This window comes from Salvelinus namaycush, chromosome 2, assembly GCF_016432855.1.
Source record: "Salvelinus namaycush isolate Seneca chromosome 2, SaNama_1.0, whole genome shotgun sequence".
Lineage (NCBI taxonomy): Eukaryota > Metazoa > Chordata > Actinopteri > Salmoniformes > Salmonidae > Salvelinus > Salvelinus namaycush.
This window is the reverse complement of record NC_052308.1, coordinates 17,348,149-17,482,144: the sequence shown is the minus strand read 5'-3', so window position 1 is coordinate 17,482,144 and position 133,996 is coordinate 17,348,149. Positions and strand designations below refer to the sequence as shown.

Genomic DNA, 133,996 nt, shown 5'->3' with positions numbered 1-133,996 from the left:
CGGAGACTCATTGTCTACGCCTCCCTCTACGCCTCCCTCCCTCCTGCCCTTCACAGAAAAATAATGACAAAACTCGCAATCGAACTGACTGGCAGTGAAAGCAAAGAAACGGACATCGAAAGCAAAGATACGAGTAGCGTAACCAAAAGGTAGTACATGTAGGCAAGAGCGTAGGGAAAATGTATTCAAAAGGATTGGTTGCTGGGAAAGTGTAACCAAGTTACACATGGAATAAACAAACATACAGTCCATAATACAAAAAGTCTATATACAGTGTGTGCAAATGAGGTAGGATAAGGGAGGTAAGGCAATAAATAGGCCATAGTGGCGAAATAATTACGATATAGCAATTAAACACTGTAGTGATAGATGTGCAGAAGATGAGTGTGCAAGTAGAGATACTGGGGTGCAAAGGAGCAAAATTAATAACAGTATGGGGATGAGGTAGTTGGATGGATTATTTACAGATGGGCTATGTACAGGTGCAGTGATCTGTGAGCTGCTCTGACAGCTGGTGCTTAAAGCTAGTGAGGGAGATATGAGTCTCCAGTTTCAGTGATTTTTGCAGTTCGTTCCAGTCATTGGCAGCAGAGAACTGGAAGGAAAGGTGGCCGAAGGACTTTATAGATATAGGTCGGTAGCAGTTTGGGTCTAGAGTGTCTCCCCCTTTGAAGAGGGGGATGACCGCGGCAGCTTTCTAATCTTTGGGGATCTCAGACGATACAAAAGAGAGGTTGAACAGGCTAGTAATAGGGGTTGCAACAATTTCGGAGGATAATTTTAGAAAGAGAGGGTCCAGATTGTCTAGCCCGGCTGATTTGTAGGCGTCCAGATTTTGCAGCTCTTTCAGAACATCAGCTATCTGGATTTGGGTAAAGGAGAAATGGGGGAAGCTTGGGCAAGTTGCCGTGGGGGGTGCAGGGCTGTTGACCGGGGTAGGGGCAGCCAGGTGGAAAGCATGGCCAGCCGTAGAAAAATGTTCATTGAAATTCTCAATTATCGCGGATTTATCAGTGGTGACAGTGTTTCCTAGCCTCAGTGCAGTGGGCAGCTGGGAGGAGGTGCTCTTATTCTCCATGGACTTTACAGTGTCCCAGAACTTTTTGGAGCAAATTTCTGTTTGAAAAAGCTACCATTTGCTTTCCTAACTGCCTGTGTATATTGGTTCCTAAATTCCCTAAAAAGTTGCATATCACGGGGGCTATTTGATGCTAATGCAGTACGCAACAGGATGCTTTTGTGCTGGTCAAGGGCAGTCAGGTCTGGAGTGAACCAAGGGCTATATCTGTTCCAGGTTCTACATTTTTTTAATGGAGCATGTGTAACAGTATAACTTTAGTACGTCCCTTCGCCCCGACCCGGGCGCGAACCAGGGACCCTCTGCACACATCAACAACTGACACCCACGAAGCGTCGTTACCCATCGCTCCACAAAAGCCGCGGCCCTTGCAGAGCAAGGTGCAACCCTACTTCAGGTCTCAGAGCAAGTGACGTAACTGATTGAAACGCTAGTAGCGCGTACCCGCTAACTAGCTAGCCATTTCACATCCGTTACACATGCTTATTTAAGATGGTGAGGAAAGCACTTTTAAAGAATAACCAGACATCCTCTACAGACGGAATGAGGTCAATATCCTTCCAGGATACCCGGGCCAGGTCAATTAGAAAGGCCTGCTCGCTGAAGTGTTTTAGCGAGCGTTTGACAGAGATGAGGGGTGGTCGTTTGACCGCAGACCCATTACGGACGAAGGCAATGAGGCAGTGACCGCTGACATCCTGGTTGAAGACAGCAGAGGTGTATTTGGAGGGCAGGTTGATATCTATGAGGGTCCCCGTGTTTACAGATTTGGGGTTGTGCCTGGTAAATTCATTGATAATTTGTGTGAGATTGAGTGCATCAAGCTTAGATTGTAGGATGGCTGGGGTGTTAAGCATGTCCCAGTTTAGGTCACCTAACAGCAGGAGCTCTGAAGATAGATGGGGGGCAATCAATTCACATATGGTGCCCAGGGCACAGCTGGGGGCAGAAGGTGGTCTGTAGCAAGCGGCAATGGTGAGACTTGTTTCTCGAAAGGTGGATTTTTAAAAGTAGAATCTCAAATAGTTTGGGCACAAATCTGGATAGTAAGACAGAGCTTGGCAGGCTATCTCTGCAGTAGATTACAACTCTGCCCCCTTTGGCAGTTCTATCTTGTCGGAAAATGTTATAGTTAGGGATGGAAATTTCAGGGTTTTTGGTGGTCCTAAACCAGGATTCAGACACGGCTAGGACATCCAGGTTGGCAGTGTGTTAAAGCAGTGAATAAAACAAACTGAGGGAGGAGGCTTCTAATGTTAACATGCATGAAACCTAGGCTTTTACGGTTACAGAAGTCAACAAATGAGAGCGCCTGGGGAATGGGAGTGGAGCTTGGCACTGCAGGTCCTGGATTGACCTCTACATCACCAGAGGAACAGAGGAAGAGTAGGATAAGGGTACGGCTAAAGGCTATAAGAACTGGTCATCTAGTACGTTTGGAACAGAGAGTATAAGGAGAATGTTTCTGGGCACGGTAGAATAGATTCAAGGCATAATGTACAGACAAAGGTATGGTAGGATGTGAATACAGTGGAGGTAAACCTGTGCATTGAGTGACGATGAACGAGATATTGTCTCTAGAAACATCATTTAAACCAGGTGAGGTCACCGCATGTGTGGGAGGTGGAACTAAAGGGTTAACTATTAACATATTGAGCAGGGCTAGAGGCTCTACAGTGAAATAAGGCAATAATTACTAACCAAAACAGCAATGGACAAGGCATATTGACATTAGGGAGAGGCATGCGTAGCCGAGTGATTATAGGGGTCCAGTGAGTAGCTTGGCGGGCCAGAGACACAGCGATTCAGACAGCTAGCGGGCCAGGGCTAGCAAGCTAGCAGAAGGGCCTTAGAGGTAGTTGCGACGGAAGAAGTCTGTTGTAGCCCCCTCGTGCTGTTACGTCGGCAGACCAGTCATCATGGATCAGCAGGGCTCCGTGTGGTAAAAGGGTCCAGGCCAATTGGCAAAATAGGTATAGTGACCAAAGAATTTGTCCGATGCGCCTCTTCAGCTAACAGTCCGATATGCTCTAGACAGCTAGTGGGCCGCGACTAGCAGGCTAGCAGATGGGCATTCAGGGGACGTCGCGACGAAGGAGCCAGGTGAAAAACCCCCTCGGGCGAATTACGTCGGTAGTCCAGTCGTGATGGTTCAGAGGGGCTCCATGTCGGCAGTAAAAGGGGTCCAGGCCAATTGGTAAAATAGGTATTATAGCCCAAGGAGTGGCTGATGGGAGTCATTTGTCAGAGTTTTGCTCTCGCTTTAAAATTATTTGCTTGCAAGTTTTGGGGTTTGATGTCTTATTTTTGTTTACAATTATATACATTTTGCTTCCAATTGTTTGGTTTTTGATTTCAACATGCATTATTTCACCGTCCTTGAAAATATAATGATTACATTCTCAACTTTATTTTTCATGTTCAGGATTTATTTTATTTTGAATTCAATACATATGGTGTGAATTTGACTCCATAGGACTCTGGCTGGAATGAAGACTCTGAAAAGTTTTAACATTTTCAAAATATGTGGATTCCGTCTCGCAATGGAAGCTTCAATTGCAAAGGGTGTTGCGTTTCCACTCCTTTCTGGACATCCCTATTGAAATGCATGACATCCGGCGCAACATAACGGAATGCTTATTGGTAATGTGAATGAGGGGATGGTTTGGGATTCACCGTACGTGTTGCACCGAAAACCGTTTAAGAATCAAACGGAAGCAAACACCAAATGGAGCGAAACGGGGATGGAACTACCTGAATTTGACCAATAGAAACTCTTGTTTTCGATGCAAAACATTTTACGTTTGGAATAAACGGTTTCTGTTGTGAAAGATTTTGCAACAGAATCTACGTAATGAATACACTTCTGGTTCAGCAAGGCTTTCCCTCCATCCACATGTCCAACTTTCCAGAAAGTTCCTGTGCGAATGCAAACTGGAACACCATAGATCAGGGTTGGGCAACTTTGATGGTGGTGGGGGCCACAAAAAAATCTGAACTCATCATGAGGGGCTGCAGTGACATGCTGAAATTATACACATTTTGCCATAGGGCTGAGGGAAGAGTTTGCAATTTCACAACAAATTTCATGTAATTCTACTCATTTTGCCATTGGGCAGAGGAAAATTAGCAGTTTTACAGCTAATTTCCTGCAATTCTACACATTTTTGTCATTGGGTGGAGATAAATGTTTAAAATGTTTAGCTGACATGGGCTTATAGAGTGACAATCAGTGAATGACATGAGAGAAAAACTGCTGATGCACAACCAAGTTTTGAAATTGCACCTTGTGTATTATACCATTCTAACTAGCAACAGTAAATTGAGACCCTGCCTGGGGGAGGGGGAATTGATCCGAGGGCCTTCAAAAAAGGGGTGCATGCCTGTCATAGATGGTTTGCTTTCATGTTTCAAATACACAATAAACTTTCTCCCTCCCCTTGTATAAACCTGTGGTCAAAACCTGATAAACAGCTTAAAGGGATCCTTTGGGATATTGGCATGGAAGCCCTTTATCTTCTTCCATTTTTAAGTTAAAGTCAATGCTAATGACTGGAAGTCTATGGTAACAGCTAACTCACCTGAAAACCACTCACCTGCATCGACATGTCCTTCATTATGCCTCATAATGTGCAACATGAAAAAAAAGAATGTGAGCTGGTCAAGGACAACTCTTAAATGTGTGGGTGAATCCAAGGGTGTTTTTCATCTTCTGTTCAGATGATATTCCCCCGACATTGTAACCGATTTCAAATGGTGCTAGAAATAGAGGAGACTCTAAACACCAAAAGAAAATGGTCAACCTTGGCAAGAGGGGTCATGAAGGGGGGCGGCAAGGTGTGATCGTGAGATTGCTGACGCTCGCGCAGGGGGGCTATGGTGGCGCTACAATTCCCAGAACATATTTTAGTGATACATATGACATTTACATCATTGGAAACGGAATGCAATGTTTTTATTGTCATGTGTTCCAGTCAACAAATTACGTTAACAATACCCGCCATGCCAAATGTGTGAGAAATTATGAGACGGATTTTGGCCTACTGTATGCCTTCATCCATCCTGCTTTAAATTGTGTCCTTCTTACACCAAGAACACTGATTTCAAATGGTGCTAGATATGTTATTGATACTCTAAAACACTGTCTGAAACCAGTTTCCAGGGGAAGTTATGAACAGGGCTGTGTATGAGTCTGCATTGGCCTCCCAAGTCATCCAGCCCTTTAGAAGTTTCAGAATAAAAATGGTTACTATCAAGTGTTGAATAAACAGTGGGTGCTGTCTGTGCATTGCTTTCAGTCCTTATTGAACAGTATCAGCCACATTTGCATGAAAATAGGTTTAAAAGGCAAGTGCAATTTATCATAGCATGATGTCAATCATAAGGGCTAAAAAGTGCATAGACAAACGTTCCAGTTACTCAACCATCATCATGTCATCAATGTATCACCTTTGGCATCATGCAGAAAAACTAATTACAGATTTTTGCATTTCTCATCTCTTCTCTTGAATTTGTCAAAATTATTACTAGTACTATCATGTAAAGTGCATTCGGAAAGTATTCAGACACATTGACTTTTTCCACATTTTGTTACGTTACAGCCTTATTCTAAAATGGATTAAATTATTATTTTTCCATGATCAATCTACACACAATACCCCATAATGACAAAGCAAAAACAGGTTTTTAGAAATGTTTTCAAATGTATTATAGATAAAAAAACAGAAATATCACACATTTACACCCTTTACTCAGTAATTTGTTGAAGCACCTTTGACAGCGATTACAGCCTCTCTTATTTGGGGAGTTTCTCCCATTCTTCTCTGCAGATCCGCTCAAGCTCTGTCAGGTTGGATGGGGAGCGTCGCTGCACAGCTATTTTCAGGTCTCTCCAGAGATGTTAGATCGGGTTCAAGTACGGATTCTGGTTGAGCCACTCAAGGAAATTCAGAGACTCGCCCCGAGGCCACTCCTGCATTGTCTTGGCTGTGTGCTCAGGGTCGTTGTCCTGTTGGAAGGTGAACCTTCACCCCAGTCTGAGGTCCTGAGTGCTCTGGAGCAGGTTTTTATGAAGGATCTCTCTGTACTTTGCTCCGTTCATCTTTCTGTCGATCCTGATTAGTTTCCCAGTCCCTGCCACTGAAAAACATCCCCACAGCATGATGCTGCCACCACCACCATGCTTCACCGTAGGGATGGTGCCAGTTTTTCTCCAGACATGATGCTTGGCATTCAGGCCAAAGAGTTCAATCTTGGTTTCATCAGACCAGAGAACATTATTTCTCATGGTCTGAGAGTCTTTAAAAGGCACATGACAGCCCACAAACTCCAAGTGGGCTGTCATGTGCCTTTTACTGAGGAGTGGCTTCCATCTGGCTACTCTACCATAAAGGCCTGATTGGTAGAGGCTGCAGAGTTGTAGATAAAGTTGTAGAAACATCTCAAGGGTGATCAATAGAAAACAGGATGCACCTGAGCTCAATTTCGAGTGTAATAGCAAAGGGTCTGAATACTTACGTAAATATCTGCTTTTTATTTTAAATAAATGTGCAAACATTTCTAAGTCATTGCTTAGTCATTATTGGGTATTGTGTGTAGATTGATGAGGTAATTGTTTTATTTAATCAATTTTAAAATAAGGCTGTAATGTAACAAAGCGTGGAAAAAGACAAGGAGTCTGAATACTTTCCGAATGCACTGTATCAACAGGTTTTGATTTAAGACATCTTTGCAGGATGGGTACCAAAGCCAGGGTGCACATGTACCATCATCATGGATACCTTACAAGGAGGAAGATGCCCAGTGTCACCAATTGAGCAGTTGTCCATCATCCCGCCTCCACAGTTGGTTAGGTACAACACCGCCACCCCATTAAAACCTCTTAAGGATCTACGGGATCAGTGCCCCTATACTGGGAGGGTTGTTGCTAACGTGCCCTAATGTGACTAGAATGACATAAGTAACAGCAAACTTTCCAGGACATAGACATGTCTTATATGGACATAATATAGCTATTACAGTGAAAAAATACCATGCTATTGTTTGAGGAGTGCACAACAACAAAAAACTTTTATCACGGCAACTAGATTGATACATTCACCTCTGAAGGTAAATAATGTACTTACATTCAGTAATCGTGCTCTGATTTGTCATCCTGAGGGTCCCAGAGATAAAATGTAGCATAGTTTTGTTTGATAAAATACATTTTATATTCAAATGTAGGAACTGGGTTCTACAGTTTGAACCCCTGCTATCTCTGTATTCTCCTACATTAATTTCCACATACTTCAAAGTGTTTCCTTTCAAATGGTATGAAGAATATGCATTTCCTTGCTTCAGGTCCTGAGCTACAGGCAGTTAGATTTGGGTATGTCATTTTAGGTGGAAATTTAAAAAAGGGTATGATCCTTAAGAGGTTTTAACAATATCTTATATGTTCAGTACTTTCCCCTTGCAATTATTATAGCATGGTCAATTTAAGATCACGATTGATCTGTAAATATATAATTTCCTTTATCTTATCTTTTTCTGTGAACCATACATGATACAGACACCGCCAGCAGCATACCACCCTGCATCCCACTGCTGGCTTGCTTCTGAAGCTAAGCAGCATTGGTCCTGGATGGGAGACCAGATGCTGCTGGAAGTGGTGTTGGAGGGCCAGTAGGAGGCACCCTTTCCTCTGGTAATTTTGTTTATATATCCCAATGCCCCAGGGCAGTGATTGGGGATATTGCCCTGTGTAGGGAGCCGTCTTTCAGATGGGACGTTAAACAGGTGTCCTGACTCTCTGTGGTCACTAAAGATCCCATGGCACTTATTGTAGGGGTGTTACGATAAATTAACCCTCATAATCTGACCCTCATACCATCACGGTCACCTAATCATCCCCAGTTTACAATGGGTTCATTCCTCTCCCCTGTAACTATTCTCCAGGTTGTTGCTGTAAATGAGAATGTGTTCTCAGTCAACTTACCTGGTAAAAAAATTTTTTTATTGGTGTCATTATACTCCTTATAGTGTTCTCTCAAATATTGAGTATGTCTAGATTCTGAAATAAACATTTTCAAGTTAATTTATTCAAAATTAAACATATTAATATCTCAAAATGACCCTTTTTGAATTAGCTTCTTTCAGGACACATTGTTTGTAACAATACAATACGTCAAATTCTTAACAACACGTACAATTTCAACAGTGGGCTCTCTGTTACTTTTAATGATGAAATTGACATATATTATATATATATATATATATATATATATATATATATATATCTCACTGGTCACTGGTCACCCCCAAAGCCAATTCCTCCTTTGGTCGTCTTTCCTTCCAGTTCTCTGCTGCCAATGACTGGAACGAACTGCAAAAATCTCTGAAGCTGGAAACACTTATCTCCCTCACTAGCTTTAAGCACCAGCTATCAGAGCAGCTCACAGATTACTGTACCTGTACATAGCCCATCTATAATTAGCCCAAACAACTACCTCTTCCCCTACTGTATTTATTTTGCTCCTTTGCACCCCATTATTTCTATTTCTACTTTGCACATTCTTCCACTGCAAATCTACCATTCCAGTGTTTTTGTCACGTTCCTGACCTGTTTTCCTTTTTCTTGTATTTATTTAGTTGGTCAGGGCGTGAGTTGGGTGGGTTTGTCTATGTTTGATTTTCTATGTTGGGATGTTTGTGTTCGGCCGGGTATGATTCTCAATCAGAGACAGCTGTCAATCGTTGTCCCTGATTGAGAATCATACTTAGGCAGCCTGGGTTTCACGTGTGTTTTGTGGGTGTTTGTCTTCCATGTAGTCGTTGTGCCACACGGGACTGTTTGTCGGTTTGATTTTCATTTTGTTATCTTGCTTCATATAGTGTTCAGTTCAATGCTAATAAATTATGGACACTAACCACTCCGCGTATTGGTCCGATCCTTCTCGCCTCTCCTCGTCCGAGGAGGAGGAATATGAAAGCCGTAACAGTTTTACTTGCTATATTGTATTTACCTCGCCACCATGGCCTTTTTTTGCCTTTACCTCCCTTATCTCACCTCATTTGCTCACATTGTATATAGACTTTATATTTTTCTACTGTATTATTGACTGTATGTTTTGTTTATTCCATGTGTAACTCTGTTGTTGTATGTGTCGAATTGCTATGCTTTATCTTGGCCAGGTCGCAGTTGCAAATGAGAACTTGTTCTCAACTAGCCTACCTGGTTAAATAAAGGTGAAATATATATATATATTTTTAAACATGATTGGTTAATGACCAATAACAGCCTTCCTTTAGAATTGCACATTCAGCAAATCACCAGCAGAGGGAGTTCCCTTTGAATCCATTTTCCCATTCACTGTGTTGGTGGTACACATAAAATTGATCATACCTTCAGAATTTGCAGAGAGCCCACTCTGAAATTTGTATGTACTTGTTCCAAACAATATGTCTTAAAATAAACACAATCAAAAAGGGTACTTTTGAGATAGTAATATATATATTTTTTTATAAATTAGATTATTTTTCTGTATCATGTACGATCCACAGATCATAGTCTCTTACAGGAGGCATGTATAGGTCTAAAAATTGCCTAAAATGGCCCCTTTCATCATGATTTTTTTTTTGTGTGTGATACAAATGTAAAAAGCATGTCAAACATCCTTCCTCCCAATTAAGTTTCTATGTTAAAATTGCCAGAACAATTTGTGATACCAAAAATAATTTACGGCTACGCTGGCATAGAATCTCCCAGATATGACGACGAGAAACTCAAGAGACTATTTAGCCAATCAAACTGTAAGGCCTTATGGAGTTAACTAAATCACAGAGGTTCATGGCTTGGAATCATGTGTAGAGTTTCACTAAGTCTGTTGGTAAGGTTGAATTTGATTTCAGCTCCAAGTTGTATGAGAGAACATTTGATTACCTTGTACAGATGCATGTTGTCAAGTAGAGAACTGCAGGCCCATCTCTCTGCTTAATAGCATTCTGGGATACATCCCATCTTTCTGGCCACCACGGGATCTCAGCACTGCCAGAGACAACATAAGAGAGATGAGTGTCATCTTCACTGTTTAAGTGAGTGTGTGTTTCAAGGAATGAGTTACTGTGTTGGTTATGCAGAATTGGAGAGAGAAAGAGGATAAAAGTATCTAACTGTACGCAGAACTAGGAACACAATATCTGGGTTAAAATATTAACTGTCTTTCTCAATCAGGCTACATTTTAAAAGATCTCTCCCATAAAACAAAAAAAAACAATGCCTCTAAAGCCAATTAGTGGCCATCTTCCACTTCCTTGTTGTCATCCAATAAGAGGACACAGGGTCCTCCTCATAGACTAATAGGGGGAAAATGCATCCACTTAGCCTGTGGTCCAGTTGCTGCATGAGAAAGTATCCCATCCGATTACGACTGCTGCTTATGTTGAGTCACCAAGCGAGCAAGTTTAACGACTCCTCTCATATGGAACCATGATATACAGGACTCTGTTGTGCCGCTTTAAGAGAGAAGCTCTTCCAGGAAGCACAACTCGGATCCCCCCCTGACTGACTGAAATGGGATTGGAGAGAGCAAGAGAAGCCGGGAGAAAGTGAGAGAGACGAGGGAAGAACAAGGCACAGATCCAGCTTGTCCCTCTGCTGGCACACTGAGGAGGAGAGAAGTAGAGATCACTGCATCAAGGCATGGGCCTTCAAGAGCCACAGCAACTAATTTCCTGGCAGGAGAAGTACGCCACTCACCCCAGAGCTCACTGCAGGAAAAGCGGTGGGCGGGTGCAACTGGATGGCACCATGGACGAACCCAAGCCAGTGTAAAAAAAAATCCTCTACCCATCTCTTCATGGTCTCCTGCGGATTTCCTGAAAATCAACACGTGCCTTGTACATGTATCCTCCCCTGAGCCTCCCTCTGTCCACTCGACATGCGTGCACTTTTTTGACCCATCGAGGTTTTCACTACAGGTGTGAGAGTCGTTCAGAGGAGAAATTATCTGGAATGAGAAGAAAACATATCTCTCACTGCAAGGATATTCATTCCAAATAAGTATATCTAAAAATCTGGCTGCAACCCGGGTAATGTGCACCACACAATCAGCATCCTGCAGCTTATCCACACTCTTCCTTGGAAGAATACAGAAACGCAAATGACAATGTAGTAGAGCACAGTTAATAAATACAAACATAACCAAATGCACAGCAAGGTAAACCCTCAAGGTAAACCCAGGCTTTAAAGTTCTGCCTGATCAAAAATAAAATGACCCTGGTCTCAACATGCTGTTGCCCTGCGGATGTGGAAAAACTGACGTAGCAACTAATTCCAAAATCTCCTCCTCTGTCTCCCTGTCACAATTTCCTGTCTCTCACCCATCTGGCCATATTCTCACTACACTGACTGCTACGGTTGTTTTATTTTCTCACGTCAACAATACAAGTTTAGTCTGACAGTTAGCCTCACTCACAAACAGAAGCACAGTCTCTCCAATGGGGTGATGCAGTTGTTCTTTCTCCAAGCATTCCCACTGTATACCTAAAAACAAATGCAGCTATTTGAACTACTCAGGCTGGCAGACTCACCACTACGTCGTCATCTAGTTTAAGAGCCACCTCGAGCTCGTCCTCTTTCTTCCCTCTCCCTGTTTTTGCTCTTCTCTTTCCTCACAGCTTTAACATTGTCATCGTGAACTGGGTCTCTCGCGCTCCCTCTCTCTACTGTTCGCAGTTGCTCTGTTTTCTGCTTCAGAGCTGAGTTTGCTTCTGCTTACCAAGTCACCTGACTGTCTACTGCTTTTAAAGGCGCATCGTACCCTTTTAAACCAAAACAAAGGCCTGTTTTGGTTTTGTGAGGCCATTTTGTGGCCCTTTTTAGGCGGTCAACAGGGTGCCAGTTGTTATTGCAAAACCTATAGTTTTAACTATTGCACTGTTGGAGCTAGAAACATAAGCATTTCACTGCACCTGCAATTGTATCTGAAAATGTGTTCACGACCAATACAATTCGATGTAATTTGATATAGGGTACGTACATTATTAGTAGAGCCATTTATACTTTAAGGCATACTTTACTCATTTTAGGACATCCCATTGTCTATGATGAGGCAGGAGTGGCTGTTGTTGAGAAGGGGAAAGGCACTGGTACAGGTCATTCAAGGCTAGAGCATTTGCATGGGCTCCAGATGTAACATGGAGGGCTGGGTGGAGGGGGGCAGGTGACAAAAAAGCATAGACAGATTATCCTTTTATAGATTAGAGGTCCTAATTTATCTGCCATGCAATGAGATGACAGAGACTATAATAACATTCAAACATGTACATTCAAAAGTTAATCCTATGAAAAAATATGATTAATATATTCCCATGTTTTATATGTTGTATAATGTAAGAGGGAGGGGGCACATTGATTTATATGGTAAATTACAGAAATAGCTACCCTCTCTAGACATCAGCCACTCTGCAATGAAGGAGAGAAGGTGTAGCAAAGCTTTGTTGTCTACGTTGCTGAGGTTCAGTGATACCCCAGGGACTCTGAAAGGAAAAGCAACGAATTGAGATATTCTGTGAGAGATGAGATAGTGGGCAACCTGCTCAGGCTCCTGATAAGCGTGACATTGTGTTTTGCTGGCAGGAGGGTGGGGTTAGCAGCGAGGCTATTGACGGAAGAGTTGGCTAACACTCTGTACACTCTGTTCCACCTCTTGCTCTGTCTGTAGTGAAATGTAAGCTGCACATCACATGATCAAAGCAGTGGTTTGTGTGCATCACAGAGTGGAAGACAAATTGTCTGCAGTTTTTTGCCCATGAGGTCTATCTGTTTCGTACAAATACTTTGTAGTCTATAAACTCACTAGGCTTAACATGAAAGAACTTACTGCTGTATATGCAGGGAATTACTGGAATGGAGTTGTGCATCTTACTGACGTATTGGAAAGAATGGTATTTTTAACAGGGAAAATAACAAAGCGATGCACATTTAATAATATGGGCACAATAGGTTTTCCCCTCAGCAGCACTTTAAGTGCATAGCTGATAATGATGCCTGTGAACGAACACCGCTTCTTCCCACTTGTCTATTTATACATCATCATCCAGCAGGCAGTGGGGTTTCATTTTAACACTTTCATCTCTCAGCAGTATTCCACCTCCCAAACTCTCATCTCCATGTAGAAGGGATAAGGCTCCGTTGTAAAGACACGTGCCAGGGTCGCTGTTTTCTCTAAACTGAATTTACAGGTGATTCAGTTCCTGCAGTAAACAACAACATTTAGTTTGGATGTTTTCTTGCCATTGCTACAGATTAAGAGATACTGAGTATTGGCAGACAAAAATAGCATTTACTATTTCTAAACTCAATTTAGTTGCACATGTCTTTCTTTCATAGTCCTCAACAAAAGCATTGATGTTCGATGTCAAAATCAAGCTTTATTTATACAGCACATTTCAGACATGGAATGCAACGCAACGTGCTTTACAGGGAAAAAAAACAAATAAAAAACAATGAAAATAAAAGCTGAAATACTTACTAAATAACAAACATAAGATAAAAGATATGCATGTGTGTCTGCTTTTTTGTTTGGCAGGAACAGCAGCCTCCCAGAATAATAGAAAAACTGCTACTGTGGTCAAGTATTGTCTCTGAAAGTGGGTCAGTTCATAAACTGGTCAGTAGAGGGAGGATATGATAAATATTTGCATCATTTGTTATGAAACAACTATTTTGTGTTGGTTTTTATATCAAAATCTGAAGAAACATTGAGTCCAGAGTCTACGACATCTTGCAAGCTTTCAATGCACAGATGCTGAATGCATATTTCTATTCAGAATATAACAGGGGAAGTTCTTTTAACACACCATTATTTTTCACATACAAGATTTCTAGCCTGAGGTGGCATAACGCATACGGACTGCCTCTTATTGTTGACTGGGAAGATCTACTTGGCAGGTGTAGTCAGTGATGGTCCTGTACTGTGACTGTGAGACATTTTCACCTGTGTAGTTTCATGACCTTCCCCCCAGGGGGAAGCAGTGGGATGGTGCTAGACATCGACCGTTTGGGTCATTAGCCAGGACTGGGAAGCTTGTGGCTTGACTGTCAACAATAGTGGCATCACAACAGGTGTGTCAAGTTCCTATTGTGATATGGGCTTTTTCTGGCATGTGTAAGTTTTATTCTGCTCCCAATAGAAATGAGCCAAGCCTGCTAAAGGACTTAACCTGTCTGGATACCCTGTCATGCCTCCAATACAGAAGGGGAGAAATCTAGGGGTTTAGCTTCTATTATTTTTCACATTTATAAAACTGAGCTTATTTAGGCCCCCTCAGTTGTTTATTATGTCTGTAAATGATTGTAATATGGTGCTAAAATCTCTTTAATATGAAAATATGAAAAGTAACTACCTAGAGATGATAATATGATGCCATGAATGGAGAAAAGGCAACACCGTCATGGGAATATTGCTGAACAGCGCCCCATCCTTATAGGAACAAGGTGTTTTGGTTTCTTTACATCTATATTTGCATTTAACATTTTGGTCATTTAGCAGATGCTGATCAAGTGCGCACTGTCATGCAATCCCAACAAAATAAGTGTCATTATGGCCTTTATTCACATACAGCTATAATATTAATATTTAACAACGCTAGTAGCACCGATAGTCCTTTACAAACACGAATTTACTGATTATAAAAATAGGTACCATCTTAATTGATCAACAGATTATTTGTTATAACAATATTATAACATGTTCTTTTTCTATATCTCTTATTTTTATTATTGAGATGTGTTGTGTTTGATAATAATGTTTATGGCCACGAGGACATCATTGACCTGCCATTATGAAGTGCGTAACATCCTCCTCGCTCCTACAACACGATTATTTACACACATTCATCTCTTGCGCAGCATCCTATTCCCAATCCCGGCTTCACACGCCATCTCGTCGCCTACATTTTAGCCTACCTGACATTCCTTTATTCAAAACAAATATCCTATATTCAGTAAAGGTTTAATCGCCCCAAAGTATGTTTCTAAGCGGTTTCCAGGACCTGTGGTTTGACTTCAATTCCCACCGGATTCCATTGCGTTTGTCGCAATAGCACTTGCTCTTCTGACGCAGTCAAATGTACCTAGTTACCTATCGATCATAACCAATTGAGAATAGTACTTTTATTTGATTAATGTCTACCTCCACTATGTATCGTTTATTAAATTGCCATTTTCAGATTGGAAGATGAAGAACATTTTGAGAGGACCATCATATTCATAATGCCTTTATTATATGCTATACCCTATACACTTTGTTAAGAAATGGTTTGAGATAACATTTACATTTTAGTAATTTAACAGTCGTTACTAGGCTACGTAGTTTGAATTAGGCTACTGAAATAGGTTATACATTTCTGTATTTCCTAGAATAAAAACATGGCTTTGCCTACTTGGACAGCCTGAAATAGCTTACCTCAAAGTATGTTTTCTCTCCTCCCTTGGGGACCCATTCAGCTAGATTATGTTTTCAATAACTGGGTTGTCACCTGTTTTCAATAACTGGGTTGTCACCTGTTTCTATGAACGTGTTGTCATTATTTTCTATCTTGAAGCACTGCTCACATTGATACAGTATCCCCATCGACTTTCCCAAAGCGAACCCCGCCCATGACACGCCTCCGTTCGCTCGTTGGCCAGATTCTGGTATTATTTTGCCTACGTTGGAATCACATGTGGTTGACGCATGTTTACAAACATTGGAAGACATCACATGGCGATGGGACCCAGTTTACCGCAAACCACTCGACGTTAACGCATCGATTGGAACCAATGCAAGTAGGCCTGCAGGGGGTTTATATAATCCCTTCAGGCTTCAAAATAAACATCTTCACATGGATATACCATCCTCCATAATGTGTGATAGTAAAATAGGCCTATAGGATTTTAGAAGCTTATAGTAAGTAGGAGGCTATAGGTTATAGTGTCTTACATAATTACTTTTTTATGTGGGGGGATATTACACAATGTCTAATTGTGTTAGTATACAAATAATCTGTATGGGACAATTGCTTATTGGAGAAAGTTTTACTTTGGTATGCAGGCAGCCGGAAGGAAAGTTCATGTGCCAGTGAGGGAGTTCGATTTACCTCGCCGCTTCACCCAGTGAGAGGAGTTTGCGACGTTTTAAAACTGATTGCATTAGTTTTGAAACTGGCCTGCCCCCTGGGGGTGAGCCAAGTACCATATTGAAAGCCAACAGCGATGTCGGCTGAAAACAAGTGCACGTGGAGTAATGAGTTTGGATTCAGTTTTCCCAAGGAAAATGACTTTGAAAATGTTAACATACATTTGATGGAAAATACATGTTCTATGTTTCTCAATGATTCATGATGTAGTTTTGTTGACATGGCCTGGTGATTCTCGATTTGAGCAGGGCGATCCTCCCTCACTGCTCATAATAAAAACGCATTACCTGACTTCCCAAGGAAAACTAATTTGAAAATATTTTACGGAAAATACATGTTTCATGTTTCTCAACAATTCATCATGCAGTTCTTTTTAAATTATGGCCTGGTGATTCTCGATTTGAGGAGGGCAATCCCCCCTCGCCGCTTTTGCCCGCTGACGGGCCATAGTTCGGTTCACCCCAGTTCAGTCTAATCGAAGTCCCTCAGTGTACCTAAACTGTTATTGTAATGCCTTCTTCAATACAGCAGAGGGCAATATGATACAGCGAAAACACAGGCCTATACCAGTTGTCATTACTTTGCTGCGTAGTTTGATTTGAACAATAAGACCTTATACGCTCCTTATCAATTATAATGTTCCTGATAGAAGTGTTTTGTATGTGCATTTTTACTACACATCTAAACTAATTTATGCATTCATATTTACAGCACTGAAAACATTTGCTGAATATTGTTGGGTATGAGTACTGACATGTCATGGCCTTCAGTTTACTGTTTTCCAAATTGCAAATTTGTGGAATGAGAAGGTTTGGACAGTACAATACATTACAGTACAGCACAGTAGAGAACAGCACAGTACAGAACAGTAAAGAAAAGGGGAGTACAGTACAGTAGAGCACAATAGAGTAGAGTACAGTATAATGTATTGTACTAAACTGTACTGTACTGAACATATATACTTTACCGTACTGAACTGTGCTGTACTGTAACTGTACTCTACTGTGCTCTGCTGTGCTGTACTGTGATGTCCAAACTTGTAAAACATATAGTGCATTCGGAAAGTATTCAGACCCCTTGACTTTTCCACAAATTCAGTTACTTCACAGCCTTATTCTAAAATGTATTAAATCGTTTTTTCCCCTCATCATTCTACACACAATACCCCATAATGACAAAGAAAAAACAGTTTATTATTTTTTTTGTGAAGAAATTAAAATTAAAATATCACATTTACATAATTATTCAGACCCTTTACTCAGTACTTTTTTGAAGCAACTTTGGCAGCAATTACAACCTCAAGTCTTCTTGGGTATGACACTATAAGCTTGGCACACCAATATTTGGGGATTGTCTCCCATTCTTCTCTGCAGATCCTCTCAAGCTCTGTCAGGTTGGATAGGGAGCATTGCCGACAGGAATAAACATCTCTCCGGTAAGAAGAAGGGCGGGGTATATGTTTCATGATTAATGACTCATGATGTAATTGTAACAACATACAGGAACTCAAGTCCTTTTGTTCACGTGACCAAGAATTCCTCACAATCAAATGCCGACGGTATTATCTCCCAAGCAAGCTTCCAGAAAATGGCGCCACACCAAGCTTCCAGAAATGGCGCCACACCAAACTGGAAGTCTTCCGAATAGCTTGGAAAGACAGTACCGTGCAGTATCGAAGAGCCCTCACTGCTGCTCGATTATCCTATTTTTCCAACTTAATTGAGGAAAATAAGAACAATCCTACATTTATTTTTGATACTGTCGCAAAGCTAACTAAAAAGCAGCATTCCCCAAGTGAGGATGGCTTTCACTTCAGCAGTAATAAATTCATGAACTTCTTTGAGGAAAAGATCATGATCATTAGAAAGCAAATTACGGACTCCTCTTTAAATCTGCGTATTCCTCCAAAGCTCAGCTGTCCTGAGTCTGTACAACTCTGCCAGGACCTAGGATCAAGAGAGACACTCAAGTGTTTTAGTACTATATCTCTTGACACAATGATGAAAATAATCATGGCTCTAAACCTTCAAGCTGCATACTGGACCCTATTCCAACTAAACTACTGAAAGAGCTGCTTCCTGTGCTTGGCCCTCCTATGTTGAACATAATAAACGGCTCTCTATCCACCGCATGTGTACCAAACTCACTAAAAGTGGCAGTAATAAAGCCTCTCTTGAAAAAGCCAAACCTTGACCCAGAAAATATAAAAAACTATCGGCCTATATCGAATCTTCCATTCCTCTCAAAAATGTTAGAAAAAGCTGTTGCGCATTAACTCACTGCCTTCCTGAAGACAAACAATGTATACGAAATGCTTCAGTCTAGTTTTAGACCCCATCATAGCACTGAGACTGCACTTGTGAAGGTGGTAAATGACCTTTTAATGGCGTCAGACCGAGGCTCTGCATCTGTCCTCGTGGTCCTAGACCTTAGTGCTGCCTTTGATACCATCGATCACCACATTCTTTTGGAGAGATTGGAAACCCAAATTGGTCTACACGGACAAGTTCTGGCCTGGTTTAGATCTTATCTGTTGGAAAGATATCAGTTTGTCTCTGTGAATGGTTTGTCCTCTGACAAATCAACTGTAAATTTCGGTGTTCCTCAAGGTTCCGTTTTAGGACCACTATTGTTTTCACTATATATTTTACCTCTTGGGGATGTCATTCGAAAACATAATGTTAACTTTCACTGCTATGCGGATGACACACAGCTGTACATTTCAATTAAACATGGTGAAGCCCCAAAATTGCCCTCGCTAGAAGCCTGTGTTTCAGACATAAGGAAGTGGATGGCTGCAAACTTTCTACTTTTAAACTCGGACAAAACAGAGATGCTTGTTCTAGGTCCCAAGAAACAAAGAGATCTTCTGTTGAATCTGACAATTAATCTTGATGGTTGTACAGTCATCTCAAATAAAACTGTGAAGAACCTCGGCGTTACTCTGGATCCTGATCCTTTTTTCCATCCACGTAACATTGCAAAAATCAGAAAATTTCTGTCCAAAAATGATGCAGAAAAATGTATCCATGCTTTTGTCACTTCTAGGTTAGACTACTGCAATGCTCTACTTTCCGGCTACCCGGATAAAGCACTAAATAAACTTCAGTTAGTGCTAAATACGGCTGCTAGAATCCTGACTAGAACCCCAAAATTTGATCATATTACTCCAGTGCTAGCCTCCCTACACTGGCTTCCTGTTAAGGCAAGGGATGATTTCAAGGTTTTACTGCTAACCTACAAAGCATTACACTGGCTTGCTCCTACCTATCTTTCCGATTTGGTCCTGCCGTACATACCTACACGTACGCTACGGTCACAAGACGCAGGCCTCCTAATTGTCCCTAGAATTTCTAAGCAAACAGCTGGAGGCAGGGCTTTCACCTATAGAGATCCATTTTTATGGAATGGTCTGCCTACCCATGTGAGAGACGCAGACTCGGTCTCAACCTTTAAGTCTTTACTGAAGACCCATCTCTTCAGTAGGTCATGTGATTGAGTGTAGTCTGGCCCAGGAGTGTGAAGGTGAACGGAAAGGCTCTGGAGCAACGAACCACCCTTGTTGTCTCTCCCTGGCCGGTTCCCCTCTCTCCACTGGGATTCTCTGCCTCTAACCCTATTACAGGGGCTGGCTTACTGGTGCTCTTCCATGCCGTCCCTAGGAGGGGTGCGTCACTTGAGTGGGTTGAGTCACTGACGTGATCTTCCTGTCTGGGTTGGCACCCCCCCTTGGGTTGTGCTGTGGCGAAGATCTTTGTGGGCTATACTCAGCCTTGTCTCAGGATGGTAAGTTGGTGGTCGAAGATTTCCCTCTAGTGGTGTGGGGGCTGTGCTTTGGCAAAGTGGGTGGGGCTATATCCTGCCTGTTTGGCCCTGTCCGGGGGTATCATCGGATGGGGCCACAGTGTCTCCTGACCACTCCTGTCTCAGCCTCCAGTATTTATGCTGCAGTAGTTTATGTGTCGGGGGGCTAGGGTCAGTCTGTTATATCTGGAGTACTTCTCCTGTCTTATCCGGTGTCCTGTGTGAATTTAAGTATGCTCTCTCTAATTCTCTCTTTCTCTCTTTCTTTCTCTCTCTCGGAGGACCTGAGCCCTAGGACCATGCCTCAGCACTACCTGGCCTGATGACTCCTTGCTGTTCCCAGTCCACCTGGCCGTGCTGCTGCTCCAGTTTCAACTGTTCTGCCTGCGGCAATGGAACCCTGACCTGTTCACCGGACGTGCTACCTGTCCCAGACCTGCTGTTTTCAACTCTCTAGAGGCAGCAGGAGTGGTAGAGATACTCTGAATGATCGGCTATGAAAAGCCAACTGACATTTACTCCTGAGGTGCTGACTTGCTGCACCCTCGACAACTACTGTGATTATTATTATTTGACCATGCTGGTCATTAATGAACATTTGAACATCTTGGCCATGTTCTGTTATAATCTCCACCCGGCACAGCCAGAATAGGACTGGCCACCCCTCATAGCCTGGTCCCTCTAGGTTTCTTCCTAGATTTTGGCCTTTCTAGGGAGTTTTTCCTAGCCACCGTGCTTCTACACCTGCATTGCTTGCTGTTTGGGGTTTTAGGCTGGGTTTCTGTACAGCACTTTGAGATATCAGCTATGTACGAAGGGCTATATAAATACATTTGATTTGATTTGATTTGAAGATAACTCTCCTTGGTTTTTGTCACAGCCGTGAAATATCCCCCCGCAAGCAGATACCAGAACGGCCATCAAGGAACTTCACTGGACTTTATGCAAACTGGAAACCATATATCCTGAGGCTGTATTTATTGAGCTGGGCATTTAAAAAAAGCTAATTTGAGAACAAGGCTACCTAAATTCTATCAGCATATTGATTGCAGTACACGAGCGAGCAACACGCTCGACCATTGCTCTCACTTTCACGATGCATACAAGGCCCTCCCCCGCCCTCCTTTTGGCAAATCTGACCATGACTCCATCTTGTTGCACCCCTCCTATAGGCAGAAATTAAAACAAGAAACGCCCGTGCTTAGGTCTATCCAACGCTATTCTGACCAATCGGATTCCACGCGTCAAGATTGCTTCAATCACGTGGACTGGGATATGGCCAGGTATTCTCAGAGAACAACATTGACGTATACGCTGACTCGGTGACCGAGTTTATAAGGAAGTGTATAGGAGATGTTGTACCCACTGTGACTATTAAAACCTTCCCTAACCAGAAACCGTGGATTGATGGCAGCATCCGCCAAAACTGAAAGCACGTACCACCCCATTTAATCATGGCAAGACAACTGGAAATATGACCGAATACAAACAGTGTAGTTATTCCCTCTGTAAGGCAATCAAACAGGCAAAGTGTCAGTATAGAGACAAAGTGGAGTCGTAATTCAACAGCTCAAAACACGAGACGTATGTGGCAGGGTCTACAAACAATCACGGATTACAAAAAGAAACCCAGCCCCGTCGTGGACAATGACGTCTTGCTTCCAGACAAATTAAACTACTTTTTTGCGCACTTTGAGGACAGTACAGTGTCACCGACGCGGCCCGCTACCAAAGACTATGGGCTCTCCTTCTCCGGGGCCGACGTGAGTAAAACATTTAAACTTGTTAACCCTCGCAAGGCTGCCGGCCCAGACGGCATCCCTAGCCGCGTACTCAGAGCATGTGCAGACCAGCTGGCTGGTGTGTTTACAGACACATTCAACCAATCCCTATCCCAGTCTGCTGTCCCCACATGATTCAAGATGGCCACCATTGTTCCTGTTCCCAAGAAAGCCAAGGTAACTGAACTAAATGACTGTCGCCCGTAGCACTCACTTCTGTCATCATGAAGTGCTTTGAGAGACTAGTCAAGGATCATATCACTTTCTCCCTACCTGTCACCCTAGACCCACTTCAATTTGCTTACCACCCCTAGGTCCACAGACGATGCAATCGCCATCACACTGCCGTATCCCATCTGGACAAGAGGAATATCTATGTAAGAATTCTGTTCATTGACTACAGCTCAGCATTCAACACCATAGTACCCTCCAAACTCATCATTAAGCTTGAGTCCCTGGGTCTTGACCCCGCCCTGTGCAACTGGGTCCTGGACTTCCTGACGGGCCTAACCCAGGTGGTACAGGTAGGAAACAACATCTCCACTCCGCTGATCCCCACAAGGGTGCGTTCTCAGCCCCCTCCTGTACTCTCTGTTCACCCACGACTGCGTGGCCATGCATGCCTCCAACTCAATCAAGTTTTCAGACGACACAACAGTGGTAGGCTTGATTACCAACAACGATGAGACAGCCTACAGGGAGGAGGTGAGGGCCCTCGGAGTGTGGTGTCAGGAAAATAACCTCTCACTCAATGTCAGCAAAACAAAAGACATGATCGTGGACTTCAGGAAACAGCAAAGGGAGCACCCCTCTATCCACATCGAAGGGACAGCAGTGGAGAAGGTGGAAAGTTTTAAGTTCCTCGGTGTACATATCACCGAAAAACTGAAATGGTCCATGCACACAGACAGTGTGGTGAAGAAGACGCAAAAGCACCTCTTCAACCGCAGGAGGCTGAAAAAATGGGGCTTGTCACCGAAAAGATTCACTAACTTTTACAGGTGCACAATCGAAAGCATCCTGTCTGGCTGTATCACCGCCTGGTACGGCAACTGCTCTCGAGAGGGTGGTGCGGTCTGCACAACGCATCACCGGGGGCAAACTACCTGCCCTCCAGGACACCTACAACACTCGATGTCACAGGAAGGCAAAAAAGATCATCAAGGACAATAACTACCCGAGCCACTACCTGTTCACCCCGCTTCCATCCAGAAGGCGAGATCAGTACAGATGCATCAAAGCTGGGACAGAGAGATTGAAAAACATCTTCTATCTCAAGGCCATCAGATTGTTAATCCATCACTAGCACAGAGAAGTGACTTCCTACCTACAGACTTGATATTATTGTCCACTTTAATAAATGGAACACTAGTCACTTTATGCCACTTTAAGAATGTTTACATATCTTGCATTACTTATCTCATATGTATATTCTGTATACTGTATCCTACACTATCTATTCTATACTATCTATTGCATCTTAGCCGCTCTGTCACCGCTCATCCATATATTTTACATTTATATATTCTTATCCCATTCCTTTACTAGATTGTGTGTATTAGGTTTTGTTGTGGGATTTGTTAGATATTAGGTTTGTTGTGGAATTGTTAGATATTACCTGTTAGATACTGCTGCACTGTTGGATCTAGAAGCATAAGCATTTTGCTACACTCACAATGACATCAGTTAACCATGTGTATGTGACCAATAACATTTTATTGGATTTGATTTGATTTTCAGATCTCTGCAGAGATGTTCGATCGGGTTTAAGTCCGGGCTCTGGCTGGGCCACTTAAGGACATTCAGAGACTTGTCCCGAAGCCACTTCTGCATTGTTTTGGCTATGTGCTTAGGGTCGTTGTCCTGTTGGAAGGTGAACCTTCACCCTATTCTGTGGCCCAGAGCGCTCTGGAGCAGGTTTTCATCAAGGATCTTACTGTACTTTGCTCCGTTCATCTTTCCCTCGATCCTGACTAGTCTCTCAGTCTCTGCCGCTGAAAAACATCCCCATAGCATGATCAGCTCCTTTGTCTTGTTGACGTTGACGTTGAGGGAGAGGTTGTTGTCCTAGCACCACACTGCCAGGTCTCTGACCTCCTTCATGTAGGCTGTCTCATCGTCGTCGGTAATCAGGCCTACCATCATCGTGTTGTCGGCAAACCTAATGATGGTGTTGGCATCGTGCACAGCCACACAGTCGTGGGTGAATAGGGAGTACAGGAGGGGACTAAGCACGCACCCTTGAGGGGCTCCTGTGTTGAGTGTCAGCGTGGTGGATGTGTTGTTGCCTACCCTCACCACCCGGGGGTTTGGCCCGTCAGGAAGTCCAGGATTCGTTGCAGGGGGAGGTGTTTAATCCCAGGATCCTTAGCTTAGTGATGAGTTTGGAGGGCACAACGGTGTTAAATGCTGAGCTGTAGTCAATGAACAGAATTCTCACGAAGGTGTTCCTTTTGTCCAGGTGGGAAAGGGTAGTGTGGAGTGCAATAGAGATTGTGTCATATGTGGATCTGTTCGGACGGTATGCAAATTGGAGTCGGTCCATGGTGTCTAGGATAATGGTGTTGATGTGAGCCATGACCAGCCTTTCAAAGCATTTCATGAGTGCTGCGGGGCGATAGGTCTGCTTGAAACATATAGGTATTACAGACTGGGTCACTGCATGCTCTGAGTACGCATCCTGTTAACCTGTTTAAATGTCTTACTCACATTGGCTACGGAGAGCGTGAACACACAGTCGTCCGGAACAGCTGGTGCTCTCATGAATGGTTCAAATCAAATCAAATTGTATTTGTCACATGCGCCGAATACAACAGAACTTACCGTGAAATGGGTACTTACAAGCTCTTAACCAACAATGTAGTTCAAGAAATATAGGTAAGAAATTATTTACTAAATAAAATAAAGTATAAAATAAAAAGCAACACAATAAAATAACAATAACGAGGCTTTATACACGGGGTACCGGTACAGAGTCAATGTGCGAGGGTACAGGTTAGTCGAGGTAATTTGTACATGTAGGTCGGGGTAAAGTGATTATGCATAGAAAATAAACAGCGAGTAGCAGCAGTCTCAGCAGTCTTGGCTTGGTGGTAGAAGCTGTTGAATGAGCCTTTTGGTTCTAGACTTATCACTACGGTACCGCTTGCTGTGGGGTAGCAGAGAGAACAGTCTATGACTTGGGTGACTGGAGTCTTTGACAATGTTTTGGGCCTTCCTCTGACACCGCCTAGTATATAGGTCCTGGATGGCAGGTGTTGTGTTCCTCGAAGTGAGCTTAGAAGGTATTTAGCTTGTCTGGTAGGCTCGCGTCACTGGACAGCTCGCGGCTGGGTTTGCCTTTGGAATCCGTAATAGTTTGCAAGCCCTGCCACATCAGAGCTGGTGTAATATGATTCGATCCTGGTCCTGTATTGATGCTTTGCCTGTTTGATGGTTCATCGGAGGGCGTAGCGAGATTTCTTATAAGCGTCCGGATTAGTGTGCCGCTCCTTGAAAGCCGCAGCTCTAACCTTTAGCTCAGTGCGAATGTTGCCTGTAATCCATGGTTTCTGTTCGGGATATGTACGTACGGTCACTGTGAGGATAACATCGTCAATGCACTTATTAATGAAGCTGGTAACTGATGTGGTAAATTCCTCAATGCCATGATATGAATCACAGAAGATATTCCAGTCTGTGCTAGTGAAACAGTCCTGTAGCTTAGCATCCGCTTCATTGGACCACTTCCGTATTAAGCAGGAATCAGAAGGATAGAGTTATAGTCAGGTTTGCCAAATGGAGGGCGAGGGAGAGCTTTGCATGCTCTCTGTTTGTGGAGTAACGGTGATCTAAAGTTTTTTCACCTCTAGTTGCACAGGTGACATGCTGATAGAAATTAGGTAAAACAGATTTCAGTTTTCCTGCAATAAATTCTTTCTGACGTAGTCTCGCCAGGTATCCTGCAGGCCGACCTCTTTAGCGCCGCCTCCTCCTTCTGCGAGTGTCTGATCCAGGATAATCAGTGTCTTTCGCCTCGGACTCATTGAAGTAGAAGTCCTCATTCAAATCGAAGTTAGTGATAGCTGTTCTGATGTCCAGAAACTATTTTCAGTTAGAGGAAACGATGGTGGAACCATTATATACAAAAGAAGTTACGATCAGTGCAAAGAAAATACATAAAATAGCACAATTAAAAGGCTGCTATTCCCTCCAGCGCCGTTCTTCATTCTGCAGACATCTTTGAATGTTAAACGCCAACACCAGTAGAAATCCACTTTTTCAAGTTGAAAAAGAATGGCCAGATCTTACCCATAATGTTTCACAACAATTTAAGTCAATAAGTCGTTGTTTTTGTCAAAGTATGATATATTTGAGTTTGAAGTGACAAATCTGAACTGCCCACTTCGTGCAAATCCGTGTAAAGGCAGTGTCTTTTCCTATGATATGACATGCAAATTATTTTCAGCCTACGTTTTGTTACCACCCACCAGCGTTGTTTATTAATCAGAAATAGCTGATTAATTACAACATTCCCATTTCTGACTGAGATGAGCTAAACAGCCTTGTGTCCACTTGGCCACCTGAACCATGGAGCAAATTAAAATTGTGGGTGCAAACTCCTGCTATGGCAGGTACACCTTTGTTACCAGAAATGTATCATAATCCATTGGATAAATTGTACATTTTCACTTATTTTTTAGCTTATCTGTATATATACAGTACCAGTCAAAAGTTTGGACACACCTACACATTCAAGGGTTTTTCTTTATTTGTACTATTTTTCAACATTTTTTCAACAAGTAACCAAAAAAGTGTTAAACAAATGAAAATATATTTTAGAATTTAGATTATTCAAATAGCCACTCTTTGCATTCTCTCAACCAGCTTCACCTGGAATGCTTTTCCAACAGTCTTGAAGGAGTTCCCACATATGCTGAGCACTTGTTGGCTGCTTTTCCTTCACTCTGCGGTCAAACTCATCCCAAACCATCTCAATTGAGTTGAGGTTGGGTGATTGTGGAGGCCAGGTCATCTGATGCAGCACTCCATCACTCTCCTTCTTTGTCAAATAGTCCTTACACAGCCTGAAGGTGTGTTGGGTCATTGACATATTGAACAACAAATGATAGTCCCACTAAGTGCAAATCAGATGGGATGGCGTATCGCTGCAGAATGCTGTGGTAGGCATGCTGGTTATGTGTGCCTTGAATTCTAAATAAATCACTGACAGTGTCACCAGCAAAGCACCATCACACCACATGCTTCACAGTGGGAACCACACATGTGGAGATCATCCATTCATCTATTCTGCGTCTCACAAAGACACGGTGGTTGGAACCAAATATCTAAAATTTGGACTCATCAGACCAAAGGACAGATTTCCACCGGTCTAATGCCCGTTGCTCGTGTTTCTTGGCCCAAGCAAGTCTTTTCTTCTTGTTGGTGTTCTTTAGTAGTGGTTTCTTTGCAGCAATTTGACCATGAAGGTCTAATTCATGCAGTCTCCTCTGAACAGCGATGTTGAGATGTGTCTGTTACTTGAACTCTGTGAAGCATTTATTTGGGCTGCAATCTGAGGTGCAGTTAACTCTAATGAACTTATTCTCTGCAGCAGAGGTAACTCTGGGTCTTCCTTTAATGAGAGCCAGTTTCATCATATGGCTTGATGGTTTTTGAGACTGCACTTGAAGAAACTTTCAAAGTTCTTGAAATTTTCCGCATTGACTGACCTTCATGTCTTAAAGTAATGATGGACTGTCGTTTCTCTTTGCTTTTTTGAGCTGTTCTTGCCATAATATGGACTTGGTATTTTACCAAATAGGGCTATTTTCTGTATACCACCCCTACCTTGTCACAACACAACTGATTGGCTCAAATGCATTAAGAAGGAAAGAAATTCCACAAATGAACTTTTAACAAGAAACACCTGTTAATTGAAATGCATTCCAGGTGACTACCTCATGAAGCTTGTTGAGAGAATGCCAAGAGTGTGAAAAGTTGTCATCAAGGCAAAGGGTGGCTACTTTGAAGAATCTCAAATATAAAACATATTTTCATTTGTTTAACACTTTTTTTTCTTACTACATGATACCAAATGTGTTATTTGGTATATACATTTCTGGACAACCCCTTTCTGATGATTGCATAAGGGTATTGTCTAAAGGACTGTCCTTTGCCCCCACATATTCAACTAATGAATTTAATACAAAGATTGACCTATTTCGTTTCTACAGGAATCTACATCTGAAGGCCTGGTACAAGCAAAACATCTCTCCAACTACAGACGCCAGTGTCTCAGGTCAGGCAGTTTCTGTTCCCTCAAAAACACCTTTTAAGCCCAAGTCCACTTTTTGTCCCATCGTCCAGAATGCCACACTAAATACATTTGCCAAGAAAGTGAATTTTGATGTGGAGAATCTGTTTAAGGGTAAAATTAACTCCAACCAAACACGACGTAATCTTTCTAAGACAGAGCGGGATGCAGTTGAATCATTGTCCAAAAATGAACAGATTGTGGTTAAAAAAGCAGACAAAGGTGGAGCTACAGTAGTGTGGAGTAAAGACAAATATGTGACAGACGCCTACCGTCAATTAGACAATGATGAATTCTACCAATCGCTTACCTTCAACCCTACAGAGGACCTAAAAACTGAATTGAAAGGGATCCTCACAGAAGCTAAGGAGAATGGCTACATTTCAGACAATGAGTTCAAATTTCTTTTCAATGGCAGTCCGCGTATGGCTTCTTTTTACCTTCTTCCAAAAGTCCACAAAAATCTTGAAAATCCACCAGGCAGACCAGTCATTAGTGGTAATGAAAGTCTGACAGAACCCATCTCTAAGTACATTGATTACTTTATTAAGCCTTTTCTGACGTCACTCCCAGCCTATCTTCAAGATACCACAGATGTGTTGAACAAAATTAAGCAATTGAACAATATAGGTACAGCTTCCTTTTTAGTCACCATGGATGTGGAGTCTCTATACACCACCATTGAGCATGAACAAGGTTTGGCAGCTATGCACCATTTCTTGAGTACCCGACCTGAAACTGAGATGCCTCCTACAGAATTCATTGTCTCACTGACTGAATGGACTCTTAAATCATAACATCTTTATCTTTCAGGACCGTATTTTTAAACAGGTCAAAGGATGTGCCATGGGAGCTTGCTACAGCCCTTCCTATGCTGGTTTGTACTTGGGTAAATGGGAAAATGACTTCATTTTGGATCCTTCTAATAACCATTTCTTTGACCGGATTATATGGTGGTGACGCTATATTGATGATGTTTGCCTGTTCTGGTCCGGCTCAGAAGATGAACTTATTTCCTTCCACCAATACCTTAACAGCATTAACCCTAACATCAAACTAACTATGGAGTACAGCAAGGATAACATTCATTTTTTGGACCTCGACATTAGTAAAAATGACAAAGGTTGTTTGCACACATCAATCTTTAGGAAGCCTACAGATGGGAATACCATTCTGAGGGCAGACAGCTTTCACCCCAGAAGGCTAAAAGAGAATATTCCATATGGCCAATTCCAAAGAGTCCGCAGAATTTGCGATCAGGAAACAGACTACAGTGTCAAATCTGCTGAATTGGTGAATCGCTTCTTGAATCGGGGCTACAGCGCTCAGGTCCTGAAAGATGCAGGTATTAAGGGCTGGATTACTTGACAGAGAGAACTTGTTGCGAAGGGGAGTGCCTCGTGATACATCAGAGAGAGTGTATTTTGTTACAAAATACAGCACTGAAGCAGAGAACATTAAAAGAATCATTAAAAATAATTGGGGAATCATCCAAAGTGATACGCTACTATGCCAAGTCTTTCCTGAGCCACCAGTCATAAGTTTTAAGAGATGTCCTACCCTAAATGACAAATTAGTCCACAGTTATCTTCCGGGTGACTCTCGAAAAACTTGGCTTGACCACAAACCCAAGGGCTCTTTTAAATGTAACAATCGTAACCATTGCAGTAATATTGCACAGAATAAGTATTTTGTTGACACAGCTTCCAAAATGGAGTATGACGTCAAGCATTTCATTAACTGTAAAACCACTCATGTCATCTATAGATTGGAATGTCCACAGTGCAAGGTGTTCTACATTGGACGGACAAAGAGACGTCTTCAAGACCGCTTGGCGGAACACAAGTACGCCATACGGGTAGGCAATGAAGACTACCCCATGGCCAGGCACTACAAGACCTTACACCATGGCAACCCTGCCTCCCTACAAGCTATGGGTATTGATCATATTCCGGCCTCTATTAGAAAAGGGGACCGTCTTAAACAGTTAAACCAAAGGGAAAGTTTTTGGATTTACAAACTACAAGCCACTAAATACCCTGGTTTAAATGAAGATATGGATTTCTCACGTTTCCTGTAGGGTCGTGATGGGTCCATTTGCTGTCATCTAGTGGACATTTTGCTCAATTACCCTCAGCTATGTATAGACTGTTGCTGTTCATGTTTTGCTGTGTTCTAGTGTACTATGGAATATATTGCTTTCTTATTCTTGACACTTCTCCCAGTCATATTTAAGGTTAGAACTACCTTTTAGTGTTCTGATACTTCTAGCTTGGAGTTGTATTTTTATGATAATATAGCTACAGTATTTCACCTTTTAATGTGTGCAGTATTGCTTACTAGATGTGTCCAATCAATTTTGTAACCACTCCCTCTTCCAATTAGGGCTAATTGGAAAAGCTGTTTAAAAGAGGACATTGCATTCCTTTTTTTTTTTTTTTGTACTCCCTGACGAAGACCATGCAGCCGAAACGCGTTGGTTTTTAAAACTTTGTTTCTATTGAACATGCCATACTAATAAAGGCATTTAAATTAATTATATGAAGAGTGCCTTGGTCCTCCTTTCTTTTTGATGTGTTATTTCATAGTTTTGATGTCTTCACTATTATTCTACAATGTAGAAAATAGTAAAACTAAAGAAAAACCCTGGAATGAGTAGGTGTGTCCAAACGTTTGACTGGTACTGTATATAAAAAATAAATATATATGACCATTTTACAAATGGTATGATTGCTTAATATGATAGCATTTTGCAAACCCACTCCCTGTCATCCTCAGATGAACGGCTTTGACACCTAAACATTTGCTTCACTACACGCTCCACTGCTTTGAATGGAGGAACGTTAGCTATAAACCTCAAGTGTCTATCCAGATAATTAAAATGCACCCGCAAAATAAAATTTAAGGAACTTATAGTTCACGTGTCATTTGTGGCGTGCATGATCATGAGCGAAGTCATTGTAGCCTATCATGTGCATCGGCTGACTTGACTTTGCTCTACTGCAGCCGAAGACTCCCAGCAGCCTACCTACCAAAGTTTTTACCGTGTCCATTACAATGTAGAAATACGCAAATCAGCTATCTTTCAATAGTTATCCATGTTACCGAAGCGTCATCTTATTCTTACTATCTACTTTTAAAGCTGATTCGCAGACGCAATTAATGGAAGATGCCAAAACTGGAGATAACAATAGGCAAAGTCAAAGATAGTCCAGTAGTTTCCATCTGTGGCAAAGTTTTCCCTAAATCAATGCTGTACTTCAGATGCTGGTCAGTTCCCCAAAGAATATGTTTGTTCTATTTCTGCATGGACTCTGTAGTAGCAACAGTTTATATTTTGCACTTTCTAATACTCTACTGATGTTGTTTCATTGAAAATGTCTCTACGACCATAAGCGAACATTTGTGACTGTTATATGATCATGGTATTGCTAGAAATATGCTTTACATGAATAGAATACACTGTCAGAGTCCAATTGCGTTACATATGTGGGTCAGTTCATCAGGCAATGCTTGTTAATACAATAAACTATATGCAGTTTGAAACTTTTTCGATGACATATTAATAATTTGGTTTATTTAAGCCAAGATCAGATGTTAGATTTGATGAAAGGCCCAAAACAGCTGTAGGAATCATAATAAACTAAACTTTTCCTTGTGTGGGGTCTATAAAGAGATGCAAGTTTGTATGTGTGCCATGCTATGTGACATGATCAGGCTAGTGTTACCTGTTCAGGTAGACAAAGAAACAGTAGCAACATTGACACAATCAAAATGTATAGGGCACACAGATATTTCTAACAGAGAAAGTAGGCATATTTACACATGCAGTATTGTATGAAAACAATCAGTCATTCAAAAAACAATAGCTAAAATACATCTTCACTTTCATCCATGTAACTGATGTTTCATGATGAACTGATTTGTTAAGGACAAAAAAGGGCCTTGGGAATGTTGAACATGTTACTAGGGGTTTTGTAGATATTTAACGGCAGTGCTTCGCCACACAAAACCGACCGTTTATGTGTGTTTTCCAGAATTGATAAGATTAGTCTACCTGGTTCAACATTCTCAAAGACACAGTGGTGAGTCAGAACAGAAAAAAACATTTAAACAACTACAATATAATGTTTGTCATGATGGAAATTGTGACACACTACACTCTTAGAAAAAAAGGGTTACAAAATGGTTCTTTGGCTGTCCCATAGGAGAACCCTTTTAGGTTCCAGGTAGAACCCTTTTGAGTGCCATGTAGAACTCTCTGTGGAAAGGGTTCTACATGGAACCCAAAAGGGTTCTCTACCTTCAAAGGGTTTTCCTATGGGGACAGCTGAAGAACCCTTTTAGGTTCTAGATAGCACATTTTTCTTCTAAGAGTGTAGGCCTACAGAATTATGAAACAAACATATGGCAGCCGATCTCACACAACTATTATGATAGGCCTTGATAAAAGGCAACAGGATTCAACTTTGATCTCTGCACTAGCCAATCATATTGATACCCATTTTAAAGCTGCCTATTCAAATCTCTTCAATGGTTGAAATAATCTCCATGTATCACTCTTTCTCCGCTTCTGTTACCCAAATGTAATTTTTTACCTCAAACAGGAGGTTCAAGCAAACGATCACACCAGATCATACAAACAAATTAACCAAGCGATACCTTAAACTAAGATGACCCTTTTGGTTCAAATGAGTCCATTTGAGATCTGAAAGACTAAGAACTCGAATATACTGTGCTTCATACTTGAATTTGGAAACAGCAACACAAACTGTCAATTTTGGTGATTTCTTGTTCATTTCTTGCAGCAATTATTGTTTTTGGAATGCAGTCTCTGAACCTGCTGTCCAGTCCCCCAAACTCAGTGTTTAGGCTCCTTCTCTACCACCACTGAAACCTGATAGAGGCCAGTGATCACAATCTCTTCTCTTCACATTACAGGCATCGTCATCATCGTCATAGTCATCATCTTCATCATTGTCATCATTGTCATCATCCTGGGAGTCAAGGGTTGCATGGGGTAGGGTGAGGTGGGCTTGGATATTGAATGGGTGTTTAGTGTTAGAGTCTTGTATCCCCAGGTACACTATGAGGGGAGAGGGATTGGGAATGTGGTGATGACGGGGAGCAGGAGGAATGAGAATGGGGCGTTGGGGATGTAATTCAGAGCTCGTTCACATCTCAGTGTCAGCAACCGAGGTCTGGGTGGCAGGTTGGCCGTTGTTGGGTGGTGGCTGGCTCTCAGGAAACTCCCCATTGCTGGTGGGCTTCACCAGGGGCTCCTGTGACTGCAGAGGGGCCACAGACACCAGGGTGTTGGCCTGGTTCTCCTCATACACCTGGAAACCCTCTTCAGCCTATGGGCAGAACCATAGAGATTTGATTAGAGGAACCTTGATGGTAGGTTGGGCTGAGTAATACGTGTTATTGTGATACAGTACAGATTTAACTGAAGGAATAATATGTTTTGTATGTTGTTCAGAAAAGCAAACGTGTATATGTGTACTGAAGGGAAGGTAAAGTTGAAGGTGAAGCCTGATGACGAGAGGATTCAAAAGCAATCACTTTCTCCCTATGATGGAATTCAAACACGAAAGGTGGAGACAGGGAGTCGTATCACTTTTGTCTGAGGAGGTCTTAACTATCTTGGCTGAGGTTAGGAATATTTGTGTCAATCAGATGAGGACATTGAGGTTAGTTTATACGATGCCTATGATAAATTATTGTGAAAACAAGACCCACCCAATCTTCCCAGTAAACTGGGTCCTGTACACAGTATTAGTTTGCTATGGGTCTCTCTCACGTCATGGCCACTCTGACTCACCAGTCTCGCTCCCTTGGGTGGTGGGCGGTGGGTTTTCAGGTAGTAACCTGCGATGAGAAGAATAGCCAGGAGCAGTCCAGTGAGCAGCAGGGAGACCAGTACCAGCTTGGATTTCTTCCCCCAGCGAGGAACAGCCTCCTCAAAATCAATCTAAAGAGACAAGGAGAGTTATACACATAATAATATAAGGAATTCAGGCTGTACTTTGAAGTTATACCCTATGTGAATTATAGTAGTATGTAATCTGCATTGTCTTGTTTTAGATGGTTTACTGACACTAGGAATAGCAGTGCCCCTGATGCCTCCTTGGATCAGGCTATTTTACCCCCAGACTGTAGAGGATGGATGAATAGCAGTGCCCCTAATGCCTCCTTGGATCAGGCTATTTTACCCCAGACTGTAGAGGATGGATGAATAGCAGTGCCCCTAATGCCTCTTTGGATCAGGCTATTTTACCCCCAGACTGTAGAGGATGGATGAATAGCAGTGCCCCTAATGCCTCCTTGGATCAGGCTATTTTACCCCAGACTGTAGAGGATGGATGAATAGCAGTGCCCCTAATGCCTCCTTGGATCAGGCTATTTTACCCCAGACTGTAGAGGATGGATTTCAGGCTTTATGTGGCCTGGGCTAGCATAAAGTTCAAGAGATTCAACTGAGTGGAAAAAGGCCAGCATCTCCCTACACCAGTGTTCCCCAACTGGCAGCCCACAATTTTTTGAATTTGAATTATTGGACATAAAAGACTGTAAAAACACCAGCAAATCAGCTCGAACACATAATAGAGATATATCCCTTTTGGCTGAGGAGGTCTTAAGTATCTTGGCTGAGGTTAGGAATGTTTGTGTCAATCAGATAGGAGATTGAGGTTAGCTTAGACGAATGATAGTGAAAACAAGACACCAAAGGAAGGCAGTTCCACATGCTTCTCTCTAAACCAACATTTGGGTGTGGCCCATGTAAAGCTATTTCAGATTGTCATTTTAATTTTAATTGTTGGACATAAAACACTTTAAAAACACCAGCAAATCCAAGTGATTTTCATTTGGGAAATCTGTTCCAAAGTATTCCCATGCATAATTGAGAGATATACAGTATGTGATCGTATACAAATGCAAGCAAGGTTTGAAATGATTATGTTTTAGTCAAATACTATATCTGTTTGGGCTTCTTGCAGTCAATTTGCAGTCTACAAATTATTTGTAATTATGTTCCGGCCCCCTGACCATCCGCTCAAGAAAAGAAATCAGCCCACGGCTGAATCTAGTTAATGATCCCTGCCCTACACCCTTCAGACCAGGGCAGTATCTAAACACAAAGTTGCCATTGAACTAACTGACCAACATAATGAGAAGATTGTGGACGGGTGCAGCTCACTTAACTGTTTAATGCGGCAGGGCAGAGTTAGGGGGGTTGTAAGGATGGGTGTAGGGATGGAGCACAGAGTATGTCTAATGTCAAAGGGACAACCAGGTTGAATCATGAGAAGGAAACACCCATTCCTCATTCCCGCTGGTAACACTCAACCCCATCTCCACCGGGAACATAAATTAATTCCAGCTGACAGGAAAGTGGGGATTGTTTTCTGTTTGTCATACAGCATCTTCCCAGCAGCTTGGAGCCATGAGTGAGGATTCCTGTCTGGTGGAGGAGTGTCTCACAGTGGTGTTTATCTCACAGTGGTGTTTATCTCACAGTGGTGTTTATCTCACAGTGGTGTTTATCTCACAGTGGTGTTTATCTCACAGTGGTGTTTATCTCACAGTGGTGTTTATCTCACAGTGGTTAGCTAAGGAGCCGAATCAGCAATTGTGGTTTTGCCTCACCTACCACGGTGCACAAATTAAAGCATTTTATTGTGGGTGTGACAGCAATGGACACTGATCATAATGCCTTTCTCATGAAGTGTATGTGGTGTGAATTATGTGAACGTCATATGTGTATGGGGAATTGGAATACTCTAATGAATGGAGAAAAGTGATACTCTACCTTGTCTTTTATGTTGTCATTGTTGAACTTCTCAGCCATTCCTTTTGCATCAGCTGTAAGTAGAGATAAGATGATTTGGTTAATGTTTTTTCAACACCAGACACTCAACAGAATAATCCCACATCATTAAAAAGGAGAAGAGGGAAGCAACCTTCTATGCATTGGCCAGAGATCAGGATTTCATTGGAGTTGTCCTCCTGGTAGACCTCCAGTTTACAGTCGTCTCCACACAGGTGCTCCAACACACTCTCAATTTTAGACCTGGTCTCCTCCTGTGGAATTATCAGTTGGATTAATAACACAGCATGTGAATTTGGGGCTGAACCTGGTCATCCTAGTTAACAGAAATGTGTTCTAACAGAAATGTGTTCATACAGAAATGTGGTAATATACATTCTCATGAATACACAGTTATAACTATGGGTCTTTGGAAATGTACACCACGAAAGGGCCACACCCCCTCCCATATCTCTCTCCCTTAACCCAATAAATGATATCACAACCTTGCAATACTCCAACCTATTTAACATGGTCCAAAAACAGCCACTAGCACTCACAGACAGCTCTGCTCAAACCTTTGAGCCCAGCCCCAGATAGGACAGCTGGCTTCGTTACAAAGATAAGGAAACAGGACCGCTCTCAAGGCCTCATCTGCTACGGCACTCAGAGCATGTTCAATACAGTGCATGTAAAGCACATGAATTCTCATCTTTAAGTTGAAAACAGTTTTATTCACGTCTTTCTCAGCTGTTTCTTGATCCATGATGCAGTCTCTTGGGTCCTGCCCCTGATGCTTTAATGTCTAGTGTAGTCAGTGCATAGCATGGCGGGTCTTCTAACATTTTCAAGATGTTTCCATTATATAATTTTTTCAGTATTTCTTCCTTAGTCATTTGTTCATAATTGAAAAACATATTTTTAAAAACCCATCTACATTATATATGATCCTCATATAATTGTAAACATACATGGATCTTCACAAATGGGATGTGGTGTCTAACCCAGATGAAGCCAATCAAGTCATAAAGCATAGCCTGGTGTAGGAGTGAGTGTGTCACTGATTACATGCCATGCTGCAGGGGGCTTTCCCATGCCGGCCTAGATGGAGAGGGGGGAGCTAAGTCCCATTCAAGACTCTTACACATGCCTCTTGATGTGTGATATCACCAAGGACTCCTTTATTTCAGGGCACCATTTAATACAATTTTATCTCAACTGAGATCAGAGGAGCTGGAGCTCCAGACGGCAGGCAGCCTGGCAGACAGACACAGTTGAGGAACGCGAGACGCCCCTTCACTTCCCTGGCCGGCACAGAGCGGAATTCCTGTTAGCCCAGCAGCCATTGCCCCAAGACGCTGAGGAATCCCTTTGATACACACGCTATAGCAGCATCCCCACCACCGCCTTCCCACCTTTCACACCAAAACTTTGAACAAGTTCTTCCCTCTCCTTCTCTCCTGTAGGCATGTCTTGGGTTGTAACAAACTCCTTTTGCTCCCCCTCCTCATCTGGCAGGGATAACTAGGGAGGAGAAGGGCTGGTGTGTCACTAGCCTTCTTGTTCACTGCCCGCTGGAGATGTTTTAATCACTGCAGCTTAATGAATAGGAATTTCCTGCTTAGCTAATTGGCACTGGTCTGATAAGGGGCAAATTGCTATGATTTTGCCTCAGGAGTCGGTCATCTATAACATCTTACTCTGACTCCCAGCTTCCGCAAACATTTTTAACACTGAAACTACCCACTGGATACAGTTTGAACTGAAGTGAGCACTGCTGTGAGGGTTTCCTGAATGTCACATCAGGAATGCGTTGGCCTTTCCTTTAGTGAGGTGTGTGTGTGTGTGTGTGTGTGTGTGTGTGTGTGTGTGTGTGTGTGTGTGTGTGTGTGTGTGTGTGTGTGTGTGTGTGTGTGTGTGTGTGTGTGTGTGTGTGTGTGTGTGTGTGTGTGTGTGTGTGTGTGTGTGTGTGTGTGTGTGTGTGTGCACATGTACACGTGGTGTGCTCATTACTTACACAGCTGGATGAGGCCTTGAGTTTCAGATTCACTGCATCTCTGTCCTGGACAGCTTCTTTATCAACACACATCACATCAGCCTGTAGAGAGAGACCAGACCACTTCAGTTAGACTAGAGTGTGTATCGTTCATTCTGAACTTGGATTGGCGATTTGGATGGCATTGTCACTGAACTCGAGGCTCACCTCTGGGATGAGCACAGTGTCACTGGATTGGGAGGTCTGAAACTGCTGGGGAGCCTGGGTCTCCTGGTCGTCACCTGGGTCTGTGATTCCTGCTTCACCAGCCTCCACTGTTGCCTCCCCCATGTCTGTGGTCTCCACTACCCCCTTGGTGACTGGAGTCGCTGTGGTGTCATGTAAGAAGCCTGACAGATCCAGGCCAGGAATACTGGGGAATACAATGATCTGAACTTGGGGTTTATCTGCTTCTGAAAAGAAGAAAAAATAAAAGTCTCTTTCTTAGTGTTTTATGTCCAGTCAGAGGCATCATGACCATAGGGCACGTGCCCCCTCAGATTTTTTTTTTTGTTTGTTTGTTTTTGTTTCTCTGTAATACTACTAGCCACCTAGCAATTTTATGAAGTTGTCTTTAGCTAGGCCAGAGAGGTTCCCAATTTCCCAACCTCATAACTAGCTACCAAGAAGCCATTTCAGGCTATCAAGCAAATAATAACCACCAGCCAGGAGGATACAGACAGCTCAAGATGTACAGTTGAAGTCGGAAGTTTACATACACCTTAGCCAAATACATTTAAACTCAGTTTGTCACAATTCCTGACATTTAATCCTTGTAAAAATTCCCGGTCTTATGTCAGTTAGGATCACCACTTTATTTTAAGAATGTGAAATGTCAGAATAATAGTGGAGAGAATTATTTATTTCAGCTTTTATTACTTTCATCACATTCCCAGTGGGTCAGAAGTTTACATACACTAAATTAGTATTTTCTTGGTCTTGGCTGATTTCTTTAGATTTCCCCATGATGTCAAGCAAAGAGGCACTGAGTTTGAAGGTAGGCCTTGAAATACATCCACAGGCACACCTCCAATTGACTCAAATGATGTCAATTAGCCTATCAGAAGCTTCTAAAGCCTATGACATCCTTTTCTGGAATTTTCCAAGCTTTTTAAAGGCACAGTCAACTTAGTGTATGTAAACTGACCCACTGGAGTTGTGATACAGTGAATTATAAGTGAAATAATCTGTCTGTAAACAATTGTTGGAAAAATGACTTGTGTCATGCACAAAGTAGATGTCCTAACCGACTTGCCAAAACTATAGTTTGTTCACAAGAAATTTGTGGAGTGGTTGAAAAACGAGTTTTAATGACTCCAACCTAAGTGTATGTAAACTTCTGACTTCAACTGTATGCTTAGATATGCAGAAAAATATACATATTTTTAAATAGAATTAAGCATAATGATTATGGCTCTAGATTGCAGGTGTTTGAAAAATGCAAAAATCTCCAACTTCCGGAGGGGGGGCAAGGACCACCCCCCAGACATCCTCATGTTGTAACGATTCTCGTTGGTGGAAGAAGAGGAGGACCAAGGTGCAGCGTGGTACGTGTTCATTTTAATAAACAAAATAAACTCAACACTGAATTTACAAAAAAATAATAAAGAGCGAGAACGAAAACGAAACAGTTCTGCAAGCAATACACACAAACAGAAAACAATCACCCACAACACACAACACACAATGGAAAACAGGCTACCTAAGTATAGCTCCCAATCAGAGACAACGATAGACAGCTGCCTCTGATTGGGAACCACACCGGGCCAAACACAGAAATAGACAACCTAGACATACAACATAGAATGCCCACCCACATCACACCCATACCAAACAAAACATAGAAACATACAAAGCAATCTATGGTCAGGGCGTGACACATGTACTGTGTCCCCACAGATGTTTGAGGTGCATTGCGCCCCTGTGTCCACTAGATTTAAAACATTTATGACAAAAAGCTGATAGGATGAGCCTAGGACGGTATATTAATACAGCAACACCAGATCTCTGTGTAGATCATCTTCTAATGGATCCATTTCTTACCTTCATCTGCCAGTTGTGTGGTGTCAATGTCGTCTCCACGAAATAATTCAGCAACATCTGCTGGCTGTGTGGGCCCAGTGACAACATCTGATTCACTCTCGTCTTGTGCAACTACACCACCTGGAAGAGAACAACAAAGGGCTAACTTGCACTATAACACTTGCATGCCAATACGTACTGTAGAATACGTACCGACCTCCCGGGTGGCGCAGTGGTCTAGGGCACTGCATCGCAGTGCTAGCTGCGCCACCAGAGTCTCTGGGTTCGCGCCCAGGCTCTGTCGCAGCCGGCCGCAACCGGGAGGTCTGTGGGGCGACGCACAATTGGCATAGCGTCGTCTGGGTTAGGGAGGGTTTGGCCGGTAGGGATATCCTTGTCTCAGTATGTAAAAATGTAATAAAATGTATGCACTCTACTGTAAGTCGCTCTGGATAAGAGCGTCTGCTAAATGACTAAAATGTAAATGTAGAAACCATGACAACTTTGTCACAGCAGTGATGTCCCTTTCTGAAAGAGTCTTCTACCTCACTAAGCTTTATAGCTGCTTTTCTCATTTACACCAAGCTACATGGTCATTTGTCTGGACCTTTATATGACATTGTCTTTCCGAGCTATGTTCAACTGATCCCACACCTGTGTCCAGGTCTATCGCACCACATTAATAGACAGTATGTGTGCAAACTGACTTTACTTAGCACTTAGACTCACAGGACTGATAGCAATCCCACCACACCCATATAGTCTGGTATTACTAGTGATCCCAGGGGGGAGATCTCATTGGCTGTGAATGTAATCTTGACTGAGGTGTTTGTGTTGGAGCTATGCAGTGCGTCTCTAATAGGTTCCAGGGTCTGACCTGAAATCAATTAGGCCCCATGCAGCACTAAGGAAGGGACTGTAATTAATAGCCCAACTGTGGGGTAACTCCTCAGCTCAGCCTGTGCAAATAAATGTTCTTGTCCCCGCCTGCAAGGGGGCCTGACCCCTGACACATTCCCGCTGGGATGGTGGGTACAAGCCCCCCAGGGGAAATCTCTCTCTGGTCTAATGACAGACATTATGGGAGCTATGCAGCAAGCACACTGGCTTTAATACATGGGCCTCTGGGTCATTTACTCTTTAAAGTCTTAGTATGTGCATCCATTTCCTCATACCTAGTTAGCTATGCAGCTGGACCGAGGAATGTGATTATTTCTTCCTCCTTCATAGCTAATTATGAAGATAAATATAATAACTGCACAGACTTTCACACTCTCAAAAACAATCTTGTAATTTCTAAAACCTTTAAGAATTTGATATTTCAATGCTTAACTATCAGAAGACTGTAAAGTCTTTCATTGCCAGGTGTCATGCAATAAGAGAGATGCCTCTCAATGCTAAGAGGGTAAGGATATCTCCCCAGTGTGTGATTATAACACCCATTTATCCTCCAACAGGGTGAAGTCATACTGTGTATGTAGGTCTCTTGTGCCCGTATGTGCCTGTAAGTGGGTGCTTTGACTGGGCTTCTTGATAGACCACTGATACCCTTACTTGGGGATGGCCATGTCTTTTAGACTGATGGGCTTTGGTACTGACACCATCTCAGTCCCAGCTCTCACATGCAAAGAAGTAATGGGAGAGCTGTGCCTCCCAACAACAGTTCAGACTCATTAGTCAGTGGGATACACAACATCAAGTCATCTACGTGAATGACGTTTCCATCTAGCTAGCCTGTTAAACAGCTGAACGCCCTGCTGAAATATACTGCTGCTTTACTAAAACTGTTGGTGCACAGTGATGTCGAAACCATAATTATATTTTTTTTAAATAGCCATAGTTCTACCTATCAGGCCCTCTGAGGTAAAAGCTTGTTTTACACAACGTGATGAGTCATTTTATATTTTCAAGTAAGTTACTGTGGTGGTGGGTTGAATCAAGTATAAAACTTATAATGTAGTTTGTCATATTGTTTTCTAGTCTTGTCAGCAACTATATTTCATGTGGGTAGTGCTAATGCAGTGCATACCATACAGGGCAGTGGATGTTTAATAAACTAAACTGGGCAAAGATCTTGCTGCTATGAAATATCTTAATAAGCTGTGCGCCTGACTCCCTTTTTCCTGAGATTGAACATGTTTACTGAGATAGTTATGGCAACGAAGAAAGCTCTGCAATCGTTTGCCCCCTGTAGCCTTCTCCTCTAAATCAATGGCATTACCTCATCCACGAGGCTTTGCCAAAATTCTGTACATCTCATTAAGATTCTCTCCTCCCTCCCTGCCTTTTCCCCATGCAGTTAAACAATGTTGTTTTCTGGTTAAACCCACAGAAGCCTTGTCCAAGACAGAACGGAATGTTGCATAATTGGGCTGGGTTTGGATAAGCTACTATATCACCAGGTTGGACATTTCCGACTGTCTTTCCACCCTGTTTGCTTGTGGAATTGAACTTTTATAGTCAGTTGTTGCAGTATGCTAAATGCAGTGTGTTTACTGAAGAAGGTCTCACACTGGTATACTTAGACTAGCAACTGTTGGTTATAGCTGTCACATGTGTTTTGTGACAATTTAATTGTGTTTACGAGCTCTGTCATTGTAAATAATTTATGTGCATATTGCTACCAGCTCTGTTTTAGGTATATAACAGCCCACAGAGCCAGCCAACCAGTCTATTTACCAAGAGGGTTTTCATCTGTATTTTTTGTAGCTGTCTATATACCACCACAAACTGATGCTGGCACTAAAACCGCACTCAATGAGCTGTATACGGCCATAAGCAAACAGGAAAATGCTCAGCTCCTAGTGGCCGAGGACTTTAATGCATCAATAAGAAAGTGGTCAGATGAAGCAGATGTTAAGCTAAAGGATTGTTTTGCTAGCACAGACTGGAATATTTTCCGGGATTACTCCGATGGCATTGTGGACTACACCACATCAGTCACTGGCTTCATCAATAAGTAACGTCATCCACACAGTGAATGTCATCCACACAGTGACGTACATAGATACCCCAACCAGAAGCCATGGATTACAGGCAACATCCACACGGAGCTAAAGGGTAGAGCTTCTGCTTTCAAGGAGTGGGACTCTTACCCGGAAGCTTTTAAGAAATTCCACTATGCCCTCCAACAAACCATCAAACAAGAAAAAGCGTCTATACAGGACTAAGATCGAATCGTACCACACCGCCTCCGACTCTCGTCGGATGCAAACTATTACAAACTACAAAGGGAAGCACAGCCCCGAGCTGCTCAGTGACACAAGCTTACCACACGAGATAAATAACTTATATGCAAGTAACACTGAAGCATGCATGAGAGCATCAGCTGTTCCGGACGACTGTGTGATCACGCTCTCCGTAGCCTATGTGAGTAAGACCTTTAAACAGGTCAACATTCACAAGGACGCAGGGCCAGACGGATTACCAGGACGTGTACTCCGAGCATGCGCTGACCAACTGGCAAGTGTCTTCACTGACATTTTCAGCCTGTCCCTGACTGAGTCTGTAATAACAACATATTTTAAGCAGACCACCATAGTCCCTGTGCCCAACAACACCAAGGTAACCTGCCTAAATGACTACCGACCCGTAGCACTCACGTCTGTAGCCATGAAGTGCTTTGAAAGGCTGGTCATGGCTCACATCAACACCATTATCTCAGAAACCCTAGACCCACTCCAATTTGCATACTGCCCCAACAGATCCACAGATGATGCAATCTCTATTGCACTCAACACTGCCCTTTCCCACCTGGACAAAAGGAACACCTATGTGAGAAAGCTATTCATTGACTACAGCTCAGTGTTCAACACCATAGTGCCCACAAAGCTCATCACTAAGCTAAGGACCCTGGGACTAAACACCTCCCTCTGCAACTGGACCCTGGACTTTCTGACAGGCCGCCCCCAGGTAGTAAGGGTAGGTAATAACACATCCGCCACGCTGACCCTCAACACGGGGGACCCTCAGGGGTGCATGCTCAGTTCCCTCCTGTACTCCCTGTTCACTCCCAATTACCTCGACTAACCGGTGCCCCCGCACATTGACTCTGTACCGGTACCCCCTGTATATAGCCTCGCTATTGTTATTTTATTGCTGCTGTTTAATTATTTGTTACTTATCTATTTTTTTACTTAACACTTTTTTTCTTAACTTCTTAAAGCATTGTTGTTTAAGGGCTTTTAAGTAAGCATTTCACTGTAAGGTTGTTGTATTCAGCGCATGTGACAAATACAATTTGATTTGATTTGATAACACCTGGTTGCTTAGTTTAAAACAGAGCCATACAGAGCATGTTGTTTAGCAACCCTGCCAGCATGGCCAGTAAAGCCTGAGCGGCCTTAATCACTGTCTGACCAGCCATCAGTCATCAGCTACGTGTTCTACACACAAACCCACTTAACCAGAATCTAACCTCAACATGGCAGCACTGGTGTAGCGCAGTTTCTCTGAACCCCCCACGCAAAGTCAGAGTTTGGGCGCTCTGATAGCTGTCCATGGTTCTGAAATTGAGATGTAGTCTATGTATCTGCCTGTCGATAGGCTGTCAGATTATTTGGTGCTAGTGCTTGTAGTAGCCTATAGCTTTGCTTTAATGGATACATGCTTATTTATATTTGGTTGTCAGGCCTACCGCTTATGTTAAGCCTAATGCTTATGTTTCACGAAGCTATAGAATGCTAGCTGGCGGCAAGAATGTACACTACCGTTGAAAAGTTTGGGGTCACTTAGAAATGTCCTTGTTTTCCATGAGAACATACATGAAATTAGTTACAAAATGAATAGGAAATATAGTCAAGATGTTGACAAGGTTATAAATAATGATTTTTAATTGAAATAATAATTGTGTCCTTCAAACTTTGCTTTCGTCAAAGAATCCTCCATTTGCAGCAATTACAGCCTTGCAGACCTTTGGCATTCTAGTTGTCAATTTGTTGAAGTAATCTGAAGAGATTTCACCCCATGCTTCCTGAAGCACCTCCCACAAATTGGATTGGCTTGATGGGCACTTCTTACGTACCATGTGGTCAAGCTGCTCCCACAACAGCACAATAGGGTTGAGATCCGGTGACTGTGCTGGTCACTCCATTATAGACAGAATACCAGCTGACTGCTTCTTCCCTAAATAGTTCTTGCATAGTTTGGAGCTGCGCTTTGTGTCATTGTCCTGTTGGAGGAAATTGGCTCAAATTAAGCGCCTTCCACAGGGTCTGGCATGGCTTTGCAAAATGGAGTGATAGCCTTCCTTCTTCAAGATCCCTTTTATCCTGTACAAATCTTCCACTTTACCACCACCAGGCCATCACATTGCCTCCACCATGCTTGACAGATGGCGTCAAGCACACCTCCAGCATCTTTTCATTTTTTCTGCGCCTCACGAATGTTCTTCTTTGTGATCCGAACACCTCAAACTTAGATTCATCTGTCCATTACACTTTTTTCCAATCTTCCTCTATCCAGTGTCTATGTTCTTTTGCACATTTTAATATTTTCTTTTTATTGGTCAGTCTGAGATATGGCTTTTTCTTTGCAACTCTGCCTAGAAGGCCAGCATCCCAGAGTCGCCTCTTCACTGTTGACGTTGAGACTGCTGTTTTGCGGGTACTATTTAATGAAGCTGCCAGTTGAGGACTTGTGAGGCGTCTGTTTTTCAAACCAGACACTCTAATGTACTTGCTCAGTTGTTGACTGGGGCCTCCCACTCCTCTTTCTATTCTGGTTAGAGCCAGTTCGCTCTGTTCTGTGAAGGGAGTAGTACACAGCGTTGTACGAGATCTTCAGTTTTTTGGCAATTTCTCGCATGGAATAGCCTGCATTTCTCAGAACAAGAATAGACTGATGAGTTTTAGAAGAAAGTTCTTCGTTTCTGGCCAATTTGAGCCTGTAATCAAACCCAGAAATGCTGATGCTCCAGATACTCAACTAGTATAAAGAAGGCCAGTGTTATTGCTTCTTTAATCAGAACAACAGTTTTCAGCTGTGCTAACATAATTGCAAAAGGGTTTTCAATTGATCAATTCACCTTTTAAAATGATAAACTTGGATTAGCTAACACAACGTGCCATTGGAACACAGGAGTGATGGTTGCTGATAATGGGCCTCTGTACGCCTATGTAGATATTCCATTAAAAAAATCTGCTGTTTCCAGCTACAATAGTCATTTACAACATTAACAATGTCTACACTGTATTTCTGATCAATTTTATGTTATTTTAATGTACAAAAAAATTGCTTCTCTTTCAAAAACAAGGACATTTCTAAGTGACCCCAAACGTTTGAACTGTAGTGTATTTACTTGTTGAGTAATTAAAGTGGGAAACTCAAACATTGCAGATTGTAAAATGAATTTTCAATGCAACAGCATACTAATCAGTAACCAATAGATTTTTACATACAACTGTCCTGTAGGCCTATAGCCTACCTTAGCCGTCCTCGCGCTCTCTCACCTCATATTCATCATCGCCAGCACCACCCAAATATCAACATATGTGAAAATGGTACGTTTATGTTTTGCAGTAAAAACGAGAGGAAGATGTGTTTCCAATGACATCAACCAATTAGTAGGCAATGCCTACTCATAATTGATTTAAATCACACAACGCACACCAGGGTAGCCTAGTGGTATGAGTATTGGGCCAGTAACTGAAAGGTTGCAAGATCAAATCCCTGAGCAGACAAGGTAAAAATCTGTTGTTCTTCCCCTGAACAAGGCAGTTAATCCACTATTCCTAGGCCGTCATTGTAAATAGGAATTTGTTCTTAACTGACTTGCCTAGTTAAATAAAGGTAAAAAATAATAATACACACAAAAAAAATGTTATTGCAAACACTTATCTTCAACAACAAAAAAAATGTCACGGTTGTGTGGAGACACGGACCAAGACACAGCGTGATTAAAGTTCCACATATTTATTTACGCGAAACTTCCAAACAAAAAAAGAAACAACAAACCGTGACATCAGAGGTGCCACATGCACTAACTCAAAACAAGATCCCACAAAACACAGTGGGGAAAATGGCTGCCTAAATATGATCCCCAATCAGAGACAACGATAAACAGCTGCCTCTGATTGAGAACCATACCAGGCCAACATAGAAATAAAACAACCTAGATTACTCACCCTAGTCACACCCCGACCTAACCAAAATAGAGAATAAAAAGGTCCTCTATGGTCAGGGCGTGACATTTTTACTACAAACCTAATTTTCTCATATGTTGATGATGGGGTGGTGCTGGAGATGATGAATATGAAGTCAAATGTTTTTTAAATGTCCCTTTAATTCCAAATAATACAATCAGTCCACTGTCAAAACAATAGCTTACTATGGATTGTTTCATTATGCAGACAATGCAGTCTAGCCTACTAGCCTATCTATAGCTATACACAGTATTTAGCTGGTAGAGTGTAAATGGAAATGGAAACATGGTCCAGGTGAAACCTATGATCCTTTATAGATGTATCTTGTTAAAACCACTTCAATCAGTGTAGATGAAGCGAAGGAGACAGGTTAAATACATATTTTTAAGCCTTGAGACAATTGAGACGGATTGTGTATGTGTGCCATTCAAAGGGTGAATGGGCAAGACAAAATACTTAAGTGCCTTTGAACGGGGTATGGTAGTAGGTGCCAGGTGCACCGGTTTGAGTGTGTCTGCAACACTGCTGGGTTTTTCATGGTCAACAGTCTCCCATGTGTATCAAGAATGGTCCACCACCCAAAGGACGTCCATCCAGCCAACTTGACACAACTGTGGGAAGCATTGGAGTCAACATGGGCCAACATCCCTGTGGAATGCTTCGACACCTTGTAGAGTCCATGCTCTGACAAATTGAGGCTCTTCTTGGGGCAAAAGGGGTGTAACTCAATATTAGTGTATATTACACATTGGAACTCGGACTCCACGCTGATGAGGCTATCCGTCTCTTCACTCATAGGTTTACCAGTGTTCATAGAAGGGGTGTTGCTCTCATGATCGCAGGTGTGTCTCTGGCAGTCATCAGCTTGATTTTCAGAGGAGGAGGAGAAGAAGTGAGTTCCTCTCACTTGAGGAACTGAGGGGAGGAAGAAGAGGAGGAGCAATGCCACTGTTATTGGCGTGCCTGGGCATTGAGGTCTCTGTCAGGACTGTTAGGCTGCTAGTACCAGCTGCTGCATAAGTAGGCCTACTAGCTTCCACCTGCCATGGTGTTTCGTCAGTCAAGGATGAGGTGGTGGTAGCTTTACTGATGTGGTTATCTTCAGTAAGTTGGCACGAGCTTGATCAGATAAAGCTTTTTTGCTGTTTTGTTGTGCACCACTTTGTTCTTGCCTTTTATTTATCCATCTTGAAAAACAAACTCACTCTCCATCATCCGAGTCTGACCTGATTCACGTAACTGTTTTTTTTACTTGATAGCCAATTAGATGAGGGGGCCGAGGCGGGCTGCTGCTGGCGCCGCTGAGAAATAGGCTAATTAGATCCATGAAAACTAGTCTGACTAACTCATCTTCTACCCATGTAGATGTAGACAACACAAACACTTTGCTTGCTACATGTGGAAACTAAAAAGCAGGGTAACTGTCAAAAGTATTTATAAAAAATAGACATAGGTGTGAGATGACGGACACATGAGGCCCCAGAGCTCAAGGAACCTTTGAACACCATTTTGCTTCATTTTGATTCGCTTTTTAAGGGCTCCATGTTTCATGACATTATATGGCTGTTAATGTTAATTTCAGGCAACTGGTGGTGCAGTATGAACGATTTGATATAGTTGTTAGTCATCACCGATGATCCTCACTATATGGGAATGGGGAAGTGTAAATAACCTTTAGCATAGCTGTGGAGCACACAGTAGGGCCAGTATGTAGTCATCCCCTTTGGTTTGTGTTGTAATGAATACAGTGGGGTCTTGTGGGCTGAGCTGCCATGCCGCTAAGAGCAGGAGGTTAGCAATCAGACAGAACACTTCCTCTGATTCTCACAGGATGACCTCTCCTTTGCCCTCTACCCAGGAACCACAGCTATAGCTAACCTGTCTATGATTTACTGCATCCATTCCTTATATTGAGGCCCCCTTTGTCTCTCTACCCTTCTCTTTATTCTTCTAACCTATTCTTTATGTGTTGCATTGAGCACTAATGTGAAGCCCTGAACCATGTCACTTACAGCAGATGGTCAGATTGACAGGTCTGGATATCCTCCGGCTTTCACTCGTCTCAAGGGAGTTCTGGATGGGGGAATGCCGGCAGCAGCAGCAGCAGCCTTGGAGGAGAACAAGCCAGCTAAATGTATAGGCAACCCCCCATCTGTTCCACCCACCCTCCTCCAGTTGTGGACTTCTTATCCCCAGGATCTACAGAGGTGAGAAGTATATGCTTTCACCAGGCACATCCCTCCCACGCAACGCAACACGTCATGCCCACAGTCAGAGCTGGGTAGTGGCCCTGTCTTCCCATGGCCAGCAACAGACAACCAGACTGGCCCATACAGTAAGCTACTCCTCTCTGCTGCTGGAGGGGCAGGGGCAGAGTAGGCTTTGGACTGTGACACAGGGCTTAGTGAGGTGATAATGGTCTGCAGGCACGAGTGGACCACCATTCTCACATAGTGTGCAATGGTAACCACATGAGATAGTGTTTGCACAAGGAGAGCCAAACACGCAAACTCGAAAACAAACTGTCTCATTAATCTTCAAATTCCACAAATAAAATGCTGCTTTAGCCAAAACCTTTTTTCCACTGTCTATAAAGCTAAATTCACGTCTTTAAAATAAGGGATTCTCCTCTATACAAGACAGGTTCTATAAACTGGACTGACATAGTATCTATTTTTTGTTGCATCAGCGATATATGTTTGGAATGTTCCTCACACATCCTCCAACAGGATATGTGTGAAGGGTGGCTCAGTGAGGAATGAGAGGGGTGTGTGGGAGAAGGGGCACCGGGTGATCCTGCGTGTCAGACCCTCATTATAACCCACCCATGTCTGTCATAACACCCCTCTGACACCCTCCATGTATAGTTGTCTGTACACAGTGCCACCAAAGCACAAGGCCAGGGTAACATTCTCTAGAAACAATTTATTTTCTTCCCCGGTGATTATAAGGTTAGGCTCTCCCTCCCTTTTGTGTTCAGTTGTGAAGTCCTGTTCTCACTAATAGTTACAATGCTGAATGAAACCTCACTCTACTGGCAATTCTAGCCACTCTTTAGATTTCTCTTGTGTATGATTCTATAGTACAACTGAGGAATTTGCGTCTGAAAGTGCCGCTTTTAGTGGCTGAGGAATGGGACATTGGACCTCAGTCCCTCGGGAGGTGAACACAGTATTGCAACTCTAGACTCCTGACCTGCTATCTTAAACTCTGTCTCTGTCACAGAACCAGCCCAGCCCTCTTTTCCCTGGCATTAAACCCAGAAAGAGGATGGAGGATCTCATGTTTTTAATCAAGCTCCAGTGCTGCACCCATGGCTGCCCAGAAGCTCTCATCCCACCCTGGGGCTACGACAGCCAAGTTCTGGGGACTTCAGTCAGAAGCTCTCATCCCACCCTGGGGCTATTGCAGCCAAGTGGTAGGGACTTCAATCAGGACTCATCTGTTTCTACTTGTGTATGTATTTCACTTTACAGATTGTCTGTTACAGTTTCACTGCTGTATACATTACCTTAACTGTTCCTGTCTGGGAGGAGTAAATCAGTAAAAGTTTGGACATTGATTCAGTTCAGAGAGAATCACAAGGAGATTTCAGTTCTACTGCAGACAAATTACTACCATGCCTCTGGAGGTGGTATTGAATAACAGCCATGTCCAGACTAAACTAGACAATATCAAGACACTAAACTGGAAACGTAGACTGGCCCTCAAAAGAAAACAGAATGGTTTTCTATTTAGAATGATACATTTATTATCTAATGTTAAGTATCCATGTTTATTCTGCTTATCACCACAGATAGTAAAGGAAAGACATGGACATGTTCACTCTCCCACACAAAGATTGTTTCACAGCAAGTTAGAAACAATTATAAAACAGACTACAAAAACATAACGATCAACTTGAAACAGTGTGATTTAGCAATCTTACAGAAACTAATATTAATTTATCCTTTATTTAACTAGGCAAGTCAGTTAAGAAAAAAAATATTATTTACAATGACGGCCTACCCCAGCCAAACCCAGACAACGCTGGGCCAATTGTGCACCTCCCTATGGGACTCCCAATCACAGCCAGATGTGATGCAGCCTGGATTCCAACCAGGTACTGTAGTGATGCATCTTGCACTGAGATGTAGTGCCTTAGACCGCTGTGCCACTCAGGAGCCAAAAGAGGATGACCTGTCCTTCTTCAGGCCTTATAAGATACAAAATAAATGTTCCTGTTCCACAGGTGCTGGACTTGGACTGGGTTTTCAGCCATGCCCTGGACGTAATGGTATTTACTTTATGAGAGGAGTGGCTTCTTTGTTGGACATGTTCCTGTGTGAGTGTTCAGTAGATGTTGCTAAAATAATATCTATGATTCACATAATTACAGGTCCTGAGGTCAGGTTGAGTTCCCTCTGAAACTAGTAAGCCTCCTAAAACCAGGGAAAAGCATATGGCTTAAATCCTTTGTAGTCTGTTTATAAACACAACCTCTCGAAATTTTTGAAACTTCACTTGAGAACACTAGGTGGTTCTACTCCAATTGTGATTCATGCATGCGGCAGGTAGACTAGTGGTTGGGCTAGTAACTGAAAGGTTGCTGGTTTGAATCCCTGAGCTGACGAGGTGAAAAATCTGTCAATGTGCCATTGAGCAAGGCACTTAACCCTAGTTTCTCTGGATAAGAGTGTCAGCTAAATTACTCAAATGTAAACATGTAAATTTACTCTCATCATGTGATGCTGAAATGAGATCCATTTATACTCTGTTTTGTTAAGTTTAACTTTCAGAGGTGACTTTAAAAAGTTACAATTGCATTAACTTTTGAGTGCCACTCAAAAGTGGCACTCATTCTGCTGTTTGGCTATAGCTCTTGAATCCATTCTCCAAACCCATCTCTGACAAGCCCCACCACATTAACTACTGTACTGCAGCTATGCCAACATCTGTCTTTTAGCTCTGACTTAATCCACAGTACTACAGTAATTCTGCACAGTGATTACATAATACAGCCCTCTCCCAGATTTCTAAAGTTGACCGGAGCATCCGGCGATAAAACAAATGGTATACAGTAAGTTGGACTTTGTTTGAAAGAAGTACTTGTCTCTTCTCAGGAAATAGACTTTAAGCAAACTATAGACTGTTTTGTTGTTTTCCCTCCTTTTCTCCCTCTTGCTTCTCCTGTTGCTTTACCACTTCTTGCGCCCATGCATTCTCCCTCCTACTGTTTAGGATAACTGTGAGGCATTCTGCTACCATTCATTTTTTGTCAGCTAGCTTGGCATGGCGTTGTGATGTCCAGCTTTTCATTGAATGGTAAATTATATTAAACATGTGTCCACACAATCTTCAGATTCAAGATTCTCTTAAGATATGAGGAAACATAACATTTTTACTCTTTAACATTAATCTACATACATGTGTTCCACAGATCATAGCAGAACCAACTGCCTTCTACTTATAGGAATAGATTTGTGCTTCCAATACCAATTACATCATTTGTAATAAATCTAATAAACATTGCATTACTTTCAGATTAAGCAATTTACTATGTCAATATTTCTTCCCACACCACAGCAAAAAACTAATGCAATTAGGGAGAACATAAATAACTGCTTTTGTTGTAATGTTAATTGATGTGCAGTTTGGTGTTGCTGGCAGAACAAATACAAATGTTTTGGGTTAACTTTTTGGGCTCCCAAGTGGCGCAGTGGTGTAAGACACTGCATCTCAGTGCTAAGAAGTGTCACTACAGACAACCTGGTTTGAATCCACACTGTAGTCTCTTCTGGAAATGTGTTAGATCAGATGGAGATGGCAGGAAAAACCTCCCAATCTTGTACTTAACCCTTTCATCAGGCATGTGGCCAGTGTTTATGGTCCAGATAATAGCTGCTATTCTGCCAAGACTAGTCGATACTCTAGGTGAACACAAAGAGAGTCTCTAATTGACATAATTCTACCCCTGGGTGCCTTGGTATGGCCCCTGCTGTATCAACACAAGCATAACTCCCACCCACATTTTATACCCAACAGTTCCTCACTCAACTTTCACCCTCCCCTCCCCACCCACCCCATACATCCACACACAACCATCTGCTAATTATAAACACACACAGCTCTCTCCCAGCTATCGTAGAACATTGGCATATAGTCAATGAAATAGCAGATATTGCAATACAACAAGTCAGCCCTGGGGCCTTGAAAGGATCACATTGTTGAGAAGTAGTATAATTTGGAGAGAGAGTTCCCATAGGCAATAAATAGGTGCAGGTTATGCATGCATGATTCAGCTGCACAATGACTGTAGGTTTCATATTCAAATTGGCCCCTTTGATTGCTACGTTATGCTCCAAAGTAACTTTTCCCTTTCAGAATCATGGGGGGGGGGGGAATTCCATGAAGTTATCCTGCATTTATAAATTATTACACACTGCTAAACCATGGGTTTATTTTCATGAAAGTGAAAATCATGTTGACACCATTGTATAAAGTTGATAACATGAAAATCTCTGTGTTCAGCCTGAGACAACCCCTGAACCCCACCCCTGTCCCCTCACATGCTTTCTTTCAAGTTCAGCTTGAGGAGTCTGGATGTATGAGTTTTTACTTACCGTGAAAGAGGGTGGTGATGAGAAGAAAAGTGAATGCCAGCATTTTGTGGGTCTCATTCATTCTCTGTGTGGATGCTGCTACTGCCATTCTCCTCCTGTTTGTGTGAGCGTCCAAGGTGTGTGAGCGTCCAGGGTGTGTGAGCGAGAGAGAAGGGGAGCACCAGTGGACCAGACCAGTTTAGGATTTCCTCTTACCGTGAGTGGGACGGGCCGGATAAAGTGCCACTTGTGCTCTGGCACTTTTATATGGCTGCCCTCCCTCGCTGAGGCCCAACCCCACACCCCTTCTCTCACTGGTTACTTTAATCCTTCCTCTGTGGCCCCACCCTACTGGGTGGGTGGGGGGAGAGATGGAGCATGGCAGAAGGAGGGAAAAAGAGAAAGAAGAAAATAATGGACTTGTGTTGGGATTCTAAACTTGTGTTTGATGTATAGTTGAATGGAGTTTGAAAATAGTTCTGCAGAAATCTTCCAATATTTCTGAGTAGTTTTATTTTGTTGACCTGTATTATATAGATTATGTTGATTAATTAATAACTTCAAAGTTACAATGCCTGTCATAAAATGAAACATCTAGCATCATCAGTGGCTATAACGTAACATCTATTGTTCATAGTGGAGATGTTCACAGTTAGAGACTAATTCTGTTGTGGACTCCTGAAAGGCTTTGGAGGGAAGCAGTCATTCTGCACACAATGGAAGGTATTAGAGGACAATAGACTGTGGGCCATTTGTCTATAATGGGCTTATGCAGATGCCATAAGGTAAGGTAAGCTTTACGGTGCTAGCTGAAACAGTGGTGTGATCCTCTTCTTATGCTAAAGCACTTAAATCCATCCCAGCAAGTTTTAGCTGCCGATGTCCCCATCCAGGCCATCAATCAACACCAACCAATCCAATACTGTCAGCAGCACAACAGGGCATAGCACTGCTGGAGATGCCTCAAGCTTTCACACCCATACAGGGTACACAACACTCCTCTCCCTCCCCTTGTGGATCTTTGGTTTACTGTTAGTTCTTCTCCTCTGTTCTTATATACAATGCACATCCAACATCTGGAACCACTGGTAGAGGTATGCTAAATGACTTGTAAAAAGCTCCAATCCCCCCACCCCACCCCCCCCCCAAAGGCAGTCAAAGCCAACTGGAGTTTTTAAGACCTTCCTATACATTTTTCTTTTTGTTTTTGAAAAAACAGGCCTGTAACATGATACCGAAGGTCCCCTGTCCCTGCTTTGACCTCCATCCCCCTCTCTACCATCACCCCATTTCCTCCCTCTCAGCCATCCCCCCTACCCAAACCCACATTAGTAACATTCAATGAAAAACAATGGGGCACTGAGGTGGGTAGTTGGCCTCTCGCTGATTCTCAGCCTGAGCTTTGCCCTCGTCGGCTGCATTTGATAGGGCAGCATGGGTAACTGGGTATATTGGGACACAGCTGGGGGACAGTGTCCATGTCACAGAAGTAAAACATTCACTACTGTTAGATAGACTGCATACCAGTCTCATGACTTCCTCTCAGATGACTGTAAATGCACAGAATACCCTTTTTCCTCTGTGAAAGGGCAATGGGAAGTGCCAGGGCAAATTCCTCTATCTGTTTCTGTTTCTCTCTCTCTCTCTCTCTCTCTCTCTCTCTTTCTCTCTCTCTCTCTCTCTCGCTCTCGCTTGCGCTCTCTCTCTAGCTGTCTCTCGCTCTTGCTGTCTCTCTCTCTCTCGCTGTCTCTCGCTCTCTCTGTTCTCTATCCCTCCCCCTCAATTCAATTCAAAGGGCTTTATTGGCATGGGAAACGTATGTTTACATTGCCAAAGAAAATGGAATAGACAATAAGCAAAAGGGAAATAAACAAGGGAAATAAACAATAAACAAACATTACACTAACAAAAGTTTTAAAAGAATATAAACAATTCAAATGTTATAATGACCTGCCACTGGCATTAAACAAAGCATGTGTGTCCATGTATGCTGATGATTCAACCATACGCATCACCAACCACAGCTAATGAAGTCACTGAAACCCTTAACAAAGAGTTGCAGTCTGTTTTGGAATGGGTGGCCAGTAATAAACTGGTCCTGAACATCTCTAAAACGTAGTGCATTGTATTTGGTACAGATCATTTCCTAAGTTCTAGCTGAATCTGGTAATGCATAGTGTGGCTGTTGAACAAGTTGAGCAGACTAAATTACTTGGCGTTACCTTGGATTGTAAACTGTCATTGTCAAAACATATAGATTCAATGGTTGTAAAGATGGAGAGAGGTTTGTCCGTAATAAAGAGATGCTCTGCTTTTTTGTCACCACATTCCAAAAAGCAAGTTCTGCAGGCTCTAGTTTTATCTAATCTTGATTATTGTCCAGTCGTGTGGTCCAGTGCTGCAAGGAAAGACCTAGTTAAGCTGCAGCTGGCCCAGAACAGAGTGGCACGTCTTGCTCTTCATTGTAATCAGAGGGCTGATATAAATACTATGCATACCAGTCTCTCTTGCCTACGAGTTGAGGAGAGACTGACTGCGTCACTTCTTCTTTTTATAAGAAACAATGTTTTGAAAATCCCAAATTGTTTGCATAGTCAACTTACACACAGCTCTCACATAAACACTTACCCCACCAGACATGCCACCAGGGGTCTTTTCACAGTCCCCAAATCCAGTACAAATTCAAGAAAGCGTACAGTATTATATAGAGCCATTATTGCATGGAACTCCGTTCCTTCTCATTTTGCTCAAATAAACAGCAAACCTGTTTTCAAAAAACAGATAAAGAAACGCCTCTCCGCTATTTGACCTAGATAGTTTGTGTGTATGTATTGATATGTAGGCTACGTGTGCCTTTACATTTTTTTTTTAATGCATTTCTGTCCTTGAGCTGTTCTTGTCTATTAATGTTCTCTATTATGTCATGTTTCATGTTTTGTGTGGACCCCAGAAAGAGTAGCTGCTGCTTTTGCAACAGCTAATGGGGATCCTAATAAAATGCCAAATACCAAATATTATTGGTTATGTACAGTGTTGTAACAATGTGCAAATAGTTGAAGCATGAAAAGGAAAATAAATAAACACCTCTCCCTCTCTCTCTCTCTCTCTCTCTCTCTCAGACTTAGATGATGTGCTGCAGCCCAGTCTGTTATTGTCTCAGCCCAGGTAACCAACATAGACAGTGTGCATTTCTCTCCAGATTGTGAGAAGCCAATCTGGAAGGCATTTCTCCTCCTTACATTTACACTATGATTGAGGCATTGCATAGACATTGCTTCATACAGCTTTCATTTGTTTACAGTATGTTGACTGTTGACTACATCTGTTTTAGCTTAGAGAGTTTGAAAACTCAGCCTCTGTTCCTCTAGCCGTGTCAATATTTCTTCAGTAACGGTACATTGACTAGACTATACAGTGCATTCGGAAAGTATTCAGACCCCTTGACTTTTTCCACATTTTGTTACATTACAGCCTTTTTTAAAATGGATTAAATGCATTTTTTCCCTCATCAATCTACACACAATAACCCATAACGGCAAAGTGAAAACAGGTTTTTAGAAATGTTTGCAAATCTATAAAACCTAAAAAAAACTGAAATAGTTTATTTAAATAAGTATTCAGACCCTTTGCTGTGAGACGCAAAATTGAACTCAAGTGCATCCTGTTTCCATTGATCCATCTTTGAGATGGTTCTACAACTTGATTGGAGTCCACCTGTGATAAATTCAATTGATTGGACATGATTTGGAAAGGCACACACCTGTGCTCCCACAGTTGACAGTGCACGTCAGAGGAAAACCCAAGCCATGAGGTTGAAGGAATTGTCCGTAGAGCTCCAAGACAGGATTATGTCGAGGCACAGATCTGGGGAAGAGTACCAAAAAATGTCTGCAGCATTGAAGGTCCCCAAGAACACAATGGCCTCCATCATCCTTAAATGAAAGAAGTTTGGAACCACCAAGACTCTTCCTAGAGCTGGCCGCCCGGCCAAACTGAGCAATCAGGGGAGAAGGGCATTGGTCAGCAAGGTGACCAAGAACCCGATGGTCACTCTGACAGAGCTCCAGAGTTCCTCTGTGGAAATGGGAGAATCTTCCAGAAGGACAACAGTCTCTGCAGCACTCCAGCAATCAGGCCTTTATGGTAAAGTGGACAGACAGAAGCCACTCCTCAGTAAAAGGCACATGACAGTCCGCTTGGAGTTTGCCAAAAGGCACCTAAAGGACTGAGACCATGATAAACAAGATTCTCTGTTCTGATGAAACCAAGATTGAACTCTTTGGCCTGAATGCCAAGCGTCCCGTCTGGAGAAAACCTTGCACCATCCCGACAGTGCAGCATGGTGGTGGCAGCATCATGCTGTGGACATGAGGAGAAAAAATTATTTAAACTATTTTAAATAGGGCTGTAACGTAACAGAATGTGGAAAAAGTCAAGGGTTCTGAATATACTTTCCGAATGCACTGTACAAGGCAAAGCTTCAATTAAATCATTCAAATGTTGACAATGCAAAATAGATGAAGACCCCCATCTCTTTCCCTGTCCCTCCCTCTGACTCACACACACACACACACACACACACACACACACACACACACACACACACACACACACACACACACACACACACACACACACACACACACACACACACACACACACACACACACACACACACACTCTCTCTCTCTCTCTCTCTCTCTCTCTCTCTCTCTCTCTCTCTCTCTCTCTCTCTCTCTCTCATTGAGGAATGAATTGAGGAAGTCCCAGAGAGGACTGTGTTTTGTCAGACTGGCTGACTGGGGTCTGTGCTACCATGGGCTTAAGACCTTTAACCTTATAGCGATGTGACCATGTGCAGCTCAGCAGCTGTATTCTACCATCAGGCAACCCTCAGTGATGAGACAGACACTTTTTTGTCACACAGACACTGGCATATGCATTTACACACACACACACTCAAGCATATACAGACATGTATCCAGTGCAACTCATGTCAACTACCAGTACGATGTTGCATTCTTCCTTTTGCTTTATTGCTAGTGTGAAGAGAACCTTCTGTTCAAAATGTTACAATAAAGGTTAGGTGAGCATACCACAGTGTGGGGGTATTTCTATACACCTCAAATTCAACTCTGGACCTCAAAGCCAGGTCATTATTTAGACCTGGGACACCAGGTGGTTATCAGGTAGAACATGAAACCAGCAGGCTCCAGACATCTTAGGGTAAGAGGCAATTTATGCTTGATCCGAAAATGTGGTCAGAGGGACCGTATGGATGGTGTGACGCAACTGCGGAGCTTCCGAAGGCATGCAGAGGCCAAATTGAGCTCCTTACCGCATCGCCGTGCGTCACCCAAATTTTGTAACAAAGCGGAGGGCTCCATATAGCTCCACATTGACATGATTGGTTGACGGTAGGTGAGGGCGAGAGGTCCTGTATAAACACAAACTCACTTCCTTGACAACTTCCTGAAGTGCAAGAAGTATGAATGTCCTGACTTACGGCAGAGGCCGTATCACCGTAAATGCTGCACGGCCAATGCAGATGTCGGATTGACCATGCAGAGCCTTTAAGGTTTGAATACCCCTGTTATATACCTTTCTTAGTTGTTTTTTTCCATCCTGTGTATATGATGATGGATTTGACCAGGAGATGGCGCCATCAGACTTGCTCATATAATCAATGATACAGTGTGTGTGAATTATGTTTTGTCAGTACTATACTTAATACAACAAAATGGCAACAAAATTATATGTATTTTAGGGAATATGTAATCATTACTCAATTAGAGATGCCATAGGGTGATATAGAGTCTTATATCGTTTCCAATAATAACATTATCTGATGTAGCTAGAATGAAAAAATGGAATACAAATACACTGACACGTGGTTTTGCAGTAAGTACAATCATTAGTCTACCACTTAATTGAGACTTTAGATAATAATGGGTCCAGCCATGACACAATTCCTCTCTATCCAGGTCTCTACAGTATTTTCCCCACTCAAGAGAGAGTTGTTTCTGCCAGCCTTGTTTTTTTTCTCACTGACGATGGATCAATACATTTTTGTGAAGTGCTCTCTGATACATGGACATTTAATTGAAACACACTTTTTAGGCATTGATGAAAGATGCCTGTAATGCAGTGTACACCTCCCAGCCTAAGAACTAAAAGTTTGTAGCAATCTCAATGCTACGTTCTAGTGGCATGAAAATGATTTATTGACTAGGGTACATCATTTTTTTGCAAATATGACTTTTATGTAAAATTGATTAGTGTGTGAGAAAAGGTTAGGTTGACTAACCACCTTGTTCTCACCTGAGATATGACTGGTTTATGAATATTGAAGAGGTAGTCTGGGCACCAGACAGGAGAATAACAAGCAATGTAGGTCTGACAGTCTACTGTAGAGAAAAGACTGTCCATCTATCCAACAACACTGACTGTGATGGCTATTCTAAGTCCTTCATTTCATAAACAATTACTTTCAACTACATTATAGCAGAATCTGTGTGTTTGTAAATGTGCACCTGCATAATTTATAATGCGAGGAAGAAAAAGTGAGGTGAGATATTGAGTGAGAAATACAGTGGGGCAAAAAAGTATTTAGTCAGCCACCAATTGTGCAAGTTCTCCCACTTAAAAAGATGAGAGAGGCCTGTAATTTTCATCATAGGTACACTTCAACTATGACAGACAAAATTAGAAAAAAAATCCAGAAAATCACATTGTAGGATTTTTTATGAATATATTTGCAAATTATGGTGGAAAATAAGTATTTGGTCAATAACAAAAGTTTATCTCAATACTTCGTTATATACCCATTGTTGGCAATGACAGAGGTCAAACGTTTTCTGTAAGTCTTCACAAGGTTTTCAAACACTGTTGCTGGTATTTTGGCCCATTCCTCCATGCAGATCTCCTCTAGAGCAGTGATGTTTTGGGGCTGTTGCTGGGCAACATGGACTTTCAACTCCCTCCAAAGATTTTCTATGGGGTTGAGATCTGGAGACTGGCTAGGCCACTCCAGGACCTTGAAATGCGTCTTACGAAGCCACTCCTTCGTTGCCCGGGCGGTGTGTTTGGGATCATTGTCATGCTGAAAGACCCAGCCACGTTTCATCTTCAATGCCCTTGCTGATGGAAGGAGAATTTCACTCAAAATCTCATGATACATGGCCCCATTCATTCTTTCCTTTACACGGATCAGTCGTCCTGGTCCCTTTGCAGAAAAACAGCCCCAAAGCATGATGTTTCCACCCCCATGCTTCACAGTAGGTATGGTGTTCTTTAGATGCAACTCAGCATTCTTTGTCCTCCAAACACGACGAGTTGAGTTTTTACCAAAAAGTTCTATTTTGGTTTCATCTGACCATATGACATTCTCCCAATCTTCTTCTGGATCATCCAAATGCTCTCTAGCAAACTTCAGACGGGCCTGGACATGTACTGGCTTAAGCATGGGGACACGTCTGGCACTGCAGGATTTGAGTCCCTGGCGGCGTAGTGTGTTACTGATGGTAGGCTTTGTTACTTTGGTCCCAGCTCTCTGCAGGTCATTCACTAGGTCCCCCCGTGTGGTTCTGGGATTTTTGCTCACCGTTCTTGTGATCATTTTGACCCCACGGGGTGAGATCTTGCGTGGAGCCCCAGATCGAGGGAGATTATCAGTGGTCTTGTATGTCTTCCATTTCCTAATAATTGCTCCCACAGTTGATTTCTTCAAACCAAGCTGCTTACCTATTGCAGATTCAGTCTTCCCAGCCTGGTGCAGGTCTACAATTTTGTTTCTGGTGTCCTTTGACAGCTCTTTGGTCTTGTCCATAGTGGAGTTTGGAGTGTGACTGTTTGAGGTTGTGGACAGGTGTCTTTTATACTGATAACAAGTTCAAACAGGTGCCATTAATACAGGTCACAAGTGGAGGACAGAGGAGCCTCTTAAAGAAAAAGTTACAGGTCTGTGAGAGCCAGAAATCTTGCTTGTTTGTAGGTGACCAAATACTTATTTTCCACCATAATTTGCAAATAAATTCATTAAAAATCCTACAATATGATTTTCTGGATTTTTTTTCTCATTTTGTCTGTCATAGTTGAAGTGTACCTATGATGAAAATTACAGGCCTCTCTCATCTTTTTAAGTGGGAGAACTTGCACAATTGGTGGCTGACTTTTTTGCCCCACTGTATATATTAAAAAATGTGTGCATAGATAATTAGCTACGCTTTCATTGACTGTTCTGTTGCTCAGGATCCAAAGAGACTCCATTTAGTATTCACTGCAGTTACAGCGAAGAATGGAATTATTCTCCAAGATCTGCAGCGAGAGCAAGGTCTTGCTTTCAATGGCTCTAACATACTGTAGCCAGGGCTATGGAGGGAGAAGACCGAGCTGAAGGACTATTAAAGCAGGCAGATTGTGGCTGTGGATTGAATCAAATAGGCTTTTCTTATGTTCCTATCAAGCAGGGGGAAAGCGCTCTCAGATTGTAGGGTTGTTGGGTTGTGATTAAAGTGCCACAGTGTTTCTTGTAGCTCTACTGTATTGTAAATCTATCTAGTCTGTTTCTGGCCAGCCATACATATGCCAAATAAGAGGACTCCCTGTCGGCTGCTCGTCTGGGTGGAGAAGGTGTGAGCTCTAATGATGCTCCCCAGTGTTTCTCTGGGAGGTGAGCTGGCTGCTAGTTGCTGGGTGAAGGCTCTCTGACAGGAAAAGGAGTGAGGCTGTCAGTTCTGAAGAACAGGTACATATAGAGTCTTAAAGGTAAGATACCTCTCCCCCACTCCTTTACATAGAGCCCTGTAGGGTTAGTATGAATAATGAATTACTCTTATGGTAAGTACCCTTGAGGCCCCCTCTATTGTACCTACATACTGTAGAATTGTATGCTGGCTGTAGGACAAGTGGTCAAGGACTATCTCCAGTTTAAAAGTTTGTGGCTCCAATTTGATTCAAGCTATTTTCCCAAAATGTATTTTCAGAGACTCTGAGAATTCAATACCTCTTCATTTGCTCTAATGATTTATCTTAGCTCAATAATATACCCAGGATCATTTTCCTAGAAAAAAGACAGACCTGAAGTTGGAAATTACTTTTCCAAACTCACTCTGTTGAAGACTTATTTCAGAGGTCTAAAGGCATCAGTAATAATGGAGATGGAGCCAAATCAATGTTAGCAATTACCCAGATTAATGAACAAGAGTAGGACAATATCCCGGAGATCATTGTCGACCTCGGACCTCAGACTGTGGAAGCCCTGTCCAGAGACAGGGCCCTGTCCGATACCAATTTACAACACTATTCAATTTGCATGCTAATGCGGCCTAAGCATGGTGAGTAGAGTAGGCTACAGGGCTGGGTTGTCTAGGGCTGCTTACGCCAGCACGACAGACAAATCACCTCCCCAATAACAGCATCAGACATTGGCTCCAGTGTGAGAATGGGAACACAGAGTGGAGTGGCCATGAATTATGAAACATAAAATGCTTGAGTAGATAATCCACTGCATGTTAGCTTCATCGTGAGGATTGGAAGACGGGCCAAGTCGGTGTCAATGCCATCTATTCTGTTGGTCTAAAATATTGTCCAAAATATTATGCATATCTGTAAGCTACTAGTGTGACATATCCTCAAGGCTCTCACATTCTAGCTATGACTCATTCATGCTAATTCAAAACGCATTATTGCTGGAAAAGAATCTAGACAAATGTATTTCCTCAAGTTGACTTTTTAATGTATAGCAACAGTACAAAGTGAATCGTTTGCTTGCAAAATAGGAGTGTTTTGTATGTACAATATTTATACAATAAAATATTGTTTTTAAAAAGGTTCAATGTTAAAATGTCTTACAGTTTATTGCACAACACATTTCTAAATGATCATCATCAAAACGTCACACATGAAACAGTGTAGCTATAATAGTGGGAGGGAATATTTGTAATATATATTTTTTTTTACACAAACAGGACATGACAGGTTTTTTCTTCTTTTCTTTAACCTCTTAGTTTTTTTACTCTTTTACAATGACTGTAGAATAATGTAGAAATCATCAGGAGTGTAATAAATGTCTTCAATGCAGATAAAGATAAACACAAACCCTGGATTAAAGCAATCCTCTGGAGTGTCCAGTTTTATAATGACCATCTTTAAGATTGCACTCAATGAATGCAGTAATTTGAATATGTGAAAATCAAACCATTTAAATGGCTATTCTGTCATGTTGATTGCATTCTGTAAAAACATGAATGGGACATTTAAAAGAATGATACAGACTACTTGATGCAACAGGAATCTTGAGTGTCCACCTCAACCACGCATGCTACGTGGAAGCCTGAGGATTCTCCGAAAATATAACACAAAGATCTACTGTAATTCAAGTATCATGTTCAGTGTAAACAATGACTGATGGCTGAGAAGTCTCATTAACCAGGATGAAAATGATCTGGCCCACAGGAAGTAGTTAGCTGTCATTAATCTTCCAGCTCTATGGAATGATTCCCAAAGCTCCATTTGGCTACTTTGGGTCACTGCTAATCTAGTTCTTCCCTCACTTCCCTCATGTCTGTCATCCCCAGAGTGCCTTAATAACTTAATGTAAGACCACCTTATTCAACGATTTTATATATAATTCCTACTTTGTCTACATGGCATTTATGCCTAGTATGATAAGCTTTTGGCACTAAGAGGTCAACAAACTGAAGTGATCATTTTAAATAAATTATATATTTGTAATGGCTTTCTATATAGATGTGTTCTATTTATAATATATGGAATTATGATGGCTTAATTCAATCAAATTTGCACTGCAGTATTTACACAATAGCATAAATAGATTCACAGAAAGATTTTGGGCACCAGATGACCTCCCCTCGCCATGCACCCAGTGTCCAGATTTAGGCACATGTTTACACAGGCAGTAGGCAGTGTAACTGTGTAACCATTGCTAAGGCAGATTTGATTGGATCCAGCCCAAAGTATGCAAAAATGGAATTGAACCCTCAACCTGTAATAATAGTGTTGTGTGTCTGGAAAGCTGAGTGTCAGGCAGAGAGGTAGCCCCCCCAAAAATGATGCTACATTGGATGACATGGAGGTTCAGGATAACATTTTACTGCCATCCAATCTCAGAGTAAATTCTAACTTTCATAGAGCCTTCATACGGTTTCATAAAGGCTTATTAGACTTGTCCACTGAAGTGGAAATGTCAGTCCAAGGCCAAGGCTATCATATGTATGTCATTAGTTCATACTTAGATAAATGTATTTTGTTTTTGTAGTAAAAACAGAAAGTTATTTTGTCTTTGCCTCCACATGTGGTCTCATTGCAGCCAACAGAAAGAGAACAGCAGTGCTTGGTGAATTTGCTTGTCTATCCATGTTCTTCCCTTGTTGAGCACTCAGGCTGAATTAATCTGTAGTTCACTTCACCTGTGGCTTTTGGGTGTGCTTGCTCTGCTGACAGCTTGTGGCCTGTGTCCTGGGCCTTGTCATGTCAGTGTGTCTCTGAGTACACACATCTGTCTCAGCTCTCCACAGACATGGCTGCGATGATCTGCTCCACCTTGTAGGCCAGCCTTTGCTTCTGGGCCTGCTCATCCTGCTCCAGGGCCTCAATGATCTGACACACACACACACACACACACACACACACACACACACACACACACACACACACACACACACACACACACACACACACACACACACACACACACACACACACACACACACACACACACACACACACACAAGACAAGACAAACATGAAATCAGCATAGCAGGCAGGGAAACACAAGGTTACTGTACTTTGTGCTGCAAATTCCCTCTTGTTACTACACATAGACAGGCTAAGGGATACTTTGATAATAGTTTGAATCTAGATGCATATGTTTTGAATGCCACCCTGCCCCCCACTACTATAATGTGTAAAGTTATTGAGGTATAGGGCCTCACCTCTTGGCTGTACTTGCTGACGTAGGCGTAGATCTCGTGAAGGGCACTGAGCACATTGAACTCATTGGAGTGAAGGCGGGCCTGCTCGGCCAGGTAGGCATTCATGTCCTGGTCGCTGATGGCAGGCAAGCGGTTTATGTCTGCGTAGTACCTAGAGGGAGACAGAGACACACACTACACTGTCAGCAGCCATCAAGCCTGGGGGTTAGAGCTATTCTGTCAGCCCACGTGTGACTGTAAGATATAAAGGTAGTCTGGCTAATAAAGTCTATCTACCTCAGTCATTTCAGTGGGAAATAATAACTAAGAATCAAATTAATAATATCACAGTTGAGTGATGTAACTAACACACACACACACACATCTCACCTCTCTACCCAGCTCTTGTAGTGGGGGATGTCCTTGGCATAGAGTAGCTTGGTGGAGGGTGAGTCCTTGCCCAGGCGATGCTCTGAGGTAGAGCAGGAGTCCATGAAGGTCTGCGCCACAACAGACAGACAGGCATCTGTGATGCTGCTCTTGTGGATGTCAAACACAAACTGAGGGTTCTTGATCACATTCACCCAGAAGCGCAGAGGCAGGCTGGGGCAGAGAGAGGACGAGAAACACAATTTTCCAAACAGTCTATATATTAAGACAATCAGTATAAATTCATTATTTTGTGCTGTTGCTTTCAAGTAGCATATTAAATCTGCACTCCCTCACCAGTTGCTTTTCCATGTGTGGCGAACATCCATGTCATGGATGCCATGCTTGTCAGCCTGCTCGTCCAGAAAGTCAAACATGTACTTGATGGCGAGTGGCAGAGCACTGCCCCAGCAGACGGTGCTGAACAAAGTCTCAAACAGGTCATCGACAAACTTCTGCAGCGTACCCTAACAAAACACCACAGCAATGTTAAAAGCACACCATATCGTTGAAACATACTTACTGAATCTGTAATTGCTAAGATGCTCTGGGAGAGGGTGAGGTAATACCTTAGTAGCCAGTAGCCTGGTCAGGTAGATCTCTGACACCATCTTGGAGCCGCGTTCACCCTCCTTCTGGTCCCCGTGGTCGTGGTTCTTGACCAGGTGCCACACCTTCACCCCGCTCTCCATGTCCGGGGTGAGCATGGGCATGCGGGAGTGAGGGCTGTCAGGGCTGGTGGGGTTGGAGCGGAATGGTACATCTGCAGACAGACGGACGGTCTCAAAACATGAGCAGGAACATCAGTAGGTCAGGTAGAATAATGAATAGGTAAGTGAGTGGTTTGGTGGTGATGGTGGCTCCAGGGCAGGCCTGACTGACTGACCGTATCGGCTAATGCTGCGTGGGAAGCTGGCTGAGGAGGGCAGGTTGTAAGAGGACATCTGCTTGGGCACCAGGGCCACCACACAGCGGTCTGATACCTGCAGGGTTCATAGGAGAAACACAAGGATTCATGTCAGTTTGACCCACTCCCAATTCAACATTATTGGGTCAGAATGATTTCCACAGAAAATGACATTGATATGATGAATCCAGCCTGATGAGACCTATAGGAGTTATTTAATTTACTATTTGAGATATATAATGAACTTGATAATACAGTCTGTGAAATAAAACATGCAGTGATCTAGCAAGGACTATTTTTTAGATATCGGTTGCTATGCTATAAATGCCATGGATGATGCTTTGTGTGATATCCATTTCATGCTGAGAAATGTCCTATAGGGTCTGCTCACTTATGCTATGTGCATGCCTTTTGCAGTAAAGCAGGCTCCCAACATGAGCAGAAGTCACTTCTGCTGCTGCTTTGCAGATTCAGCTGTCACACAGAACCAGGTACGCACCAGAGAGACTAAAAGTAATTGAGGAAAATTGTTCACATCCTTGATAGATTTTATCAACACATTACACCTCTTTCAACCCTCTCTCCTGGTGTGGCAGCCAAGGCTGAATGTATTTGTCTCTTGGCTTCATGCAAATGTGTTTTACACCCCAGCTGGAGAGTCAGAGCATTTGTGGGTATAGAGTGAGATTAACTGTAATGTGTTTATACTTGTGCTCTATTTGGAGCTGTTATGAACACCCCCCGTGATTTACCTGTAGGAGGAAGCAACTGACTCATACAGGAGATGAAAGAGGTGGATCAGTTTAGTTTACTATGGCCAGAGGCAGCAGTGAGGACAACATACTGTACATTCATGTTAGTGAACTGTGTGATGGGGATTGGGGAGTGAGTGGCTTGACCTGGTAGTGCATGAGGGTGTTGAGTCTTTTCCAATCGCCTTCAATCTTAGTGGTGATGTCTTCATCCTGCAGGACCACACGTGCCGTCCTCCCCTGGCGCCATTCTGTTGGGGATATAAACACATGGGTACATCTATGAGTCCCTCAATAAGTCAAACAAGCAGACAGAGAATAATCACTTGTTTATCTCAATATCAGTTATTGTAGGTCATCCATTAATTCCGACTGGAGCCAGTCTGACTCACCTAGGTCCATGTCTGCAGCGCGGGGCCTCTGGGAGAAGTGCATGTTCCTACAGACAGCATCCAGGATCTTCTCCTTCACCTGGGTGATGGTGTCACAATTGAGCACCTTGACAGGGATCTCAGGGCTGTTCTCATTGTCTGGGTTTACACAGCTCAGAGTCTGAGTAGGGACCAGAGAGAGGGAGAGAGAGAGAGAGAGAGAGAGAGAGAGAGAGAGAGAGAGAGAGAGAGAGAGAGAGAGAGAGAGAGAGAGAGAGAGAGAGAGAGAGAGAGAGAGAGCTGTCAGCACTACCCACTGTCCCTCTCTATACACTGGTCTACTGGCTGCATGGAGGAGTCTCTCCTCTCATTGTGTGCCATCTCTTTCACAGCTTTGGCCAGAAATGTAATTTCACACTTTCAGCTGGATGCTGGGTTGCCAGCTCCAGCGGGGCACTAAACGGGTAATGAAACACAACCTCTCCGACAGGGCGATCAGAGAGGTGTCATCTCGTCACTGGGCTGCTCTCAGCCTGGGGGATGAGGCACACTGCTGCTGCATCCAACTTCTGCTTTAGCTGCAGACCATTTTACCCAGTAGCCAAGCAAAGACTGGAACTGTCTGGCCCTGGTTAGATAATGTAATTTAATTCTTAGCTGATTGTGTCACTGAAAAGCATGTAAAATATTATTTGGCTCTTTTGGCTCTTTACTGTTTTATTATCAAGCAAAATAATTATCCCTTATTCAGCAGTTTAACATAAGGGCACCATGAGTTGATATTTACAGAGCACAGCATTTTGCATACCAGCTGTGTTGTAAGCAGAAAGGGGGATACCTAGTCTGTTGTACAACTGAATGCATTCAACTGAAATGTGTCTTCCGCATTTAACCCAACCCCTCTGAATCAGAGAGGTGCGGGGGGTTACCATAATCAACATCCACGTCTTCGGCACCCGGGGAACAATGGGTTGACTGCCTTGCTCAGGGGCAGAACGACATGCAGGCAAGCGTTCCACTATCATGGTGGTAACTGAGAAAATATTCCAAGTGGTTTTAATGGAATCTGACATCTAAGACAAATTGTTGTGTGGTATGATGACTCACCAGGGTCTTGTATTCAATCTGTTGGCGGATGAGTTTGTCTTCACTGAGGGAGTAGCGCGCCTCCCCGGTGATGCAGTCTATAGGTCCCTTCTCCATCTGCTGCTTGATGGCACAGTACAGCATGAAGAGAGGCTCACCTGCACATTCCTTTGTCCAGGGAGGAACAGAGGATGAGAGAAGAGAGGATTGAGAGAGGCAGGAGAGGAGAGACATGCCTGTGAGCTATTCACCCCCATATGACTGGGATTCAGAGAACAGAGCATGAGTCATCAACTCTAATAAACTCCAGGTTGCTTAGCATTGATTTGTAGAGACCAATAAGACCTGCTTGACCTCTGAGGTGAACATTATCGCTCTACATTGTTCATAAAACATATTCATATCACACATCATGGGACACAAGTGTAATCCAAATGCACATAGAAATCCATCAGGTGTATAATCAATAACAATCATTAGAGGATTGCAGTAATACATCAAGCTGACTTCTGCAGTGATGAGGTTCCAAGTCATTGATATTACCTTAAGGAATTTGTGAAGTAGAAAGGCAAACCAATTTGTCAGCATCTTCTCTGCAACTGACTCAGTTCTGCAAGAAAGAGACAGACGGATACATTTTTAACAGGTAGATGTCTAAAGGTAGATTGGTCTGATCATGTAGATATACAAAATGCTTATTAAGAGGTAAAAAAAACAATGTTTATGTAAAAGTAACATGCTGCTCTGCATGGTCTCAGAGGACTAACACACCAAAACCTGAGTGCTGCTGCTATAGAATAGAACCTATTTGGGTCATGACATAATTGTGCAAAAGCTACTGTGTGTCCTTTCTCTGTGTCAGCAGCACTCATCCCATCATCAAATGCTGTGTGTGCAAGATTAACTGATTTGTTATGTATCAATAGACAAATACCACACTAAAAACATACGTGTATCTTATATCTGATAAAGCAATCCAACGTCAAAGATAACTGTTAAATATTAGCCCTTTGCCTCCCTTTAGAGTTAACCATATATCTGCATTGCAGCCTCCTAACTTGCTCATCTCTTTCTCTTGCTCATGCTCTGTCCATCATACTTATATACCTGGCTGTCACTTCTTTCTCATTGCCTGCATTTCATTGTCTTTTCATGAGTGCAGAATGTTTGGGCTAACAAGGTCAGCCTTGCTGCCTCCCATGTTAACTCATCCCTATATTTAATGAATGTGTCTCAGACTGAGTGCTTCCCCCAAAAATCCTATGAAAGATTTAGCAGGCTTCTCCCAGTCCTGGGAAAACAATGTGCAGAAGAAAGCAAGGTGGAGGGGAGGAAACGTGCGCTACAGCTGAATGTTTCATGAGTGGCACACAGAGGATAAGTCAGACTGACAATGGCTGTCTACACTTCGCATTTCTCTCCCTCTCCCTCTCCCTCTCCCTCTCCCTCTCCCTCTCCCTCTCCCTCTCCCTCTCCCTACTGTCACTGCTCCTGTCTTTCACCTGTCTGCTTTAGCGTTATCTATCTGTACCTGCGCAGCAGTAGTTTGGGGTGGTTCTTGCTCTCCAGGTTGCGCTCGATGAGGTCAGAGAGGAGGTGTTTGAGCACGTCGGTGGCGTACTCCAGACGGCCCTGCAGCGCAGTCATGATGAGCGAGGCCACGTAGCCGCGGTCACGCATGGAGAAGGAGCGCTGGAGCTCCAGAGTACGGATAAAGGTCAGCAGGAACACCTTGTTATTCACCAGCTGGGCAAACTGCTTCAGGGCCTTCTCCATACCCTGCTGCCCGCTTCCAGACACCTACACACACAGAGACACACACATAACCCTCAGTTAGAGAGTAGAGGGATCTTGCGTTGGGATTATGATCCGTTTTGTCTCCCAATTGTAAAATGATTTATCTATGTATGCCACATTGGTTGTGTTTGTTAGATATTCTGTTTCTACAAGTAGATGACAAGGGGTCAGGTGTGGCCAGGTTTGTAATGGTGGTAATGGTTGTTTACCTCCAGCTCCCTGAGTACAGGATGGTCATCAATGCCAGGGAAGAGGACCCTCATGGTATAGGTGCGGTAGTCCAGGTGGGGGATCCCAGCCCTGTCTAGGTCACTGGTCAGCTCGTTGATGTCAGTCTGCAGCTCAGCGAACGCTGGGCACAATTACAGAGAATGAGAATGATTGGAGGAATTTAGTCCATATTCTAGCAATTTGTGAATTATCAGCATTATATTTCTCTCAGTTGTCTGATAACGTGCTGGTCAGACTCACCTTCCTTGCACTCCAGAGCCACCCGAGACTCCAGGGTGTCCATCTGCATCTGCAGGCGTTTGAGAGTGAGGTCATTCTCGTGCGACTTTCGTCTGTAGGCCAATAGAACAATGAAGACGATGATGAGCAGCAGGCCTCCTCCAGCCGTGATGCTGAAGATGGCAGGGAGGGTGAGCAGGCTGTCTGAGCGGAAGTGGACTGCACCAGGAGAGATGTGGAGACCACCCACCTGGACCTGTACATTGGCAATAAACCATAAACACATGTGTACAAAGGCCATAAATCAAATAGACTTCAACAGACAGGGAAACCATACTGAACAATAGCTTCCTTTTATACATTTGTTTGACCTTGGTCAAGCTGCATTTTACTTAATAGTTTATCTAGATCTGGACTTAGACAGACAGAATGACTGACCATGACTTTGTGCTGGCCTGTGAGGTTTGGGGGCTCACAGAGGAGCTGTGTGTCAGAGACGGTGAGGGAGCAGGGTGTGTCCCCGATCAGCACGGTGTAGTTCAGCCTGGCCCCTCCAGATGCTGAGGGCACCAGGTTGCGCCCCTGCAACACAGAGAGGGAAACCCCACATCCATCAGGTCAGTAGATAGAACTCATCATCTAATGACAATTGTGCTACAGTTACGGGCTGCCCCAGGCTGGGCTGGGCTGTCCCACCTTGAGTATGATGGGGGAACCAGGTTTCTGCTCCAGCACCCCAGACAAGCTGAGGGGCTCCAGGTAAGGGTTGGGGTAGTAGATGAAGCTTGTACTGTTGTAGGTGAGCAGGGCCTGCACATTGTTGAAAACAAAACCAAACTCTTCCACGTGTTTCACTGACTCCTGCTCCAGTGTGTACTCTGCCTTCAGGGAGGGAGCGAAGCAGATTATCGTGGTGGTGTTGAGCACCTTACACACCTGGGGAGAGATCCACGGACAGTGACAGACAAGCAAAGATAAATATTTGTCAAGAGTTTTGAAATTACAATTGGCCACCATTTATCAGTACTATACAAGATACTGGACAGGAGAAAGAGATATCCTACTACGTTATCAGTGGACAGACTCACGTTGACAGACTCGTGGCCGGCGTACTTGACCCTGACCCTCGGCTCCTGCACCACATCCAGGTTGGTCCCGGTCACCATCAGGGTAGTGTGTCCACTATGAAACACAACACATTCACCAATATACACATCCATATTGGCCTCTGAATAGGTGAAAAGATAAACTGTCAGTTTCCTCTGCTTCCTTTCGTTATCAAACACCTCTGAATAGGTGAGCCAAGATAAACAGTTTCCTCTGCTTCCTTTCATTATCAAACACCTCTGAATAGGTGAGCCAAGATAAACAGTTTCCTCTGCTTCCTGTCGTTATCAAACACCTCTGAATAGGTGAGCCAAGATAAACAGTTTCCTCTGCTTCCTGTCGTTATCAAACACCTCTGAATAGGTGAGCCAAGATAAACAGTTTCCTCTGCTTCCTTTCGTTATCAAACACCTCTGAATAGGTGAGCCAAGATAAACAGTTTCCTCTGCTTCCTTTCGTTATCAAACACCTCTGAATAGGTGAGCCAAGATAAACAGTTTTCTGCTTCCTTTCGTTATCAAACACCTCTGAATAGGTGAGCCAAGATAAACAGTTTCCTCTGCTTCCTTTCGTTATCAAACACCTCTGAATAGGTGAGCCAAGATAAACAGTTTTCTGCTTCCTTTCGTTATCAAACACCTCTGAATAGGTGAGCCAAGATAAACAGTTTCCTCTGCTTCCTTTCATTATCAAACACCTCTGAATAGGTGAGCCAAGATAAACAGTTTCCTCTGCTTCCTGTCGTTATCAAACACCTCTGAATAGGTGAGCCAAGATAAACAATTTCCTCTGCTTCCTGTCGTTATCAAACACCTCTGAATAGGTGAGCCAAGATAAACAGTTTCCTCTGCTTCCTTTCGTTATCAAACACCTCTGAATAGGTGAGCCAAGATAAACAGTTTCCTCTGCTTCCTTTCGTTATCAAACACCTCTGAATAGGTGAGCCAAGATAAACAGTTTTCTGCTTCCTTTCGTTATCAAACACCTCTGAATAGGTGAGCCAAGATAAACAGTTTCCTCTGCTTCCTTTCGTTATCAAACACCTCTGAATAGGTGAGCCAAGATAAACAGTTTCCTCTGCTTCCTTTCGTTATCAAACACCTCTGAATAGGTGAGCCAAGATAAACAGTTTCCTCTGCTTCCTTTCGTTATCAAACACCTCTGAATAGGTGAGCCAAGATAAACAGTTTCCTCTGCTTCCTGTCGTTATCAAAAGCACCTGATTTGCATTGAACTGTGCTTTGGTACTAAGAAAACATCTAATTGTTCTGGCCAGATAGGGCCAGATTGAACGGTTCTGCCAGCTGGCTTCCTATTTATTCATCTATCAGGTATCCATGGCTGACATTTCATGAAAGCTACATGATTGTGCTACATATATGTAGATGCAATTAACACAAACAAACTAGCCGCGATATCATGTAGAGCTCCGAAATAGTTTGAGAGTGTGGGAATAGAGACCCACCTGAAGAGAAGAGAGAAACTAAATGAAAAAGGGGCACATCTGTCTAGTCAGCTTGAGACGAATCCAATCATTCCCACACTTCAAAGGATACCTAAGCCTAGGTGGCCACATGGTGTGACTGCACACAGATGATGAGACGATGGGACTTTGATTATAAGTCTGTGAAATCCCCTGTCAGTTGACAGAGTAGAAAGCCAGTAGCCATGCCGCTGCACCACTTCTCCCTGGCTGGCTGTCTCTATGTCAAGTCACATACAGCCCTGCACCAACCATCATGCATAATATGTGACTGGAAGGCCAGCAGAGCAGGCTGCTGCGGTGCCTTGCACCTTCACTCACCTTATTCCTCAGTAATATACAGCTGAACCAAATGGAGGGGGTGGGTGGGGTGGCATAAATAGGAGGCCATGTTATCAAAATATCAGGTTGCACACACAACTTATTAGCGGGGAGGTTTGTTGTACCTAGTGATGCTCCACTCTGGCTCGATGCGCTGGACTGTGGGATCCTCGATGTACTCAAAGCCCAGGCTTCCTGGCACCATGGCCAGATCTACACTGAGGCTGACCTGCACCAGGGTGGCGCCCGTCACAGAGGGTGCCGAGAAACACACGATCTCCGACATGGTCCGCCTGGGAAAACCAACAAGAAATACCAATAGGGTTCAATTCCCTTGATTCTGTCTGTACCTGCTCTTTACCATGGTGGGAATCTTAACTCTACTACAGTGAGTTATGCACATTACAATGCAGGGCAAGTGAGCATTATGGTCTGCCCCTCCCTCTTTAGAGATGAAACATAGTAATTAGAGGATTTCTAGCTAATGGTGCCTTTTCTTCACCCTCCTGAGACTCACAATGAGGGCCCTTTTTGATCTTTAAATAGATCTCTAAAAATAAGAGTAGAAAACAATGCACTGTCCTGGCGTTCAGCCTTTCCACAGGCACTTTCATCAAGTCCCCACTTTTATATAAGGGTCTTTGTAGGAGCTTCAGTAGAGGGTTCTCGGTTGGCTTGTTCCTGTGCACTCACCTGTACAGCTCACAAGTCTGGTTTCCAAAGGTAACGTTCACACTGCTCCCAGCACCCAGGTTCTCCCCCACGATGGTGACCTTAGTGCCCCCAGACTCAGGCCCTCGGCCAGGGGTCAGTCCCACCATGGTAGGAGTCTATGAAAAAATAATTTTCTCAATATTCCACATGGCATGCTACTTTGTGGACTTTTTGTTGATGACTCATATGATAGTGTATGAGAACAAACTGTTCCAAAGCAATAATACTGTAGTAGAGAGATGTGTTCTATGTATGGTTTAAGATGCAGATCATACCTCAAAGGAGTAGAGCTGGGAGGACTGAGTTCGTAGTTCTGGTCTACATTCACCAACACACAGCTGGACTGGACCAGGTGCACTTCCCTGAGACGTAGAGGCCATTTTACACACAATCCTGTCAGAACACACAAACACAGAGATATAGAGAGATATATATATATATATAGAGAGAGATATATATATATATAGAGAGAGAGAGAGAGAGAGAGAGAGAGAGAGAGAGAGAGAGAGAGAGAGAGAGAGAGAGAGAGAGAGAGAGAGAGAGAGAGAGAGAGAGAGAGAGAGAAAGATATATAGAGAGAGAGAGATATATAGAGAGAGAGATAGAGAGATATAGAGAGAGATATATATATATAGAGAGAGCGATAGAGAGATATATATATAGAGAGAGAGATATAGAGAGAGAGATATATATATATAGAGAGAGAGATAGAGAGAGAGAGAGATAGAGAGAGAGAGAGAGATATAGAGAGAGCAAGATATATATAGAGAGAGAGATATAGAGAGATATATATATATATATATATATATATATATATATATATATATATATATATATAGAGAGAGAGAGAGAGAGAGAGAGAGAGAGAGAGAGAGAGAGAGAGAGAGAGAGAGAGAGAGAGAGAGAGAGAGAGAGAGAGAGAGAAAAGAAGGGAGAAAGGGAGGGAGGGAGGGAGAAAAGGAGGGAGAGAAAGAGATAGATTACTGTGCTGTACACGTTTTTCAATTGAAGAAAAAGTGCTGTTTTCTGTTGGTCTCTCTAGACAATGTGATTGAAGCAGACTATCATAGTAGTGGTAGGTTAATATGGAGGGCCATCTTTCTTCCTAATGAAAAACCGAAAGCACCAATATAACAGCAATAATAAACTCCACCACATCCACTACCCACCATTACCTCCATCACCATGGCAACAGTGTGTTCTCGATAAATCAGTTAGCCTGTCAGGTCAATAAGATAATGTAGAATGCAATGAATAAGTCATTATACAAACTGACCTACAATAACACTTATGTTTGTAATGACATGTTTTAAAGCACTGTATGGGGTCTAAATGAATAGTCACAGAAAAGTATTGCTAAATCTTAGGGATGAACCTTTCACCCCGACAACAGGACCCAATGAATCCTCTTCTCTCCACCCTCTGCTGTCAGGAGTTTTCAGTTTTTCTGCTGGCATGTTCCTTTTTTATACAAGGATATAAATAAGGTCCCTTCATCCATGGCCCAATCGAATTACATGGCTGTGAGAGAAACACATGGCTAACAGATTGTCTCTGCAGTCAGTGACATGCGGCGCATTTCAATTACAGCAGTGCCGTCAGCCTCACAACGGCACACAAAACAGCTCTGCTCTCTACTCCTCAGCACACTAAAGAAAGCCTGCTGCAACCTGTATATCTTTATGTTCATCATTAGTTATAGTGTGTGTGTGTGTGTGTGTGTGTGTGTGTGTGTGTGTGTGTGTGTGTGTGTGTGTGTGTGTGTGTGTGTGTGTGTGTGTGTGTGTGTGTGTGTGTGTGTGTGTGTGTGTGTGTGTGTGTGTGTGTGTGTGTGTGTTTGTGTGTTTGTGTGTGTGTGTGTGGACGTGTTTAACTACAGTTGAAGTTGGAAGTTTACATACATTTAGGTTGGAGTCATTAAAACTAGTTTTTCAACCACTCCACAAATTTCTTGTTAACAAACTATAGTTTTGGCAAGTCAGTTAGGACATCTACTTTGTGCATGACAAGTAATTTTTCCAACAATTGTTTACAGACAGATTATTTCACTTAATTCACAATTCCAGTGGGTCAGAAGATTATACACAAAGTTGACTGTGCCTTTAAACAACTTGGAAAATTCCAGAAAATGATGTTATGGCTTTAGAAGCTTCTGATAGGCTAATTGACATCATTTGAGTCAATTGGAGGTGTGCCTGTGGATGTATTTCAAGGCCTACCATCAAACTCAGTGCCTCTTAGTTTGACATCTTGGGAAAATCAAAGGAAATCAGCAAAGACCTCTGAAAAAAAGTTGCAGACCTCCACATGTCTGGTTCATCCTTGGGAGCAATTTCCAAATGCCTGAAGGTACCACGTTCATCTGTACAAACAATAGCATGCAAGTATAAACACCATGGGACCACGCAGTCGTCATACCGCTCAGGAAGGAGACGCGTTCTGTCTCCTAGAGATGAACGCACTTTGGTGCGAAAAGAGCAAATCATTCCCAGGACAACAACAAAGGACCTTGTGAAGATGCTGGAGGAAACAGGTGCAAAAGTATCTATATCCACAGTAAAACGAGTCCTATATCGACATATATCGACACCGCTCAGCAAGGAAGAAGCCACTGCTCCAAAACCGCCATAAAAAAGCCAGACTATGGTTTGCAACTGCACATGGGGACAAAGATCATACTTTTTGGAGAAATGTCCTCTGGTCTGATGAAACAAAAATAGAACTGTTTTGCCATAATGACCATCATTATGTTTGGAGGAAAAAGGGGAGACTTGCAAGCCGAAGAACACCATCCCAACCGTAAAGCACGGGGGTGACAGCATCATGTTGTGGGGGTGCTTTGCTGCAGGAAGGACTGGTGCACTTCACAAAATAGATGGCATCATGAGGATGAAAAAGTATGTGGATATATTGAAGCAACATTTCAAGACATCAGTCAGGAAGTTAAAGCTTGGTCGCAAATGGGTCTTCCAAATGGACAATGACCCCAAGCATACTTCCAAGGTTGTGGCAAAATGGCTTAAGGACAACAAAGTCAAGGTATTGGAGTGGCCATCACAAAGCCCTGACCTCAATCCTGTAGAAAATGTGTGGGCAGAACTGAAAAAGCGTGTGTGAGCAAGGAGGCCTACAAACCTGACTCAGTTACACCAGCTCTGTAGGGAGGAATGGGCCAAAATTCACCCAACTTATTGTGGGAAGCTTGTGGAAGACTACCTGAAACGTTTGACCCAAGTTAAACAATTTAAAGGCAATGCTACCAAATACTAATTGAGTGTATGTAAACTTCTGACCCACTGGGAATGTGATGAAAGAAATAAAAGCAAAAATAAATAATTCTCTCTACTATTATTCTGACATTTCACATTCTTAAAATAAAGTGGTGATCCTAACTGACCTAAGACAGGGTATTTTTACTAGGATTAAATGTCAGGAATTGTGAAAAACTGAGTTTAAATGTATTTGGCTGAGGTGTATGTAAACTTCCGACTTCAACTGTATATTTGTAGGGACTAGAAGTCGCCACAAGAGTAGTAAACAAACAAAAATTTGACCAACTGTGGACATTTTGTTTGTCCCCAAAATGTCTAATGCAATTTCTAGGGGGGTTAGGGTTAAGGTTAGAATTAATGTTATGGTTAGAATTAGGTTTAGGGTTAGGAGCTAGGGTTAGTTTTAGGGTTAGGAGCTAGGGTTAGGGTTTTGGGTTAAGGCTATGGGGAGTCTGGGTGCTTCTGTTTATTTTGGTTCTTACTGTTCTGCAGTGATGTAGCCCTCTTCCTGTGGGGTACACTGAACCCCTGCCACCTCCACGTTGCCCACCAGCTCAGAGAAGGACAGGCCCAAGTTCAGGCCCTGGATGGTGACCAGTGTTCCCCCCTCTGGAGGCCCTGCCACTGGGCTCACCTACAGGAAGGAGAGGGGGGCATGGAGAAGGAACAGATTTATGGTGGCAGCATACAAGTAGTGTAATATTTTCAATACATGACAACAGATTAATGCATTGCATCACTATGCCCAAAAACAACTATGCAGAAGCTCTATCTAAAATGGCTTGACCACACAGTGCCTTCAGGCCTATTGAGCAGTGCTCTCCCAGTTTCCAGCAGCAGACAGTAGCAGCCCGGGTCTGAATCAATTCACTCCCAGACTGCCACTGAAACACTAATAATGTGACAGGGACTTCAAAGGCTCATGGCTCTTTGAAGTTGGAGCAGTAATTCTCTGTGGCTGTCTGACCTACTGTGTCTCTCTCATTCTAAAAAATTAACAGTGTGTTGGGGCCAAGAACACTCATTGCCACCCACAAAATAGGGTGCATAGGGCATAACTTAAGGTTGCATTAATTTGGCACAAGATGTATGTCTGATATAGTCTTATTTATACAACGGGTGGGTCTAATCCTCGATGCTGATTGGTTAAAACCACATTCCAGTCGGTGTCTATTCCACAAGCTACCACCGGTCTTGCTCATGTCTAAGGACTGATCTCAATTGTTTTTACTGATTATTTCTGAGAAGGCCTCTTATCACTAAGGCCATATGATGGATAATGGTGAAGGTTAAAGTAGGGGTTAGTTGTAAAAGATAAGGGTCTGACTGACTAACCTCAGTTATGCGTGGGTTGGTACACTTAACGTTCCTGGTGGACACGTCGAGCCAGCGGCTGGCGTAGGGGCTGATGGGCAGGCAGTGCTGCCTCATGGTGCAACGGCCTTCTCCACTGCACCAGCCACACTGGAACTTCCTCTCAGCCCGCAGACACATGCCACAGCTGTCCCGCTGGGCACCACACTTATACAGGTGCACTGTGGAATACAGGAGGACCGCAGTTGAATTACATTCAGTGCTTGTACACTGGCCTCAAAACAGCCTCAATTCACTGGGGCACGGACTCTACAAGGTGTCAAAAGCATTCCACAGGGATTCTGGCCCATGTTGACTCCAATGCTTTTACACACTTGTGTCAAGTTGGCTGGATGTCCTTTGAGCGGTGGACCATTCTTGATACACACTGGAAACTGTTGAGCGTGAAAAACCCAGAAGTGTTGCAGTTCTTGACACAATCAAACAGGTGGTGACAGGTATCACCACCTGTTTGGTAGTAGGTGTGGTGTCACCTACTACCATACCCTGTTCAAAGGCACTTACATGTTTTGTCTTGCCCATTCCCCCTCTGAATGGCACACATACACAATCCATGTCTCAGTTGTCTCAAAGCTTAAAAAATATTCTTTAACCTGTCTCCTCCCCTTCATCTACATGACGTCAATATGGGATCAAAGCTTTCACCTGGATTCACCTGGTTAGTCTATGTCATGAAAAAAGCAGCTGTTCCTAATGTTTTGTACACTCAGTGTATATTTGACAGTATTTAGATATTGAATGGCACTATTCTAATACCAAATACACACTCAAGCAGGATAATGGAGAGATCTAAGAGTTAGTGAGAAATCAAAATGGTTAACACAAAAGTCCACCCTCACAGCCCAGATGATTGGCTAGAACTAATAACACAGTAGAGAGTGCCATGTGAATGTTCTCCCAAGGCTGAGTGAAAGCCTTGGCGTGGGCTAAACCTCATCCATCCCAGAGTGAGAGCTTTCCACTCCTCAGCCATGGCAGACAGTGATGGATGGCAGAGGCACCTTTAATCTTATCTGGATTGTCGATGATGAAATTGCCATTCCAAATGATGGAGAGGTCCACTGCCAGGTCACTGATCCTCACACCCTCATATATGTACTGCCGGAGAGAGAGAGGTAGGAAGAGGGAGAGAAAGAGGGGTGGGAGAGGGATGTGAGAGGGAGGAAGAGAGAGAGATGAGGCTTTTAACCACCTGTCATTTCTATGATCACTGTCTGCTCCTCTCCACTGTGCATGGCCATATTGGGACAGGACTCTGCGGGGAATGGAGAGGCTGTTCATCTAGAGCTGAGGAAAATTGGCTTTTTACTGGACGTGAGATAGAAGAGTGAGGTATAGACGCATTAAAAATTGATTGTGTGTCATGTAGTCTATGCAGCACTGTCTGCCACTCATCCTCACTGTCGACTATCTGAGACGTTAACCTATTATGTCCCTATTACATGGACCTAGATGCACCTTTGAATAACACTGACGTTTGGTTTCAGACATAAATTAAATGTTTTAGTCATTCCGCTGCAGACAACCTACTTCTTATTTGATCAAGACACGGCATACCTGAGCTCATCTCAGTGGGATGAGATCAGATTCAGATTGCTCTCAGAGACTAGCTCAGATGTAATTCACTAGACTACAGATAATGGTCCTGGATAATGCACAATCAGGCTGAGGCTGGTGCCAGGGGGAGTGTTAGAGAGGGTCACACAGTCACAGTACGTACCGAGCTGTTCTGGCACTGCACACTGGAGCTGTTGAAGCGCAGGGCGGTGACACGGTGGTTGGTTCCCTGAACGTAGAGCACACACTCGTACCCCCGCTGGCCAGACTGGGGCTGTGGAAGGTTCCGGGCCCTCAGGGTGATGGGTCTCACCTCCCCTGCTGGGATCAGGATCTCCCCAGAGTGCAGCAGCTGGGGGCAGTCCTAGAGAACATATTCCAAGAGTCAAAGGACCTCAGCAGGGGTCTATCAAGGTCTATTAAATTATAAAGATAGATTGCCTAAAGAGTAACATGTTATGGAAATATGGATTAATGAAAACATGGGTTAATGTGCATTATACCAGAAAATACTGTTAATGTGGTGTATGTTTATCAGTAGCCATGTAGCTACCTCTGAGGCGTTGACCCGGCCCTCCTGAAAGGAGCAACTGAAGGGATTGTGGGTACACAGGTTGCGATATTTACACCAGTGGCAGCGGAAGGTACTGTTCACACAGGACAGACACCTGTAGTGCAAGGAGAGGGACAGATGGACATGTTACACACATCATATGACTAACCAGCCAACAGACATCCCAATGCTTCTAGAAACTCTGTGGCCAAGCAGTGTTGCAGAGAGAGCAGTATTAGGCACCAGCACACAGTAATTCCGTATGTTCTGTAACAGCTCTGTATACATAGAACTGGCCTGCCAGGTCCTTTCAGACACAGGATAATTAATTATGGAGGCTGATGTGATGCTGATGTGATGCTGCTGTGCTGTGTGAGGCAGAGTGGGGAGGGGGAGGCTGTTTAGACTAAAATATTAATCACAGCTAGCTACTGTCTCAGACTATTTTGCTAATGGGCACCTAATTTTGATCAAACGGATATGATTTGGCTTTGGACTGTATTTCTATTATGTTAAAGTGGACCTGAATGTCGCGGTCAGGGAACTATGTTTAGATGTATGTACTCATACTACTCAGTATGTACACTGTTCCTCAGGGAACCAGTCTAGAAACACTAAGCAGAACCAAACAAGCTAACAATGCAGGGTTATCTGCCTTAGGTTGACCAAAATCAAAATGGATGGTTCATTTGAACTTAGGGGTTACCTATCTGCCTGATCTTAAGTGGGGTTGTCCCCATCAATGTCCTAAAGAGGTTGTGCCCTACTATCTTTTGAATGCATCAGATAACGTGTGGGCCAGGAGATGAACTTACGTTTGATGCACGCTGCAGTTATAGAACTTGACCTCTGTACTGCCCAGCATTTGACCTGTCTCCTTAGAGTTCAGACGCAGCACAACACCCAACCAGTCTGATGGAGAAAAGCAAAGGGGAGGGAGGAGATTGGCAGTATAGTAGTTGGCTTTATTCAGACTGCTGGTCCTCTGTAAAAGAGTCACATATGTATCACTGAGGATCACAGAGCAATACGTCCTATGTTGGAGCTATATATTTTGTCACCTTGTCCTTCAGGTATGTGTGGGACCTCTTTGCCAGATGGGGACAGGCACATGACTCTGTTGCCATTGACATGGCCCTCCACCTCGGTCTGCTCTCCAAATAAACAGGTGATCCCAGTTGAGAGGTCAGGTACATTGCTCACCTCCAGTAGGAGCTATTGGAGAGGAGCAGAGAGAGATAGCTGGGTTGGAACAGTCTGGTCTATCATGAAACACTGAGGACTTCTTCCCACCATCAAGACTCAGAACACGTCAGAATCAGTTTGATCAGAAGTAAATAATTAACTGTTGACTTACAGGCACACTGTGTGCTGACACGGCAATGCTGTCTGGGTGAGCGATAACTTTCACACAACGTTCGATATCAGTGGCGAACCGGAAGGGCTCCTCTGCTCTCTGGCATTGGTCTCTTCTGGCACACCTGTAGATGGGAACCAGGACATTATTCATTCTTACTGGTTACTGTACATGTGAGATAAACATTTTCCTTTAAGGAACATCTAAACAACATCAATGCAAAACGCATCATACTGTGACACTTTCTGTATTTTGAAACTTCCATACATTGAAAACTGGACTAATGAAACAAATACCAAGATAGTTTTGGCGTGGTATTTTCCTTTAAGGAAATTGATCCCCTATCAGTTTGGTTGGATTGCTCTGCCGAAGGAAATCCAGTTGTACGGTGGGATAAATGGATTTTAAGCAGTGAGTGTTTTGTGTAAGGGTTATTTAACATTTTACATTGACATTTTAGTCATTTAGCGGACTCTCTTATCCAGAGCGACTTACAACTAGTGCATTCATCTAATTGGCTAGGTGAGACAACCACATATCACAGCTGCAGTAAGTACATTTTCCCTCAATAAAGTACAGATAACTGCCAAAATAATGGAAACACTAAATCAAGGAGTAAATCAAGGATACAACGTATGTTGAAAGCAGGTGCTTCCACACACAGGAGTTAATTAAGCAATTAACATTCCATCATGCTTCGGGTCATGCATAAAAGTGCTGACGACAATGTCCCCATCCACAGGGCATGAGTGGTCACTGAATGTTTGATGTGCATGAAAACGATGTAAACCATATGCCATGGCTGTCTCAGTCACCAGATCTCAACCCAAATGAACACTTGCTGGAGCAGCGCCTGAGACAGCTTTTTCCACCACCATCAACAAAACGCATCGCTCCAATAGAGTTCCAGACACTTATAGAATCTATGCCAAGATGCATTGAAGCTGTTTTGGCTCCTGGATGGCACAACGCCCTTTATTAAGACACTTTTTGTTGGTGTTTCTTTTATTTTGTCAGTTAACTGTAGTTATCAGCAAATCAGTACTAGTATAAAATACACATGATTTTGAATTGAAGTGCCAGGAGAGAGAGAGCTTTGACTGAACTGACCCCCGGTAGGGGTGGGAGGGCCAAGAGACCAGAGGTGGCAGAACGGAGTGCTCGGGATGGAGTGTAAGGTTTGAGCATAGCCTGAAGGTAGAGTCCTGCATCGCGTCAGATACTCACGGTTCGCCGCAGTTGGCCCGCAAAAAAATCAGATGGCTGGTGGAATGAAAACATTCTTACAACCCGAGCTTCAGAACAATCATATTGTGTGTAGGAAACGTTTCAAATCAAGATTATATATATTTTTTACAAACCCAGAAGCTTGTTGTGTTTCAATTGAATTGTGCTGCTACTTCAATTAAGCCTAGTGAGCGGTGAGACATTTAGGCAATACACAGACCATATAAAGCAGGGAATGGGAATAGCCTAATAGCCTACTACTATGGAAATAAATTGATGTTATTGGCGGGTTACAGATCGGCTCTTGGAACAATTCCATGTGCGTGAGTTTAGTTTATACATTTCCGCATCCTATTCTGTGAGCTTGCAGTGAGTCACTCAGCCTCGAAGCAGGAGGGGAGGGCTGAGCCGGCCGGGAGGAAAGATACAGCGATAGTCATAGGATGCGGAAATGGAGGTCAGTGGGGTCGAAGAGGCCTAATCAGGACAGTAGTGAGAGGGATTTAGCAGAAGGTAGAGTTGATAGGATAGAGTAGGAGAGAGTAGTGGGAGAGAGAGAGAGTGAAGATTGATGTACAGGACCATCTGGGTAGGGGCTGAGTGGGTAGGGTTGGAGGAGAGAGGGAGAGAAAAGGAAACCAAGTAGTGATCAGAAATATCAAGGGGGTTGCAGTACGGTTAGTAGGTGAACAGGATTTAGTAAAGATGACGTCAAGCGCATTGCCTGCCTTGAGAGTGGGAGGGGACTGGGAAAGGGTGAGCTCAAAAGAGGAAAGGAGTGGGAGGTTGAAGTCGCTCAGTACGATGAGTGGTGAGCCATCATTGTAAAAATTAGCTTATCAAGGTGTCAAGCTCATTGAGGAACTCTCCAATGGCACCTGGTGGGCGATATATGACAACAATGTTAAGCTTTAGTGGACAAGTGACAGCGACAACATGGAATTAAAATGAAGAGAGAGATGGGGAAAATAGAACATTTTCACTTTGAAGAAATGAGTAGCCCTGTGCCACCACTATGAAGACCTATCTCTTCAAATGAGAAATTGTGGTAACTTGGGACGTGCAGATTTACATTCAAAATGCACACAAACACACATAAACATTGCACTTAAAGGTCCAATGCAACCATTTTTATCTCAATATAAAATCATTTAGGAGTAACAATTAAGTACCTTACCGTGATTGTGTTAAATTAAAATAGTCTAAAAGAAACAAAATTAGCTTCTTAGCAAAGAAAATAGCTTCTTAGCAAAAGTCTGGGAGTGGTCTGAGTGGGGAGGGGAATCTGAAAACGACCTCTCATTGGCAGAGAGGTTTGAAACTCCCTTTCTTATTGGTATATTTACTAATTTACATGTTATGCCAAAACTCCATCCCACTAAAACAGGCTGAAAGTTCACATGGTCCTTTTAAACAGCTCTAACACTAAAATAAAATTATAATCATTTTCACAATATTATTCTAATCTCATAGTGTGGAAATATACACTGAGTATACAAAACAATAAGAAAACCTGCTCTTTCCATGACTGATCAGGTGAATCCAGGTGTGATCAGGTGAATCCAAGCTATGATCCCTTATTGATGTCAGTTGTTAAATCCACTTTAATCAGTGTAGATGAAGGGGAGGAGACAAGGTAAAGAAGGATTTTTAAGTCTTGAGACAATTGAGACAATTGAGATGTATTGTGTATGTGTGCCATTCAGAAGGTGAATGGGAAAGACAAAATAGTTAAGCGCCTTTAAACAGGGTATGGTAGTAGGTGCCAGCGCACCGGTTTGTGTCAAGAACTGCAACGCTGTTGGGTTTTTCACGCTCAACTGTTTCCTGTGTGTATCAAGAATGGTCCACCGCCAAAAGGACACCTAGCCAATTTCACACAACTGTGGGAAGCATTGGAATCAATATGGGCCAGCATCCCTGTGGAACATTTTCGACACGTTGTAGAGTCCATGACCTGACAAATTGAGGCTGTTCTGGGGGCAAAAGGGGGTGCAGCTCAGTATTAGTAAGGTATTCCTAATGTTTGGTATACTCAGTGTATATAAAACACAGATAAATCACGTTTTTGAATGCACTGGGCCTTTAAAAGAATTAGAGGCTCACTAGGTTGCATCTCTCAGCGATCACAATTCCTTTTGAAGGGGATCTAACAATAGAGCGTGTCTCTCTTTTACATGTGTAATGTCCACTGTGGGATGAGACAGTGCTTAATGGACTCTCAGATGTGGTCGAGGGTGACATCTCATGGGAGCCTTCAAAGCGCACAGAGACCTCAACAGTAATTACAAGACAATGAAGGCAGAATGGAAACCCAATGATGGTTGTTGTTCCTGCTGGCTCCTTGATACAGCCGGTATCCATAGGGAGAATAGATACTAACCTCTTAGCTTCTTATCAATTGAAGTGCCCCTGGATACCCATTTCATCTCAGGCGCCCTTTCATTCCCTTTTATTTCATCTCCCCCTCCATGTTAGGCCTGATAGTGCTGTTTGTTCTCCTGTCCTAGACTTTTAGACATTAACACACCACATATATAGTTGAAGTCGGAAGTTTACATAGACTTAGGTTTTTCAACCACTCCACAAATTTCTTGTTAACAAACTATTTTTATTTTATTTTTTTCATCTTTATTTAACCAGGTAGGCTAGTTGAGAACAAGTTCTCATTTACAACTGCGACCTGGCCAAGATAAAGCATAGCAGTGTGAACAGACAACAATACAGAGTTACACATGGAGTAAACAAGCATACAGTCAATAACACAGTAGGGGGAAAAAAGAGTCTATATACACTGCTCAAAAAAATAAAGGGAACACTTAAACAACACAATGTAACTCCAAGTCAATCACACTTCTGTGAAATCAAACTGTCCACTTAGGAAGCAACACTGATTGACAATAAATTTCACATGCTGTTGTGCAAATGGAATAGACAAAAGGTGGAAATTATAGGCAATTAGCAAGACACCCCCAATAAAGGAGTGGTTCTGCAGGTGGTGACCACAGACCACTTCTCAGTTCCTATGCTTCCTGGCTGATGTTTTGGTCACTTTTGAATGCTGGCGGTGCTTTCACTCTAGTGGTAGCATGAGACGGAGTCTACAACCATCAGGAGACGTGGAGGAGGCCGTAGGAGGGCAACAACCCAGCAGCAGGACCGCTACCTCCGCCTTTGTGTAAGGAGGAGCAGGTGGAGCACTGCCAGAGCCCTGCAAAATGACCTCCAGCAGGCCACAAATGTGCATGTGTCTGCTCAAACGGTCAGAAACAGACTCAATGATGGTGGTATGAGGGCCCGACGTCCACACGTGGGGGTTGTGCTTACAGCCCAACACCGTGCAGGACGTTTGGCATTTGCCAGAGAACACCAAGATTGGCAAATTCGCCACTGGCGCCCTGTGCTCTTCACAGATGAAAGCAGGTTCACACTGAGCACATGAGCACATGTGACAGACGTGACAGAGTCTGGAGACGCCGTGGAGAACGTTCTGCTGCCTGCAACATCCTCCAGCATGACCGGTTTGGCGGTGGGTCAGTCATGGTGTGGGGTGGCATTTCTTTGGGGGGCTGCACAGCCCTCCATGTGCTCGCCAGAGGTAGCCTGACTGCCATTAGGTACCGAGATGAGATCCTCAGACCCCTTGTGAGACCATATGCTGGTGCGGTTGGCCCTGGGTTCCTCCTAATGCAAGACAATGCTAGACCTCATGTGGCTGGAGTGTGTCAGCAGTTCCTGCAAGAGGAAGGCATTGATGCTATGGACTGGCCCGCCCGTTCCCCAGACCTGAATCCAATTGAGCACATCTGGGACATCATGTCTCGCTCCATCCACCAACGCCACGTTGCACCACAGACTGTCCAGGAGTTGGCGGATGCTTTAGTCCAGGTCTGGGAGGAGATCCCTCAGGAGACCATCCGCCACCTCATCAGGAGCATGCCCAGGCGTTGTAGGGAGGTCATACAGGCACGTGGAGGCCACACACACTACTGAGCCTCATTTTGACTTGTTTTAAGGACATTACATCAAAGTTGGATCAGCCTGTAGTGTGGTTTTCCACTTTCATTTTGAGTGTGACTCCAAATCCAGACCTCCATGGGTTGATAAATTTGATTTACATTGATCATTTTTGTGTGATTTTGTTGTCAGCACATTCAACTATGTAAAGAAAAAAGTATTTAATATGAATATTTCATTCATTCAGATCTAGGATGTGTTATTTTAGTGTTCCCTTTATTTTTTTGAGCAGTGTACATTGTGTGCAAAATGCATGAGGAGGTAGGCAATAAATAGGCCATAGGAGCGAATAATTAACACTGGAGTGATAAATCATCAGATGATCATGTGCAAGTAGAGATACTGGTGTGCAAAGAGCAGAAAAGTAAATAAATAAAAACAGTATGGGGATGAGGTAGGTAAATTGGGTGGGCTATTTACAGATGGACTATGTACAGCTGCAGCGATCGGTTAGCTGCTCAGATAGCAGATGTTTAAAGTTGTTGAGGGAAATAAAAGTCTCCAACTTCAGCGATTTTTGCAATTCGTTCCAGTCACAGGCAGCAGAGAACTGGAAGGAAAGGCGGCCAAATGAGGTGTTGGCTTTGGAGATGATCAGTGAGATATACCTGCTGGAGCGTGTGCTAAGGGTGGGTGTTGTTATCGTGACCAGTGAACTGAGATAAGGCGGAGCTTTACCTAGCATGGACTTATAGATGACCTGGAGCCAGTGGGTCTGACGACGAATATGTAGCGAGGGCCAGCCGACTAGAGCATACAGGTCGCAGTGGTGGGTGGTATAAGGTGTTTTAGTAACAAAACGGATGGCTCTATGATAAACTGCGTCTAGTTTGCTGAGTAGAGTATTGGAAGCTATTTTGTAGATGACATCGCCGAAGTCGAGGATCGGTAGGATAGTCAGTTTTACTAGGTTAAGTTTGGCGGCGTGAGTGAAGGAGGCTTTGTTGCGAAATAGAAAGCCGATTCCAGATTTGATTTTGGATTGGAGATGTTTAATATGAGTCTGGAAGGAGAGTTTACAGTCTAGCCAGACACCTAGGTATTTATAGATGTCCACATATTCTAGGTCGGAACCGTCCAGGGTGGTGATGCTAGTCGGGCGGGCGGGTGCAGGCAGTGAACTGTAGTTTTGGCAAGTTGGTTAGGACATCTACTTTGTGCATGACACAAGTAATTTTTCCAACAATTGTTTACAGAGATTATTTCACAGTCGGTAGGCCCTTCTGCTCTTCGTGCGGGCTTGTTTATTTCCACTTTGTATGTGTGGTAGTGCAATCTTGGTTTGGTTCCTGTTTTGGGCATTTGTTTTATGACGCTCAGTTTCGTTGTATATACTATTTTGCCCGGTGCTGATTAAAGCGCTATTCAGAACTTTCTGCCTCCTGCACCTGACTCCGCACCCACTACGCCTAAGATTGTTACACACAAATAATTCACTGTATCACAATTCCAGTAGGTCAACTTATACACTAAATTGACTGTGCCTTTAAACAGCTTGGAAAAATCCAGAAAATGATGTCACGGCTTTCGAAGCTTCTGATAGGCTAATGGAGGTTTTTGAGTCAATTACAGAATTTGAGTCAATTACAGGTGTACCTGTGGATGTATTTCAAGGCCTACCATCAAACTCAGTGCCTCTTTGCTTGACATCTTGGGAAAATCAAAAGAAATCAGCCAAGACCTCAGAAAAAAAATTATAGACCTCCACAATCCTGGTTCATCCTTGGGAGCAATTTCCAAATGCCTGAAGGTACCATATTAGTCTGTACAAACAATAGTACGCAAGTATAAACACCATGGGACCACGCAGCCATCATACCGCTCAGGAAGGAGACGCGGTCTGTCTCCTAGAGATGAACGCACTTTGGTGCGAAAAGAGCAAATCAATCCCAGAACAACAGCAAAGGACCTTGTGAAGATGCTGGAGGAAACAAGTACAAAAGTATCTATATCCACAGTAAAACGAGTCTTATATCGACATAACCTGAAAGGCCGCTCAGCAAGGAAGAAGCCACTGCTCCAACTCACCATAAAAAAGCCAGACTACGGATTGCAACTGCACATGGGGACAAAGATCGTACTTTTTGGAGAAATGTCCTCTGGTCTGATGAAACAAAAATAGAACTGTTTTGCCATAATGACCTTCGTTATATTTGGAGGAAAAAGGCGGAGGCTTGCAAGCCGAAGAACACCATCCCAACCGTGAAGAACGGGGGTAGCAGCATCATGTTGTGGGGGTGCTTTGCTGCAGGAGGGACTGGTGCACTTCACAAAATAGATGACATCATGAGGATGGAAAATGATGTGACAATATTTAAGCAACATCTCTAGACATCAGTCAGGAAGTTAAAGCTTGGTCACAAATGGGTCTTCCAAATGGACAATGACCCCAAGCATACTTCCAAAGTTGTGGCAAAATGGCTTAAGGACAACAAAGTCAAGGTATTGGAGTGGCCATCACAAAGCCCTGACCTCAATCCTATAGAAAATTTGTGGGCAGAACTGAAAAAGTGTGTGCGAGCAAGGAGGCCTACAAACCTGACTCAGTTACACCAACACTCCTCTGTTGGGAGGAATGGGCCAAAATTCACCCAACTTATTGTGGGAAGTTTGTGGAAGGCTACTCGAAACATTTGACCCAAGTTAAACAATTTAAAGGCAATGCTACCAAATACTAATTGACTGTATGTCAACTTCTGACCCACTGGGAATGTGATGAAAGAAATAAAAGCAGAAATAAATCATTCGCTCTACTATTATTCTGACATTTCACATTCTTAAAATAAAGTGGTGATCCTAACTGACCTAAGACAGGGAATTTTTACTTGGATTAAATGTCAGGAATTGTGAAAAACTGAGTTTAAATGTATTTGGCTAAGGTGTATGTAAACTTCCAACTTCAACTGTACATACACACACACCCCTATATGGCACATGGTGCTTTACCTCAACCTGCTTTGGGTGGGCATATACAGTGACTGTATGTCGCATTTTCTAACGGTTTTACTGTAGAGAGACAAGGTGAGTATTACACTTAGGAAACCATTCAGTGAACAGTAGCTAGACAGTGAATAGTAGCTAGACAGTCAATAGTAGCTCATGGAAGTGGCATACATACAAGTATAATCGTGGGAATTGGAGCAGAAAATGCACTTATGAAAATAGATGAGGAATAAAGTAATTAGGATAAATATGTTCTGTGTTTTGCTAGTCAAGTGGGGTGATAACATAGAGAGGGCTCTCCAAGAGCTGCAATTTAGATAATGATGATCGTAGAGATTGCTGAAATGCAAATGCCATATTATAATGCATTAATCCTTTCTGAGGTCTGTTTCAGTGTATTTTCAGAAACACTGCCTGGGTTTTAATCTTCTGAATCTCATCTGCTCTGTCCTGTTCTATTACGTAAGCTAACCTGGCGGTCAGATAATTAAGATGTCGAAGATAAGCCTCTTTCACAGTCCTAAATGTTCTAGAGACTGCAGCAGTCCATTTGGTTACCCTCTGCACTACTCTCTGTCTGTCATCCCTCTGTGCTCTGTCCCCATTATCTCAGTCATTCTGCCCCTCCATACCAGCAGTGACAGACAGGCTGTTATCTGTGTGCTCAGTAGCATCATTTTGTATTTGAGGGCTTGTATGACCTCTTAATCCTTTTTTCTTGGACAATTATGTGATTTTTGTTTTAAACATGGTCATTGTGCCTTCTGAGAATAGTGTAGTAGTGGACTTACATGTTGAGCAGGACACACCATCCGCAGTGAGGATCCTCAGAGCTCAGACACTCTCCGCAGGTTCCATACTGCTCACAGGCCTCCACTGGGACCTGGGTCACCTACAACACAAAAGAGGAAGGCTTAAACGCTTAACATAGACAATGGAGCCTACAACATTCCCATGAACAGCACATAATTTACAATTAGTGTAAAACATATTGCTCTATATAACTGCTTCATAATTTGTTGAGCTGGTTAATTGTGTGTGATACATTATGTAGTACAGTATGTAATGTATCCATTGAAATAGTGTCCCTGTTGACTTAGTAAACATGATCTAAGGAAATGGAGAAAAGCCTGGTAGTATGTGAAATCTGATTTTTTCCGTTAATTGATTGTGGGGGATTCAGCACTAGGTTGAAGATGACAAAGTTAAGACAATATAATAATTCCACACGGCAGCTTTTAGAAATAAACGAATTAATTGGACCAGAATCGTTGCTAACTAACAACACTGGTCTCAATTTTGCAAAGAGTTATTGGATATTAGAATCCTGTTGTCTTAACCTTTGTCATCTTCAACCTAGGTTCAACAGAGGAAGTAGCTCTGGCAAACAGGCTGAGAAAATAGTTAAGCCACAGCAAAGATAAGCCTGATATCCATGGGTGTGCTCACAGCTTGGATCAGCCTACACACACAGATACACACACACACATATACACACACCGCCACCTCTCTGTGTGGACGCCTGGCAAAGCATACGCTCCCATTAGTCGCTGTGACAGACGCTGCTGTTGAGTGGGCAGCGCCAGCCCATGCATACACAAACAGGTTGAAGCTTTGCTATTTTATACTTTGTTATTATTCTCCCCCTTGACGGACCATGCACGTCATTTCCTGATGTAAGCAATCACAAATGAAGAGTGGATTATGGATTAGAGCGTCTCCGCTTCTCTTGATAGCATAAATGGGTTCTCTCTCAGTTATGTTGGCAAAACAGATTATCTGCCGCTCTCCGCAAAATCACTTTTTCTTTTTTTAAGAAAAAGCTAAATTATTTTAGAAGGGATGGGGGGACAGGCTCTACGTCCAAATCTGACACAGAAAGACTAATCCTCCCAACCAGCCCAACTCAGATTAGCCTCTCAAAAACTAGCTAAGGAGGGGAATGAGCAGACAGACAGATGGGTCTTGCTGTTACCGTGCCAACAGTGTGCCTCTGGTGCTGCTCAGATTTAATGTTCAGCTCACATGATGAGTTTATTTGTCCATCGAATTTTACCTGAGAATGCAGGCAAAGCTATGAATCACAATGAGATGACATTTGTCAGCAGACAACATTTTGTTTGAGGACCACAATTTCCCACACATTTACAGCCTTAGAAATCCCTTGAAATGTAACTACATTTAATTACCACACTAAAATGTGAAAGCTTCAGATTTTTCTCTTTATTAATTTATTTTATTGATAGGACAGCACAAACCTACAGTACACGCTACATAGAGATGCAAGCAAGAGAAATTGAGAGGAAGAGAATTCTACCATAGATGGTTATAATTATGGTGTGATATGTTATTTTCAACAGTCAAATACTCTAATCCACTCTGCAACTGTCAACTTTGGCTATTATGCAATCCTCGTCATTTTATATCATGCTTTTGGGGAAGGGGTTTCCAACCTGAGTTAAGTGCGTGTAAATGGAACGTAATTCCCTTTTTATGCACTTTTTCTCTATGTGTATTCTGACCTTGAACTGGAGCATCAGAACAGATCATGGCAAAAAATGTTTTAGCTCCGTGGTCTTGGAATTATCTCCAGACCAGCTTGAAACTCCAGGATCTTGATTCCTTGGAGGAGTTTAAAAGTTTGGTTGACTCACATTTACATTTGCATTTGACATTTTATGAATTTAGCAGACACTCTTATCCAAAGGTTAGGAGGTGTTGCGAGGGGTTGTGTGCTGTGGGATTATTTAAGATACTTGTTTCAGATGTTTTTGGAAGATGGACAGGGAGATGCGTGTCGCCACCTGGGTGTCAGAAGAGGGGAAGGAGAAAAGTAGTTTAGTGTCATCCGCATGATAGGCGAGACCATGTGAGGATATGACAGAGCCGCGTGACTTGGTGTGTAGAGAAAAGAGGAGAGGAACTGGAACTGAGCCCTGGGGGACACCAGTAGTGAGAGTACGTTGTGCAGACACAGATCCTCTCCCCGTCACCTGGTAGGAGAGGCCTGCCAGGTAGAATACAATCCAAGAGTGTACAGGGCCTAAGACACCCAGCCCTGAGAGAGTGGAGGAGGATCTCATGGTTCACGGTGTCGAAGGCAGCTGATAGATCTAGGAGGATGAGAGCAGAAGAGAGAGAGTCAGCTTTGGCAGTGCGGAGAGCCTCCATGTCACAGAGAAGAGCAATCTCGGTTGAGTGACACGCCTTGAAACCTGACTGGTTAGGGTCAAGAAGATCGTTCTGAGAGAGATAGCGAGAGAGTTGGTCAGAGACAGCACGCTCAAGTGTTTTGGAAAGAAAAGAAAGAAGGGATACCGACGTTTTTTATGTCAGAGGAGTATTGGTTTCTTGAAGAGGGGAGCAACTCAGGCCATTTTGAAGTCAGAGGGGACACAGTCAGTGGTCAAGGATGAGTTGAGATGGTCTGGAGAAGGATGAGAAGACGGGGTTGAGCAGGCACGTTGTCGGGAGGCCGGACATCACTAGTCGCAGGATTTCATCTGGAGAGAGGGGAGAGAAAGAGGTCAAGACGTAGGGTAGTTCTCTATAAGTGGGACTAGTGGACTCAAGAGGCTGAGGGAATGAGTGGCAGATGTCATCAACCTTCTTTTCAAAGTGGTTGATGCAGAGAGAGAGGATGGAGGGGGAGGGGTGGAGGATTGAGGAGGGAAGAGAAGGTGGAAAAGAGCTTCCTAGGGTTAGAGGCAGAAGCTAGACATATTGAGTAATAGAAAGTGGCTTAAGCAGTGGAAACAGATAAAGAAAATGTAGAGAGGAGGGAGTGAAAGGATGATAGGTCCTCCGGAAGTTTAGTTTTTCTCAATTTTCACTCAGTTGCCCGCAGCCCTGTTCTGTAAGCTCGCAATGAGTCCCTCAACCACGGAGCAGGAGGGGAGGGCCGAGCTGGCCGGGAGGAATGGGGATGGTGCGAGTCATAGGATGCAGAAAGGGAGGAGAGTAGGGTCGAAGAATCAGAATCAGGAGACAGGAGGGAGATGGATTTAGCAGAAGTGAGAGATGATAGGATAGAAGAGGAAAGAGTAGTGGGAGATGGAGAACGAAGATCATGACCATCTGGTTAGGGGCTGAGTGGCTAGGGTTGGAGGAAAGCGACACAGAAAAGGAAACAAAGTAGTGATCAGAGACCTGGAGGGGGGTTGCAGTGAGATTAGCAGGTGAACAGCCTCTAGTAAAGATGAGATCAAGCGTATTACCTGCCTTGTGAGTGGGAGGGGACTGCGAAAGGGTGAGGTCAAAAGAGGCGAGGGGAAAGAGAGAGTTAGAAAGAAATTAATCGAAGGCAGACGTTGGGAGGTTGAAGTTTCCAAGTACAAAGAACAGAGAGCCATCATCAGGAAATTAGCTTATCAAGGTGTCAAGCTCATTGAGGAACTCTCTATGGACACCTGGTGGGCAGTAGATGACAACAATTTTAAACTTGAGTGGCATGGAATTCAAATGAGGAGATGGACAGGTAAGAGAGGGAAAACATTTAAAATCTCTGCTTAGGAGAAATGAGTAGCCCTGTGCCACCACCGCGACGACCAGATGCTCTCGGACTATGAGAGAAAACGTAGTCAGATGAAGAGAGAGCAGCTGGAGTAGCAGTGTTCTCTGGGGTGATCCCTGTCTACGTCAGAGCCAAAAAGTCAAGGGACTGAAGGGCTGCATAGGCTGAGATGAACTCGGCGTTCTTGACCGTTCCAAACGTTGCCAGAGACCAGGAATTCCACATGGGTACACTAAATTAGAAGAGATGCAGCCAAGGGATGGGAAGTGTTTGTAAAGCCTACAGGGAAAGGAGCGAACAGGTATAGAAAACACACACATACTGTAGTTGCCAATGATACAAAAGAGCAAAATGAGATCTGAAAATAACTAGGTAAGATACCAAAGTGAGAGAGTGGTGTGGAGCAGAGTATGTGAGCGGAGTTGGCGGAGTTGAGCAGTCCACGTGTTTCACTTCCTTTCCAATCGCACCCCTAAAAAACACTCCTCTCTCAGAGGGAAAAAACTGCTACGTTCCATTCATTAAAATCCCCAATTGAACCAACAACCATCTATTTTTGTTACTACCTGGAACTACCATTTGGTTTTGAAGTATTGGAACCAAACGCACTCCAATAAACAACATGAAAAGGTGACTGTAGGAAGGGTCCATCATTTGTTTTAAATAGGCTACATGTCGTAATAAATAGCATGCAAACACTGAAAAAGACAGGCAGCGTAAGAAAGAACGAAAATGCATTATTTAGGCTATATTATTAATATATTATTTCAATTATTAAAAAATTATAGACTACAAAGAAATAAATTGTGAAGCATTTGCGAGTGCGCCACACTAGGCTGGCAGGAACATTAAGCACTCAGCATTTAAACAACATTTTGTTGTATTAAACAGTTATAGTCAATAAATTGTGCATATAGTCTGTGACTTAATTAGAATGAAATACACATTTTACGAAAAATACCTTATTAGGCTCAGTCTACAGTGCCTTTGAATTCACTTTTAGAAACACGAGTTTGGCCAGAGGCTGTGGCTTCAGGCTCGTGCCCGGAGAGCAGGCCAGCAGCAGAGAATACCCTCTCCGCGCTTGCATAGACACTGTGGATACTAAACACCCTTCAGGCCACTCTTGCCAGGCTGGGCAGGAATGCAGAGTTGTTTTTTTTATTTTTCTATAGGTAAGCCTAAATGTTTTTGGGAAAATAACCCTATCAAAACGGAAAGCTCCTTGAAAGAGGTAATATGTCTGGCCTATTGGGCCAAAATCTATGATAGCCTATTGTATAGATAACAGAACAAACATTAACAAAACTTTTAAGAGATCAGATTTTTTGTTTATAAATGCTTTGCTACAATGACACACTTAGCTAGCTACCCACTTAATTTATTTATGTTAGCATGTGCACGTATTACACCTTCATGCTTTTGGGATATGTGTCTTTTCAGATTCCACAATGACATAGTTGTGGACATTACATCACTGCACTCACTCTCTTGCTGTTGGTCCTCATCTTTGTAAGTCACCTTGATTTTGCACCTGTGTGTTTTATCAGTTTCTTTAAACTCCATGACAGTAGCTAAAGCATTGGGCTATAGCAGCACACAAATAGCCTACAATTGCATGCTGGGCCGGGTATGCCCTGAGCTAGTGAAGTGAAGTGATGCCTACTGGAGCACTACTGAAGGCGAAATTGGAGCAAGCGAGAAGGCCAATGCTCCAGCCTTTTGAAAACTCGATCTGCGCTCCAGTCAAATTGAGCACGCTCCGTTCTGGTGTGAAGCCTTCCTCTCTTTCCTTCCTTGAACACCTCGGCAGGACCGTCTTTGCTTCCGCGACAGTCTTAGTTTTCCGACGAGACCCCCTTACAGCTGCCGCTGAGAAAACAGGGGAGACTGAAGTACATTTATACCAGTGGTGGAAAAAGTACCCAATTGTCATACTTGAGTAAAATTAAAGATACCTTGATAGAAAATAACTAAAGTAAAAGTGAAAGTCACCAGAAAAATACTACTTGAGTAAAAGTCTAAAATAATTTGGTTTTAAATATACTTAAGTATCAAAAGTAAATGTATTTGCTAAAATATACTTAAGTGTCAAAAGTAAAGGTACAAATATTAATAATTTCAAATTCCTTATATTAAGCAAAGCAGATGGCCACATTTCTTTATTTTGTTATTTACAGATAGCAAGGGACACACCAACACTCAGACATAATATACAAATGTAGCAGGTGATGACCTTTGATGTTCTCTTGATTAGTGTGTGAATTAGACAATTTTCCTGTCCTGTTAATCATTGAAAATGTAAGGAGTACTTTTGGATGTACATCATTTTCTTTAGGAATAAAAGTAAAACTAAAAGTTATAAATATAAATAGTAAAGGACAGATACCCTCAAAAAAACTACTTAAGTAGTATTTTTACTTAAGTACTTTACACCACTGACTACTACTAATAGCTAACTCCCTTGCAAAGGTGAAGAGCACACCTCCCGATACTAATTGCTGATTGCCTAGGAGAGGAGAAACCACTCCCCCTCCAATACAGCCACTGATTACAAAAACAATAGTCACAAATTGCCCTGCCCCTTAATCCTGGGTGATATGTCAACAATCATCTGCTAGTACTAGTTAATAGCTGTCAGCAGTTCACATACCAGGTAGGCTACTGGGAAGACAGGAAGCACTTCAAGTAGTTGGCCCTATCTAGTAAAAAGACAACACTAGACAACAACAGATAAAGAAAAAAATTATACGTATCACTCCTGGAGATATCACGAGTATAGGGATGTGAGGAATGTAATTGCCATTAGGACTTGATGCGGTGGTACATATGACATATTTTGTATGTATCTATCTATGTATCTATGTATCTATGTATCTTGTATGTTTGTAATTGAAATGTATGTGTCTACGTCCCACTATTTTTTTTTATGGTGTCTACGTATGTCTGTAAGTTGTTACAGTATGTCTGATATTTGTCTCAAACATTGTTCCCCTCTGCTCCTGTCTTGGTTAGACCAAGTGTCTCTTAAATGAGATTAACCTGAATAAATAAAAGTAAAATAAGATAAAATAATTGCGAATAGCATGCTATTCACCCGCTATTCATTTGGGGTGGAGCTCGAATAAATCAAATCAAAGTTTATTTGTCACGTGCGCCAAATACAACAGGTGTAGACCTTAAAGTGAAATGCTTACTTACAGGCTCTAACCAATAGTGCAAAAAAGGTATTAGGAGAACAATAGGTAAGTAAAGAAATAAAAACAACAGTAAAAAGACAGTGAAAAACAGTAGCGAGGCTGTATACAGTAGCGAGGCTATAAAAGTAGCGAGGCTACATACAGACACCGGTTGTCAGGCTGATTGAGGTAGTATGTACATGTAGATATGGTTAAAGTGACTATGCATATAAGATGAACAGAGAGTAGCAGTAGCGTAAAGAGCGGGTGGTGGGTGGCGGGACACGATGCAGATAGCCCGGTTAGCCAATGTGCGGGAGCACTGGTTGGTCGGGCCAATTGAGGTAATATGTACATATGTACATGAATGTATAGTTAAAGTGACTGTGCATTTATGATAAACAGATAGTAGCAGCAGCATAAAAGAGGGGTTGGGGGGGACACAATGCAAATAGTCCAGGTAGCCATTTGATTACCTGTTCAGGAGTCTTATGGCTTGGGGGTAAAAACTGTTGAGAAGCCTTTTTGTCCTAGACTTGGCACTCCGGTACCGTTTGCCATGCGGTAGTAGAGAGAACAGTCTATGACTGGGGTGGCTCAAATCAAATCAAATTTTATATACACATGGTTAGCAGATGTTAATGCGAGTGTAGCGAAATTCTTGTGCTTCTAGTTCCGACAATGCAGTAATAACCAACGAGTAATCTAACCTAACAATTTCACAACAACTACCTTATACACACAAGTGTAAAGGGATGAAGAATATGTACATACAAATATATGAATGAGTGATGGTACAGAACGGCATAGGCAAGATGCAATAGATGGTATCGAGGACAGTATATACATATGAGATGAGTAATATAGGGTATGTAAACATTATATTAAGTGGCATTGTTTAAAGTGGCTAGTGATACATTTTTTACATACATTTTTCCATTATTAAAGTGGCTGGAGTTGAGCCACTCAATGTTAGTAGTGGCTGTTTAACAGTCTGATGGCCTTGAGAGTCGTGGGTGAACAGGGAGTACAGGAGAGGGCTCAGAACGCACCCTTGTGGGGCCCCAGTGTTGAGGATCAGCGGGGTGGAGATGTTGTTACCTACCCTCACCACCTGGGGGGCGGCCCGTCAGGAAGTCCAGTACCCAGTTGCACAGGGCGGGGTCGAGACCCAGGGTCTCAAGCTTGATGACGAGTTTGGAGGGTACTATGGTGTTAAATGCTGAGCTGTAGTCGATGAACAGCATTCTCACATAGGTATTCCTCTTGTCCAGATGGGTTAGGGCAGTGTGCAGTGTGGTTGCGATTGCGTCGTCTGTGGACCTATTGGGGCGGTAAGCAAATTGGAGTGGGTCTAGGGTGTCAGGTAGGGTGGAGGTGATATGGTCCTTGACTAGTCTCTCAAAGCACTTCATGATGACGGAAGTGAGTGCTACGGGGCGGTAGTCGTTTAGCTCAGTTACCTTAGCTTTCTTGGGAACAGGAACAATGGTGGCCCTCTTGAAGCATGTGGGAACAGCAGACTGGGATAAGGATTGATTGAATATGTCCGTAAACACACCAGCCAGCTGGTCTGCGCATGCTCTGAGAACGCGGCTGGGGATGCCGTCTGGGCCTGAAGCCTTGCGAGGGTTAACACGTTTAAATGTTTTACTCACATCGGCTGCAGTAAAGGAGAGTCCGCAGGTTTTGGTAGCGGGACGTGTCAGTGCCACTGTATTGTCCTGTCCTCAAAGCGAGCAAAGAAGTTGTTTACTCTGTCTGGGAGCAAGACATCTTGGTCTGCGACGGGGCTGGCTTTCTTTTTGTAATCCGTGATTGACTGTAGACCCTGTCACATACCTCTTGTGTCTGAGCCGTTGAATTGCGACTCTACTTTGTCTCTATACTGACGCTTAGCTTGTTTGATTGCCTTGCGGAGGGAATAGCTACACTGTTTGTATTCGGTCATGTTTCCGGTCACCTTGCCCTGATTAAAAGCAGTGGTTCGCGCCTTCAGTTTCGCGCGAATGTTGCCATCAATCCACGGTTTCTGGTTTGGGAATGTTTTAATAGTTGCTGTGGGTACGACATCGCCGATGCACTTGCTCACTCGCTCACCGATTCAGCGTATTCGTCAATGTTGTTGTTTGACGCAATGCGGAACATATCCCAGTCCACTTGATCGAAGCAATCTTGAAGCATGGAATCAGATTGGTCGGACCAGCGTTGAACAGACCTGAGCGCGGGAGCTTCCTGTTTTAGTCTCTGTCTATAGGCAGGGAGCAACAAAATGGAGTCGTGGTCAGCTTTTCCGAAAGGAGGGCGGGGGAGGGCCTTATATGCGTCGCGGAAGTTAGAATAACAATGATCCAGGGTTTTACCAGCCCTGGTAGCACAATCGATATGCTGATAGAATTTAGGGAGTCTTGTTGTCAGATTAGCCTTGTTAAAATCCCCAGCTACAATGAATGCAGCCTCAGGATATGTGGTTTCCAGTTTACATAGAGTGAAATGAAGTTCGTTCAGGGCCATCGATGTGTCTGCTTGGGGGGGAATATATGCGGCTGTGATTATTATCGAAGAGAATTCTCTTGGTAGATAATGCGGGCGACATTTGATTGTGAGGAATTCTAAGTCAGGTGAACAGAAGGACTTGAGTTCCTGTATGTTGTTATGATCACACCACGTCTCGTTAATCATAAGGCATACCCCCCCGCCCCTCTTCTTACCAGAAAGATGCTTGTTTCTGTCAGCGCGATGCGTGAAGAAACCAGCTGGCTGCACCGACTCCGATAGCGTGTCTCGAGTGAGCCATGTTTCTGTGATTTCATCTACCTTGTTGTCAAGAGACTGGACATTGGCGAGTAGTATGCTTGGGAGCGGTGCGCGATGTGCCCATCTCCGGAGCCTGACCAGAAGATCGCTTCGTCTGCCCCTTTTACGGGGTCGTTGCTTCGGGAAAGTCGTATTCCTGGTCGTAATGATGGTGAGTTGACTTTGCTCTTATATCCAATAGTTCCTCCCGATTGTATGTAATAAAACCTAACATTACCTGGGGTACCAATGTAAGAAATAACACGTAAAAAAACAAAATACTGCATAGTTTCCTAGGAACGCGAAGCGAGGCGGCCATCTCTGTCGGCGCCGGAAGTGGGGTCTTTGACAATTTTCAGGGCCTTCCTCTGACACTGCCTGGTGTAGAGGTCCTGAATGGCAGGCAGCTTAGCCCCAGTGATGTACTGGGTCGTACGCACTACCCTCTGTAGTGCCTTGCGGTCGAGCAATTGCCGTACCAGGCAGTGATGCAACCAGTCAGGATGCTCTCGATGTTGCAGCTGTAGAACCTTTTGAGGATCTGAGGACCCATGCCAAATCTTTTTAGTTTCCTGAGGGGGAATAGGCTTTGTTGTGCCCTCTTCACAACTGTCTTGGTGTGTTTGGACCATTATAGTTTGTTGGTGATGTGGACACCAAGGAACTTGAAGCTCTCAACCTTCTCCACTACAGCCCCGTCGATGAGAATGGGGGCGTACTCGGTCCTCCTTTTCCTGTAGTCTACAATCATCTCCTTGGTCTTGGTTACGTTGAGGGATAGGTTGTTATTCTGGCACCACCCGGCCAGGTCTCTGACCTCCTCCCTATAGGCTGTCTCGTCGTTGTCAGTAATCAGGCCTACCACTGTTGTGTCGTCTGCAAACTTAATGATGGTGTTGGAGTCGTGCCTGGCCATGCAGTCGTGGATGAACAGGGAGTACAGAAGGGGACTGAGCATGCACCCCTGGGGGGCTCCAGTGTTGAGGATCAGTGTGGCAGATTGATCAAATAATTTATAAGGTTAAAGATAATGATTAAATAATTCTACCCGGACACTTAACCATAAGGGAGTATAGGTTATGTAGCATATATAAGGAATAATAAAAATATTAACCAGAAGTCCAACTAGGTTGGACTGGGGAGAGAGAGGAATGTGTGTATGTGTGCCTAAAGAAAACACAGAGGACAATTAAACTGTGTTTGAACCGACCCGGCTAGAACACAGAAATTACGATAGGACAGGGAGTACCCCTCCAGGTTTCCCTAATCTGGGGGGAATGGAACTGTCGGCTGGGTAGTGATAAACTGTGGTGAGAATTCTGGAGAAGAAGATAGCTCTCCTAATGTTAGTGTGGCATGTGTGTGCGTAAGTAAGAAGAATGGTATAAAAGGAATGTCTTTGCATATGAACTGCAGAGCTCTCGTGAATAAACATTGATTTGACTTTTGTAAACTGGGAATTTCATTTAAACCAGAACTTTACAAACTCTGGGTTGCAGACACATTAGAATAATTTACATTTATGAACATTGATAACAAAATTCCATATCACAGATGTGTCGTCAGCCCCCACCTGGGGGCGGCCCATCAGGAAGTCCAGGATCCAGTTGCAGAGGGAGGTGTTTAGTCCCAGGATCCTTAGCTTAGTGATGAGTTTTGAGGGTACTATAGTGTTGAACACTGAGCTGTAGTCAATGAATAGCATTCTCACATAACTGTTCCTTTTGTCCAGGGGGGAAAGGGCAGTGTGGAGTGCAATAGAGATTGCATCATCTGTGGATCTGTTTGGGCAGTAATCTGTTTGGGCAGTAATAAATTAAGGTGTGGCGGAGATTTGTCCACAGATCCTCCGTATTCTGACCTTGACTTAATTCCCTAACAATTCCACCACCTTTACGCGCGAGGGAAACATTAATCAGGTCTAGCAAACCTATCGGTTCCAAGTGTAAAAAGCATCTACTTATTTATTTTTGATAGAAATAACACCATTATCCATGCACTGTAATTTACAACTTGATAAGATCTATTGATAAGAGCTAGGTAACTGAGTAATCCATTTGATAAGGGACTTGTAAATTTAAATGACAAATGCGAAACCAGTCATATGGTAGCAAACTGAAGCATATCAAAATATCAACTTTCCCATAGTAAAGTTTTTGAAATGCTGTGCCATTATGTAGAATTGAAATAAACTCAGGACCCTGTCTTTCAAAGATAATTCGTAAAAATCCAAATAACTTCACAAATCTTCATTGTAAATTGTTTAACCTGTTTGGGCTGCAGGGGCAGTATTGAGTAGCCAGATAAAAGGTGCCCATTTCAAACGGCCTCGTACTCAATTCTTGCTCGTACAATATGCATATTATTATTACTATTGGATAGAAAACACTCTCTAGTTTCTAAAACCGTTTGAATTATATGTGTGAGTCAAACAGAACTCATTTGGCACAAACTTCCTGACCAGGAAGTGGAAAGTCTGAAATCGAGGCTCTGTTCTACTTCCTGCCTATAAATGGGCATGATACGTATTAGTATACATGCACTTCATAGACCTTCCCCTGGATGTCAAGAGGCGGTGAGAGAAGAAATTTAGTGTTTATCTTGGTCTGAAGTGGAATACAAGCTCTTTGTATGACGTGTCCCCCATTTCCGGTTTTCTGGAGAGCGCGAGGCGGTACCTGGATTTGCCTTCTGTTTAGCTGCCGTTATAGGCGACTACTATCTCCGGCTTTGATTTTATTTGATACATGTGACCATATCATCGTAAAGTATGTTTTTTCAATATAGTTTAATCAGATTATTGAAATTTTTTCGGGAGTTTTGCCGTGTTCCGTTCTCTGACTTTGTTGACGATGGAGAGATTCGCGCCACTTGGCTAGTGCGCTTGCTAATTCAAGAGGGAAAATGGACGTTCTAAATCCAAACAACGATTGTTCTTGACAAAGGACCCCATGTCCAACATTCTGATGAAAGATCAGCAAAAGTAAGAAACATTTTATGATGCTATTTCATATATCTGTCGTGCATGTGAACTAGTCGTCGGCGCCCAACTTTTGGGTACTCTAGCTATACCGAAGCTGGATGTCGTAATGAAGTTATTTTTTAGAATTCTAACACTGCGATTTCATTAAGAACTAATGGATCTATCATTTCCTATACAACATGTATTTTTTAGTTATGTTTATGAATAGCTATTTGGTCAGAATATGTGTGTCAGAAAAAGTGTCAGAAAAATATCCGAACGTTGTGGGAAATAGTAGCTACGTTAGCAGAATATATAACCACTGATTTCAGCTCTAAATATGCACATTTTCGAACAAAACATAAGTGTATGTATAACCTGATGTTATAGGACTGTCATCTGATGAAGAATATCAAGGTTAGTCAAAAATTATATATCTTTTACTGGTTTGTTACGATCGCTAACCTTTTGCTACTGGGAAAAGGCATGTGTTTCTGGCTATTGTGGTAAGCTAATATAACGCTATATTGTGTTTTCGCTGTAAAACACTTAATAAATCGGAAATATTGGCTGGAATCACAAGATGCCTGTCTTTCATTTGCTGTACACTATGTATTTTTCAGAAATGTTTTATGATGAGTAATTAGGTATTTGACGTTGGTGTCTGTAATTATTATGGCTGCTTTCGGTGCAATTTCTGATTGTAGCTGCAATGTAAACTATGATTTATACCTGAAATATGCACATTTTTCGAACAAAACATAGATTTATTGTATAACATGTTATAAGACTGTCATCTGATGAAGTTGTTTCTTGGTTAGTTTGGTTGGTTCTTGGTTAGTTAGGTTGGCTTTGTGCATGCTACCTGTGCTGTGAAAAATGTCTGTCCTTTTTTGTATTTGGTGGTGAGCTAACATAAATATACGTGCTGTTTTCGCTGTAAAACATTTTAAAAATCGGACATGTTGGCTGGATTCACAAGATGTGTACCTTTCATTTGCTGTATTGGACTTGTTAATGTGTGAAAGTTAAATATTTAAAAAATATATATTTTGAATTTCGCGCCCTGCACTTGAAGTGGCTGTTGTCATATTGTGGGCGGCCTCGGGCTGCAGCCATAAGAAGTTAAACACTGTTTCCCATGCTTGTTCAATGAACCATAAACAATTCATGAACATGCACCTGTGGAATGGTCATTAAGACACTAACAGCTTACAGACAGTAGGCAATTAAGGTCACAGTTATGAAAACTTAGAACACTAAAGAGGCCTTTCTACTGACTCTGAAAAACATCAAAAGAAAGATGCCCAAGGTCCCTGCTCATCTGCGTGAACGTGCCTTAGGCATGCTGCAAGGAGGCATGACGACTGCAGATGTGGCCAGGGCAATAAATTGCAAAGTCCGTACCGGGAGACAGGACGGACAGCTGATTGTCCTAGCAGTGGCAGACCACGTGTAACAACACCTGCATAGGATCGGTACATCTGAACATCACACCTGCGGGACAGGTACAGGATGGTAACAACATCTGCCCGAGTTACACCAGGAACGCACAATCCCTCCATCAGGGCTCAGACTGTCCGCAATAGGCTGAGTGAGGCTGGACTGAGGACTTGTAGGCCTGTTGTAAGGCAGGTCCTCACTAAACATCACCGGCAACAACGTCACCTATGGGCACAAACCCACCGTCGCTGGACCACACAGGACTGGCAAAAAGTGCGCTTCACTGACGAGTCGCGGCTTTGTCTCACCAGGGGTGATGGTCGGATTTGCGTTTATCGTCGAAGGAATGAGCATTATACCGAGGCCTGTACTCTGGAGCGGGATCGATTTGGAGGTGGAGGGTCCGTCATGGTCTGGGGCGTTGTGTTACAGCATCGTCGGACTGAGCTTGTTGTCATTGCAGGCAATCTCCACGCTGTGCGTTACAGGGAAGACATCCTCCGCCCGCATGTGGTACCCTTCCTGCAGGTTCATCCTGACATGACCCTCCAGCATGACATTGCCACCAGCCATACTGCTTGTTTTGTGCGTGATTTCCTGCAAGACAGGATTGTCAGTGTTCTACCATGGCCAGCAAAGAGCCCGGATCTCAATCCCATTGAGCACGTCTGGGACCTGTTGGATTGGAGGATGAGGGCTAGGGCCATTCCCCCCAGAAATGTCCGGGAACTTGAAGGTGCCTTGGTGGAAGAGTGGGGTAACATCTCACAGCAAGAACTGGCAAATCTGGTGCAATCCATGAGGAGGAGATGCACTGCAGTAATTTATGCAGCTGGTGGCCACACCAGATACAGACTGTTACTTTTGATTTTGACCCCCCCCCCCTTTGTTCAGGGACACATTATTCCAATTCTGTTTGTCACATGTCTGTGGAACTTGTTCAGTTTATGTCTCAGTTGCAGTATTTTGTTATGTTCATACAAATATTTACACATGTTAAGTTTGCTGAAAATAAACGCAGTTGACAGTGAGAGGACGTTTCTTTTTTTGCTGTGTTTATATACATATACAACGATACGGTACACCGCATTTATAGAGATGACTTAAGATAAATCTACAGAAAACCCTATTGAATGAAAACTCCACGAGAAAATCTGTTGGCCAGCAAGTAGGAGGGTTTTCAGCAGTTTAATGAAATGTATTCAGTGCGCGGAAGGTAACCACACCTGCAGAGCGCGTTAAGCAACTGAATAAGGTAAGTCTGAATTTCAATACTGAAAAGTGCATAGGAAAGGCCTGAGTCTGAGTCTGAATCGGTCCTTACAGCGATGCTAGGCACATGTAATGCTTATTGTATGAAAGTAAGGCTTATTGTATCAGCCTACTATCAGCCTACTATCTGTAATTTAACATGTTTTCAGATTATAGAGATTTGTGTTCTCTTCTCCAATGAAAACGCACTAAAAGCACAACTGTGCTTTGTCTGCAATAATGTGATTTCTCCTTTGCCTTTAAAAGTTGTCTCTATTAATTACTGTTAAATGTAAATGCGGCTGACCATATCCTTCAACCATCAGCTTATTATCTGACCCATCGATCTGCTGGGTGAAGGTGGGTGGGAGAACAAAGGGCACTGATGGACATGGCTAGAGGTTTCTCTCCTCTCCTCCCTGACCTGTTGTTTTCACAGCTGCTGATCCCTTGACAGGGATAACAAAAGGTCTAATGATGGGTTAGGTGGAAGCCCAGACAGAGACTGATAACCCTCCCTGTCCAAACAAGCTCACACAAAGTCAGACCAGACCACGCTCAACAAATAGCACAGATATGAAGCATTTTCTCCTCTGCCTTTAGCCCTTGACAAGATGGGTCATGGGTGCAGGGGTCTCCAACCCTGTTCCTGGAGAGCTACCCTCCTGTAGGTTTTGATTGAACCCCAGATGTAACTAACCTGATTCATCTCATCAATCAGCTAATTAATAGAATAATGATCACTAGATTAGGGTTGAAGCAAACACCTACAGGATATTAGCTCTCCAGGAACAGGGTTGGAGAGCCCTGCTCTATAAGCACTACAGTCAGCCTATAATATTTAATGACTATGTGTACTATATGTGCATGATGATGTGACATTTCACCTGGGTTATAGCTATTTAATAGCAGGCCACAAATGTGCATTTGTCTGCTCAAACGGTCAGAAACAGACTCCATGAGGGTGGTATGAGGGCCCGACGTCCACAGGTGGGGGTTGTGCTTACAGCCCAACACCGTGCAGGACGTTTGGCATTTGCCAGAGAACACCAAGATTGGCAAATTCACCACTGGCGCCCTGTGCTCTTCACAGATGAAAGCAGGTTCACACTGAGCACATGAGCACATGTGACAGACGTGACAGAGTCTGGAGACGCCGTGGAGAACGTTCTGCTGCCTGCAACATCCTCCAGCATGACCGGTTTGGCGGTGGGTCAGTCATGGTGTGAGGTGGCATTTCTTTGGGGGGCCGCACAGCCCTCCATGTGCTCGCCAGAGGTAGCCTGACTGCCATTAGGTACCGAGATGAGATCCTCAGACCCCTTGTGAGACCATATGCTGGTGCGGTTGGCCCTGGGTTCCTCCTAATGCAAGACAATGCTAGACCTCATGTGGCTGGAGTGTGTCAGCAGTTCCTGCAAGAGGAAGGCATTGATGCTATGGACTGTCTCGCTCCATCCACCAACGCCACGTTGCACCACAGACTGTCCAGGAGTTGGCGGATGCTTTAGTCCAGGTCTGGGACTTTAGTCCAGGTCCGCCACCTCATCAGGAGCATGCCCAGGCGTTGTAGGGATGTCATACAGGCACGTGGATGCCACACACACTACTGAGCCTCATTTTGACTTGTTTTAAGGACATTACATCAAAGTTGGATCAGCCTGTAGTGTGGTTTTCCACTTTCATTTTGAGTGTGACTCCAAATCCAGACCTCCATGGGTTGATAAATTTGATTTCCATTGATAATCAATTTGTGTGATTTTGTTGTCAGCACATTCAACTATGTAAAGAAAAAAGTATTTAATAAGAATATTTCATTCATTCAGATCTAGGATGTGTTATTTTAGTGTTCCCTTTATTTTTTTGAGCAGTGTATATTAATCATCAGTTATCATATTAAAAACTGCAAACATTTGCCTCCACCCTGTTGGGTACCAACTTCTAAACTTGAAATATCCCTATTCATGTTACCATATTAGAACTGAGGGTATGGAAATCTACTGAGTGAGAAAGTTTAGATTCTGTCAGAACATGTTATTGTTAAATCTCAGGTATCCTATGGAGAGGAGAAGGGCCACATCCTGGTTTCAGTCAACAGATAAGGTAGGACAGCCGTGAGTTGGGGAGGAGTGAGAAATTTGGGCCGAGGTCAGGTCAGATGAAGTGAGACAGAACAGTCACCACTAAAGTCCTGTCTAGCAACAGAGATGTATTGGCTGTCCAGATGTGCAAGGAGGAGACTCAGCATAAGAGGCAGGTATAAATATTAGTGCTTGTGTAAACATGTCTGTCTTATGCAGCTGTGTGACCTAGTGGGTGAATAAACTTGGTTTGAGTTTTACTAGTCATCCGTGAGTATTACTCTGTTTGGCAAAATGTGTAGTATTGCAGGAAATTTCCTTTAAAACTGCTAATTTTTCTCTCCACCCCATGGCAAAATGAGTAGAATTGCAGGAAATTAACTTTAGAACAAAAATGTGTTTTCTCTTTGCTGTCACGAAAGGGGCATCTAAAAAAAAATTGCACGTGAAGTGGGGAGGCCACTGCGGCCCCTCATGATGAGTTCTGTTTTTTTGTGGCCACCACCCCCATCAAAGTTGCCCATCCCTGATGTAGACCATTACAATTCAATAGAGAGTGTGTCTGTTTGGACAATACTTCTCCACGTGAAGCAGGGATAGATCTTTCAATAAATAATCAACCCGAGGACATCAAACAGATAAACTATTACACACACTCACACACTCACTCCATTCCTCTCCACTCTGCATCACCATGCTTGCCCTGTGTGCTGCGCTGCGCTGCGCTCGGAAGGAGAAAGAGAGGCTCATTGTTATTCTGCGAAGGTCGCCTGATCTCAGCCAAATCTGTCTGTGCCTCGCTCTTGATTCCACATCATTTCTCTATTGTTTGGCTCAGAGAAATCCCCAAATCCCCCTACTCTGGCATCGGCTGGAAAAGCAGGAAATCTGAGAGAGCAGCACAGCAAGCTCCTCTCCTCCTGGAATTCCTCACTAAAGCTCTAGGAAGGCCTGATTGAAATGAGAGAGAGGGAGAAAGTATTTTCACCTTCCCGGTTCTTAAGGGCCAAAAGCAGTCGGTATGGTTCCAATATTAGGAGAGAGAGAGTGCATGGCCATGGCCTGGTTTGTTGGTTACATGCGTCCATGTTCTCATAATACAGTCAAAATGGGGAGACTATCTCCTTGAAGGGAGAATATGTCTCTCCTTGAACAACCAAGGCTCATCAATAAGTGATGTCCTGTCTCTTCCAGTCCATCACACTCCAGGAAGTGCTGCCTTGATTTGTATCAAGAGACACTTCTTCTGTACAATGCCTGTGCCTGTTTCTCCCTCATTTCTTAAAAACCTTATTTGAGCCTTCACATGACGTTTATAGGATATTTCCAGACACATTTAACTAATTTATGCTGCCTGTATTGTCCAAACACCCTCTGCCTCCTTGTCCTTCAGTTTAGTTTAAAAATACATTCCAACAGTCGGGAGACAAGTGAGTGTAGCAGTGATAGCAGGGCTTTTGGTCGCACTGAAATCTAATCCCATTACACAGTGCCATGAGACTGAGACAGAATAATCACTTGAGTTGAAAGTGATTACCACTGTTCCCTCTTATCTCCCAATGAGTCCAGAGGACTTCAGCCAACAACAAGTGCTCTGCTAGCTGATGTGATGCTGGTCCAACTGGAGAGCACCATATGACATCTACAAACCAAGGAAATGTCTCTAATGGTTTTCTATGGAGTGTGTGTAGCATAGTTTAAGATGCATGGAAGTCTTATGGTTTTCTATGGGATGTGTGTAGCAAGTATAACATGCATGTTAGTCTATAGGTTTTCTATTGGATGTGTGAGGCATGTATGATGCATGTTAGTCGTAGTCGGTGCACATGGGTGAGTAATTAGAGCATGTGTCCTTCTGTCTGAACATGCCCTGCATATCTTACACACAACCCCAACATGGAGTTTACATATAATATGAGAGATACATGAAAAAAGTAGTACCACGATGTGTGAAGGAGAGCACAATTTCAAATATTTCGAATATTTGCTTGAGTTCCAATTAATCTTTACTATTTTCGATTATTGTGGTAATATTGTGATATTATACACATAACCCTCAGCCCAAATAATGTTGACTAGTCATACATTTATTTATTATTTTCATCACAACTCTAAACCCATGAAGTACATACAGTACATCATTGTATTCATATTCACAGGAAAGGATCTTGTTAACTTATAAACATTTCTGTTACAGTAGGGAATGGGAGATTCCTCACCTGATTGTCAGACATGATGTAGAGAGAGTTGCGGTCCAGAGAGAAGGCCATGTCTCGGAGGATAGGACTACCTTCTGTCATCACGGTCAGGGTCTCATACTGCCCCCCGCCCTCAGGAGACCCATCCACTCGGACCTGGAGGACAGAGAGACAGACATAGGGCTGGTCAATTACAGCTGTATGCTTGACAATAAAATAGTGACGGTTTTGACCAAACAAACCTTTGGAGTACTGTACTCTTAGCTCCGCTTTGTAATGTTTGTCCCTACTCCAGGATTAGTTCATTATGTTACCGGTGATGGCATGTTTCTGGCTTGTTTTCAATTAAACCAGACTAAAGATTAATTTAACTTTGGCACGACTTCAAACCACCATCTTTTGGGGTACATTAAAAGCATGTTTGCGGATAGGCACACACATACAAACAGAGAATTGGATTCCCTTCCCCAACCCCTTTCTGTCCATTTTCATCAATACACATTTTCCTCATTAGTAGGTGATGTCAGAAATCTGAATGACTTCATACAGTAACAGTACATTATTATCACATCTGAAAATGTAAATTGATATACCCTGAGTTTAAAAGACAAAAATAAGTTGGACAACTGAGAAAAAATATCCTCATTAGCTATACTATCTCCAGTTTAATGGTTGCTTAGAATTCAGCATGATAATATCAACTGGCTGATTAAACCTATGTAACTGCTGTGAAGTGGAAATGCTTTCTCATATAAAGAAGATACTCATCTAAATACAGAATGACAGGAGACTAAGCAGAGGGATAGACATTAGGGAGCAGACGTAAGAAGCCCATAATAAACTACATATCCTCCATTCTGGTTATCTGGACAGTACAAATCTCCAGCACCAAGATCAGGTTGGACTGCAGCAAATCTCCCTGCGTGCCAGGCCAGTGCACACAGCCACTGGCAGGCCCACAACACTCTCTCAATAGACACAGCAGGAATCAATAGAAACTGATTACATGATTGGATCCCCTGGGCTCAAAAACAGCACCAATTAATCAACCCTTCCACTTTCCAGTCAGCAGCCCTCTCCTAAAGGCTGTGGTCCCCACCATAAACATAGAGGAATATAGACAAAAACACCTCATGGACTGAGATGGGAGAATCCTACAGGCGAAATCTCTTCTGTGACAAAGAGACCAAAGCCTGGCAAGCAGCCCCAGTGCTGCAGTCATTTAGGGACACGGTCAGGGGATTCTATCAGATGGATCATTAGGATCACAGTGTCCACTCTGCTCCGTTTGTCATTTAACCAGCTCTGTCCACCATTGATTTGACACTGTCATCCCCCTAACCAGTCACTCAATAGAAAGTTGTATCCAGTAAAGCCTCTGTAACTCTTCATCTATTTCGTGGTTCCTTGCCCCCTCATCCTCTGTCTCTCTTACCACAATCCCACGCAAGGTGGAGTCAGCTTTCATTCCATTTCCCACACTCTCTATTTCATTCATAGAAACCAGCGCTTGTATGAGTTCCACTTGCAAAACTTGATTGGAAATAAAACCGAAATTGCCCAGAGAGATATTATGCCAGCGGTATTAAGCTGGGCATTAGGAGGTTGACCTGGAGCAACCACAGTGAACAAGGTCCAATGTATTATCTCAGAGGAAATAGTGACCATTTGACTGGCCCAGAGTTTGATTTCAGTCCATTTATAATCTAAAACAGGGTTGCTTGGGCTTTGGCCCTATGGCCAAAGGGCTTTGGCATGGGCTTTGGCCCTATGGGACTACATCAGGTCCTCAATCTCTCTTAAGCCTCACAGTTCGTAATGAGAGGAGGACCGTTTAATTAGTTTTATAATGAGCCTGCTGGTAGCTGCTGAGATGTGCACAGTATATGGAAGCTGTCCTAGTTCAGCCAGAGTTTCTGGTAGAAGTAATGTACATGATGAAAAGTGTCTAGTTTACAAAGATCAACTCATGCCTGCTACCCCATCAACCTGTAATAATGAAACTGTTTTGTAAATGAGTAGGAAACATCATTCAAGGTCCAGAACATATGATCAAAAAAAACCACAAATAAATTAATTTCATGGCTCTTGCGCAAAATATATTTTCTCTTCCTTCGTATGCAGTCTGTTTTACTGAATAGGAAGGTTACTAATGCTTTGGCTAAATGCCTTTTTCTACTCTAGTGTTTCTGTTGTCTTTCTTTAAATGTCCAAACTGTAACCTAACGTTACAAGAGGAAATACATTTTACTCCTGAATTATATTTAGACCTAGAACGGTGTGTTTTCTTTCCCGATACCGACAGGGGGAATTCATCTTAAAGGCCAAAATTGGAGGACAACATTGGAGGCCAACATTGGATACAAACAAGAAAGTAAAATAACCCTACAAAAAAGTTTTAGAATGTCATATGACCCCATATACTCTTAGTAAGGAATTAATACAATTTACCTGTTCCCTTCAAGAGCTCTTTTAGCATGGTTTGCTGCATCTCTCAGTGGTAGCGTGTTGTGATTCCATCCTTTAAAGAGATTCTCCGGTACTTTTGTAGAATTTTTAGCCAGTAGTTCTGAAAGTAGCATTCATGAGCCAAAGGTGGTCCCGAAATTTGCATACTACATCACATACAGTACCAGTCAAAAGTTTGGACACCAACTCATTCAAGGGTTTTTCTTTATTTTTACTATGTTCTACATTGTAGAATATTAGTAAAGACATCAAAACTATGAAAAAACACATATGGCATCATTTAGTAACCAAAAAAAGTGTTAAACAAATCAAAATATATTTTATATTTGAGATTCTTCAATGTAGCCACCCTTTGCCTTGATGACAGTTTTGCACACTCTTTGCATTCTCTCAACCAGCTTCATGAGGTAGTCACCTGGAATGCATTTCAATTAGCAGGTGTGCCTTGTTAAAAGTTATTTTGTGGAATTTATTTCCTTCTTAATGCGTTTGAGCCAATCAGTTGTGTTGTGACAAGGTAGGGGTGGTATACAGAAGATAGCCCTATTTGGTAAAATACCAAGTCCATATTATGGCAAGAAGAGCTCAAATAAGGACATGAAGGGCTGTGGAAAATTTCAAGAACTTTGAAAGTTTCTTCAAGTGCAGTCACAAAAACCATCAAGCACTATGATAAAACTGTCTCTCATGAGGACCGCCACAGGAAAGGAAGACCCAGAGTTACCTCTGCTGCAGAGGATAAGTTCATTGGAGTTAACTGCACCTCAAATTGCAGCCCAAATAAATGCTTCACAGAGTTCAAGTAACAGACACATCTCAACATCAGCTGTTCAGAGGAGACTGTGTGAATCAGGCCTTCATGGATGAATTGCTGCAAAGAAACCACTACTAAAGGACACCAATAAGACGAATCTGTCCTTTGGTCTGATGAGTCCAAATTTGAGATTTTGGTTCCAACCGCTGTGTCTTTGTGAGACGCAGAGTAGGTGAACGGATGATCTCCGCATGTGTGGTTCCCACCGTGAAGCGTGGAGGAGGTGTGATGGTGTGGGGGTGCTTTGCTGGTGACACTGTGATTTATTTCGAATTCAAGACATACTAAACCAGCATGGCTACCATAGCATTCTGCAGTGACACACCATCCCATCTGGTTTGCGCTTAGTGGTACTATCATTTGTTTTTCAACAGGACAATGACCCAAAACATACCTCTGGGCTGTGTAAGGGCTATTTTATCAAAAAGGAGAGTGATGGAGTGCTGTATCAGATGACCTGGCCTCCACAATCCCCCAACCTCAACCAAATTGAGATGGTTTGGGATGAGTCGGACCGCAGAGTAAAGTAAAGGGTAGTTTGAAAGTTGCCAGACAGCTTCCCGGACCCACATTACAACATGTTCTTACATTTCTCTCCCTTTAAATATTGCCATATGGAATTGATTGTGAGATTATTGTGATCAATGAAGCAATTTGGGAGGGTTCTAAAAGAGGTAAACATTACTGTACATAAATGTTCCTTCTAGCTTTCCATTTCCCTGGAAGTTGGTATGAAAGATGATCAGTTCACAGTACATATCTTTGGCCTGCCAATCCCACAAAATGTGACCAGATGTGACTAGCATGGGCAAAGTGTGTTAAGTCTATCTATCATACCATATGGATAATAGACTGGGAGCATTCTCTTCAGCTAGCCTATTCATTTTAGTCTAGTATCCTTACAGCCCCCCTTATTCCTTTGCCCCAGATACAGTACTGTATGGTGGCAAAGACACTCTAGCAACAAAGATTCATGACATTTTCCAAACATAACGTCTTTCTAAGAGAATAAAAATACAATGACATAAGGCCAGTACGTCTGGCAACCTTCAGGGTTGAGTGGCTGTGTGTTTGGGCAGATTCTAACTGACAGACTGGAGAGTGGACATTGATTAGCCCATATCCATCATGACTTTGCCTGAACGCTGATGAAGAGGAGTGTGTGTCTGTCCTGCGAAGACAGGAGGGTGCTGCAGTGCCTAATGAAAGGGGGACGTGTTTAGTGAGAGCCAAATAGGTAGATGTCTGTATTACACCCCTGCACTAATCAGTCAGACATGACATCACTGCTACTAAGAGAGCTGTATTGATTCCTAGCATTGAACAAGCTGTATGTTAGCAAATGCTATTACCAAACATGATTACTACTATGATGAATGCACTCTAAGTGTGTGTGTGTGTGTGTGTGTGTGTGTGTGTGTGTGTGTGTGTGTGTGTGTGTGTGTGTGTGTGTGTGTGTGTGTGTGTGTGTGTGTGTGTGTGTGTGTGTGTGTGTGTGTGTGTGTGTGTGTGTGTGCTGAGTGTGTGAGAGTGCTCGTCTGATAAAGAAAATAAAAACATACAGCTGTGTTGGCTCAAAGGTATAGGACGTTTTCTGAATGATCCTTGAGGTTTTCCCTAAATCCCCGAAATTAACATTCTACAGTATGCCTAGCTTCCAAGGCCCCATACCACAGTTTCTACTACGTAACCAGAGACTCCTCTAAGTCACCTGAGGTGACAGGTGATTGCGCCGATGGGTAGGGCTGCCGTCTTATCAGCCCTCAACCAATCATACTATTTTGATTGTTTTTTCGCGTTGTTCGTAACTTGTTTTGTACATAATGTTGCTGCTACCATCTCCTAGGACCGAAAATAGCTTCTAAACATCAGAACTGGGATTTCTCACCTCAAACTGGACAAAGAGTTTTTCTTGGACATTCGCTGGAGAAGGAAACGGAGATTTCGAGGCAAAAGATCAGGATGCCTTGTGAGGACCAGGCGACGAGTGGCTAATCTGCCATTGCCCTCCGTTCTGCTAGCTAATGTTCAAACAGTAGAAAATAGATAGGACGAACTGAAAGCACGTATATCCTACCAACGGGACATTAAAAACTGTAATATTTTATGCTTCCCCGAGTCGTGGATGAACGACAACATTAAGAACATACATCTGGCGGGTTATACACTCTATTGGAAAGACAGAACAGCAGCCTCTGGTAAGACATGGGGCGGGGGCCAATGCATTTATGTAAACAACAGTTGGTGCACGATATCTAAGGAAGTCTCAAAGTTTTGCTCGCCTGAGGTTGAGTATCTTATGATAAGCTGTAGACCACACTATTTACCCAGAAAGTTTTCATCTGTATTTTTCGTAGCTGTCTACATACCACCACAGAGCAAGGTTGGAACTAAAACCGCACTAAATTAGCCGTATTCCGCCATAAGAAAACAGGAAAACGCTCATCCAGAGGCGGCATTCCAAGTGGCCGGTGACTTTAACGCAGGGAAACTTAAATCAGTTTTACCGAATTTCTATCAATATGTTAAATGTGCAACCAGAGGGAAAAAATCTACACCACCTCTACTCCACACACAGAGATGCATACAAAGCTCTCCCTCACCCTCCATTTGGCAAATCTGACCATAACGCTATCCTCCTGATTCCTGCTTACAAGCAAAAATGTAAGCAGGAAGCACCAGTGACTCGGTCTATAAAAAAGTGGTCAGATGAAGCAGATGCTGAACTACAGGACTGTTTTGCTAGCACAGAATTTTCAATTTCATTCATTTTCATTACAGTACAACGGTTTGATCTGTTCGATCTTAGCTAGCTACATAGCCGTCTTTGTATCAAAGATAATTGTGTAGTTATTGAGGTTCGCTAGCCAGCTATTTTCGTCCTAACGTAACGTAACGTAGTCAACACTGCTAGCTAGCCAGCTAGCCACCGAATAGCAGCACTGTAGAAACGATTACATTACAACGGAACGACTTGATTAGTGTAGTGTTAGCTAGCTACATAGTTGTCTTTGCTATCTTTGTATCTAAGATAATTGTGTAGTTTTGAGTAATTATCGGTTAGCTAGCCAGCTATTTTCGTCCGCCGCGCTGCCGTTCTCCTACCTAGTCAACACTGCTAGCTAACACTGCTAGCTAGCCAACTTCTACCGAATAGCAGCACTGTAGAAACTTACATTACAACGGAACGACTTGATTAGCGTAGTGTTAGCTAGCTACATAGTTGTCTTTGCTGTCCTTGTATCCAAGATAATTGTGTAGTTTAGAGAAATTTAGAGAAATTGTCGAGGTTACCTAGCCAGTTAGAGGTTACCTAGCCAGCTACACTTTCAAACACTTTTTTTTTTGCAACGTAAGCTTAACTTTCTGAACATTCGAGACGTGTAGTCCACTTGTCATTCTAATCTCCTTTGCATTAGCGTAGCCTCTTCTGTAGCCTGTCAACTATGTGTCTGTCTATCCCTCTTCTCTCCTCTCTGCACAGACCATACAAACGCTTCACACCGCGTGGCCGCCGCTACTCTAACCTGGTGGTCCCAGCGCGCACGACCCACGTGGAGTTCCAGGTCTCCGGCAGCCTCTGGAACTGCCGATCTGCGGCCAACAAGGCAGAGTTCATCTCAGCCTATGCGTCCCTCCAGTCCCTCGACTTCTTGGCACTGACGGAAACATGGATTACCACTGATAACACTGCTACTCCTACTGCTCTCTCCTCGTCTGCCCACGTGTTCTCGCACACCCCGAGAGCTTCTGGTCAGCGGGGTGGTGGCACTGGGATCCTCATCTCTCCCAAGTGGACATTCTCTCTTTCTCCCCTGACCCATCTGTCTATCGCCTCCTTTGAATTCCATGCTGTCACAGTTACCAGCCCTTTCAAGCTTAACATCCTTATCATTTATCGCCCTCCAGGTTCCCTTGGAGAGTTCATCAATGAGCTTGACGCCCTGATAAGTTCCTTTCCTGAGGATGGCTCACCTCTCACAGTTCTGGGTGACTTTAACCTCCCCACGTCTACCTTTGACTCATTCCTCTCTGCCTCCTTCTTTCCACTCCTCTCCTCTTTTGACCTCACCCTCTCACCTTCCCCCCCTACTCACAAGGCAGGCAATACGCTTGACCTCATCTTTACTAGATGCTGTTCTTCCACTAATCTCATTGCAACTCCCCTCCAAGTCTCCGACCACTACCTTGTGTCCTTTTCCCTCTCGCTCTCATCCAACACTTCCCACACTGCCCCTACTCGGATGGTATCGCGCCGTCCCAACCTTCGCTCTCTCTCCCCCGCTACTCTCTCCTCTTCCATCCTATCATCTCTTCCCTCTGCTCAAACCTTCTCCAACCTATCTCCTGATTCTGCCTCCTCAACCCTCCTCTCCTCCCTTTCTGCATCCTTTGACTCTCTATGTCCCCTATCCTCCAGGCCGGCTCGGTCCTCCCCTCCTGCTCCGTGGCTCGACGACTCACTGCGAGCTCACAGAACAGGGCTCCGGGCAGCCGAGCGGAAATGGAGGAAAACTCGCCTCCCTGCGGACCTGGCATCCTTTCACTCCCTCCTCTCCACATTCTCCTCTTCTGTCTCTGCTGCTAAAGCCACTTTCTACCACTCTAAATTCCAAGCATCTGCCTCTAACCCTAGGAAGCTCTTTGCCACCTTCTCCTCCCTCCTGAATCCTCCTCCCCCTCCTCCCCCCTCCTCCCTCTCTGCGGATGACTTCGTCAACCATTTTGAAAAGAAGGTCGACGACATCCGATCCTCGTTTGCTAAGTCAAACGACACCGCTGGTTCTGCTCACACTGCCCTACCCTGTGCTTTGACCTCTTTCTCCCCTCTCTCTCCAGATGAAATCTCGCGTCTTGTGACGGCCGGCCGCCCAACAACCTGCCCGCTTGACCCTATCCCCTCCTCTCTTCTCCAGACCATTTCCGGAGACCTTCTCCCTTACCTCACCTCGCTCATCAACTCATCCTTGACCGCTGGCTACGTCCCTTCCGTCTTCAAGAGAGCGAGAGTTGCACCCCTTCTGAAAAAACCTACACTCGATCCCTCTGATGTCAACAACTACAGACCAGTATCCCTTCTTTCTTTTCTCTCCAAAACTCTTGAACGTGCCGTCCTTGGCCAGCTCTCCTGCTATCTCTCTCAGAATGACCTTCTTGATCCAAATCAGTCAGGTTTCAAGACTAGTCATTCAACTGAGACTGCTCTTCTCTGTGTCACGGAGGCGCTCCGCACTGCTAAAGCTAACTCTCTCTCCTCTGCTCTCATCCTTCTAGACCTATCGGCTGCCTTTGATACTGTGAACCATCAGATCCTCCTCTCCACCCTCTCCGAGCTGGGCATCTCCGGCGCGGCCCACGCTTGGATTGCGTCCTACCTGACAGGTCGCTCCTACCAGGTGGCGTGGCGAGAATCTGTCTCCGCACCACGTGCTCTCACCACTGGTGTCCCCCAGGGCTCTGTTCTAGGCCCTCTCCTATTCTCGCTATACACCAAGTCACTTGGCTCTGTCATATCCTCACATGGTCTCTCCTATCATTGCTATGCAGACGACACACAATTAATCTTCTCCTTTCCCCCCTCTGATAACCAGGTGGCGAATCGCATCTCTGCATGTCTGGCAGACATATCAGTGTGGATGACGGATCACCACCTCAAGCTGAACCTCGGCAAGACGGAGCTGCTCTTCCTCCCGGGGAAGGACTGCCCGTTCCATGATCTCGCCATCACGGTTGACAACTCCATTGTGTCCTCCTCCCAGAGTGCTAAGAACCTTGGCGTGATCCTGGACAACACCCTGTCGTTCTCAACTCACATCAAGGCGGTGACCCGTTCCTGTAGGTTCATGCTCTACAACATTCGCAGAGTACGACCCTGCCTCACACAGGAAGCGGCGCAGGTCCTAATCCAGGCACTTGTCATCTCCCGTCTGGATTACTGCAACTCGCTGTTGGCTGGGCTCCCTGCCTGTGCTATTAAACCCCTACAACTCATCCAGAACGCCGCAGCCCGTCTGGTGTTCAACCTTCCCAAGTTCTCTCACGTCACCCCGCTCCTCCGCTCTCTCCACTGGCTTCCAGTTGAAGCTCGCATCCGCTACAAGACCATGGTGCTTGCCTACGGAGCTGTGAGGGGAACGGCACCTCCGTACCTTCAGGCTCTGATCAGGCCCTACACCCAAACAAGGGCACTGCGTTCATCCACCTCTGGCCTGCTCGCCTCCCTACCTCTGAGGAAGTACAGTTCCCGCTCAGCCCAGTCAAAACTGTTCGCTGCTCTGGCACCCCAATGGTGGAACAAACTCCCTCACGACGCCAGGTCAGCGGAGTCAATCACCACCTTCCGGAGACACCTGAAACCCCACCTCTTTAAGGAATACCTAGGATAGGATAAAGTAATCCTTCTAACCCCCCCCTCCCCCTTAAAAGAGTTAGATGCACTATTGTAAAGTGGTTGTTCCACTGGATATCATAAGGTGAATGCACCAATTTGTAAGTCGCTCTGGATAAGAGCGTCTGCTAAATGACTTAAATGTAAATGTAAATGTAATATGTTCCGGGATTCGTCCGATGGCATTGAGGAGTACACCACATCAGTCACTGGCTTTAGCAATAAGTGCATCGAGGACGTTGTCCCCACAGTGACTGTACGTACATACCCCAACCAGAAGTCATGGATTACAGGCAATATTCGCACTGAGCTAAAGGGTAGAGCTGCCGCTTTTGTGTGTGTGTGTGTGTGTGTGTGTGTGTGTGTGTGTGTGTGTGTGTGTGTGTGTGTGTGTGTGTGTGTGTGTGTGTGTGTGTGTGTGTGTGTGTGTGTGTGTGTGTGTGTGTGTGTGTGTGTTAATGTGTGTGTGCGTGCGGGTGTCTTTGCATGCATGCTCATGGGTGTGTACTAAGTACAGCATATGTTTAAATATCCTAATGCAAGCAGAACTCAAGGGAAGCAGAGGATATAAACGTAGACATGCCATCAGTAAATGTTGTCACTCTAATGCTATGTAGATATGAATTTTGTAGTGAACGGTCTATCTACTGTGAAGATTTCTGTATTGAGACTACTGTTCACAGCATTCAGTTCAATTTAGCCTCAAACATACCTTCCTTGCCAGTCGTCCTCCTGTCTGAGATTCTCTACTGATCCCTTCAATCACCAAATATCTCCTTCCTGTCCACTGGGAAGTCATGTTTTTGAAAAGCTTGAATCGTTTAGATATACTTTCGAGAGTTTCCTCACTTGGTTAGTTCTCAAAAAGCTATAATTAATGCAGTATCTGCACTTGAGAACATTCATGAGAGCTTTGTTTGCTGTGTGCTTATAATTTTAATCCAAAGGAAATACTACTAAATTATTATAGTTTATCACTGAGGAGAATGTTGGATGCATTTGTGACTCGTTTCAAGAAACTAGGCGTATGTAGCACATCACTACTTCACAGGAGAGGGATTTGAATTTAAACATAGATGTATTTTATCAAAACGGGATTTTGGGCAGAAATGCCTTCTGAAACATGATATTTCATGTGCCTTAATAACAAACTTGTATTCCATCCATAAATACAAATAAAACTGTTAAATTACGAGCCTAGTCGGTTTAGCCACCGAAAAAGACAGGAACCATCCCACTAGCCATGATTGGCTGAGATAATGGATGGGATGGACATGCCGGGAGATGAATTTGGATTGGTCTGCCATGTAGCATGCTTCTGTCTGTAACGTGAGCTGTTCAGTATGTGTTGATAGTCCTTTCTACCACGCAGTTTTTGAAAGATATGACGTTAGCCATCGAGAACTACTTTTCTCGACAACATTGATGCCCTGAATTTAGCAGGCGCTATCGACAGATCAGTTGGAAAAAATTATGGGCTACTTTCTGCACACGGTCAGTGTGAACCGGAGTGACTTGACACAACGCTGGCCAAACAAGATGTATCTACAAACAAAACAGAGTTAAATGGTTACAGTCTGCCGTGAAGTGTTCATCCATGTATACGGGTAAGAGTCTAGCTATTTTCAGATTTAAGTTTCTAATTTTGTCAGAAAGTCATTTTTATTGCAGTTTAAAGTGTACTTTTAGTTAGCTAGCGAACGTTAGCTTGCTGGCTCGTTAGCTAACATTACTTGTATGACCTGTGCAGTAATATTATTTGAATAAGAAATCCATTTGCATTGCTAGTTATAGCCTATTGTTAGTTATCTAACATTGAACCTAGTTTGTTAGCTTTAGCTACCTACAGATTCCTAGTACAGCTATGACAATGTTTGTATTGATAGTAGTATGAGTTTGGATTATGCTGGTTCATTATTTAGCTAGCTAGCTACCTAGCTAGCTACATGTCTAAACAAAAGACTCCACTTTGGCCGGATTATTACATGACCCATCTAATTAGCCAGGTGTGTCTGGGGGTGATTACGGCCATCTATTGTATTTCATGAAGAATAGTGACCCATCCACTTAGCTAGATGTGGCTGGGGGGGTTGATATAGCATTTCCTTCACATGACCCATCAATTTAGACAAGTGTGTCAGGTAAGCGTCATCTAATAATTATAAAATACTTCTAAATTATTTTCAGCAAAAAACATGACAAAAACACACTTTTTTTAACTGTAGTAAATACTACAGTATTTAATTTGCATATACCCTGCCCATTCCCCTCCTCCATATCCCAATTTGTCAACCCATAAGTGAGAAACCTACAGTACATGCCATGTGTAGACCCTATATTGTATTATAGAAAAGAGCAGAAGCTCTGAACTATCCGTTCAGACCTACCTACCTACCTACAGGTTATGGAAAATGTGCTCTTTTAGTATTTCTCAATTAGGTTTCCTCAAGGAGAAAACCTCCACTTCTATGTCAAAGATAATAAAACAAAAACACTATAGTAAATAATACAGTCATGTCCGCAAAAACACTACAGGAAATATTACAGTCCGCAAAAACAGTACAGTCTACTACAATCCGTAAAAACACTACAATAATTGCTATAGTATATACTACAATTTTTATTTAATACAGTAGTTGTACTATAGTTAACTGTAAATACTATAGTATAGTCCCTGAAATACTACAGTATTCACTGTAGTGAAAAAATACTAGTATTTATACCATAGTATATTATAATATTTTTCATGTGGGTGTGGAGAAAGAATCACCCATGCTCACCTTCTTCAGTCTGCCACTCCTGGTTCCGATAAAGGCCACGCTGTAGCCATTATAGACGTAGGAGATGACAGAGGTCAGCCTGTCCCTGGTCTCAGTATACACCGTCAGGCCAGCTACCAGCTGGGAGCCCCCAAGGGGCTGGTTGATATCCAGCCCACAGAAGTGATCATCGATAGGCACAGGCTGCAGAGAGAGATGGGGGAAGACAGGGAGAGATGGGTGAGACAGAGAGCAAGAGAATGAGAGTAAGAACTCTCGAAAAGACTGCTGTAAAAATCCTTACATATTTGCTACACACAATTACAAGGCCGCAACTTCAAAAGTTATTGGGGCTGTTACATTTGTAAACAATGCCAGGACAGTGTGTTTTGTTGAGCAGTTTAATTGCAGAACGCCATGTGTTTTGTTCCGGTTTCTGTGATTTAAATCGCTTGATCTGACATCACACAAATACACAGTCCCAGAGATGTCAGGTTTTGATTAAGCATCAAAGAGGCTCGCATGCTAAGCAGTCCTGTTACATCTAGCACAACCCACCTCAAACATCCACTAATGGCCTGTCAGACAGAATAGAAATCTCGCTTTTTAGGGCAACACATTTGTACTTTCATTTCCTGCACCTCTCGAGAGTATCTATTCTGCTTTCTTCTGCACTGGAACAGATGGATGACATGGGTAAGAGGCAGTATATGACTATTAGCAAAATAGGATCTTGGAGGCAATGGTGGAATCAAAGTGGTTGGGTGAGAGTTGCTGAATAACAACCTTGATGGATGTCCTTGTTACCGTTTTTCTGAACGCTGACAGCCTCATATCACACAGAGTTACAGTCACAAATGGAAAGAGAGAGAGTGAGAGAGAAAGAGAGAGAGAGAGAGCCTGAGCCTCTAAATGGAATCAAAGCGACATACAAAACTCCTCTGATTAGCATTGTACATTCATCTCCCCCACTTACTCTACTGCTCTTTTGGAATATAGAAACGGTGAATGGGACTCTTCAGCGGGATTCTGGCTACTGTTAGTGTAATCAAGGCTGTGGGGTAATCAAAGAGCTTCAAATATTACATTCTCTAACCTGTCAGCTCCACTGTCTGAATAATGTGCATGTATACCACATCAGAGGAGCCAATGCTGGTTGGCCCCAGGCTAGCTGGATGTTAATGAAGGGACTGGATGCAGAGCCCTCTTCAGGGGTTTAGCTACAGGTACCTACCGCCTTGGTACACTGCACGTCCTTTCCCAGCAGCCAGTGCAATTCCAGGTTGCCCTCTCCCTGGTAGCAGGACTGCAGGCGCTCTTTGATGCGGGCGTTGACGTCTCGGATGGTAAAGATACACAGGGCGGAGTTGTCCAGAGGCTTGTGGTACTGCTTCTGACCCTTGGTGAACACAGCAAAGAGGATGTCATCCTGGGCACTGATGTTGAAGGACCTGGCCAATACCTTCCCTGCCTTAGACAGGTGGGCGGCCTGTAGAAGGCGATACTCCTCTCCCTTGTGTACACAGCCCACTGGCAAAGACACATACGAGTGGAACTTTGTGTCCCCTTTGCAGAGGCGTATGATGCGGGTTGTGTAGAACAGGTCACCAGGGGAACTGCCAGCTGGCATCCCATTCTCTGGGGTCTCTGGCTGCACGGTCAGGAAGTAGACAAAGTTCCCGCTGGCAAAGCCGTAGATGTAGTAGATGTCAAAGCGCGGGACCAGAGCTAGCGTGTCAGAGGGGATCTTAATGAGAGAGGAGACAAAGTCTGTGTGGAGCTCGTAGTCCAGCATGGCAGAGGACTCTGGGTCGCGGGGCAGCTTACGGCTGGAGATGGTGGGGAAATAGTCCTGCTTCCCACCCACGGCTGTGCCGATGAAAAGGGAGCCGTCCTGGCCCTGCGAGGAGGGCACGATGACACCATACATGGTGCCTGTCTGGTTGACACTGGATAGGTAATGCTCTTTCTTGTGAGTGGGCTCTACCAGGATAAACAGGTCGTCCTGTCGCATCAGCTTGCAGACTCCCTGGTAGAGGCTGCCACAGGCCAGCAGGCGGTTGTGGGAGTAGTCTATGAGCAGCAGTTTGTTAATGTTGTCAGTGGATGCTAAGGGCTCTGAGCAGGGCTGCACTATAAGAGGAGGGTAGCAGGCGTTGTTGTCGTACTCAGGACCTGTGTCGTGGGAGACCAGAAGTGTCAGGTTGGCAGACAGCTTGTAGATCCGGTTCACAGCACCAACATAGAGAACACCAGTGGTCTTGTGCACTGTCAGGTGGTTCAGGGTCCACTCTCTCCTCTCTGACTGGAAAGTGTTGACGGAATGACCTTGGCCCATTGCTAGGGAGATAGACATCAGGACCAACAGCCACCACGTCAGGGCCCATGACTGCTCCTTAGTACGGCCGCAGTAAGTGCATCCTATATCCAAACAGGTCCCCATCCCCATAGGGCTTCTAAGAGATGACAAGTCCAGACAAAATGTCTAGTGCTGTAGGGCAGGAATGAACAAGGCTGTACTCAGTCAGTTGATATCCTCAACAATGGTCTTCACATCATCCTGAAATAGAAGATAAATAAACCGAACATGTTATCTTTCATAAACCTTTAGCAAGGACTCATAAAACAGGGTTTTATTCATTAAATGTTTTGATTAAAATAATTATATGAATAACCTCCCTCCAATTTTACAAGGGTGACATTTTACAATGACAAGAGTTTTCCATTATAAAAAACAGGACTAAGAGATACAGGCCAGAGACAGCACAGAATCACACTGAAAAATTGCATCTTGAAAAGGTTTCACCCTTGTTCTTCTGCTCTGCTTTCTCAGACACAACATACATCAACGGAACATGGAATTGCAGTAATCACTTCACAGTGTAGACCTCCATCCCCACTGCAATCAATACATTGGGCTAGATTAGCAGGAGAGGTGTTCTCTCTGCTTCCCCTATCTGCAGGGGCTCATTCTCTCTGTGAGGTGTTCTCTGCTTCCCCTATCTGCAGGATAGGATCCAAATGTATTATTATGCTTCCATGTATCCAGTTCCCTGTTTTCTTTATTCCCCTCCCTCTTGTTCTCCTAAATAGTCGAATCCTCCAGGAATTAGTCACTCTCTCCAGCGCGGCAGACATTCCTAAATTAATCAGGCTTTTTCCAGGGATGGCGAGAATCATTAGGGATTCAAAGTCAGGCAGCATCAACCCTTTCGCTTCCTCGGTTAATTTCATTAGCATAGTTTATGTAGATGTTTCAACCAGGAGAAAAACAATGACTCTAGAATATTGCATGGAATGGATGGATGGATGAGTGGATGGATGGATGGATGAGTAGATTGATGGATGGATTAGAGAAAGGAGAGTGAAAGCCTTGAAAAATCATGTTATGTATGACTTTCTTTCTTTTCACAATCTACTGATCATCATGTGGTTTATGCTTTAGTTTGAGTTCACATCTGTCTAAATTAAAACATTTCTCACATTGATTAGTCAAGATAACCTGGTTAGTCACTTTGGACCTGGAGAACAAATGGCACGTTTACCAGGCATCCTGTTTATATGAGTCCTTATGTTATGCTGGTGAATGAGGACCCAAAAGCGACTTAACAGAAACAGAGTCTTTATTCCAGTCTTAAACAAAAACGATACTCCTGGATATTATCTTAGGAAAATACTAAACAGGAAAACTGAAATCCTCTCGTCAGTAGAGAGGAACGACTGGAGACGCGACCACAGACTGCAGGTCGCTTCGGGAAGGCACAGGCCGTAGCTGACATAGACACCTGCTCACACGCAGCATCTGAAGAAGGCAAAAACACGACAGGGCGGAACAAGGACACAGAACAGCAAACATCAAACAAGGATCCGACAAGGACAGAAGCGGAAAACAGAGGGAGAAATAGGGACTCTAATCAGAGGGCAAAATAGGGGACAGGTGTGAAAGAGTAAATGAGGTAGTTAGGAGAATGAGGAACAGCTGGGAGCAGGAACGGAACGATAGAGAGAGGGAGAGAGGGAGGGGGAGAGAGAGGGATAGAAAGAGGGAAAGAACCTAATAAGACCAGCAGAGGGAAACGAATAGAAGGGAAGCACAGGGACAAGACATGATAATCAATGACAAAACATGACAGTACCCCCCCACTCACCGAGCGCCTCCTGGCGCACTCGAGGAGGAACCCTGGCGGCAACGGAGGAAATCATCAATCAACGAACGGTCCAGCACGTCCCGAGATGGAACCCAACTCCTCTCCTCAGGACCGTAACCCTCCCAATCCACTAAGTACTGGTGACCACGTCCCCGAGAACGCATGTCCATGATCCTCTGTACCTTGTAAATAGGTGCGCCCTCGACAAGGACGGGGGGGGGGGAGGGAAGACGAACGGGGGCGCGAAGAAAAGGCTTGACACAGGAGACATGGAAGACAGGGTGGACGCGACGAAGATGTCGCGGAAGAAGCAGTCGCACAGCGACAGGATTGACGACCTGAGAGACACGGAACGGACCAATGAACCGCGGAGTCAACTTGCGAGAAGCTGTCGTAAGGGGAAGGTTACGAGTGGAAAGCCACACTCTCTGACCGCGACAATACCTAGGACTCTTAATCCTACGTTTATTGGCGGCTCTCACAGTCTGCGCCCTGTAACGGCAAAGTGCAGACCTGACCCTCCTCCAGGTGCGCTCACAACGTTGGACAAAAACCTGAGCGGAGGGAACGCTGGACTCGGCGAGCTGGGACGAGAACAGAGGAGGCTGGTACCCAAGACTACTCTGAAACGGAGATAGCCCGGTAGCAGACGAAGGAAGCGAGTTGTGAGCGTATTCTGCCCAGGGGAGCTGTTCTGCCCAAGACGCAGGGTTACGAAAAGAAAGGCTGCGTAATATGCGACCAATCGTCTGATTGGCCCTTTCTGCTTGACCGTTAGACTGGGGATGAAACCCGGAAGAGAGACTGACGGAAGCACCAATCAAACGACAGAACTCCCTCCAAAACTGTGACGTGAATTGCGGGCCTCTGTCTGAAACGGCGTCTAACGGGAGGCCATGAATTCTGAACACATTCTCAATGATGATTTGTGCCGTCTCCTTAGCGGAAGGAAGCTTAGCGAGGGGAATGAAATGTGCCGCCTTAGAGAACCTATCGACAACCGTAAGAATCACAGTCTTCCCCGCAGACGAAGGCAGACCGGTAATAAAGTCTAAGGCGATGTGAGACCATGGTCGAGAAGGAATGGGAAGCGGTCTGAGACGACCGGCAGGAGGAGAGTTACCTGACTTAGTCTGCGCGCAGTCCGAACAAGCAGCCACGAAACGGCGCGTGTCACGCTCCTGAGTAGGCCACCAAAACCGCTGGCGAATAGAAGCAAGCGTACCCCGAACGCCGGGGTGGCCAGCTAACTTGGCAGAGTGAGCCCACTGAAGAACAGCCAGACGAGTAGAGACAGGAACGAACAGAAGGTTACTAGGACAAGCGCGCGGCGACGCAGTGTGAGTGAGTGCTTGCTTTACCTGTCTCTCAATTCCCCAGACAGTCAACCCGACAACACGCCCCTCAGGGAGAATCCCCTCGGGGTCGGTAGAAGCCACAGAAGAACCAAAGAGACGGGATAAGGCATCAGGCTTGGTGTTCTTATTTCCCGGGCGATAAGAAATCACGAACTCGAAACGAGCGAAAAACAACGCCCAACGAGCTTGACGTGCATTAAGTCGTTTGGCAGAACGGATGTACTCAAGGTTCTTATGGTCAGTCCAAACGACAAAAGGGACGGTCGCCCCCTCCAACCACTGTCGCCATTCGCCTAGGGCTAAGCGGATGGCGAGCAGTTCGCGGTTACCCACATCATAGTTGCGTTCCGATGGCGACAGGCGATGAGAAAAATAAGCGCAAGGATGGACCTTATCGTCAGAATGGAAGCGCTGGGACAGAATGGCTCCCACGCCCACCTCTGAAGCGTCAACCTCGACAATAAATTGTTTAGTGACGTCAGGAGTAACAAGGATAGGAGCGGATGTAAAACGCTTCTTGAGGAGATCAAAAGCTCCCTGGGCGGAACCGGACCACTTAAAGCACGTCTTGACAGAAGTCAGAGCTGTGAGAGGAGCAGCCACTTGACCGAAATTACGAATGAAACGCCGATAGAAATTAGCGAAACCGAGAAAGCGCTGCAACTCGACACGTGACTTAGGGACGGGCCAATCGCTGACAGCCTGGACCTTAGCGGGATCCATCTGAATGCCTTCAGCGGAAATAACAGAACCGAGAAATGTGACAGAGGAGACATGAAAGGCGCACTTCTCAGCCTTCACGTAGAGACAATTCTCTAAAAGGCGCTGGAGTACACGTCGAACGTGCTGAACATGAATCTCGAGTGACGGTGAAAAAATCAGGATATCGTCAAGGTAAACGAAAACAAAGATGTTCAGCATGTCTCTCAGTACATCATTAACTAATGCCTGAAAGACAGCTGGAGCATTAGCGAGACCGAACGGCAGAACCCGGTATTCAAAATGCCCTAACGGAGTGTTAAACGCCGTTTTCCACTCGTCCCCCTCTCTGATGCGCACGAGATGGTAAGCATTACGAAGATCCAACTTAGTAAAGAACCTGGCTCCCTGCAGAATCTCGAAGGCTGACGACATAAGGGGAAGCGGATAACGATTCTTAACCGTTATGTCATTCAGCCCTCGATAATCCACGCAGGGGCGCAGAGTACCGTCCTTCTTCTTAACAAAAAAAACCCCCGCTCCGGCGGGAGAGGAAGAAGGCACCACGGTACCGGCGTCGAGAGAAACAGACAGATAATCCTCGAGAGCCTTACGTTCGGGAGCCGACAGAGAGTATAGTCTACCCCGAGGGGGGGTGGTTCCCGGAAGGAGATCAATACAACAATCATACGACCGGTGAGGAGGAAGGGAGTTGGCTCTAGACCGACTGAAGACCGTGCGTAGATCATGATATTCCTCCGGCACTCCTGTCAAATCACCAGGTTCCTCCTGAGAAGAGGGGACAGAAGAAACAGGAGGGATAGCAGACATTAAACACTTCACATGACAAGAAACGTTCCAGGATAGGATAGAATTACTAGACCAATTAATAGAAGGATTATGACATACTAGCCAGGGATGACCCAAAACAACAGGTGTAAAAGGTGAACGAAAAATCAAAAAGGAAATGGTCTCACTGTGGTTACCAGATACTGTGAGGGTTAAAGGTAGTGTCTCACATCTGATACTGGGGAGAAGACTACCATCTAAGGCGAACATGGGCGTGGGCTTCCCTAACTGTCTGAGAGGAATGTCATGCTTCCGAGCCCATGCTTCGTCCATAAAACAACCCTCAGCCCCAGAGTCTATCAAGGCACTGCAGGAAGCAGCCGAACCAGACCAGCGTAGATGGACCAACAAGGTAGTACAGGATCTTGATGGAGAGACCTGAGTAGTAGCGCTCACCAGTAGCCCTCCGCTTACTGATGAGCTCTGGCTTTTACTGGACATGAAATAACAAAATGTCCAGCAGAACCGCAATAGAGGCAAAGGCGGTTGGTGATTCTCCGTTCCCTCTCCTTAGTCGAGATGCGAATACCTCCCAGCTGCATGGGCTCAGTCACTGAGCCGGTGGGAGGAGATGGTTGAGATGCGGAGAGGGGGAACACCGTTAACGCGAGCTCTCCTCCACGAGCTCGGTGACGAAGATCTACCCGTCGTTCTATGCGGATGGCGAGTGCAATCAAAGAGTCCACGCTGGAAGGAACCTCCCGGGAGAGAATCTCATCTTTAACCTCAGCGTGGAGTCCCTCCAGAAAACGAGCGAGCAACGCCGGCTCGTTCCAGTCACTGGAGGCAGCAAGAGTGCGGAACTCTATAGAGTAATCCGTTATGGATCGATCACCTTGACATAGGGAAGCCAGGGCCCTGGAAGCCTCCTTCCCAAAAACTGAACGATCAAAAACCCGTATCATCTCCTCTTTAAAGTTCTGATAATCGTTAGTACACTCAGCCCTTGCCTCCCAGATAGCTGTGCCCCACTCCCGAGCCCGACCAGTAAGGAGTGATATGACGTAGGCGATCCGAGCTCTCTCTCTTGAGTATGTGTTGGGCTGGAGAGAGAACACAATATCACACTGGGTGAGAAAGGAGCGGCACTCAGTGGGTTGCCCAGAGTAACATGGTGGGTTATTAACCCTAGGTTCCGGAGACTCGGAAGACCAGGAAGTAGCAGGTGGCACGAGACGAAGACTCTGAAACTGTCCTGAGAGGTTGGAGACCTGAGCGGCCAGGGTCTCAACGGCATGACGAGCAGCAGACAATTCCTGCTCGTGTCTGCCGAGCATTGCTCCCTGGATCTCGATGGCAGTGTTGCGAGAATCCGTAGTCGCTGGGTCCATTACTGTTCGGATCCTTCTGTTATGCTGGTGAATGAGGACCCAAAAGCGACTTAACAGAAACAGAGTCTTTATTCCAGTCTTAAACAAAAACGATACTCCTGGATATTATCTTAGGAAAATACTAAACAGGAAAACTGAAATCCTCTCGTCAGTAGAGAGGAACGACTGGAGACGCGACCACAGACTGCAGGTGGCTTCGGGAAGGCACAGGCCGTAGCTGACATAGACACCTGCTCACACGCAGCATCTGAAGAAGGCAAAAACACGACAGGGCGGAACAAGGACACAGAACAGCAAACATCAAACAAGGATCCGACAAGGACAGAAGCGGAAAACAGAGGGAGAAATAGGGACTCTAATCAGAGGGCAAAATAGGGGACAGGTGTGAAAGAGTAAATGAGGTAGTTAGGAGAATGAGGAACAGCTGGGAGCAGGAACGGAACGATAGAGAGAGGGAGAGAGGGAGGGGGAGAGAGAGGGATAGAAAGAGGGAAAGAACCTAATAAGACCAGCAGAGGGAAACGAATAGAAGGGAAGCACAGGGACAAGACATGATAATCAATGACAAAACATGACACCTTATTAATCTAGGGTAGGGAACATTGATCAACATTGATGAGGGAGAACTGGTGGCTCCATACTTGCACTCACTTCATCCCAGTCAATTATAGTAGTAATAAAAGTGCCATGCGCGAAGGAAAGGACTGTAAATTAGGAGTCCACATCTGCCTGCACTGCACCCGCTCCTTTCGTCTAAGTCCCAGCAACTCTGGAGGCTTAGCCAAGCTGGCTCTCTAAGGCTGTGGAGCCCCCACAAGCCACACACTCTGTCCTATCTGATTCCAGACCAACAGCTCTCTACTGTAGCCTCTTTGCTTCACAAACCATTCACCTTCCCAGTAAAATGGTACGGAAGCATTTGGCCAGCTCAAAGCCTTTAGCTTGGAAAGAATTGCCTTCTTGGTCCTAGGTCCCCTTAAGATAGGAAAATAGATGATTTATCTCAATGAGACGTCCTGGTTAGAGTAAAGGTTAAATAAAAATGGTAATGTGTGTCCTAGAATTGGACAGAAGTGGCCATGGCTGCACTCCATTGCTAACTACTAACAGGATGTCTGGCAGTGTATGTTGTGTATGAGCCAGGGAAGGGGGGGAAAGACAGGACTGGAGGATTGACACAGTGGTGTCTGGGATCTCTCCAACTCCACTCGTGTCTCATCTCCATCTGTCTCTGCCTCAAAGATATCAGGGGGGAAATCACTGGAGTGTTCCTTTTTCCTCTGGTCCCTTTGGCAGACAGACACACTTTGTGTATTCTTTCCCTGTTCTCTAAAACATACAACACATACCACCTTTGCCACCGGTGCTGAAAGAAATCCTAGGGGAAACACTTTACTGGCA

At 43.7% G+C, this 133,996-nt stretch overlaps 2 protein-coding genes across 2 annotated transcripts; both read right to left on the bottom strand.

The window, feature by feature from the left end:
* Positions 1 to 32,428: 32,428 nt before the first annotated feature.
* Positions 32,429 to 53,930, bottom strand: LOC120024721. The gene is made up of 8 exons (XM_038968990.1): positions 53,729 to 53,930; positions 40,006 to 40,125; positions 38,131 to 38,375; positions 37,945 to 38,025; positions 36,082 to 36,202; positions 35,931 to 35,983; positions 33,942 to 34,091; positions 32,429 to 33,474 (listed from the first exon to the last, which is right to left on the bottom strand). The coding sequence occupies exons 1-8, from the start codon at positions 53,814 to 53,816 to the stop codon at positions 33,292 to 33,294; spliced, it is 1,041 nt and encodes a 346-aa protein (XP_038824918.1). The 5' UTR covers positions 53,817 to 53,930; the 3' UTR covers positions 32,429 to 33,291.
* Positions 53,931 to 65,230: 11,300 nt separating this feature from the next.
* On the bottom strand, positions 65,231 to 126,548 carry LOC120020574 (plexin-A2-like). The gene is made up of 31 exons (XM_038964281.1): positions 125,445 to 126,548; positions 124,232 to 124,414; positions 111,802 to 111,936; positions 92,149 to 92,249; positions 83,171 to 83,294; positions 82,875 to 83,028; positions 82,629 to 82,725; positions 81,814 to 81,928; positions 81,424 to 81,624; positions 80,705 to 80,801; positions 79,665 to 79,864; positions 78,812 to 78,963; positions 75,333 to 75,450; positions 75,037 to 75,173; positions 74,469 to 74,636; positions 72,521 to 72,614; positions 72,129 to 72,368; positions 71,871 to 72,014; positions 71,454 to 71,688; positions 71,192 to 71,334; positions 70,717 to 70,985; positions 69,729 to 69,795; positions 69,207 to 69,353; positions 68,121 to 68,280; positions 67,876 to 67,979; positions 66,956 to 67,052; positions 66,639 to 66,832; positions 66,367 to 66,536; positions 66,031 to 66,243; positions 65,662 to 65,812; positions 65,231 to 65,326 (listed from the first exon to the last, which is right to left on the bottom strand). The coding sequence occupies exons 1-31, from the start codon at positions 126,546 to 126,548 to the stop codon at positions 65,231 to 65,233; spliced, it is 5,610 nt and encodes a 1,869-aa protein (XP_038820209.1).
* Positions 126,549 to 133,996: the final 7,448 nt, after the last annotated feature.

What these genes read in the sequence shown, in the direction of transcription:
- LOC120024721 (XM_038968990.1), bottom strand. Translation starts at nt 53,816, where the DNA reads ATGGCAGTAGCAGCATCCACACAGAGAATGAATGAGACCCACAAAATG. An exon ending in CATCACCACCCTCTTTCACG is followed by an intron (nt 40,126 to 53,728) that starts GTAAGTAAAAAC and finishes GTTCTCTTCCAG; the next exon opens with GTGGTGTAGTTGCACAAGAC. An exon ending in CTCTGGCCAATGCATAGAAG is followed by an intron (nt 35,984 to 36,081) that starts GTTGCTTCCCTC and finishes CTCTACTTACAG; the next exon opens with CTGATGCAAAAGGAATGGCT.
- LOC120020574 (XM_038964281.1), bottom strand. Translation starts at nt 126,548, where the DNA reads ATGGGCCAAGGTCATTCCGTCAACACTTTCCAGTCAGAGAGGAGAGAG. An exon ending in CCCAGCTCTACTCCTTTGAG is followed by an intron (nt 75,174 to 75,332) that starts GTATGATCTGCA and finishes ATTTTTTCATAG; the next exon opens with ACTCCTACCATGGTGGGACT. An exon ending in CTGTACTCAGGGAGCTGGAG is followed by an intron (nt 70,986 to 71,191) that starts GTAAACAACCAT and finishes CTGTGTGTGTAG; the next exon opens with GTGTCTGGAAGCGGGCAGCA.